General features: G+C 41.5%; 2 protein-coding genes and 1 pseudogene across 3 annotated transcripts; 1 reads left to right on the top strand and 2 right to left on the bottom strand.

The window, feature by feature from the left end:
* Positions 1 to 45786: 45786 nt before the first annotated feature.
* LOC139669308 (tyrosine 3-monooxygenase-like) lies at positions 45787 to 75478 on the bottom strand (annotated as a pseudogene).
* Positions 75479 to 79405: 3927 nt separating this feature from the next.
* PAH (phenylalanine hydroxylase) lies at positions 79406 to 116353 on the bottom strand. 2 transcript variants are annotated; one of them, XM_071551066.1, is made up of 14 exons: positions 116220 to 116310; positions 114695 to 114792; positions 112201 to 112308; positions 102391 to 102574; positions 95969 to 96057; positions 93769 to 93836; positions 90838 to 91034; positions 90315 to 90450; positions 88986 to 89055; positions 87207 to 87263; positions 86097 to 86192; positions 85645 to 85778; positions 82666 to 82781; positions 79406 to 82068 (listed from the first exon to the last, which is right to left on the bottom strand). In XM_071551066.1, the coding sequence occupies exons 2-14, from the start codon at positions 114755 to 114757 to the stop codon at positions 82025 to 82027; spliced, it is 1362 nt and encodes a 453-aa protein (XP_071407167.1). In that variant the 5' UTR covers positions 114758 to 114792; positions 116220 to 116310; the 3' UTR covers positions 79406 to 82024. The 2 variants fall into 2 exon arrangements, with proteins under 2 accessions (XP_071407167.1, XP_071407168.1); XM_071551067.1 differs by lacking the exon at positions 114695 to 114792 and having other exon boundaries at positions 116220 to 116353.
* Positions 116354 to 124894: 8541 nt separating this feature from the next.
* ASCL1 (achaete-scute family bHLH transcription factor 1) lies at positions 124895 to 127342 on the top strand. The gene is made up of 2 exons (XM_071551069.1): positions 124895 to 125991; positions 126173 to 127342. The coding sequence occupies exon 1, from the start codon at positions 125313 to 125315 to the stop codon at positions 125967 to 125969; it is 657 nt and encodes a 218-aa protein (XP_071407170.1). The 5' UTR covers positions 124895 to 125312; the 3' UTR covers positions 125970 to 125991; positions 126173 to 127342.
* Positions 127343 to 144179: the final 16837 nt, after the last annotated feature.

The raw sequence follows: 144179 nt of genomic DNA, 5'->3' as shown, positions 1-144179 counted from the left end.
TGGTCTCTGCACTTGTACCCACTTGTTCTGGCCCCCTGCATGTCTAAGGGGAAGACACTAGTGCTGCATGCAAAGTAACTGTATATCCAAAATAAGAAACCGTAGCCATTTTTAATTATGTACTTTAGAAAGAAGAAATATCCATAAAAAGACAAGCAAATTTATTTTAAAATAATGTCTGCCAAGTTGCTACAATGTGCTTATTTTTGAACGTGAAATTTTTTCCTGGAAATGGGGAATTCTTGATAATTTTTTTTAAGAAACTAGATGTAGACATACTACAAATACTCTCCCAAATATTGAAATCTTCTGAAAGTCCAGTTTGAATGTTGGAGGACATGGGCTTTTCTAAAAAGTGCACCCTAAATCAATATTGAGGAATTACAATTTCTATTTACATTGAAGAAGTACTTCCTGTAAGACCTGTCTTACGGTAGAGTTTGAACAGGCTCATCCTTGTGGATTTTCTGATTTACTCTAATAGCAGAAAAATTAAAACGTGAAACTGGTCCTTTAAATGACAAGTAAGGCCAGCTAGTATTTCATATATCCAAGGTAGTTAGATAAAGGCCAAATAAAGACCCGGAGTAATTACTCAGCAGAGAGGGGCTTGCATGGAGTGGAGGGAAATTAATTCTGCAACAGTCTCAGAAAATGAAGATATGAGAAATCAAGACATGATTCTTTCAAGAAACACAGACTATTCCTTTGCAGAGTCGTCGTAGTAAATCACTCCTTTCACCAATACATATGATGATATTAGGGGTTATAAAATTCATCTGAGAATTAAGAAAGTGCCTCAAAATGAGGTTCCAAAAGTAGTTAGAAGTGATGAACTGAGACAGACCAAAGTCTTACGGCCGTAAAAATAGAAATTAGAAGGGAAAATTGAGATGAATGGTCACTATTAAAATATACAGATCCTATAAGGAGACCAGTGACAAAAATTATACTCGGGAAATATTTCATACTTCAAGAATGTAGAAATACAGTTTGATAAGGTAGATTAAACCTGAGTCTTTTGTAGGAAATTGCTGTTTAGATTTATCTTTTCTAACCTCCTTTAAGATTCTGTGTTTGAGTGAATTATTCGTGGCATTTTTTTGGAATCTAAGTCTGGAAGCTGTTCTTTGCTAAAGAGATTTTGTTTCTGGGACAATATTTTGCTAAACTTCTACCTTGGTTTCATTTTTTGTTCTGATTGTCTAAATTCCACATACAAAATTAAAAAAAAAAATCAATGCAAACACAGATGACATAGAATTAGTGAATATACATGATAAATGATGCCTTTATGTAAGCAAACTGTATTAAACCCCCCATATTTAAATGAACACAAAAATTATGCATCTGTAACTGAGGTACTTTTTCATGTTGAAAACTTAAAATTTTAGACATGGAACAGATACATAGGAAAATATAATCTTGATTTCACACTGCAATATCTGTGAGTGGTTTTTCTCATATGACTGTATTTCAATGTTTAACATTCCCATTCGGCACTACTTCAATATGTATCGTAGTCTATTTTTTAAGAGGAGACACATCAACCTAAATAAGTTGCATATTTGGGGTCAAATTCCCCCAGGGGGTAAAATAGTTAAAATTACTCACATATATAATAGGTTCAGTGTAACTGCTCAGATATGGACAGATATTTACGAGTCTTAAGAATTTGCAGAAGTGGGTTATTAAATCTGGGTCTTATTTTAGATTCTAGTCTAGTTTATTACTTTGTCTGTCCAGAAATAAATACATGCCTTAGATCTTAGGGCCTCGTCTTGCAAATACTTAATGCAGATTTAATTTCACCATATCTGAAAAAGCTTTAAGGTATGTTATGTCAGCAGGTTAAGGTTCTCTGGGCAAGGGACACCTGACTTTCTCATTGAATTCCCGTTGGTATCAACAGAGTCAGTATTTGTACTGGTATTCATGATATATGAATTCCCATAAACCACAAAGAATACATAGATGTTTTTAAGTTTACTTTAGGGACTCTAAGACCACTTTCCCTATAATCTTGTATTTTGTTTCAGACCATGCTTTCTGGCATATTTATGCTCTAAAACCAAGATGCAAAAATGTTTGAGGGAAATAGTAGCTATCTCATTTGTTGTCTGAATGATCACAATAATGGATCAGTAATCAGAGGAAGAGTACCTTGTGGTTCTTGTTGTGTAAAGGGGACAAATCTGTGAATAACATTTTAGCTGGCAGGTCCTTAACAGACACCAGATTGCTAATATCCACAGCTGACTGAAGTACTGGGGTTAGGGTTGAAGGAAAATTAAGGCTGATTACCCCTAGTCATATGGGGCTTCTAAGAGTTTTTTTAAAAGGATTGTTATGATAAAATTTGTGATTTTTCTCAAAAGTCAATGATGAAGGAGTCATAACTTTATCACATTTTGAATGTAGAAAAGTGGACTAATTCAGGGTGGAGGGGACTTCCTCTACTTAAGCAGGTCCAGCTCTGAGCTCAGACCAGGTTGCTTAGAGCTTTATCTAGTCTGGTGTTGAAAACCTCCAGGCTACCTAGGACACCACTGCTCAGCTGTCCCATCAGGGAACCGTGCTGTGAGGCAGCAGGAGCTGCTGAGCAGGGCTTATGTGCTTTCTCGGGCATGCAGGGAACAAGAGAAAATGGCTTTCCCAAATGAAGTTTTCAAGAATCAGGATGAGAAGCTTTCTGGAAGAGCACAGAGGGAAGAGTAAGTTCCAATATATTTCTATGCATTCTGTCTCTGAGGCTGGTGGGAGCTTGGGTGTGCAGCAGCTGTGGGTGCAATGGATTTGATTATTCCCTGGTATGGTACCTCTTCTCTTCTCAGAATAGTTTTGTCATATCAGCTGTGCTTGGAGAGCCAATTTCAAAACAATGCAATTGAAATACCGAATAATTACCAGAGAGGTTAGTGGTTAGTTAGTATCAGAATGGTAAAATTATTTTATGCGGCAAAGATTAAAGACACCTGAGTGACAAAAATCATACTAACATAGTAAAGCTAAATGATCAGCACTTGGCTTTCAAAATAGTTGAATGCCATTCTGATAATCTGATATTGTTTAGCAGATCTACTGAATGGGGCATAAATGGTCTTAAAACTGTGTGAGTAATTTAATAGTGAGAAATGTACTAAGGATGTAACAAATCACCAATTCAGATTCTAGTTTTCTGTCAAAACTTACATACACTGCAAATAATCCTTTCAGTTCCTTGTGGAAGAAAGTTAAAGGGTTTGCAGAATTAGAATTCCCTAAATGGAGTCTGATGTCAGTGTACTGAAGTGATGGTATTGCCACCATATACATTTAGGAAAGGAGGCAAAGCTATCAAGTTATCTCTTAGCCTGTAAGAAGAGCAGAAAAGGCCAAATCTAGAGTATTTTAAATTTATTTTCTTTTGTAATTTTTTTTTCTCCAGCCTATGGTTTTGGCATATTGAGTTCCAATCTTCTCCTTGGGCAGATAAGTTGAAGTGCTTTCACTGCAAGATTCCACTGACATGCAAGATGCACTAAAATATCTTTGACTGGAAATAATGATTGATGATGTGCTTATTTGGTACAGAAATCATTACGTGCTATAAAAATCTATGTAGTGCACGCCAAGTAAAAAAAGCCTTAAATTGAGTGAGAACTTATATCCAGTTGGGATGAGTAAGACTGGTTATTTAGGAAACCCACCATGATTTGTGTGTCGTGACAAAGGAATTTGACTGAACATCAGTAAGGTAACTGGACAAGTGGAAAGACTTCAAAAGAAAAAGGCCACCCAGAGATTCACAGACTCATTACTATTTCTAAGCAAACCTATTCCCTGATTTATTATAAATATTCCACTGAGCATATTGTTATGGGATGATAGCAAATTGTCCTGTAATCACAAGGGGAAAGACTCAGGGAACTGCCACAGAGGAGCTGAAACTGATTTTTCTCAATTTAAGAAAGAGTCCAAAATGAAACAAGTTTATGTGGATTACAGACTGCCCTTCTGAAAAAAGATGATCTGAGATCATATCCTTCCAACATACAGACTTGACTGAAGTAGAATTTTACTCAGACTGGAAAATACAACTTTTGGTTATTGGATTGACTTATGAGGATTTTTGTGAATATACTTATGAATCACTTGAGGTAAAAACAGACTATATTACCTTGAGAATCTATATGATAGAAAGTACTTTACAGATCACCCTTTTACCTCAGAAAGTGTCCATGAAATTGATTTTTTAAAAAGCCTTCAGTTTGAAAAGGGCCTGATTAGAATATCCATGATTATGAGAGGAAGCATGAAGTGGTCTACGAGGGCTCTTTTCAGGGGGATCCTTGCCTAAGCACAGATTTTTGCAAAGGTGTTGGAAGTGAAATGGAACATGCTGAGATCGGGAGGGTGTCACTAGGTAGTGTCAAAATGTCACTGCGCTGACTGTTGGAGAAGTGCTAATGGAATTTTAAATAATCTTTTCTGCTCCTTAGGTCTCAAACTGTAGCTTTCTTTACTCCAAGGACCTGAGTACATCATAAGTGTTTAAGCATTTACATGTTTCTAAGAAACAGAATGTGATAAACAAACAAGAAGTCAAAACAATAGGAAGATCTTGCTTCCTTTTGTCCGAATTTGATTCATAATTTTGGATGACATTATTTTGTTAATAAGAGAGGTTTTGTTTAAATTTAAATTGCCGTGTGTTACATTTTCATAAAGCAACCACTTACAGATTTGTAGTATAACCTCCCTTCCCTCCCCCAAGGATTCCAGATGAATTAATAACCAATTGTGTTCAGCAGTCCATAAATTTCTACTCTTTTCAGCCAACCTCTTATGAATATTTGCATGGGTTAGCAGAAATAGTTTGGTTATGAGAATATATTCTGGAGCGTTTAACAAATTTATTCACATTGAGCACTATTGCAAAACATATCATACATCTCACTGTACAAAGATGATGTTAGAGACTTAAGGGCAGAAGAACAGAAGGTTCAGTGCCAGAATGTAATGGGTTTCTTGAACTGAAGGTGGGTAACTGTGGTTAGCCAAGAGTACCATACATCAAGAATGACAAATAGGGCAGAAAACAGACTCCAAGAATGCACAACAGTTACCATTAATGTGTCTGAGTATATTTCAAGCAAATCAATGGGACTTCTGCTAAGGGAATAAGTTGATGATCTTAACAATGCCCTTACAACTGTTCATGATGGTGAATGCTCTCAGAAGAGAACATTAGTAGTCACTGGCTTTCTGTTTATTGAGAACAAATGTGAGGTAGACAATGCAGTCATTAGAAATGAAAAGGCACTGGAATAGTAAGGATGAACCTCCAGAAGTGCTCGCACTTCCAGAGTTGGTTGGACAGCATCATGAACTTCAAGAGGGCATAGTGACACAGGGAAGGTAAACCATTTTGGCACAGAGTTGATTATTGCTAGCAGAGATCCAAAAGGCATCAGTACAGTCTGCTTATTGTTGTGGGGAATTCTGAAAGTTTACCCTGTCTTCTCTTCTATAGTTACTGATTTATGCTTCACTAATTGCTTGAATTATCTGTGGTAGTTGTTAGTACTGGTTGAAAAATTTGCTTTTCTTATCTAATTTTACAAGATTAAAAATATCTGGATGGTAAGGGGATATAATTTCGCTACTAAATCTGGTGGCTGGGTATTTTTTGGTCCAAATCATATCCTCTGGCTGATGGCAGGAAATACAGCAGTCCTTTGTGTTACATTACAAGGTCTAAAATGTTGAAAGAATATTGTCTTTCATTAAATTAAGCAATCGTTCAGCAGCTTCTTAGACAAGTCATATAACCAGGAATCTTATGTTCTCCAGTAAGGGCTGAGATGCTTAATTTTCAGTTCAGAATATTTGCCCAGCTTCTAAACTGTAATAGGGCTATTTTCAAGGGTAATCTACTGTTGCACCAGTTTTGCTGGTGCCTACTAGTAGAGAGTTACTGGTGTCATGTAACCATAAGTATCTGTGAGAATTTACTCCAAGTTGTTAGCAGTTTCTCTAGCACATTACATCAATTTTTGATGAAGACATGGACTTACCTGAAAAAACCCATCCAGTTTTAGCTCTTCAGTGCTGTTCTGTCTGTGATGCTTCTCAGATCCAAAGAACTTTGCCTAGAAACATTTAGAAATATTTTTCATGACATATCAGGACATAATTATCTCATAACACATATTCCTGGATTATTGATCTGTACTTTTAATGTGATGAGACAGGTGCAGTCTTTTTCAATGTACTCGCATTTTAAAGTATATCTTCATGGTCTACTGCAAAACACTGGACTTTCCTTCTTTCTACACAGGTATACATCTATTCTTGCTGAGAACATTTAATATTAAATTGTGTAAGTCTAACATTCTAGATGATTGTATTTCTAGAAAATATAACAAGCTCAGATGGTATTCTCTGCTTGTAAATGGAAGTGTAACACAGGAACTGCATGGTAGCAGAAGTGGAATGCACTTTAAAGAATTAAGATGTTGTGCTACTCACACCGACTTAGAGCTGCCATGGATAATAAAGGCTTAATTTTCTCTCTCTTGGAATGGACACATTTCATAAAATGTTTCTGGTCTTTGGTTACCTGTTTAACATTGGAAACTAGGAAGCAGAAAACATTATGCATGATTCCTTTGTCACCTAACAAGAAGAACGGAAGCATGTGCATGAGGAAGACTTTCTAGGGATCAGTCAGAACCCTAACAACTAATCAGGATGCACAACAACATCTAGTGGACTATCCCAAGAGTGGAGCAGGGAAAGGAAAACATGAATTTCTCCTTTTATGGAAAAAAACAAAACAAAACAAATTTGTTCTATATTCACAGGTGTTCATCCAAATGTTTTTTTATAAGAAGTCACCACAACCATATCGTGGCTTTGTAATATTTTCTATTTTGGTTTTGAGAGTAGATGCTTAGAAAAATACAGTAGAGAAGGTTCACTCTATTCTCACAATTCCTAGAATTTGCCTTAGTTAACAGAGTAACTCTTTTGTCAGAAGTGTCTATAGCAAACACTAACCCCAATTCTCTTGCCCAGCTCACTAAGTAGGCCTGAATTTTTCAGGGCAAAACTTGTTCAGTGTAGAAAGGAAGGAGGGATCCAGAACTCCTTAATACAGATTGAGGAAACAATGTGAAACTCTGACCTAAGAAGTACATTTTGGATTAGTATTATAGAAGCTGTTACTTTTTTTTTTTTAATGTTTCTTGGGACTGGAGGGGCAGGTTCAGTGGCTGAACTCAGAATAAATAAGTACTTGCAGTCAGCCCAAAATCAAATTTTTTTGTGAATTGAAACAAATAGTCATTGCCAGTAGGAATGTTCAAATCCATATGGAGAAAATGCAGTTTCTAGAGTCTGACCTCAACAGCAGAGGTTCTCAACAAATATTCACCTTTTGCACCATATGCTTTCATGACCCATTGTAACCCCACATCCTGTTGCTGTGAATAAGAATAAAGGCTCTCCTATACATGTTTTCATTTTTCCTGTTTCTGAAAGAAATGGGACGTTGTTTAACAGCAAATCTAATTTGGAAGTGATTATTACTGTTGAGAGAATAAGTGCTGGCTGGCTGGGTAGCAAGCCAGAAAAGTTTTCTAGCCACAAGCAAAGAAATCAGCACGATGGGACTCAGCGACTCCATGCCCTTGATAAATAGAGTAATACCAAGTTTGAGGAAAGATCTCTCTTGCAGGTATAAAGAAAAGACCTTTTGCATATTGGGTACTGGAGTGTGTCACCAGTTTGTTGCCATCCCAAAAGACCTGTAAGCAAGTGGGAAGAGATCATAAAAATCTGGTGTTGGTAATGAGAAAGATAAGATAAAAGGGTACTCAGTGGTTATTTCTGAAGTTACTGGGAAGAAGGACTGAGCCATGGTGTTTCACCCACCCCCACTGGTATTACAGCTGTATCCAACTCTGGGCAAGAATGTCCTGGTATGAAAAAGTAAATAAACACACAATAACTGTGTGTTGGGAGGGAAGGGGAAGAAAGTGAGGAAGTTAGGATACAGGTTTACCCCCCAGCACCCTTCATCTTTATAGAGGACCACATCTTTAAGAACAACAAGCAAAGTATAAGATCTTAGGCCCTGATAAGTAAATGATGTAACTCTACCCTGAAATTCCTCAGATTACACACAGTCCCCAGATTCCCAGGTTCCTTGGAAACTTTCTTTCGCAGCATTTTTAATGACGGTGGAGAACAAGTGCAAGCCAAAGTGAGTGTAACAGAAGACTCCCACAAATTAGTGTCCAGTGTATGCAGTCAATAGGTTGTATAACCTGCATGGTTCCAAAAGTTGCATTTCACATATCTCAAGTGGCTTCCTCTAAGCCAGTTGTGGTGTCTCTGTATTGCTCACACCCCCTTTGCATACTTGTATCACTATGAGAAAGAGAAGCAGATTCTTTTGCAAAGAAACTCCCGTTTGTACTGAGCCAGTAGCTATTGCTGTACATGTCTGTCTGGAATAGCAGCATGACTAGGAACTCTCTCTCAGTTAAGTTGAAGTGGAATATGTTCTGTGGCTCTCTGCAGGACTGTGTTACTTATAAAAAATAAGAAAGCATTCATTACAATAGAAATTACACACACCCATTAACTTTAAAAGGTTATTGTCATGAAAAAGGGAGGAGAGACAGAAATGCAGACTTCTAGTCTTACTTGCATTAATATAAAGTTATTAGCTATAAGCATCCTCCGAACAATCAAAGCTTTATGAACCCAGCACTGCCTGTTGGCTCTGGACAGAACACAGGCTGGAAAGACTTTTGACTCCCCTATGAGGACCACACTTAAGCCAGGGATAACTTATTAGTAATAATCTTCTCCAGACAATCAGATCCTTAACGTACCCAACACTGCCTACCAAACAGGGATAGCACACAGGTTGGAAGGTTTTCTGACCTCTGATATGAGACCACACTTAAGCCAGGGAGAACTTATAGCTATACAAGTGTCTCCAGAAAATTAGAGCCTTATGTTTCCCAACACTGCCTAACAACACATGGATAGCACACAGATAGAAGGGTTTCTAACCTCTGATATGAGACCACACTTAATAGCAAGAAAAAAATTTTCCCCACAACAGTTCCCAAAATAACATTTATTAATACAAGTATGCAACAGTTATTGTGGGTTTTGCATTGCCGGTGATAACGTTTAGCTACAAGATTGTATTTAATTGATAACAACAGCCCCAAAAGGAACCAGCACAAAACACATTTTACAGAGACAAGCACACCAAAGTTAAGTTTCAATACAGCAGTATATCCCACTCTCATGACAGACAGAAACTAGCAAAAAAACCTACTAACTAGAAACACAGCCATCTAAAACACTTATCTAGACACCTTTTCAATAACATAGGGCAATAAAATAGCTTGCACATCACTCTCTCTGTAATACAAACAAAAGGAAAGAACAGAGTTGCTTCTCATCAACACACATGTTGAAAAGAGAAACTGCGCACACAATAACTAATATAAAGTAGCAAAGTGTAAAGCAAGTTACTGTTATTAGTATTAAAGTAGCAAAACACAGTTAGTAAAGAAGGTGCTTATAGAGTAAGCATTAAAGTAGCTGTAAACATAAGACGTAAGATGGAATGTATAAAGTAATAAGCTTCGTAAAAGAGTAAAGTATAAGATATAAAGTATACAGTATAAAAAGCACATGGTTTTCTCACCCCTACATTGTTCCAAGAGGTGGGAGGAGGCAGGACAAGCTGCTAGCAGTTATCCCAGCAGAGACGATGCCATTTCTCTCCAGTTTTGGTTTAAGCTCCACTTCTTTTATACCTTTTTTTTTCTTCAGGTGGTTTTGTGTGACTAAAGTCAATATTGAGGGAGTGATACCGATGCCTGGTGGGGGCGGAATGGGGGGGGGGGTGTGCTCCTTTAGTCTGCAGGGTGCCATAGGGTGCAGCAAAGAAAGGCCATGCTAATTCAATAACATTCCATTCTTTGGCAACACCATCACTTATCAGCATCCCTCTAGGGGACTGAGGCATTTCCCTCAACTCATCAAGGCTTATCAGGCCATCACCCCACAGTTATGAAGAACTCACCATTGAAATTATTTAAGTAGTTCTGTTGGAAAAAGTTTTCCTTTAAAGATTTCAGCCAGAGAACTGGATGCATTTTTTTTTCAGAAAACACTACAATATTCCCTACAGAAAGCAAGTATCCTTGCAAAAAGTTGCTGGTTTTGTTTGTTTTCCTTCCCAAATCCCCAATTTTCTATCACATAGTTTCAACAAAAATTTTTCAGAGAGCCCAAAGACCACAAGAGACCAAATGAAATCTGTGAAGTGCTCTTCAAATTGAGAGGAGGGGTAAAATCCTACAAAGAAAAAAATGTTAATCTGTTTGGACCACAAAAGAATGTTTAGGAGGGTACTAAGACTTGTCTGTGTCTTGTTGATTTGCCCTGAAACTGCTAAACAGCTAATGAAGCACAAGTTCAACTCAAGAGTTTAATCTAGAGTTGACTCAAAAAATACTTGGAGTAAAACATTTCAATATAAAATGGATTTTTTCCAAAACCAGAACTTTTAGGAAAAGTTTTCAGTTTCTTCTAAATTTCCATTTTTTTTTAAATTGGAAACAAATATTTTGGTCTTCTATTCATCATCTTTAATTTTTATTCTTCTTCCTCCCTGCACCCTGCTTTCTTTTGCCACTGAATGCAATGTAAAGACTCATATCTAGAGACTATTCACTCCCATCATTTCCTTTAAGTTTTTTTCCTTTGTTTTGTGGAGGTCTTTGTTTGTTTGTTTTCTTTGTGACCTTCCAAAACATTCTCAACTTTGAAAGTGCTGAGGATTAACAAAAGGGATATATCTATATCTGTATATCTATCTAGATAGGTATATCTAGATAGATAGATAGATATACTTTGAAAAGGTTTCAGAGTTACAAATAGAGAAAGCTTTGAAAATTTGCAGATTAAATTTTCTGTTGAATAAAATTACTGTTGTCCAAAGAACAAGAATGGGTTCAAAAATGGAAATTTAATTTAAAATTTGACAAAAAACTTCATAGTTGAAGCCACATATGAAATAGCAATACCAATATCTTCTGTAAAAATGTTTTTCCCAGGCCGTCAGTTTATCCATTGTTCTTGGAGATTTCAGGCCATAGCACACCACCAGTTACTCCCACTTGAGCTTAGTAACTCAATAAATGTGGGATTCTGGGATTGTTTGTGAACCTCTGTTTTGTTTGTAAGCTTTCCAAGGTTGGCAGATGCTGTTGACTACTACTTCAAACTTGACTAATAATCTTGCCACTGGCCAGCAAAGACCAGAGATCCATAGGCATGTTCTATGTTTTCCTCTAATGCATTCACAGCAATGGTTGAATTTCAATACAGGTGTGCCTGGGCTCCTTCAGAAACACCTGGCTTTAACACCAGGATTTGTGGCTGCAAAACAAACCCAAGGACCTGGATAAATGCTTAGGCATTTTGTCATTGATGAACTTTGCTACAGATGAACTCCTGCCTGAAGCACCCCAGGTCTCTGTACAGCTGTTCTTACTGTTGAACAGAGGTATCTTTAGACACAAGCTTAAATATTTTAGTGACACTAGACCTTAGTTAATGTAAAATATCAGTCAGAGGAGTCAGGGATTCTGGGAACACAATCAACTAGCATTGTCTATGGATTGAACATGAATGAAACATGAATTCTAGTTGAACATCTGAATCAGACCCCCTATGAAGGACAACAAACAGCTACTGGAGCTTCTTGAGTGAATATAGGTGGCAGGCTGTGGATGTGTCAGGCTCTCACTGAAGTCTCACTACAAATTTCAAGGTTTACCAAGTTTCGTAACCTGCCAGTTGGCAAACACTATTGCAGTGGTTCCACCATGACGAAACCCACTGGCATTGTTGTAAGTACTCCATTGCTCTTCCCTTGGCTATGACTGACTTAGTTCTTCACTCTTACTGTTGTTTTTATTTGAGAATGGGTGTGGAAAGTCTAGGAGAAAATCAAAGGACCCAGAGACAAGAAGCAATGGAATGGGGTTATGGTTATGGAACAAACAGGAAAGATTTTTACCATATCCTTCATTTTAAAGGATGGGTGCAGGAAAAGTATGTCAAGAGAAGGCAACAAGTAACTGTGAGACCAGGAAGATGTCCAAGAATTACTCCAGATTTTAAACAATATTGGATCAAGTATAAATGCTAAAGAAAAGAAACAATTCAAAGGAGTAAGTGAATCAAACTGAAGAGCTTTTTATAATTTTGAAGAAGGAGGAAAAATATGTAGGGGAAGAGAATAGAAGTAGAGAAACATAGGAAAGAAAAGTAATGATTTAAGAAATGTGTGTTAAATTTGATTCAGAAATAATAGCTTTGAGTAGGAGTGAAAGAAAGAAAAAAGATCACAGAGGAAGTGGCAGGGGATGCAGAAAACACTCTGAGATGTGAAAGGAATCGGGAGCTCAGAGATATATAACAAAGAATTGTGAGAAGGAGTATTTTGGGGTAAAAGGCAAGCTCATGTAGGTATGCAAAGAAATAATTTTTTTGAAGGGGAGGGTCCCATTTACTTTTTCTCTGCTGTTTGTTTATATCAAAAATTTTTTTTCTCCATCAACACTGTTAAACCTCTAGTTTTTCTGGCTTAATAGTCATACACATTGCTGGAGAATTTGGTACACGGAAACTGGAATAATAAGACTGTTCATGCTGTCAACCATGTGTGCTTAGCTTACAGCACAGGAATCAAGCCTAGACTGACTTTAGCAAATTAAGCAATGCCAGGGAATGTTCCTGAGAACTGAAGACCACTTTTTGCAATTAAATTGTTAGCATGGATGCTGGCAACACTCTGACCCAGGTCAGATAGACTGTCCTAGATGATTCCCAAATATGGCTTGGGAATTAGTGCATGCCAAGGGCAGCTCCCAGTAGGCAGTTTGGATGCACTCACACCAGTTTGGCAGGTAAGGGAAGTGAATGGGATTGAGGCAGCCCGTTCTGTGCCAAACGTTGTTGTGGGCCAGGGAACATTCCTTAGCACATTTAGTTTACTAGAATGGATGCAGCCAAAGAGTGCATTGTTCCCTCTCTTTAAAAGAGAGGATGCAGTTACTCCTTATCTTAGAACAAGGTCACCATCCTTTTAGATAGGAAAAAGGTAAACTGCTGAAAGATGCATCTGAAAGGGAGGAGGCAAGATACACACAGAACAGAAGTATCTCCAGGCAATGGAAGAATGGGAAACTATGAAATTGGAAATGCATGTATAAATATTGGGTGGGGAGGGGAACTAAAATGAAGATACAGCTGTGTCTGGATATGCTGAAACCATTGCCTACCATGATGGAAAATATCAGTGCTGCATTTGTACAAGTTATAACAAGAGGTGTCTTGTCTGTGCCCATGCTTATAGCCACTAGGACAGAATATTATGCATTGGAGTAGTCCTGTTTACCATCTTCTGTATTGGCTCTGCTCATGAAAGTACATGTAGTGATTTATGTTACTGTAGGCACAACACACAGTCTAGAAGCAAGACAAGTCTAGCGGGAAATGTCAAAATGCTAAACCTGCAAATTGGCAGATGGTCTGATGGAGATACTTGGAAGTTAGGTATAACTAGACCTGGAAGTATGTACACGGCTTTCAGGTCTTTCTTCACCTCTTGTTAACATTAGTTAAAGTCCACAATATGTTGAAGATGAAAAATGCATTATAAAATGGTAATTAATGTATTTGGAAATTATTTTTGTTTACTGGCTTATGTAATTTGTGCCTTGGTACCTAGAGCCAACCAGTCAACTAAAAGAAATTATTAAGTAAAACCAGCTTTTAATGTGAATACTGTGACAACAAATACAACCTTCTGTTGTGCCTTAAGTGTTGCTTTTCTATTAGCAAAGAGAGTCTACTGGAAGATTCTACGTGTTTGCAGGACATTGGAGAGTTTAATAACAGAGTGCAGTGCTGTGATCTTGTCAAGTGTAATCCTCTGGACTTCCATTCTCCATCTGTTTCCATTCAGGTCAAGCGCATGTGCTTCTCATTTATTACTGTCTGTCATCTGCATGACAGGAACACCGAGAGGCCCCACCTGAGATCAGCTCCTGCTGATTCTAGATATTGTGCAGAGACTCATACTGATTCAGATAGCTTATAGTCCAAATGGCTATGACAATAAAAGGATGAAGTAGAGGGCTTCAGGTGGAAGATCAAGAGCAAGCAGATTAAGATGAAACCAGAACCTCATGTCAATGAGAGTTTTGTCATTCATTTCCATGTGACCTGGATTTCTTCCCTGGCTGAATTGTCCAAAACTGTAGGGGAAATCTGCATCAGAGACAGGAACTGAACTTTGTATCCTTGTCCCATGACATTGCCCTTCCTGACAAAGGGGTGGGTTGATTAGATCTGCCCCATGCCCCATGGGTCTCTCAACAAAAATTAATGAAAGTTGTGCATATTGAGGAACTACAGGCTTAGTCTGTTTGCCCCTTGTACATCCTTTTCCTTCACCTCCTGTTAGAACCTCTGAGTTCTGACTGTGTGGGATGAGTAAACTCAGCAGGTTCACAAAGAAGGCACTGCAGCCTGAATGAGAGCCTAAGATTGGAAGGAATCCAAAACCTCAAAAGGAAATTCAGCTGAAATGACCAACTTTTGCCTGGTTTGGGGTCAAAACCTAGTGAAAACAACACTTCAGATGGTTTCTATATAAAAAAACATGAAGCCACCCAAGTTTATAGAAAACCACTTCAAATTTTCTTACTGTGCAGCCAGGCTCAGAAAGAAAGTATGGAAAATTGAGTAATATTGCTCAAGTTTCAGATTGATGGCACAGATTCAAAATATTTTAAACCTGCTCTACTCTAGGTTCATTTCGCTTTCAAAGCTTGGCATAAATCCAGCAGCTACCTCAAATGGTATAGTACCAAGATACTTACCAGACATTTGTAGTCTTTGCTACTGAACCATTTGCTAAGACTTTCTTTTTTTCTTTTTTTTCCTGGCATTTACATTTAAACCTTGTGTTGAGCCTGACAGAAAACTCATGATTTCCACTGTTCCTTGAAGTTTTATTCTCAAGAATTTTAATTTCAGGCAGGTCCACCCCAACAAAGGAGATAAAATGCTAAGTGTTAAACTAAATATAATCTGAGAGTTTTCCTTAATGATAGGCCATCAGCCTATTCCTATAAAAACCAAAAAGTTATAGAAATGCAGCAAGTCAGTTATTTTGGTAAGCTAGAGCTCATGAAGTCTTGTTCTTGCAGCAGTTGACAGTTGTCAGCTTCAGTAGTATATGAAACCCTTATTTTCATGCTGAAATGCGAGATACTAATCCTTCCTGTGGACTAAAAATGTGTTTGTTGAAACTTAATGATGTTAGATAAGGATCTGCAAACAATGATATATTGGCCACTTAAGTACAGCAAGATCCCTGGAAAGAACAAACCTCTTAAGAGAAAAGGGTCCTGGTTCAAATCTCACTGAAATTATTTGCACTTCTTTCCTCACAGAATGTGCATACTGTGATAAGTCCAAACTAGATAGTCATTAGCTTGGAATTAAGTCAAGGAAAAAAAAAGTCACTGTGGTTTCTATAAAGTCTGCCTTCTTGGGAAAATCTACTAATGATGACACTTGAATGAAGTCTTCAAAAAAGGTAAGAATTTGAGTTCATTAAGTGTGGTTAGAAGCTCTTTTCTAAATGAAAACTTGTATGCACAGACAAACTTGAATGATTCCAGGTAGAAGTTCTATTACCTCTGGTTCCTGTGCTGCCTGTTGCCCAAAATGGACTAGGAAATTCTACTCTTTGTAGAATTTGAGCAATGTTCTTACTACAAATCAGGATAGTGTCCTCAGTCCAGAAATGAAACAAAAGCAGATAACACAGAGATGAAAAGCAACTTCTGAATAAGACAACACATTAGTTACTATGCATGTGTTTTTAGTAGTCTTCTGGTTGGCTTTAGCCTCCTCTGAATCATGAAAAAGATTTTCATAGAAAATCAACAGTGTTTTCAGTTTAACTGATTTAAAGTCTGCTAAAGGCAGCAATAGCAGTCACATTATATGAATAACATTTCCCCTGCTAGTCTCTTTTATAATGATGGGAAACAAAATTAAGATGGAGGGGAAAAAATAAGGAGGATACAAATTGCAAGTAAACTAGATAACACCTAAGCCATGAAAGAAGAGAGCCCATCTTTCGTCATTTTACTTACATTTGCGTTGTGTCAGATAATACAGTAGCTGGTAGGATACAGATGGCCTAGGGAATTACCTGCAATGAGATGCTACAACTACTACAAAGGAGGAATTTTGTCCAACCCATGAGAGTGATAAGCACTTTGATAAAAAATTTTCTGTTTTCATTTCAGTGCTACCATCTGGTGGGCAAAATGCAGACAGCAAAAATCCCATCGCTGTAGCACAGGAACATTCTGATACAGTGAGTTTTTGTTTTATTTTGTGAAGGAAACATAAGATATTATTAAAACAACTTGAACATCTGGTTTGGGGATAAAGTCATTTTGCAGCATTGCTGCCAACCCTCAGAGCCAAGTGCAAAGAGAACAACCTTCCCTTCCAGATTCTCCATAATGCATAACACCAAACTAAAATTTCATGTCCAACACAAATGAAGAACAAAATACACTGTAGCTATAGCTGTACACATCTAGAGAAATTCAACTGATAGCTTGAAAGCCAGAGAACTCTATGAGATTAAAGCTGCAGATTTTTAAAAAGTGACAGCAGGAAAGAGGAACCATGTTTGTTTTAGTATGGGTAAGTTAAAGACAGAGTTACATCGGGCATTTGGAGGAAAAGAAGAGGAAAGGAAAATCACTAGGAAATGTTTGTAATTAGTTATTGAAAGGATCTGTTAAGATGCCATAACGAAGCACAGGGCTGTTTTCTTTGGTACGCTTTTAACTTACAATATGAAGGTGGAAACAAGGGTCAGATCTGATTTTCTCGGATCTGGAAGAAAAGAGACTAATTGTTTCAATTTTGTGTTACTTAATTTCAAATGAGTCTGGCCCAAAACCTCAAACATTTGTGCAGACTTCTTGCCTTTTAAAATGTACATAACTGTCATAACCATCCAACTTCAGTTTTTACAAAACCTTGGGATAGAGTGTATCAAAAGCCCTTCTTCAGGGTTGAAGTTCTGGTGTCATTTAACCTTAGCATGGCTGGGATTTTATTCCTGGCATTCTTCATTTTTCCTCTACTGTCATTTTCGTGATGTAAATAGAAACTAGCCACTGATACTTCAGATGTTTCCAGTACCTGCTCAAATGCTCTTTTTGGGTATCTGCCTGCACTTAGTAGTGACCTGTCTTTTAAAATGTGATTGAAATTTTATTGTACCATCTGGGATCACTGTCACCTTTAATCTGGCATAAATATATTTAAACAAAACCCAGCTAGCAGAATTTAATCAATAAGGAATTTTTTGGAGCAGGTGTGAACACATTATTATTGGTCTCCAAAACCGATACATTAAAACTTTCGATTTAACTTGGAAAATTTATATAATAATCTGCCATATTTAAACGCTGATATTGATATTTTTTGAGTCTGGGGTAATGTAAATCTACTACTTCAGAACGTCAGCCAGTAGGTGACTTACTGTCTCTAAGAACTTCCACTAATGAGCACAGCAGTAATTCATGATAATTTCAGTCCTGCTAACAAGGTTCACAGAGATCTGGTCAAGCATTCCAAAACTCCAGCTTCATCAGGAAATTTGTACTGAAGTTGAAGGAGAATAAATAACCTTTTTCTGAGATTGTCTCATATATTGCTCTTCTGAGTCCCTGCCAGCCTGTCTACTAGAACAAATATCCATTCTTCCAGTATAGATTAAAGTGATTTCTATTTTTCCTATCACAGACTTGGCCCTTGACTTGGAAGTGATAGAGATCAGATGCAAGAAAGACTTAGATGAGTTACTGTGTTATATGTAACAAACAGGAAACCATTTTTTTCACTTTCGATAAAAAAATATTCCTGAGGTTTCTGAGGTTTGAGCCTCTGTACACATTGTATGTTGAAAAGGCTAACAAATAATAGAAATTTGCAGATTTTAATGCCAGAGGAACAGAAAGAGCAACTGCTGTTCATTTAATCTGATTTCCTACGGCAAGTATTTCAAGGGAATATGGAAGTTTGTGGTTTGTTTTTTTATTTTTAAGGCAAGTGTATTACTGCTATTAATGGAAATGTCTCTTTTTGTAGTACCCCAGAAATTCAAGGGTTGTTCCCGTTAAGACCTTCTATACACAGGAACTGACACATGCTGGCTCAGAGATGCTGCCTCTCCCATACTTGATGTTCTGTATTTTTGGAGGAACAACACTGATGGAATATCTTTTGCCAAATGCTGAGCTCAAAAGGACCTCGGAGTCTACCTGGGAGTTTGATACTGTGTGCTGTCCCTTGGACTTAAACAGTTAACTAGGCATTTATTGTCAGAGACAGACTACTGGGTTAGACAGAGCTTCTCTGAGCCTGTTCTTGTGTTTCTTAGCACACTGGTGTGAGGCCCAGTTACCTAAGAGGCAACATTTTGGTTTCCTTTGTGGCAAAATCACTTCAAAACCTTGAGCCCAAAAGAAGAGCTACTAAATCCAGTATGGCATGGAGAAGCTTGGCTGTCTGTCTCCCTGGACTGATACCTCAAAGGAATCTCGGGTTTGGGAGCAGCTGCCTCAGGCCAGAGGTCACCTCAGCTCGGTGGTACTGGCTCTTGGTTCCAGCTGAATTCAAGGTTTACCCTATACCCTAACTGCTGCAGGGATGGAATCTTCTCTGTTTGAACAGCAAATTATTTTGGATCCTTCTTTTACTGACCTATATTTAATGCATAACTTTCCCCTTTCATTTCAAACCCTCCCTGTATAACCCCACCATAAATTATTCTCCAGGAATTGCTTTATTTAACATATTTCTTCTTTTTGATTGCTATGGTACCTTTCAGAAGGAAATGTAGTTCTGATTTGAAGACTTGATCTGATAGATTTTTCTTTTCCTCCTCAACATTCAGTGACCCTCCTACATATGTGTGCAGGCATTTATTTATTTTTTGGCTTTGAGATAGGATAGCACATGTCCAGGGAAAAGACATGGCCAAAAGAAAAGGATGAAAAGAAAACTGCAAGTATTACTCAGGTTTTAGTGCCTGAGTAAATTCTTTCTGACATTTTTTCACAATTTTTGGCTTGAGCTTTGTGGTAGTTTGTAATAATCATTTTGAGCTAAGTATTCCTTAAAGAACATTACTGGCATCATCTCCATGTCAGGATTGGGTGCTGGTAGTACTGTAGGAGCAATATTTCTTTGAGGTGATCCAGATCTGCTAAGTTTTGCGTTGTATCATGCCATTTTTTTCTGATGAGCCACACAGTTGGGTACATGAAAGTTGTCTTGGGTTCTGGTCTTCCATAGGTGGCATGACTGACACCACTGGCATGACACAGTCCTTTAATGAAACTTTTCTGACCTTCATAATTTTCTTCATCACAGACTGCAGTAACACTGGTCTTGCTGCTGGTGTCCATGTCATTAGATGTACTCACAGCTATTCTGAAAACAAAAAAATAGGATTGCTCACTTCCTCCACAGGGGGTCCAAGTTGATTTTTAAACTGAGAGTAGGAAAGATGGGGTCATGCAAAGACTGTATATTTTTTGATATGTCTAGCAATACTAGATTTGAGAGAGGCAATTTCCTGTAGTTAATGTTTTAGCATGCTGAGTGGTGAAGTAATGAATATTTTCAATAACAGAACTTTTTTTTTCCCGTGGAAGCTCATTCCTTTTTCTTACAGCAGCTGCTTCCTACAGGGTGATTTTAAGGCTGCAGACATTACAAAGAGGTATTGAAAGCGACAATGGCTGGATGTGCTTCAAGTACATCGAAAGAGAACCCTACTGGCTCTCAAAGTGCCTGGGATGGGTGGCATGGGATTAGAGGATGGAGAATGGTACTCCTATTGGATCTGAAGCTGGATCCTGAGAGTCCATCTGCTCAGGGCTTTTGTTATTTATCCATGTATTAGCAATAATTCCACATATATTCTGCCAATTCCCCAGGCTTGCCTGGTTGTAGGGTTCCTTCCGCCAGATTTTTCCGCCTGTCTTCTGGAGCCCTTCTCTGGGGTATCACTCCCACTTCCTTTATGTCAGAATGGATAACAAGGCACTTACCTCAGTAAGCCAGCAGAGTCTATACAACCTTTCCCCACAGGCTTTGGTTTGGATAACGAGGGGGATTGTCTCTGGCAAAGACTAGTGGCTGGTGATACAGCCTTTTAAAAACTGTGGTAAAATAGGGCTTACAATGATACTGGCTATTGGAAATTTGATTTCTCTGGTGCTGTTAGTAGAGGTTTTTTCTCCTTCAGCTTTTTGTCTCATAGCAATATTACCCATTCATTTCATGAACATATGAATGCTCTTATGATCCTTTCATGGCCAATAATGATGTCTGGCACTAGAACATTTGATTATGGACAGCAGAAGAGAAAGTGAAAATGTAACCTCCCTGTAGAAATTTTAGAGATTTCAGGGGAGAAGATGTATTGAATATACAGATTAGAGGAGAACCTTCCTGTGTAACTGGCTGGTTTCCCAGGCTTTTGTTATTGGTGCAGTATATAATAAATGGGACTATATCATAATTTACCTTATTTCTGCAATTTTTTAAATAGTACCAGAGCATAATAAGTGAAATTCTTGGATTCCAGAACTAGCTGTAGTCTAGCAGTAGACTGTAGTGAAATTCCTTTTTTTTTTTTTCTTTTCTAAAGCATTAAGCTATAGACACAAGCATTTCATCAGACTTATGGAATACATTCTAACAACTTTCTTGAGTTTTCCATTACACTTCAGCTCTGTAGATGAGACAGAGGGAAAAGGCCAATCTTTTTTAGAAGGCTTAATTAAAAATAAATGAAGTGGGTAAAAGCTGCTTCTGACTTCCCTGGACCTGGTATGAGGATGATGAGTATATAATATTCCCAGTGTAACTCCTTGTATATACCTATGTTTGTAGATATAGTGTCTTCATTTTTAACACAGGATTACTCAACAAGTCGCAGACAGCTGTAAGACAGACAGTGGATAAAACTACAAGCAAACAACTAAACCACAAAAAAAAAAATGGAAAGAAAAAAGAAGTGTAGACAACACTTCTATAAAGGCAAGATAAAGTTCAAAGAGAGAACTAGACTCAGACATACAGTTATGAGAGATTTATGACTGTTCTGGAGAAATATTTAAATGTGACAGCTCCCTTGTTTATGGATAAAATAACATGTTCCCATGCAGATAAATGAAATGCATTTCAATATTCTAACACTAGGCTTTGTTTATAAGAGTTTATTCCAGAATTCAGATTAACGATAAGGCTGTGCTACTGCAAATAACTAAAGATTAATCCAGATGCTGGTGTTGGTTCTTAGAGGAATAGAAGGCAGATTTGTTGAAAGCAGTGGAGCTGCAGTTGATCATTTTTTATCTTTAGTATTACATTGTGTAATGTGTGGTATAGATGAAAGCACTGCACATAATGGATGAATGGTACTTCAAAAGTTGGTATGGAGCAGTTAGTAGGCAACCCATTTTGTACTGGATGGTGGATAGTCTAAAAGCATCTACCCTATATCCAGTGCTTCTGTAGAATTTTATGTTTTCTGTTAAAAATCTGATTCTCCTTGTGCCCATTTCATTGCTATAGGGGAAGACATAGTGGCTTTGCCATTAGGAGTGGTGGGGGTACTTTTTTACCATATCTGTGGAAAAAAAAAAGCACGCATTGTTTTGCTTTGTAGCTCTAAATGCCATTTTACAGAATGAGATGGAATGTGATCCCTTTACTGCAGATTAGCAGATAGGGCAAAAACCTGCTCACTCCTAGTGCACAGGACAGCTGCTACTCACAGCATGTAATTTCCTGGGAGCCATGGAAGCTGGAGGTCCCATTCAGTCCAATAACCTGTTTGCACCCTTGGTTTACATAGGAGAAACTGAACTAGCCACTAGATGAGAACATGAATGAGAGAGAGTAGAGAATGCAGGGAGAAGAGCACCAAAGTTCTACTCATTCTTCCAGAAGTGTGAAACCTTTTAATTTCCAGCCTAAATTTAGTCCTAGATAATTTGCAAGCATTGATGCTGCTATTGTCTTTAGATTTTCAATTTTTTTTCTCTCTATGTAGTTTTATACTTTTCCTTACCACTGCTGAACTTACAATCATTGGGACATCCAGCAGCCTTTGATTTGCTAGGCTCAACAACTTGTTGGTTTAGGTCCTCTTCTGCTAGGCAAGTTCTGATCAGCTGTGTGACCATTCTCTGTACCTGTTTCATTTTCAATATATCTTTGTTACACATGGGTGGCCAGAATTGTATTGTATTCACAGTGGAGGCTTGCCAAAGCTTTTTGCAATGACATTAATACTTCCCTTTCTTTAGCAAGACATGCTAGAGTCATAGCTGTCATCTTCTTTGTGGCTGCATTTCATTAAGGACTAATCAACCCTTTTCCTCTTCTGTCCTGTTAGAGCTGTCCTAATAAGATCTGTAGCTATTCACTGTAACTAATAAGATGGATTTTGTTGCAAGACAATGCTTGGACATTGCTATAAAAGTTTGAAAGGAGAAGTTCATTCTGTTCACAAGTTTTTAGACAAAATTCACTGCTCACTCTGTCCTCAGTAGCCAAAAGATTATTTTGAAAGGTGTGGCATTTATAGGTAGAGTCAAACAAGTGAGATTAGTTTTATTGTTGTTTATTTCCCACTTTTCATCTTCTGCTGTGATTATGACAAAAGATCCAGGGAGTAAGATGAGTAGAGTCAGCTTATGACAGATGGTCCCATTTCCTCTTGGTTGTCAGAGCCTGGAGGATTCACCAGCTGAGTAATAGGACCACAATATTTAGGCTATAAACATTTTCCTCAACAGTGTCACTTGGCAACTGTGCACACGGTCACAGTTGGAGCCTGCTCATCCCTGCCTGCCTTTCCCCAAACCAACCTGAAGGAGTTGTCTGGGCCTGGCATCAGTGCTGTTCTTAAGGAATTCACACAAAAACTGACAGATGTAGAGGAATAGAGAAACAGAACAACAGTTAGGGGTCTCCTCATTCTCTCTCTAGCATACACCTTGATGTTCCCTGCTATACCAAATCACCATCTGCTTCCTAATGGGCCCAAATGCCCATCTCTCTAGTTTATAGCTCTAGAACACACATGCAACTGCAGAAATTATAGAATCATATAACGGTTTGTATTGGAAGGGACCTTTAATGGCCATCTGGTCTTATCCACCTGATGTGGACCATGTGTCTATTCATCTTACATCTGGGAAACAAATTCAAATCAGTCTATGTTGTTCTCTATGTTGCAGTCATGATAGTCACCATAACCTGGAGGTTGGTTAATTTGAGTAATTGCTGCAAGCTTTTATCCATAGGTCCATTGAAATGTTGCCTCTAGATCCTGACTCCTGGTTAATATATGATCTGAGACTGTTCCCCTGTATTCGCAGGGAAGAAGAGTCCATGTTACATACAAGGATTCTGGAGACACTGATTCTTCACAAGGAAAGCAAAGTCAGTAGAGATACAGAGTGAGTCTTTTGTTAGACACTAAAGACACCCTCTTCTCTCTCTTAACCTCAGAACAGCTGCAGGCATTTCCAGAGTGCATCCCAGTCTGCTAGTTTGTATTCTTTTCCAACAAAAGTATAGGAAAGCAAGAGGAAACTTCAGGCCAGACTATCTAACAGCCCACTAACCCAGGCCTAATGATAGCAGAGGGTTGGCAACAACAGCATCTATTTCCCTTGCTTTGCCTAACTCTTCACCAGTTAGAGGATTTTAAGAAGCCTGGATAATCCTCTGCCTCTGCTTCCAGTGTTAGGAGCTTAAAGTCCTGAAAAAATAAGCCCTAGTTAATGTTTTCAGAATGGATTAGGTGGAATCTGTTAGGATTCACTAGAAGTCCATTAGGAATTCATTAGGAATGGAGTTTATCTCTTCAGAACCTATTGATATATTAATGCTGCTACTACTGCTGCTATAAACACCAATAATCATAAATATTATAGCTTATAAAGTATCTGAAGGACACCAAAGACTGATATAAAATATCATCTATATTTTAGATAACAATTCATTCAATTTTTAATCTACTTCATGTTCAGTTTCCTTGAGAATTTGTTTTTGATATTGGTAGCCCAAGTTGTTCTTCGAGGCATAATTCTTTGTCTTGATTTCCAAATTTGCGTTTTTTTATGTGTGTGGAAAATTCAGCCATCAGCAACAACTGACTCTTCTGCGCTTGAGTCATGGCTCTCTTTTCTGGCAACACCAGTGTGGTGTGTAAAAGGGGCTTTGCTTCTATGCTCACAGTCCTGTGATCCTGGAGTATTTTATCAAGTCCCTCAGTGGTTCCTCTACCACTGGAAGGTCCCTGTATTATGCTGCTTGTACCTCCCAAAGGGCTGATTCTCCAGCTGAAGAGCAATAAGGCTATAAGGTGTTTCCAGTTACACTGCCATTATCTCACTACCCTTTCTGAGGCAGGGACTTGAGCTGAGTGCTACACTATTCCCAAATTGCCATCCTCTATAATACAGGCTTCCCCAAAGGCTGTGAAGCCAGGTGTGAGGTGTGTTTATGTCACTGGGCTGCTGCACAGTAGTCTTGCTGGAGCTGGCAGGCTGGCCTGGACCGTAAGTGTATTCTGAGAGGCAGGCAATTCAGAAACTTAGGAGCCACTTCTCTGCGTGCTGGCCACAATTCCTGCTTCCCCTGCCAATATGCTTATGGTTTGGCATTTGTAGACACACCGCAGCTGTCCAGTTGATAAACTGACACACTCTGGGTGGCCCTCATCTCTTGAGATTTTACAACTGCTGTTTGCTCCACCAGACATGAATTGAAGTCTTCCAAACTCTCCCACAGAGACTTTCCTGGTACTCTGGTGTCAAGTTCCAAACAAGAATCTGAAGCAGACATTTTATTCCTAGTAACACTTGTTTTCCTATACTGCTGTTCTCCTTCAGCTAACTGGTGCCTGTGATGAACCCATGTTCACTGGTCCATCTTGCTCAGCAGAGATCAGAAGTTATTTACAGAGCCCTCCAATCCATTAGCCTTCTGCCCTTGAAGTGAAAAGGACTGCATATGCAGAGTCAAACTCTGGAGTACAGATCAGACGTATTGCTGTGCATGAACATTTATATGACTCTTGTGACTCTTTCTGATGATTTCTGCATGCTTGTTGTCTAGGTTAAAGAACGAGGTATCACCCACTTATGTACACCAAAATAACACTGAAAAATGCCATATCTGTAGCTGCAATCTTGAGATATACAACTGATGGGCTGTCTGCATGTAAGGTAAAATGTGTGGTAGCGTATAGTGAGGGATATGAGTCTTGGATCTCTCATACAATTCTTGCTTTACTCACATGTAACTTCCAGAATATGTAGCTACTTTATGTAATAGAAAAGAAGAAAAAAAATAACACCAAGAAGGTCTGATGTTTCAAGCACAAGGAACTGACAAAACTTCAGTTTTTAGTGCCTGCCATCAAAATCTTGTCAGTATTGTTCTTTTCTAGCTCTATTTCATGACATTCAGGTAACAGTGACACGGATTTACAGATAACTCTCATTTTATGCCAAATTGATGCCATGGTAGATCAACTGTTGGCTTGTGGACAGAAGGAGAGGTATTCATTTCCGTTTGCTTCTGCAGTAGATTCATTGAAATGTGTTAGCTCAGCTGTGTGCATATATGCTGATGTAATCAAGCCAGGTGCATGCACAGGATTTTCTGACAGGAGGTGCAGATGAGTCTGGATCATGTAAAGAGGAGTAAAGAGGATGTTTAAAGGTCACAAGGATACTTAACATTTTCTATCAGACATGTGAGGAGGAAAAATAGCACAAGGCCAGAGCAGTTAATGCACTAAATGGCAAGAAGGGTACAAGGTAGGAATTTTGAGGTGCAGAGTTCCAGATCATGTATGATGCAAGGGAGAGAGGAGGGGACTCTGCTCCTTTCTGAGTTTTGATAGAAAAGATTAGGGAAACTGGGCTACTTATAGGAAAGGTGGGGAACTGAGTAAGGATTATTTAGGGAAAAATTTAGTATGCCACTTAAACGCAACCAGACTCTTTAGTAGGCAAATATTTATTTCAAGTAAAACAGACCCAGAAGTAGCTCTTGTAAAATGTATAAAGTTGGTTGGGGTTTTTTTCAGTCATCCAAGTACTGCATTCTAGTTCAGTCTGCTGTTTTTCCAGAGAATGTATTTTTTTCTTTGCCTTCTCAGGAGCAGAGAGAGAGATGGGACAAGGGTGTAAAAGAGGACATGCACATAAACAAGGCTGAGCTTGTAGAGAAGGCTGTCCAGCTTGATTATTGCCACCAGAGACTTGTATACCATTAAAATTCTTAGATATCTTCTCTTATTGTATAAGTGAAAAAGACATTACATGAACTGCCAGCATTTTTGTCCTTTTTGCTTTGAGAACCACACTTGTGGGACAGTTGTAAGGAATTTAGTAGGTTTGGCTCTAATGAGATTCTGCAGATGGTTCTCTAAAAATACAGACATAAGAGGGAGCAGTGTTGTTTTTTTCTGGTTTTGTTTTTAAACAGCTATAGAATTCTATAAAAGTGATACAATTCCTTTAAAAATTTTACATGATACAGTGTGAAACCTTTTAATTTTCATTGCATTCTATTACACTGTCAGTGTAGAGGAGGTGCTGTCAGGTATTTTCAGTGGAAGTGGGTATATGTTTTCAGTTTCCACCAAACCCCAGTTGTATTATGTGCTTAATCCCCAAAAATTCCTGTGACCTGATAACTGCAGGCTGCTTCAGTTTTTCATTCTTAACAGCAGTCCATCACTTTGACAGGGATTGTTATTCCATCCCCACAAGAAATGACATATTGCTGCAGCCTCAGGAAGCCTGTATGTCCAGCTAGAAGTTTGCTGATAGAGTAGTTGAACAAGGAAGTAACTCCTATACCTCCAAACTGGTCATCAAGAGTGGTCATCATAAATGGGTGTCACTTTTGGCCACCCCAAGCGATGGCTCCCTCTATTCAGCCTTTCTGCTAGATCATGAATACAGTCTCTTAACACTGACACCTCATAAATTATTTCAGCTTGGATCTCAATGGCAATAGTCTGAGACAGAAAAAAATTCTTTTTTTTTTCTAGTTTCAGTAAAAGTTCCATGACCCATGAACACTTGCATGAAATCCAAATCCAGTTACTTTAGTTTCCAGGTTATATGGAAGTCTGAGATAAGTTTCTCCCAAAGAAGCAGAGTTTAATATGCCATTAAATGGCATGTTTTTTCAGCGTAGAAGCTGCTACACTAGTGCCCACCACTGACCTCCATGGAGGATGCAGAGCATTGTCTGGTCTCACACAGAGCTCTGGCATCAAGTCACACAGGAAATCCTGACTCATACCTGTCCCTCCTCTGCAGTCTCTCTTGCTCGCCCATGGGATTGCTCAGAATCAACTGACTTATGCAATGAATGCTGACCGAAGTCTTTATTGGTAAATCAAGTATTCCAGGCCTTTGCATAATAATTCCAGGGCTAGTCTTACTCTTCATCTTCCAAGAAATTTGATAGCTAAAGATAATGACACCTCTGCAGAGTGACTTTTCCAGATCAGTGATCATTCCCTATGAAAGTTTCATCCGTCACTGCAAGTTTACAGTAACTTTGGAAATAATTTCTTCTATTCCCTTTTACTTACATCAGTTTGGTATTACCAGTGTTGCTTCCAAGGTCAAATCTATAGCAATATTCATTTTCATGAGGATCACTAGTAACCTCTTAAACAAATGACCTCATAAATGATAATTTTTTTCAAAGGAACTTGACGGAGAGTGGTACCATAGACACAGACACACACACTCTGCAGCTGGGAAATAAAGGCTCTTCTCAGCTCACTACTCCATGTATATTTTTTGTAGCCAAAAACTAGAGTGGGAAAGAAAAAGATAACATCTGAGTTGGGATGACAAAAGTACATAGAGAGAACAATTTAGTCTCTTAAAACAATGCAAGAAGTTAGATTCCAGTAGTAATTCAAATGAAGGCAGGAGGCTGGGCCAGATCCAAACAGATATGCAGTCCCAGTGACCCAAGCTATCACATGTGATATACCTCACTTCTTTATTTGCTTGTTTATTCTGAATGACTACAAGGGCACTTGATGTGATAAAATGTGGACAATGTCCTGTGTTCAGCTGGAGGGAGTTAGGATATTATCTTTCTGGAGCTTCTCTCTGCAGTAACGATGATACACGTTTTGGGGTTAATTTTCTGTTGAATAAGCACGTCAGGTTTTAAGGCACTGGTCCAGACTGTAAACAAGTCAGTCTCTTTGGAGCCTGCTTTGGCAGCTCTGCTGAGGTTGCTATTTGTATTAAAATATTTGCTAACCTATTCTTCATAAAGCCAGGTATGTTTCCGTGAAAAGGAGAGGTAATGTTGACATCTGTCCTCTTGCCAGCAGAAGCAATCATATTACCTTGTTATCTCAGCTAGCCCTCCCCCATGCTGACCCTAAATAAGGGACTGCTGAAATTGTGACCCAGGGCTCATTACATTTCTGCTCCAAACACAACTCTGTGCAAAAGGCAGGAACAGCTCGGTCTCACCATTCCAGTGGCACTGAGATCAGAAGAAACCTTACTGCTGAGAGAAATCAGTGATAGAAAACTCTGCAATGTAAATTTTAGATGAGGTAGACATTTTCATATGTGGCTGACAAGCAATTTAAAGCACTAAGGAGAGTTCAAGAGGGAGTTAAGTGGTCCACATAGATACATGGATACTAGAGTAATTTGGATGCATTTAGGATACAGGATAGACAAAGAATTCATCTCATCCCTAAGCTGTTTGGAGCTGTGACTGCATTTTGGTTCTCAGTTTGGATGAAATTTTCTATAGTGAGTCTGGACCCAGCTATAATAGATCATTGTAATAGCTCTGCTCATATTACGAGGTTGGGGAGCGGAAAGAAAACAATCTAAACAATATAAGACCACCACAATTACTTCAATTGTTTTTATATGTTACCCATAAAACTGTGGGCACTTCTCAGACATAGAAAAAGGCATAGACTTGGACTTAGATCTTACAGCCTAAAGCTCTAGCCCAGTGCCTATTCCTTGCACTTTCAAAACTCGCATCAGTGGCAGTAGCAGATCTAGGACAAAATACAGAAGTTCAGGATTATTATTTATGTTCCAAGATAAAATGAGGTGTTTGCAAGAATAAAGAGGACTAGCTTCTTAGGAACAGAAGGTTGCCATCCCTTTAGTATAAATGTGCAATCTGAAGACATAGGGGGTTTTACTCAATCAGAGTTTTGATCCTTACATTTGCCATTGCGTAGAATAATGATTACTAACTTTGCTTTTCTGTTCTCCATTTCTTTGCATTTGATATACAGTTCAAATTCTGATGAAGAAATGTGAGAAATATGAAATGCTATATACCAAAAAAAGGCATTAATCCATGCACTCTATTGTCTGATTTTTAAATCATGGGATATTTCTATTGGGAAGATAGTTTTTTTCTTTGAAATATGGAAGAGTTTTCAAAGCACGTGTTTCTGGCCTAATCCTGCTCCCACCAAAGTGACAGCTTAAAACTTCTATTCTCTTCAATAGGAGAAAAAGAAGATACATGATGAGCATATTTGGGAGCACTCCCCATCAAGCAATTAGGACTAAGCATGCTTCTGGCTAGACCCTGAAGTGATTTATCAACTGTTGAAAATAGATGTGCATTCACTTAGTGCAGCTGGATCAATTTTATCTGACCCTCTGTGCTGGGAATTCCTAGTGACAGTATTGGTATGGTTATAACAGGCTAAGTATACAGGCAAAATCAATTTTGTGGGAAGTGGTAGTATACTTCTTATTCCAACTTATATTTTTGAAATTTTAAGCAACCTTTGGAGGTTTTTTTTTCCCCCACTTCATACCTGAATGCTGGTCCATGTTTCTGAAGGCATGCTTATTTTTTTTCTGATTGTACTAGCTGGACTGATGGAAGACACTATCTTCCTCTGCAAACTTAGATATGGAGATTTCTTCAAAGTGTGACTGTCTCTTACAGCCTTTTCTCAGGTGTGTCTCTAGTACAGAGTTGCCTCTCTTTTTTCACTCATTACTGCTGCTAATTTCAGCCTTTTTTCTGATCTTCTTCATGCTTCTGCCCATCCCCATCCATTATGGTTCCCCTTTTGCAATCATTATGTTGAACTTCTGTTTAACTTTTTTTCCTTATTTGGTGGTAAAAATTGGATGGCTCCACAAAAGACAAAGCACCCCATGGTATCTTTATTATTGTGTTTTGACATTTTTTCATTCTCATGTAATTATAGTCTGAGTTACTTTGATATGGACCTGATCCAACATCTGAGTATTTTATTGGTTTGCATACTGTCGGTATTAAAATTTACTTTTTCCTTTTAAAGTGACAAGCTTCCCATATATTTTTTTCACCTTTTTTTTCATTAGCTCTTCTTGACAGTAGGTCAGGTTAGGTGCTCTGCCACCTCCACTGCTTCTGCCATCTCCTGATTTTGAAACTGACTTTTACAGAGACTGTTGTTCTTATCTTTATGCTTTCAGAGCAAGGTTTGCATGTGAGGTAGATTTTTTTCTTTCTCTGTCTTCTCTGCTGTCTCTGCTTCTTGTCTTTTGGTTTGTCTTTGGCTTTTGTCTTTCTGTTTTTTGGCTTGCATGTTCGGTAGCAGAGGCACAGTTATTGTGAGCTGGCAGGAGAAAATACAAAATGGAGATGCTCTTTCTGTCATAATTTATTTTGATGCAAGACCTTCCATTATGAAGCTGATTTTGAACCCCACCCTGAATTTTTCAAGCTGAAATTAATCCACCTGAAATTGTACAGGCAAACTTCTATGTCAGACTACAATTTTCCAGGAAAATGTGACTGATACTAGGCAAAATATTTAGGAGATAAAAAAATGCTTTAAAAAGTGGGCTGATCTCACTTTTTGGACATTTTCCTGATGTTTATTTTAAAGAAATGTCATGACTCAAATCTGTCTTGACCGAGAAACTCCAAAATTGGGTTATTTTGTTGTCCCTGGCAAGGATAGGTATTTTGGACTCAGTTTGGAAGGTTGTGCTGGTGGTGGGTTTATATTTTAAATATCAGTAACAACAACATCTACATACATTCAAAACACATCAGTTTACTAAATACCACATTCTGGCTTGTGCATTGTTTATAAACCACAGACCCGACAGCTTTTGTGCTCTTTAACCAGTATGCAGCACTACACACTCTTTCGGAAGCACATGGCCAAAGGCTACCAGATGCCTGAACATTTGCTATTATATCCATCAAGCAGGATGTAAGAAGCACTCAGTTTGAAGCATCTTCTGATCTCCACAGGAGTTTCTACAGAGTCTGTCAGCTTCTTGGGCATCCTTAGGATTGTGCTGGCTAAGACCCTTCAATGCCTCTCTGGGTATATTCCAAACGTGAGGTCTCAATGAATCCTCCTCCCAGCCTACTGCTTGATTATGAGCAGCTCCCTGCATTAACTGTGGATTTTAGGGAAGCACTTATGCATTTCTCTTAGCCCCAGAATGTTGAAATGTGAAAGTTCTCTAATGTAGAGTTAAGTGCAAGGAAAAAGGGAACGTGGAAGTGCACATGGATAAAAGGGCAATCCTGAAATAATGTTATTTCTCGAATTGCTCAGTTACTGGAAAATAAGCATATAAAAAGCACAGAATTAGAGTAAACTGGACCTTAACATCTTGATAGAGAAAATGACTTTATTATGCCTGAATTTTAGTACATTTAAAGACAACTTGGTCTGCCATGTAAGGTCTGCACAACCTCTAAATATTCTGGTCCATAATTTCTGGAGTCCAGGTCTGTTTTTTGGGTTCTGCTCTTAATCAAAACTGATGTAGGTCAGGCAAGTACTGTATTAACTGGTATTACTATGGCATGTACTAGGACATCTTAAGAGTGAGCTGTGATTCCACTGAAACGTGGAGGTGGCAGACTTGGCCTCCAGCTGCAGACGAGTGCCAGCAGGGCGAGTCTAGTCATGGGAGTAGGAAATTCAGCAGAGGCTGCAAAACTCTCCCAAGATGGGCAAATTAGCCCTTACTAAGCTCCCTGCTGGCACAGTGAGTCAGCTACCGGTGTGCAAGCAAGGCAGCTTAGGTTAGATAAGTTTACATTGCAAAACCATTCTGTCTGCCACGTAGAGAAATGTTGAAACATTTTGAAATTTTTTCTAATAGCAGTACCTTTATTCATTATGAGTCTGGGAAATTGTACCACCTAGTAAAACCATAGTCCAGACTTATTCAGAGTTAAAACAAGTCACAGTAATTAAGTCAAACTAGTACAATCAAATCCATTTCCAAAAAAAGGGAGACCACACACCTGCAAGATACCACTTTGAATGATTCTCTTTTAAACATCACAGTCTTCAGACGAAAGTAGTGAAACTGAAATACTTCTTTCTGCAATCCTCCGCAGAGCAGTGCACTGATGAGGAAAAGTCATCTTGTTGTGAAATGCACGTATTTTGCTATTTTTGTTCCCAAGACCTCTGTTCCACTCTAGAGGAATGAGAAACAAATTTATTGCTTGAGTGAAATGCGCTATAGCTACCTCTTCAGTAGAGACCTTGTGTACTCCAGTGATCAGATTCGGGATAAGTCTTCCAGGCAAAAGATAAATGGAGCTATTAAATTTAAGTGCATCTTTTGAGAAGCACTAACTACCTTTTGTCCTGGGAAGGGGAATTTTTTGACAGGTTAGGATTTTTTAGAACACAATATTTCCTTCAAGAAGAGAACACTTCCTTCAAAATCAGTCTCAGCTGTGTTTGCTGTCTGTTTCAAGCAACACCAGAAACACTTTGGGGATAAAGGATCATTTTCTAGAGAATGCTCTGGTAAAATGAGGGCTGTCTAGCCAAATATGACAATAGTCAACATAGTTCCTTGTGTACTTCACAGTTAAGTAATCTTATTGAAAGTTCAAAGGATTGGATTAAATTCCTCTTGAATTTTCTGTGATAATCTCAGTTGGATCATCTGCTCTTACATGTTAGAGTTCAACAGTGTCTGACTCTGTTAAGGAAAAATGACATTTATTAGACACAACTTTTTTTTTACAAACCTGCCTCATTGAATGGGGCAGCATATGCTGTTTAAAAGGCTGTGAATTTTGCATAGATAACAAAAATTAGTGTCAGATGGGAAATATTGAACTCTATTAGCCCTTTACCTTAAAAAAAATCATGGTGATTTTGGACTTGGTTTCTCTGTCTCCACATCTTAGAGTCCATTTAGTGCATAGTGTAATTTCAGTTTTTGTTAGCAAAAGTTAAATTGACCCTGCTTTGCCTTTTTGCATGACAAGTAGTTTTGTGAACTTTAAAGATCATAGTCCTTGGATATAGACTTGCATTTCAGGACATGGTTTGTGGGTATTGAATGATAGAACATCAATCAAATGGACAAATACTTCTTTTGGGCAGAATTTTGCGTTTACTCTTTGTGTATTTAGAGGCTATGCCATTAGCTGTTTTTAGGAAGGATGCTTATATGATTGTTTTGTTAAAATCTAGGTGGGCAAGTACTAAATGTTCAGCTAATACAGATCAACCTACCAACACTAGTGTTAAATTTACTCAGCTATTTATCTGTTCTGGTCTCTGTGAAGTCACTGGAAATTTTACTCCTTAGAGGACGAGGTTTTGCTCTTTTAAATATTTAAACAACTATATTTAGGAATCATGACCTTGAGCAGTGTTTTGAATATATGTGATAAAGGAAGTCAGCTTGTGATGTGTTGTTCCATGTGGTGAGAATGCATACATTGTTATTTTGTTTGGTTTAGTCTATTTTTATTGAGTACTTGAGGAGAAATACATAAATTTGAGTGGTTTGGTCTTTCAGTTAAGAAAGTGTGGTGGCTTCTTTTGGGCTATCTAAGCAAATTTCTCTGATAAAGATTTACCTGCATGACAGGTAAGGTTGCCTGTTTTCTCTGTTAACAGGTGAGGATTTTACTTGATCAACATTAAAAAACTGATAATGATCTATGTCATGACACAAACACAAGGATGGAATGAAGTTTGTGCTGGCTTCCCTGAAAGAATGCCTTTGCTGATTTCTATAGACTTCATCCAAAACCCTATAAGGGAACTCTTTTGTGCCATTAGAGAGGCAGAAGCATTTCCAAGAAAATGAAAATTTGAAAATCTGCATTTTCAGCAGTGACTAGTATTAGTAAATTGCTCAGTTTCAATGTTCACAAACAGAGAAAAAAAGAAAAATTTGGAATAAAATCCAAATAAAAAAGGACCCCAGTTTTCTGCTTTTCAGACTCCTCATTTGAAGTGTCTCCGCTCAGACAACTGTATCTAGTAATTTTAGAACTCTCAATTTCATTATTCTCTTTTCCTCATCTTTTTCTCTTTTCCTCTTCTCTTTTCTATTAAGGTCAAATCCTGCTTCTCCCAATGCCAATAATAAAACTTCCATTGATTTCAACATCAGCAGGAAATATGCAGTTTGCTAGTTGCCACAACCACCACAATGAATCTCCGGGAAGAATTCATTTATATTCATTCCAGTGATGCCATGAAAAATGGCCTCTTGCTATTTTATCACATCCAAACTGTTGCTCTAACTCGAACATCCTAGCCATTGCTAACAAGTCAGTGACGATTTGTAAACCAACAATTTATGGTAACTACATTCCATCCCCATTATGATGTGTGGTTTGGAAATGGAAAAGTAATCAAGACCTCCTGTTAAGAGACTTTATTTCAGTTGAGGGTTTCTGTAAATAAAAGCATTTTGAAATGATCATTGCTATATGATTCTAATTCCAAATTGTTCATTTGATCTAGGCCCCATCTAGACTCCAAATTTGTGCCAGGCTCTGTCTGTCAAGAGTGTGAGATCTCCAACAGTGGCATGAGCATACTGACTAAACTGTTTTTATCAGTACAAGTATTTTCACTCAACTGGACAGTTTCACTAGACTGGAACATCAGTTCCATTTCTTGGAGACAGCTATGTCCATTCCTTGGAATACTTCATAATACTTTATCAGCACACTATAAGGCTACTTTGACATAAATGAAGGCCTCCTGCTACAGTTACTGTAACAAATGAATTGGAGTCAGGCCCATGGTATGTAGTAATGCTCTTGGGAACTAGGAGCTTGCGTGGTTTGTGCAACACTTTGTCTTGGTTGTAAGGAGTGTGGGCTGTCACTATGACACTAAGGAGGACTTTCCAGCACTTTGATGGGAGACCACCTAGAATTACTGGTAAATAAACTCAAACAAGGGAATTTTGTTTCAGTACTAGGTTCTGGTACCAACTAGGTTGAAAACCTTCTTTTGATCTCTTTGACACTAATACACTATGTCCTTTCAGCCCTGTGTAAGAAGCCTAGCAGCCTGGCTTTGAGGCTAGAACCACTTTGTTTGGTAACCTGCTGAAAGAGATATCACTTTAGGCAGTCTAGAGAGTGCCCTAATTAATCAGGCCTAACTATTATGAGATATGCAGATTGAAACCACAGTAATTAGGAGATGAAGCTCTCTTCCCACTTCTTCCTCTCCAGAAAAAGTCACTGCCTGATTAGGTCATATGTCCCAGGATTGAGCTCAGTTCACTGGGGATAGGATGTCAGCTTAAAGAGTTTATATGTATGCCCTGATTTTCTATTGAACTGACTACTAAAAATAACTCTTAAAACTGACTTTTATTTTGTGACCTAATAATATGAAAAGGATTTGAGCATGTATGAATACTCATGAGGTGTTAATTACCTTGGATATATTCTAATAATGGTATGAAAATTAATAGTTATTTTGTTATTAAGTAATTTTCTAAGTAGTTATCTCCATAACATTAAGGAGACTTACATGTTTTAAAGGAAATTTTATCTCATTTGATGTAACAAACTGAAAATAAAGGCACTAACCCTGGCAGGAGAGCTCATTTACCATGGGAAATTAGGCACAGGGCCATGATAAAGTGGGTTCACGAGTTCAACTCTGGTTTAATGTGTTTCTTCCCATTCCTAACCAGCACAATGCCTTGTGATGGTGACAGCACAACTGTTCATGAATGTGCATTGTGAACTAGACCTCTGAAATTTGGTTGAATAAAAGCATTATATGTTACACAGAGAATAATAATGAGAGAGTAGTTTCCTGATCTGTCATAATCATGCTGCCAGGTGTGGTAAGTAGCAATGAATTATGGAAAGTGGGAGGAGGTTTTAGATGGGACTGCCTGAAACCAGTAGCAGTAGTAATGCCAAGGGAAAAACTGACCCACATTAGCTTTAGAAGAGAGCTCAAATATTTCAGTAAAAAGATGACCAACACATTGTCCTACAAGCTGCTAGATATGCATTCTGGTGGACCTTGAAAGGACAAGTTCTACCATGTCACACTCTGCAGCCAGAGAATCACTTGAGTGTGATGATAGGGACCACTTCAGCCCACACTGGTTCATTTGCGTTGAGCAGCACTCGATAACATCTGAAACATTCCCCACCACAGTCCCACCCCCCACCCCCACCTCCCCCATCCCCTCCCCCCGCTTTGGAAACAAGTCAAAATCTCAAAGCTGTGTTACATGATTTTGTTCCTATCACTCATTCTTTCCACATTGTCCTTTGGGGGGGGGGGAATAGATATCTGTATCTCTTCTTTCTTTCCACAAATATTTACTCTCCCGATGTATATGCCTTTGGCCTAATATATCACACTGTTCTTTAATTAGAAAGTTAATGAAGAGGAAGAAAATTGCCAGTATTTGTCCAGTAGACTGTCAGGTAACAAGGCAGGAGCTCAGCCAAGCATCATGTTTACATTAATGCTTATGCTGCGCTACCACCTTGTGGGCAAAAGGTAAATAGCGCCGAGCTGTGCGACACGCAGGGACGAGATCCTTGTGGAATAAACACGACACTGGTTGAGAAGGTGTCTGGGCAGTCTAACTGATAAGGACAGTACAGTCTGAATCCTCCAGACTGAGACAGCCGGAGATCTGGGCAGCCAGCAGAAGCCAAACAGATTGTGAAAATCTGCTGGAGCTCTGAAGTGTGATAGCAGGTGAAGGGTACCCTTCAAAGGGATGTAACAGTCTTGTTCTCCTCTATGATATAAAAAGAAGCAAGTAGGATGAAATGTATGTTCCTCTCATACTAGAGTACCAATGTCTTTATATAAGAGACTCTTCTGATCTGCCTGCTTTTAACCACAACTATCAGAGCTACTTTAAAGTTCCCTGACTGTCTTCCACCTGCTAACTTAACAGACAAGTCCCTTGTCAGTGCATTACCCCAGAGTCCCAACATCCGTGATCTTCGCATGCCAGGGTTAGAGCAGCTGTCTTCCATTTAAATTCTATGCCTCAGGGAAAAACAGAAAGGAGAAAACCACCTAAAATTTCAGTTATTGAATATGTTATTAAAAAGAATATTATTGGCAGCCTCTTCATCCCATCAGAATTCAGAACCCCATGGTAATTAACACATTCTAAGAGAAGAAGGTGTACTCAAGACATTATCTTCCTTTTCCCTAAAACTGAAGGAATCCCCCTGCATGTCTGAAACTTTACACATTCACATGTGCTGTCTGATCTGCCTCCTCACACATGAACTACACAGGGACTTGGAACACAAGTGTTGCTCTCGCATCTCTGTTACAAGCCAGAGACTTCCCTGGAAGTGTTCAGGAAATGACTTCACATGGCACTTAGTGCTATACTTTAGTTGATGTGGTGTTTGGTCAAAGGTTGAACTCAATGATCTTCGAGGTCCTTTTCGACCTTAATGATTCTATAACTCTATGCTTGGCTAAAGGTAAAGCTTTTTGGGGACTGAGCTTCCTGTTAGTCAACAGGCTAGAGATCCAGATTTATACTGATACCAAATTCTCTTTGTGGTCTGATGTGATGCAAAATCCTATTGAATGTTTCCATATCCAGAGAAGATTCCCAAAAAGTCCAGTTAATTCGGTATTACAGAACAAGCCTTTCTCAATTGCTCTTCTATTAGAATAGTCTTCTTCACATGGTAAATTACATGTCTGCTGGAGTAAGCACATGATCTGGTCTCTAACATCACTGCAGACTGCCTTTTTGCTTTCCTTCTCTCTCACCTCCCTCATCCTCTACATTTCTGTAAGACTGTTTGAGCATATTTACCAGGATTGCCTCTTCCAAACTCAAGAATGATCCATCCTGACAGATTGGAAGCCAAGGAAAGATAGCAGGAGGCCTGCATGGATGAAACAGGAGCTCCAGACAAACCTCAAACATAAAAAAGAAACATGTAAGAGATGGAGCTAGTTTCAGATCTCCCATAAAGAATATGGACACATTGTATCATGCAAGGATGAGGTTAGGAAAATCAAAGTCCAGCTGGAGTTGAATCTGGTGAAGGATATAAAGGAAAAGTGGAAAGGCTTTTATGAGTGTATCTAAAACAACCAAACAAACAAACAAAAAAGGAAAACAAAATAAAAGTAGAAGAAAAAAAAGTGGGGAAATGTAGGCATGCTGCTGAATAGAACCATGGAAAAGACTGAGGAACTCACTGACTTCTTGGCTGGAGAAACGGGACAACCAGAATCTCAGTGAAATGCAAAATCCTCGACCTGAGGATTGTTAGCCCATGCCCCAGCACAGAGGAGGGCGATGCATCAGCTAAATGCAGCATGGCAGAAAAGATCTGCTGGCCAGGAAGTACTGATGGACAACAAACTGACTATAAGCCAGGTCCTTGAGGCAAAGATGACATTGGGAAGACTGCTGCAGGCAGGTGGAGACAAGTGATCCTTCCTTTCTGCTCATCACTGGTGAAACCACATCTGAAGTGCTGCAGCCACAAGGACAAGGACAGACATATTGGGGCAAGTCTAATGAAGGAATATGAAGATTATTTAAGGATTGGAGCATGTGACATGCAGGAAGACATTGAGAGAGCTGGAACTGTTCAGCTTGGGAAACAGAAGACTCATAGTGTCTTAATAGCCTGTATAAATATCTAATGGGGGTGAGTAAAGAAGGCAGAGACCATTCTCAGTAATATCCTGTGGAAGGACTAGAGGAAATGGGTACAAAATCAAATACATGAAATTGCATTTAAATGTTAAAAGGTTTTTTGGTTGTTGTTGGTTTTGTTTTGTTTTGTTTTGTTTTGTTTTGTTTTGTTTTGTTGGTTGATTGGTTGGTTGGTTGGGTTTTTTACTGCAAATGGTCAAATGCTAAAACAGGCTGTCCTGAGAAATTGTGTAGTCTCTCTCCTTGGACATATTCAAAGGCTGACTGGACACAATAATAAGCAACATGGTCTAGTTAACCCTGCTCTAAGTAGACTGCTGGACTAGACAATCTCCAGAGGTCCCTTCCAAACTCTGTGATTCTGCACAGTAACATATTAATTATTCCAGATGCAGTTATGAAAGGACCAATGCTCCTATGTACAACTTCTTGTTCCTTTTTTGGCAGAGAGAGGAAAAACATTTCTGTCTTTTGATTCCACTTTCAGGATAACATTCAGCCCACAGTTATTGTGAGACATGAGTCCTCATGCTCTCTTCAGCAGTTTTCCCTGCCCTGCTTATCCTGTTGCCCAAAGAAACTTTTTGAAGCATCACAGCCCCTCTCAAGGCCCAGCTTCTGCCTTACAAGGTCACAGAAAGGACCAAAGTCTGTATTATCTTTCCATGTGGCATAAGCAGAGGATATGCTGAGGGCATGAAAACAGTAAGTGCACTGCAGGTGTTCTTCCTCTCCAGCTCTGTGTAAGAGTGGTCTCTTAATTTAGAATTAGATCACTCATCCCTTACTCTGACCCAAGCACAGCAAAATTGCTACACAGGACTGCCATGAATCTAGGACTCTCCTATTTTTGCTCACCTGCTGTCCTTCTGCTTTTCTCTTCCACTGACCTATAGTGTGAAATAGCAAAGCCACTGTGGACTAACAGGCTGTGTACTACGTAACTTAATCTTAAAGATGTGCTAATTTCATCCAGCAAGATCTTGCTAGTGAAAGATTTTCATGGCACACTGAAAATAACTTCTTTACTGAGAGTGGAAGTCTGGAAATGTGACAAATTCTGAACCTGTTTCTCTGGAAAGAAATTGCTAGCAGAAGACTCTGTGATGGTGTTGTAGGAAGAATTCAGAGTAAAACAGTTCTTGATGTTTTTTGTTGGTGCCCTCAGCTACAGGAGTATATTCTTCCTCACTTCTTTGACTGGGGATCCTTATGTAAAAAATTATTTTTTACTGCTCCATGTTTCCTAAATGATATAATTTATATTTCTTTGTCTCGCAGGATTCCATGACCTCAAGAGTGATATATTAGAAAGCAAAAAACCTGAATTTTCTTTCCTGATTTCTCAGGCAACATTTTACACCACGAAGGATAGCCTAAGACAGCTGTTCCAAATCTGTTGTAATACCATTTTCTATCAACTTAGGATATGAAACTAAGTTATCAGCAGGAACCATACAGAACCCCATAGTCCTCTATAATAGTGTTTTCAACTGTTAGTCAGCACTTAAAGGCTTTGGTAAACTGCTTGAATGTGAGGAAGAATTTTGAGAAATTAATCAGGAAAGCCTTTGTATAGAGCATCTTTTCCATTTAAATAGTAAAGAGTGATGTGTTCACTGATTTTCTGTACAATGGCATCATTGCTTTTTGGCTTCATGTTTTTGGTTTAGTTCCTGGACAAATACAGATGTCAAGGCAATGAGAAGTCAGCTTTCTCAAAGCAGATTTTTTTTTTTATCTCTTTTAACCCCATTTAAGCAAGTAATGTGGTAACACAGAGACAAATTATGTCCTACAAAGTTCAGAGAAATTGTGCTTAAATGGCTTGCGCACAACCCAAACAGGCAATATAATCAGAAAGCCAATACCACAGTAGTGATGGGTGGAATTGCTCCCAAATTGTGTATCCATGTGATGTCAATATTGGATGATATATTTGTAATAGAAAGCCTATTCTGGTAACATTTGACTTGTTTTTTGCCCAGAGATAAAGATTGGTAATTGGCAAAAATTGCAATAAGCAACACTGGCTAGCAAGTTTCCTTTACAAAAACTCCTTCCTCCTCAAACTCCCGGTAGTTAACACAATGTTTCATAAAGGGACTAAACTTCAGATTCAGTTGCAAAGCCTGCCTTTGTAGGACACTAGAGATGCAGGAATTGAGTTAAATTGTCTTGTTTACTCAGATTCAAACCAAGAAATATGAACTAATGAAAGAGTCAGAACCAAATTGAAATGTCTGAACTACAAGACTTAAACACTGTACAAAATTCATATCATCATCCAACACATTCCATTTCTAACCCATCAGTTTTGGGATTCATTCAGGAAATACTTAAAAACAGGCACTTTTTTATGGGTTCTATTGAGACTTTTTCCAACTGTCTTGTACAAAACATAGTGGTAATCCTCTGTGTCATCTTGTGAGATGTCATTGAAAGACAGCATTTGATAATTAACAAATAAATAGATATTTTCCTTTTACCAGTACATTTAAATTGCCTATTTATATGAGGGTATTTAAAATGTGCCAGTCTACCACTTCAAGGAATATTTCATAATACAGTTGGGGTTTCAGTTCTCTGTCAGTAAACATAAAAGTACTAAATGCTACACAGTGATATACCTGTAAGTGGATCTTTTATTTTTACTTTCACATTTTAGCTATTAGCTCAACAGAAATTTAGCTGTTGATTCCATGGCATCAAGTCAAACTGGCTTCACTAAAGACAGCAGCGTATCCTGTTTTGTGACACACCATGCTCAAACTCCACAACCTCAGTGACAGCTGAAATAGGCTATATCATTTATACACACCATGTATAAAACTCTCCTTTAAAGACCTCTTTTCTACTTTCTAACCATTGTAGCACATGCTGAAAGTAATGCCTTAGATAAGACTAAACTTCTCGGGCATGGTAAAAAGCCCTAATTGACCTTAACTTCTCCACACTATCACAGGTACCAAATGTTCTCCTTTATGCTGAAAAGCTCCTTTTCAGACAGAAATGTTTCTCATGTATAATGAAACAGCATATGCAAAGCAAACATGTTGCAGGCCTGTCCACTGGTCCTTTCCATTCCTCATCCCTTTGCTCTGACAGTTGTCAGCCAGACTCCTTTTCTAGTCTGTCTTTCTTTTCCCTGAGGAATTTTTGTGGTGGGAGAGGGTGCCAGAGATTTGTTTTCACTTTGGGCCTCAGCCACCAGCATTACCCAAACCCAATGTGTATTTAATATGATACAGCCAGTAACCCTTTCTGCCAACCTCTGATCACGTGCCAGCTGAAGAATGCTGCAAAGTAATGTCTTCTACCAAAATCTCAAAGCTCATGTATAAACTCTTGATTAGTAGTGGGTGAGATTACTTGGGATGTATGTATATACCCCTCTGTTTACATGCCAATTGGAATTTCTCCATGCTGTAGGATATCTAAGGAAGCAGGCACCAGAGAGCCTTCTGGTTTTGCAGTATGTGCAGAAGGCAAAGTTACTGGAGGGTTTTTCCTGGTAGCTCCATTTCCTGACTCAAGAAGTCATGTAACACTTCTGTTCATGGTTAATTGATGGTCATGATTTACTGGGTAAATTATTGCATTTCAGTGATGGCTGTAAGGAGATCTTCATTTGTGTGGTTGTACAGGGAAGAATTTAGTGTTTTAGGTTTCATCAGGAATACACTATCATTTCCATGGAGGCTTGCTTTGATTCGTTTTCTTCTTCTTCCTTCCCAGATCATCAGAGACAAGGAAGACTGAGGGTAATGAAGTTTCCTTTCTGGGAAGGTGCTTCTCTTTTTTTTTTTTTTTTTCTCCCCCTGCAGAACTTTCTTGAAGTGGTTAAATAAGATTTGCATTCACCAGGTAGTATAAAGATCAAAATGTTAAGGGAACCAGAGGGAAGTGATTGAGAAGGTCTGCATTATAATACAATACTGTGTCTCATGGGAGTGGGTGGGAGGCCAGCCTAAGTTTCCTCCTCCTGTCCTGCCAAATTCCCCAAATTGCATAACTGTGTATTCTCCTTACACAGTGGTACCCTTGGCATCTCTAGCAAATCTAGAGGGAAGCAGTGAAGCGGCTGGAGGCTTGAAGGTGGACCAAAATTGGTAGAGGACAGACTTGGTTAGCCAAAAAACAAAACAAACCCAAACCCACAAAGTGAATTTACTAACTCTCCCATGTATAACAGGACAACACAATACAGATTTAATAACATACATACACTATTTTGTTCTAAATGTACTCCATCTAGGAAAAATAAGTTTATCGGGATAAGCAAAGGACCCATGGGGAGTTCATCAGTTCAGTTTCAAGTCACAAGATGTGTTTTACTTGGCTTTGGAATCTTCTTGTGCAAGATTAATATGAAACTGCTGAAATGCAAACTGACAAAAAGACATATTTTAACTGGTTGGTGCTTTTTCCTCTCTGCCATTATTTTCATGAGGAGGCTCCATTGCTGCCTTTCTGATCACTGCTGCCTTAGACTGACAGGAGCATGAGGTACTTCTTGGCTTCTGTGAGGAAATGAAAGGGTGACTACTGGAAGAGCAAAATGACTAGTGTAACTCATAAGGATGTAACCCTGAAGGCTTTTGTTTTGTCACTACAATGAATCAAAAGAAAAGAATTTGGACCTTCTTATAGGGGAGTGTCAAACATGGCTATCCTGGGGTAGGTTCTGCCTGAGCAAGGAGGGAAAGATTTACCTCCTTGGAAAAATATTTACGCATCTTAAAAGTTCAAGTAGCCAAATCCATTACTTTTGCAGCTCCACTCAGTTCCACTGGAGCCTACCCTAGCTGTTTATGCCAGCTGACTGTTACAGAGACAACAAAAAAGCAAGTATAACCACAGTGGTTTTGATACTCCTGCTCTTGTTATCTGTGTACAGCACCTTAGACAGGGTCAGTACTGTCACTGGGATTGCTCGAGAGATTGGGTACTACTCAGCCTGTGTAAGGGTGGGAGAATCTGGCTCCAAGCGGTTTCTTTTTCTCTCCTTGCTACAGGAACTGGAAAAGACAAGGGTGTGTGGGCGGGCCTGGAGTCCCTCCAAGGAAAGTGTGAGGCCTTGGGCAAAACAAATCCATCAGGTCTCTCATTTCTTCCAAATATAGGTCTATTCTGAGTAATAGCCAAACTCAAGTCTAAATTCCACATTCAACCATTTCAGAGGGAATACATGAAAAAGACCCTATGGCCTACAGAGTCTGTCTATAGAAAATATTTTGATAGCTCTTCCACTCTGGCATTATCTTCCACTTAAAAAGAAAGAAAAATAAAACACACAGAACTGGAGCACATGATTCAATTTTCACTGTAAAAGAACTGATTGATGAAAATAATACTTCTGAAAACAATCTGTTGTGAGCTATCAAACATTTTTGCCTATGCACCAACTGGCAGGAAGCAGATAGATAAATCATTACAATATGTAAGAAAACAAATTGCACTGAGGAGAAATGGCATTTGTGTGTGTGTGTGTTTATGAGCAGGATAAGTAGAATTAAATCCATAAAAGCATGCTGAGAGATCATCCTCCATCACCCCAAAAATATACTGGAAGCAAAAGAACTCACTTTCAGCTCTGTCCCTGGCTGAATTTCTAGCCAAACAGAGTTTATGATATGCAAGTGTGCTCCTGGAATAGAATTCTGGACTTGAAAAAAAAAAAAAGAAAGAAATTTTAGAAGCTTGGGATGCTCCTGCTGCTGAGAGAAGAGGGTCTCATAGCCATTTTTGCAAAGATACTTCCAAATTTTTCAGGCATCACCACATTTTAATAAAATGGGGCAGTTGCAGCAGCTCCCCAAATCTTGAGTATTACTACCCATGGGAAAATTTTCTGAAGTGCTTGTAGACATGGAAGTTTAGGAGACGGCATTCCATTAACTTTCAATAAGACAGTTTCTTTAGAGTCTGGCATGTGGACAAATTACAGTGAGATAAGCTCTATATGAAGCAACAATATGTGGATTGCTCTGTTGTGACCATCTGTGTACACGCTCCTATCCCTCAGTGACCAGTTCAGGCAGAGATGGTAACTCTTTTCCATCAAGAGCCAAATCACCTCACATTTGCCTCAGAGTTCAGACCCTGTACACCTGCAGCTGATGGGTAGCAGTGGACACAGTAGCTGTCTGCCACATGCTAAATACACTTTGGAATAAATAACTAAAGCTTCTGAGCTGTGTAGGATGAATTGAAGCCTATTTCTTAAAGGCCTTTTTGCAAGTCATTCCTTACACAAAAATTTCCTTGGCAGAATTCAAATTTTGTATTCAAATTAAGCATCCTTGTAAATAACAGAACCAGAGTATCTTGGGCCTTATATTTTCTGCCTTTTCTTTTGGCCAAGGTACAAATTTTCTGCTCTGGAATATGACAGAAAAAATTTTTTGTCATGTTTGAAGGCTACTGAATGAGTATTTAAAAAATAAATAAATAGCAAGAAGTCTTGTATTTGCACATTGTAAGGGAACTATTCATAGTTTGTGGGCACAATGGTTGATAGTAATTGCTACTAACAATGAGCTAGCTGCAAGGACTGCTAACTGTAGGCAGCTAGCCAGCCTAGGAGGTTGTGATCATGTCATTAAGTAAAATACTATATGGATGAAAAGTTACTACATTATTTTGTGACAGATAACCTGAAAAGGTGGCAGGGGAAAAAACCCAAAAAACCTGTAAGAGACTAATAGCAGATAAATGCACTGCAAACAGATGTACCTCATATCACTAAAAATTGGAGCAATCTGGTTCTTTTTAGTAACTGAAACATACTAAATAGGAACTCATTAATATGTTTAAGTCAGCAGCCTAAATTATGGTGAAAAGATTAGATGAACTGAACTGGTTTGCACATTAAAGATTTTTGCATCCAACTACAGCTTCATCACTAAATCTTCAAGTGCTGGAATCACCTTCAAGTATCTCAGTGATAGGTGAGATGAACTGCGGTAGTTTTAAGACAGGTTTTCAAGAGCCGAGCAGAGGTTTTTTAGTTCCTCTTTCATCTGACTGAGTGCCTTCTTGACTTTCTGTGGTGTGTTCATAATCTCTGTGCTGTTAGTGAAGGGGTCGTAGTGCAGAGAAAAAGGCTTCTTGATCTTCATTGTGTAGTTCCTGTGGGGGAAGAAGACAGACCTTCTAGTTCAAAAGGCATTTCCTTAAGTGTAAAACCAGCAGGACCTGATTGCTCAGTGTGTAATTGTGGACTTATCAGTGAGCAGAGACTGCTCTTACACCTCCTCACTGTTACTCCCTAGTGTTGTCTGGTGCACTACATTCTCCCCATGGCTGAACTACTTGCAGCCCTAGAGATCTGCAATGCCTGCTTTTCAGTGTGGCTGGCTCAGACCCGTCTGTGCTCTTGCAGCTCTGCTTTAACACAATTCAGAGTTATTACAACCACAAGCTGAGGAATGCAGGAGCACAGCATGCCTGCCGCCTTCGCTTCCAAGAAATAACCTGGAGTAGCTCTTCCTGCGCAATATTCTAAAACCCTGTTGATAATAGGCATCCTCTATTTTTCTGACTCTATTAAAAGAAAAAAAACAAGATTGCTTGCCATTTTTGGCAATATTTCCATTAAGTACACACTAGTAGGAACCCCCAGTTACTGATGTTGCTGTATGTTTTCTGTGCTGACAGATTCTTGTGCCTTCGGTTATTTTGAGCAGTTTTGGCTATGCAACTGCCTTGAAAAAAATGTATGAAAAAGCTTCAAGCCTGCGAATGGTATATTCCTTGTCTTTGTATGTTCTTTTCAGGTTTGCCTGAGTCAAATGCTCTGCAAATCCTCTCTTCTTTTGCCAGTGAGTTCTCACCTATGTTTTTACACATATTAAAAATTTAATATGAACATTCAGATTTAAGATGAAGAGAATAATTAGCCATTGCTATAGCCCCAGCAGACAGTGCTTCTGGGGAAGAGGCAGAAAGGCTAGGGAAAAAGTCTGGCTCAGGTTCTCTTCTTCTAATAAATCCCTCATTTCAGCTCCTACATGCTTCCAGTAGCTCCACAACCAGCCTTCAGCCTCCAGCCAGAATTGGTCATGTTGTTCTAACTATTGGAGACAAAGGCCAGAATTTAAACCCTATTACTTTAAAAAAAAAATCCTTACTGTGTAGCATAATACAGTTAAAGAAAAGTGTTCATAAACACCTCAAGGTAATTTGAAATAATGTTACTTAGTTTGCAGTCAGCTACTATGCAGAAATTAGATTGCCTGTGAATGCTGATTCTGCATTCTTGCGCAGATATAATCAGAGGAGAAAGGCAATCTTGTTTTTAAGCCCCCTGCTGATCCATGTTAATTCCTGAGATTGCTATAAAATTTCCATGTGACCTTGGGTAAATCAGTTCTTCATAACCTCCTATTTGTATGGACTAGGACATGAGGTGGGATTGCATTCTATTCTCACTATTCAGCTACAGCATTTACTTCAGAAGTTGCTACAGTGAAGCATTTGTTAAAATGAAGCATGGGACAGAGCATAGCAATATGTAATTCTGAATTTCTATGAAGCTTTCTTGATATGAACAAGCTCATGTTTAACTTTGTTGTTAAAAAGCCACTATGCAGATGCAATGAGTTAGCCTGGCATAGTTATTGCAATAGTGTTAGATATACTTGAGATTAAGATTCAAGCCAGTATGCCCCCCTCAGTGAAAATACCCACAACCGCTTTACTTACTGAAGCTTGACCTTGGCATCTTCAAAATTTTCTGCTATGAAATAGACAGGCTGGAAGGCTTGATCCTGATAGGGGTGAACTGCAGTCACTTCTGGATCAAAAGGCTTGTACTCTGGCTGGTTCGACAAAGCATGCTTTGTAGCAGGAACAACACAGGTTAGAGTAGGCGAATGAACAGAGAAATAATTAGTCCCTGCTGGGCTGTGAAATTCTCTTTGTGGAATAGTAAGGCGTAATATCAAGCCCTGTTCTTTCATAGGTCAAAGTTGATTTTCATAATTGGCAGTTAATAAACTAAATAATAAATATTTAAAAAAATTAAAAAGACATTTCTATTTCCTGTATTACAGTGATTTATGATTGGATACTATAGCCATGTTCTCAGAAATGGAGTGGAACGTCCATGGCAAATCCCAAAATATGAATATATATAAGAAAATATTATCATGTTGCTTTTGTTTGACTATTGGCATTGAAGATTTCCAGTCTTGTGCAGCATTACTTCAAAGTCCCCTACCCCATGTCACAAATCTCACATTTCCTACACTGAAAAGACAGAATGCTTCTGGTATTTTATGCACAGCTCCCACGCCAGTATAGCAGCCTAAAATCTTCCCTGAAACCCAAGATATAACCAATCAGTATACTCTGTGTGTGCATGTTTGTGGGTTTGGACCCACAGAAGTTCTTCTGTATGTTCTTCTCAAGTTCTTTTACATTGTCCCTCAGGCAAACAGGAGAATTATGGAAGCCCCTTCTGTCCACACTGCAGTCCATAATAACATGTATAGCATTGGTTTACATATACTGGAGACACCTTTAAACCAGCCACCAGCAGGACAGTGCAGGTCTGACTCAAAGGTAGTTTCTAGTCAGTTTGTCTGCCTCTTAAACCCAGGTGAGGTACTTTCAAGCTAACTCAGCTCCAATGGCATTTGAACTGCATCACAGATGTGCCTGAAAGCTGCTCCTGCCTCCAGATGGCCAGAGTGGTGTCTCACAGCCACTTTGGTGAAGTGTCCTGGCTACAAATAAAAAGGAAAAAGGCAACCCATCCCACTCAACAGAGATTTTTTTCCACCTTCAGACTGGACAGCGGGCCCCATCCACCTAGGCACAGGCTATTAGTACCCACTCCTTCTTTGAGATCTGCCTCTTTGCCTGTCTTCTTCCGAAGGCTCCCTTCATGATTTACATTACAAATGCCAACTCTTATTGTACTTATAAAAAAACTGGTAAGACTGGGTGACACAGCACAAGATTTTCTGTTCAATCTGCTAACTGGAAAAAATCAGACAGTACCCTTAAGCACATTTTTAGGTATTTCACTGAACTGAGCCTGAACTTTCCATCACTGGAGGCCTGCCTTAACCAGTAGAATAATTTACTGCAGAACTGGTAAAGAACCAGACACAGGGCTTCAAGAATAATAAAACATAAAATACTAAAAAATGGTGTTTTTCTTGCTCTTCATTTGCAGTGTGTAATTGAAGAGTAAACTTTGGAGATCACTCATACAATCTAAAATGGTTGGTATACACAAACATGAGGCTGATCTTAGAACCTTAGAAGCTCTGGGGACTAATGGGAAAAGATTTCAGAAATTCAAAACCTGACAGGGGTCCCGCTATGCTGTCAATGTTGAAGCAGAACTGAAATCCCATTGATTTCAGTGGAAGTTCAGCTTGAGACCGGATGGCCTTAAAGGCCTTTACAAGTTAAGTACTGGTTGTGCTGCAAGAAAAGCATATGTAGCACTGAGTGTTGCCAGAAGTGTGGTATGAGCCATAAGATTTTACAGTATGTAGGACAGAGTCCAGCTGAGTGTTAACAGAAGAAACATCTTGGATAATGTAGAACAGCTGACAGAATATAGTGAAATAAACAGTGCAATACTGAGAGCTGTTGGGGAGGAATTCTTACAGTTCAGAGGAGGCAAGTTTGGCCAGCAGTCAGACCCATTACAACTGCTCAGTTTAGACTGAGGTATGGTTATCCTTCAGATATCTAGCTGCTGTTACTGAATGATTTGTTAGATAACAGGGATTCAAGTGCAAGACTCATGCAGATATTGTCTAGCTCTGTCTCTCATCCTCTGCCTTTCCCCCAAGTTATGCCCTGAGTTTTGGCAGGATCAGCTCATCCAAAGAAAATACCTACCTGAAGCTGAGTTCAAACTGCTTTGAGTATGTGCTGTGGAGAAAAGGGAAATGTTTTGAAGATTTCATAGTCCGGATGTGGTTCCCTGGGTTGCAGTCACACACCCACAGACAGTCAGTCCAGGCTTCAGTTCAGGGATGTTCCCAGGCTTCTTGCTGATGCTAAGTTCCCATGCCACATTAGCTGGATGTATTGCTGTTTAGCCTCTCCAGCTAGTTAGATGTTATCTTCTTGTAACCAGCCATCTAACCTTAGTAAGTCATGCCCTTATTGTCTCCTCAGTGACCCAATCATCCTGCTATTCCTGGTCCAGAAGGATTAGTGTTGAGGAAACTCTCCTTTGCTCAGTGCCTACTCCAACACAAGACCTGCAGTGATAATCCTACAGTACTTGCTATATTCACTGCCAAGAAAGTGCCAAAAACTTCACTGCCTGTGCCAAATATATCGATCAGCTAAACAATAGGGAACTCCATGCAGAAGCCCACCTCTGGGCCCACACTGAGAAGAGTAGCAGCTAATTTTTAACATGGATAATGGCTTTCTCCCTAGCAGCAACAAAACTAATCTAGAGCTTTCTTGAGTCAGTCCAAAACTGCAAACTGTTTTGCAAGAAACTCAAATCTGTCATGAGCCTCACTATCTTCCAGTCTTCATCTTCTCTAACAGATCTGTCTAGCCCTGCTTTATTTGTAAAAAAACCCTCTTCTCTGAAGAAGACACTGCACTAAACATATTTCCTCTCATCCACTGTAAAAGAAACAGTTGGTACATATTTGCAAGTTGCTAGTAGGTGCTTAGGCATAGGACCTCAGCACTTGACTTGCATTACCACTGTCTATACTGAAGTTAGAATCAGACACTCATGCAGACTACAAGGATTAAATGGAAATTATTTTATATTTCAGTTTTGTTCTAAATAAAGATCTATGAGATGAATCAGTCAGCCATAGAAGGGAACTTCAGCACCTGAGCCATGGATATAATTAACTTGTGCACAAGAAGTTTCAGGTGCTCAAGGTGAAGTGCACAGTATCACTAAGCCATTGTCCCAGAAGCTACACAGTGATGAACTTGCAGAGCTCACATGGGGATTGTACAGGGTCCGTAGCAGCATTTCTGGTTAACTACTTGCCCATCTTTAGAATTAGGTGTTATGCACAAGATGGACACATTTTTGGAATCCTTCTTCATTGTTTATGGAATACAAATACCATCACACCTGTATGTATTTTCAATAATATGATGGATGAAGACCCATGTGAACTCAGCTTTATCAAAAGTTTACCCAGTAGCTTTACCCAACAGCTATTGATGATAAAAGTAATGACAAGAAACTGCCATTTATCAACTTAAGCACAGTTATGACTTCCATTTTCAGGCTTGGAAGTAGGGAGTTCGAGATGCAGTTGTGCTTTTGTCTTATATAGCACAGTTTTGTGCATAAGCAGTTCTTGCCTACTGCTTTAATCAAAAGCAGAAGGGCTTGTTGGTGTCTGGGGAAGAAAAGGATGGAAATAGAGGGGAGAGAGTACAAATCTGGTGCACTCAAATCCAGATGCCAAAAGTCAGCACTTCTGAGGAGAATTTTTTACCTTCATCTGTGTCAAAATTAAATGGAAGAAGAAGGTAATATGATGCAGATAGATTCTAGGGTGCCTGTTGCAATGAAAGCTACCTAAGTATCAGCAATATGATGACCTCTGCCCTTTATCACCCCATTAAACATGTAAATGAATTTGAATTAAAACTATAAAGTATTAAGCCAAACAGAGCAGGAAAATCGTTGCATTGAATTGTGCTTTGATACTGGAAATCTCCAAATTGCAAGTGTTGGGAGAAAACCAATGTTGAAGTCAGTAAGCAGTAAAATGAGGGTAGATGTCTGGCACGGTTCTTTCTCTCTGTTAATTTCAGCTGTCCCTCGGCTGGGACTCCTGCTTTAAATGTCTTGAGATACATCAAAACGTTGTTTCTTCCTTCTGTCAATTGACTGGGAAGTGGGCTGATTGTACACTGTTAGGAGGGGTTTGTAATATGTTTATTGTCATAACAATCCCACTATCTCCAGCTATGGGAGTCCAAGGCATGCTAATTCAGCAATGTTTCCATGTGAATGGACCATGTAGCTGACTGTTAGGCAGCTGGTTTATGTGTTAAGCTTAAAATACATTTCCAATTAAAATAAAAAAAAAAGAAAAGAAAGGTTTCCAGTTTATAAATATGCTTGAAAGGAGTGCTATTTGTTTTCCACTGGATCTTACAAAATTAAAAAAATCATCCAGTATCTGCACAACCTGAAGCAACTGAGACCTACTGATACCAATTTGGCATTTTGCAGTTAAAATATTATCACATGCTTCAGTGTTCTGCAAAACTGAGGAGAAGTTAATATCTCTCCTGTCAGCTGTTTGACCAAAGGAGGGGAAACCCATAAGCTTTCTGTAAAGGTGTACAGTTCCACTTCCCACAGCTAATCTGCCCAAGCAGGGCAGTATCAAACCTGTGTATACAGATTTCCGTCTATGTCAGACTAGAGCTGAAATTACTATCGAAATCTATTTAGGAATGTAAAGTACTAAAGCAGTTTCTTTTTGCCAGTGTTCATGCTATTTACAGTTTCTTTGCACTTTATTTGGTCCAGCCAGTCAGTGTTTTTCTGGTTCATATGTGCATGATTGTGAATGACATGGACAAAACAGCCGAGTTCATGATAGGCATAATATTGCCCTCTAGTGAGAAATTCAGAAAGATATGTGATTTTTATGTTAAAATCAACTGTATCACTACAGATCTAATATTTTATAGGATGGTTGCTTTCATTGCATTTTTTCTCTTTGGATGGAAGACAGGTACATCACCATAGTAGTTTTCCCCCTACTCAATAGCTTTTGGGAAGGGAGAATTAATTTCTTTGCAAAAGAATAATCTGAATTATATATCATGTTAGTTTCTGCAGAAAAACATAGTTTGCTTTTACAAGAGAGTTCAGAAAACTGGATTATAGAAATCTTTCAATACTGTGCATTTGACACATACCATAAGCTCCCCGTAAGATGAAAGCAGTCCTGCCCCATAAGCTTTGATCAATCCATTTTGTTTGCAGAGACCAAACTCCACAGTGAACCAATAAAGCTGGGAATAGAAGCAGCTTGTTAAAAACAGTCTAAAAATGCAGGGATTTTTCAGCTTCTCATTTTCCCTTGAATTTTCTTTTATCCTTATTCCTTAGTATCTTTGTATCTACAAATTTTATAGTTGTATATTTTAAGGAAATTATTTTTCTCTGAACATACAATACACAGTAAGTATTATATTTATTTTTTTCAAATAAAAAATTGTTAATTATAGTTACATGAGTAAATAAAGTAGTAAAGTCATATTCCTTTTTTTTTTTTTTTGGAAGATGTTACAAATGACCCTGTAACCTCTTAGCTGTGAGCCTCATTATAGTCAGTGGAAGCTGACAGATTTCAACACAGGCACCAGAAGGACAGGTAGATCCCCACAGAGGGTTCAAGACCTTAGGAAATGTTCCCTCTTCCTTTTTCCGTGTGCTAACATTCTGTAGAACTGAGGAATGATTTATCTCTTAGTAGCAATGTACCCTTGAAGATTATGCTAGTTATATCTTTGTCATGCTCCAGAAGAAAATAAAGATGCATTTCTCTGCATTTCTTTTTCTTGTGATGAAGCATGCTTAGGACCATACTTCCTTTACCTGGACAGTAGTGGAATAAAAGCAACTCTTGGCTCCGCCAAACTTTTAGTCCTTCTCTTAATATAAAATCTAACGAAATGGACAGTGGACGACCAGTTCTGGACACAGCCTGATGCCCAGAGCAGCTGAATAAGTGTTGTTCGAAGGGAAAACATGGTAAATGAGGCACTTCAAGAATATGGCTTTGTATCACAACTCTTCAAGGTTCCTTTAGAGACACTTAGCACTTTGCTGCCTTATACATAGGGGGATAGACCTTGGCTTGAGTTTAGCCGTAAGTATTGCTTTCTCAGGACACTGCTTAAAGAACTGCAGACAATTTGTAAAATAATGTGAAACTGCATATTATTTGGTCTATTCTTCATCTTATGTACATTCTCTTTCTTTCTCCCACCCTTTTTCATACACCTTTTCATTTTGATGACTTGGTTTTTGCCTGAAAATTTATCACTAAAGAAACAACATGCCACGATCTTTCTTTTTGCAGAATCCTGAGCTGTTTTCTTTACTGTTCAGCTAATAAATATGCATTTTTATTGTGTTAATAATCTTGATTCTTATTATTTCACTATGAAAAGTCTTTTGAGTATCTCCTCCTTTTTGACTGCATAATGAGACATGGGGGGAGGAGGAGGAGGAATTCTTTTTAATGTTTCTTTAGAAATCCTGTATTTGGCTTCTAGTTAGTGAGGTTCTTTCAGCTCTCACTGTTTTTACAGGCTACAAGGAATGGTGCTAGCGGCACTCTGTGGATGACACGAACATTGGCACTTTCCCATCTCTGGTGCAGAGATTCACCTGCTTAGAGAAGTCACAGGGCTAAACGAAATAATGGCATTTCAAAGTTTGTGTTACAAATGTTATAGACCACAGCGAAGTTGAGATTCTTTAAAGAAGCTTTTAGTTAGCCTAAATGTTGTCATAGCTTCTAAGCTAGTTACCTACATTCTCTTTATAATGAACAGAGAATGACAGGAACTTCCGGAGAAAAGCATAGAATTCACATTAGACTTTTATGTCAGGTTAATGAACACACTACACAGTCCTCTCCATCTTCACTTTCTAGAAAAGAAAACTCAAACAGTAACCTAGATCAGCTGTAAAAATGTTAAACATTTGAATACTGAGGTGTTTATGCAGAATATATTTCACATTCAGAACACCTGAATGACACTCCAAAAATTGTATTCCCACAGACTCTGAACTGCAGGTAGCCCTTTCAAAAAGATGCCCTTATTCTACTTCTCCAATTTCTAGATACCATGATGATTTCAGATATGAGACCCATTATTCTTCTAATCTCAACCCTATCTCTAATTTAGTCCTATTCAGTCCAGGATCACAGAAGGGTGCTTGTAGGGAAATGGCCTTAGCCACTGACCTTAGCCCAATCTCATCAAGACCTAGGTAACAATGTAAAATGGCTCTCTGGGGCTCATAATTCTTTTCACTCTAGCAAATGTATGGATCTTAATCTGACTCTCATTTTTTTAGACCCAGAGAGTGTAAATTGCAGAGGAAATGTGGACTGTTACTGTCATAGTCTCGTCACCTCACCAGCCCAGGACCTGGATGATGTTATGAAAAATTTCAACACTGGTACATTTTGTTCTTCAAACTCTAAAAATAATGATGCTAGTCCTTCCTGACCAAAGGATGGATATGTGCAGATGGATTTTAGGTGAACCACAATCTCCTTCCTGAGTGGGGCTGTGGGCTGGGTGAGGAATTTCAGGAGTGACATCTTCCTCCCATCCACTACCCTTTCTTAATTAGTCTTACCCAGCTGGGTGACAGTAAGGCTCTGAAGAAATCCTCAAGACTGGTAAATGGCTGTCATTATTAGAAAAAAATAACCTGACCTTCAGAGAACTTTCAGAACAAGTGAAGACTGCAGTAAGGGGCTGCATGAGTTGTTTTGGCACATGTACGCAGCCTAGTGACTCAGAGCTGAACGACAGTACCTGCTCTCAAATAGCTGTTAAATGGTTACCTATTTTGTGAGGTTAATGAATATGGGATGAATGAAATTCTGGTGGTTCTCTGCATCTTGTGTAGGAGAAAATTGAGGTGTCATATTTGGTATCTAGTCTATTAGGTCAACCTGGAAAGTGAGTTGAGACCGTCCTGTGGCTGAAATTGTAAAACCTCAGCTTAAGAAATATATTTTTATAAAATACAGAAGTCTAAGCATTTCCTCAGGTGGAATCACATGCTTCTGGGTTCCCCCAGAGGCATTCCAGTCCCTGCTTCAGCACCTTCTTAACCTGTGAAGGAAGAGGACACAATGCTGCTGATGCTCCCATTTTTGTACTTTCCCTGACACACAAGAGCCTTCCCTGCACAGTAAGGGATATGCAGTGAGTCGTTTGGGGTTTGTCTCCAATATTAAACTGCCATCTGTACTTACTGTGGCCAGTTTCTCAATCTCTGCTTCAGATGATCCAAGAGAAGCCAGTCCAATATCCTAAAGCAAGTAAGCAAGCAGGCAGTGTTACACTAGTGTGATTATTCACCCCAAGGGAGAGAAAGAGGGGAAGGGGGAGGACCACATAATTTCTAGCATGAATAGCATGAACTATTCATTGTTTTTGTCACCCAAAATGACCTTCCATGGCTTCCAGGATGCCTACCTCTCCCTGGCCCCCAGCTACATACCACTGGGAGCCACATTAGATGAGTGTTTAATCCTCAGTGTTCTCTGTGCAAAATTAACCATCTCTTGCCTTAATGCTGTACTATCAATCCCAAGCAGAGATTTATAGGGAGGCAAGAGAAGAAAGGACAGCAAGGTGGGTTTCATGTTTGCCATTACCTTTCTGTCTCACTCCTTCTGACAGCCCTTATAGATGGGTTAGATTCTGTTTACTTTTTTCTGTGCTCCCTCTTAAATGCTGTTCTCACAATAGGAATCTGTAGATGTCTTTTCTCTGCTATCCCAGAACTGATATCACATAGCAAATAAACAAAATTAGGGCATTTTTACCATTCATCATCTCATGTTGAAAGGAAGCAAACCAGAATTTTCATGCAGTGAATTTCAACTGTGAAAACACTTTGTGGGAAAAATAAAGTGAAATGTGAAAATTAACTTAATGTGATCCCATGCTATGTAGTCTGTGTTATTGATGGGAAAAGAAGAAAACTAAAAGTCGTGAAAATGCTATAATCCCATATTTCTAATGTGTGTTAAGTTCTGGACTGAACTGAAGATGTGTCTACCAGAATAAATTATAGAGGATTGAAATATTTAAAGTATTACCCTTCTTATTCTGATGATAAGAAAAATTTATGACCAAAATAGTAACTGGCATATATTCAAGTTGATACAACTGGAAACCACACTATATGAGAAGAGCTGATTTTCTTTTCAAGGTATTCTGACAGAGACCTACATCATGTTACCTCTCTGATATTATTGCTGGTTTCCACACTGGCCATTGATTGCAGCCTGGACAAGGAGTTATCTTTTTCCCTCTGCTATGATTTTGAGGAACATTCATAGTTCTGAAGTCTTTAATTATGTGAGGTCATTGAGTTCACTTGGGTCTGACTGCCTCCACACACTAAATAGCCACTTATTGTACAAAGAAGCTCTGTTTGCTTTTTTGGAGCCTCCTCACCAGTGTGAGCAATGCTGTGAGAATCTGGTGAGTTGTAAAAGGAAAAACAGCTCTGAAAAATGACATGGTGATGGACACAATTATAGTCTCATGTGAGATAAAAACATACATCCAGAGACAGAACCAGCTTGGGGGCTCGGTGGCTGTTGCTGTTTAGGTTCATGTGGTGTAGGACAGGAAGCCAGGAGAGCAGCATAGCCTGTAGAGCTCAAACACCAGCACCACAGACATCCTTCTCCAGATTGATGCAGCCCTCCCACAGAGAAATCCCACAAGCACTGCCTGCCCTTCCTTTTACACGGTGTCCACAGGGAGCAGCTATACCACTCCCTTGGACTAAACAACTTCCAGAGCGCTGCTAGTGCACCACCCCTGGAGGTTGTCATTTAGGCACAATCCAATCTTAAAATCACATTTTATGGTAAGCTGCATGTATTTAAGGCACATCTGGCCTGCTATCCAGAGCAGATGTTTAAACAGCCAACAAGTTTCTTACCTGTGAGAACTGGGCAAACTCCTTGTCAGCTAGCATGGGAATGTGACCCAGCAACTCATGGCAGCAGCCTCTGAAAAATAAGTGACCCTCATGTTTATTAAAGGCTTCCTCTCCTGCCCTTCATGAACTTCCCATGAAGGACTTTAGCCAACAGACCCCAAAGGGAGCTAGTGTGAGGGCCACTCTGCAATGGGTACATCCATACCTGTCCTGGCCCTGCAAGGAGTGTGACAGAACATTCTCTTCTATCACGGGGAGCCAGCTGCCCCCTGCTACCTTGTGTATTGTTTTGCTTGGGGTGGCATGGACACTAATCTTCTATGTCACAACATCTTTGAAAGATCCCTATTTTGTCCCAGCATACAACAAAAGCGTCTGTGTGAACTTGTAATTTCTCATGAAATGTAATTGCTGTTGTCTGGCCAGCACTTACTGGGAGAGTTTCACAGCAGGAAATCAAACCCCAGCAGATGGTAACTGAAGGCAGGATGAAAAGCTTAAATCAGTCTTTTGCTTCCCCAGACAACTTTGCAAGAGAGACAGAGAACCACACCCTCTCATGCATGACTTCCCCATCTAACTCTCCAGCTACCAGTTTCTCAAATTGTTTAATTCTGTGGACTACTGCATAGAGCTCCAGGACCACTCCCAAGAGAATGATCCCCAGGACATTCAGAAGGAAGAGATTACACCAGGGCATCAAACTTATGGTTCTGGGGAATGCATACAAGAAGAGTTATGCCTTATATACTGTGTGCATTGGAAGACACGGAATGCCAGACTGGCAAAGAAGTCACAAGCAGACAGCAGTCCTGGAGCTGGTCTCAGCTGGAAACCTGTTCTCTCTGCAAAGGAAAGGGAGAAAAAATTTAGGTATTTATAGAGTTAAGTACACAGCACACTTACTTTACGTGAGTAGTTTCAGAGGAGCTTCCTGCTATGTTGCAATAGCTCTCTCCACCAAGCATAGTAGGTACACCCTGGCTTGTCGATGTTGATGTGCCCCTCTACTGCTATGGGACCAGTTACTGCAGCATCAAATCACTTAGCCATCCTTCTTACATGTATTCACACAGCCATAATATGAGGTATGGGAGGACTGCCTATCCCAGTTCACCTTTTTAACACATTTACACACATTGACCTACTATGTCCCATATGACAGTGGTGTGTCTGAGGTCACACATGACCCATATGATCAAGCAGGGAACATTTTCAGTCCTGGCTTGTCTATTAATTCTTCAGTTATCTCTCTCATTTGCTGTATAGCATATGCAAAAGAAAAACAGGAGTTAGATAAATGACACATCCCAGCCCTACACTTATCTTGAGAGCATGTGGCTCTACCCTGAGTCTAGGTTACTGTTTATCCCTCTCCTGCAAACTTTCTATTCCCTGCTGATATGGGTTTAGCCAGGTGGGCCTAAATTTAGGTTTTAAAGTTCAGACTAGGCTGTCTTGAGCTGGGCTGAGCTAGCTAACAGCTGACTTCTTTTAGCCAATAATATTGTATTCCATACCATACTACATCACCTCAAAAGGGGTAAGAGCTGGTGTGTGGGTGTGGCTTGGTCAGTTCTATCATGACTGAACTAAGAGGAGAATGTCTGGCAGCTCCTCTATTGTGGTAGGCCCTGCTCCGGTTGCTGCTGCTTGCATTTTGTTTGAGTTCAGAGAAGTAGAAACATTTTGTTGTTACTCTTTCTTGCAGGTTGTCTTTTAAAGTACTTATAAATCTAAAGTAATACACTTTGTATTAATTGGGGAGTGAGAGGTTATTTCTTGTTATAGATATATATATAACTTGTGTAAGTGTGTGTTATATTGTAGTTTTCTCTTAATTTTCTCTTTTCTGTATAAATACATATAGTTAGTTTCAGCATAAACCTGGTTTAGAGGGTTTTTTCCCTCTCCCTCTTCTTCTTCCCTTTTCACTCTGTCTTGGACAGTTGGCATTTCACCAGCTCAACCCGAGACACCTGCACTGAAACCCCTGGTATCTTGCAGTGTTGAAGACAGAAGTAGGTGGATCACAGGTCTGCTCTAGTCAGGGCAATTCTTCTGTTTCTCAGTTGTCCTAGTTCAACATATCCCAGAGGCAGAATTGGAGCATACCGTTCAACTTCATTTCCCTTTGTCAGAGCATGCTCCACAAAACTAGCTGGACCCTGGCAAAACTTTTTTATTGTTAGAATGGGAACATGCAAGCAAAAGAGCAAATAGGTCATCATCAGAGATAAGGGTGCTGGAATCTGGCCCTTAACCATTTAACTTTGGAGTTTCCATCAGTGCTTTCACTTACTTTTCCCGATTTTGGGGCGTTTTTTCACCATTACATTTGTCTAGAACTATATAGCCTCCCAGAGATGTAATCATATATATTTTGCTTTGCATGTGTCCGTAGAACAGGATAGAAAAATGCAATACTTCTGCACTGCCATTTCAGCCTGTGCTACCAGTGTTACCCCAGGACACCCTGCATTACTATGAAAGATCTGTGAGAAATGAATAACAAAATAACGAGTCTGATGGTCAACAGAACACACAATCTACATTTCCATGGGAAACATGTTGGTGGTCTGCAAAGCAAAGAAAATTGAAAATCGCTGCTTTCAGAGTGAGCCAATGATAATCTTTTTGAAGTCCTATATTCAAAATCTGTGCTGCATTCTCAGCTCCCATAAATGACATTTCATCTTCTTTAAAGCATAAAACTACATTTTAAAAAAATCAGAAATGGCTTTATTCTCCCTTCTCTACCCATATTCTATTGTGTCATGAAGCCTGGAACCTAGTTTTTTTATGTAAACAAACAAAAAAAATTCCCACCCAGAAACCAAGCCATTTACAAGATTTGTTTTGGTTTAGTTTTTAATGTTTCTTCCAGAATTTCTTGTTTTTGTCTGGCTAGCAACACTTTTCTCATTAAAAAAGAAAAAAAGGAAAAAAGAAAAAGAAAAGTAAAAGAATGCTTCAAAGTGACAAAATTATATGAAACAAAACACAAATGAGAGGACAGGAAGGAGTGCTTCTACCTGACACTGTAATGGACTAGGTGGTGGGCATTTGCCACAGTTACCTTCTCTTGCTCCACCGAATTCAAAGGTAACAGGTACAGAACTGCCTCAAAGCTGAACAACAAAAAAATCCCCTATGGCGATGATGTCTTTACCTTTGTCTATGTCCTAAGTTAACCAAAGAATCAGAAGCAGTTGCATTCTCCCTGCTCCTCTGCAATTAAGAAAGCAGCGTGTTTGGGGAAATGGACTAGCAGCTATATCTCCTTAAGTACTGGCCAGGAACTGGCACAAGAAAGGTAGGTAATCCCTTGCTGGAGATGGCATACTAAGTCAATCCAGAAGAATGTGAAGATCTCAGAATTACAGCAGAATTCTGAGTCTGAGTGAAGTGATAACTGCACTCACTGAACAATATGTTGTATGAAAACCAAGACCTAAGTAACTCAGTTTTGGAAGCACTGTGAAAGAGTCTAGGGAGGTTTATATTGCTGTAGCCTCCACATTGGAGGAGCAGGAGGGAAAATGAAAACTACAATTTATGTTCCCTGAGATGCCCTTTTAAATATAGGCCAGTGAATCAGACCGTCTGCTGATGGAACAGACTTGGCCAGTTGCCTTGAAAAGCCATAGGAAAAAGTTATCTGCTGAAGGTAATACCTGAAAAATCTGAACTTCTATTTCGTTACTTAACAATAAAACCAGCAATCAGTAGGGAATTGGAGCTGTGGCTGGTTGGACCTGCTGCCCAAAGATCTGTGAAATCAAAATGAATTGAAGAGAAGGTCTTGAGTAGTTGACCTAAAGTGATCTGCAGGGCTTAATTCTTGGCCTAAAAACTAGTGTATGCACACAGCCTGTGCATTGTAGTGTGAGCTTGCTTGAGTTCACTGACTGTAATTTCTTCCAGCTGTGGAGGACAATGACTGTCTAAATCCAAACATCTTTCCTAGAAAGAAAGATGAGCCTAGGTTCATCTACCTAACCTTTTAGAAAAACACTTGTTATGTTAAAAAGTCAGATGGTTAACCATGTAAATTCTCTTTAATTATGAAATATCTATGATGTACAGTTCATTTCTGTTCAAACCAGTGTCACTAACAGTCAGGTATCAGTAGCCAGATCTTGTATTTAAGTCAAAAGGAATTGCTTTCTTAGGTTCACAGATATTGTTAAGTAAAAGAGAAGATGAGAGTTTATCTAGTGGTGTGGGCTGGTTATAATATGATCACCTTTTCTTCACTATATCCCTCTCTCTCTGTCCAACCCTATAGTTTATTATTTTCCAAGCTGTTTTAGGGGAGGTACAGAATGGAAACATTTCTTTACTGAGAAAGTAGTCAGACACTGGAACAGGCTTCCTAGAGAAGTGGTTAATGCCCCAGGCCTGTCAGTGTTTAAGAAACATTTGGTCAATGCCCTTAATAACATGCTTTAACTTTTGGTCAGCCCTGAATTGGTTGGGCAGTTGACCAGATGATCACTGTAGATCCCTTCCCACTGAAATATTCTAGTCTAGTCTAGTCTAGTCTATTCTATATTAAGTCTTATCATCACATATGTTAAAGAATATTCCAGTCCTTAGAGGCAGTATATAGCAAAAATGCATGCTGGGATTTATGTCCTAAATGGGAGAATAGGACAGTTCAGAGCTCACCAGTGACAGGAGGAACTGCACTATGCACCTCCGCACAGGTTGTAATTGAAATACATCCACTGTATGCCAAGGAGTTTTGGGGGACACATCAAAGCCTATAGTTTGGTTAAGATTTGGTTGGTTGAGCACTGCGCAACTATAACAAAGGAACAAGCCTAAACACAGAGTTGATTGATGACTTGTAAAGGAGCAAAAATTCTGGTCGTACTAACACTAGTAGTAAAAGCCAACTAAATTAGTAATTTACCACTACTTATGATTCCTTTTAAAACATATGCTGCACCCAGTGTCTACTTGGCATGAGGTTGGCTAACACAGATTTTTAGGTCTTGCTGATGCTTCTGATTCAAACTATTTGTTACGATAGGGCCTTACAATAATGTCAATCTTTGTGCTAATCTAGAAACTATTCTGCAATGTTCCATTCATGCATAACCTGTGGGCTAATTAATCAAGTTTTATTTATAGTTTAAGGAGGATAGAATGAGTGATCCCAAGAGCCATTCTTTCCATTTCCTTAGACATCCATTCCCGAATGGAATAAAATGCCTCTGTAACGCCTAATTCTTTTTTCCAGTCAGAATAGTTTAGGCGATTAGCTTACACTAGACACCTGTGAACATCTTCCCAACAATTATTGGTAGATTTTTTGGAATTGCTACATTCTTTTTTGCGGATGACAATTTGTATGACATGGAGAAAATTCAGTGCCAGAGCCTATTAAAGAAGTGAGCAGACTCCAGGCAATCAAATCCTGTCAGCCAATATGAACAATAAAAATAGCATTACAACAGGATAGTATTACATTATCCTGAATTCTCCTACTTTGAAATCACCTGATTCACTTAAAGATTATGGATGTCTGTGGTAATCAAGTCAGGTTCACATGATTTCTGAAGCTCTCTGCTGTCAGCTGCTGTGTAAATGAAGTAAGATGAGATCAACTACTTCATGAGAAAAAATGTTTATCAGCCCAGTTACTAGAGTAGGGATGTAAGATGGATAGCTGAATAGAAGGGAAAATACATGAGACAATACATAATGCATGACCAGAAAAATTCCTACAGCTGGGTGTGATGGGAGATGTTTGTCATATGGCAACCCTCCCATTACATTAGAGGGTTGTCATTGAACAGCTTAATTGTCTCTAAAAATGGCAATGTCTTAGAAAACTCTTCAGCAACAAAAAACTTGTTATCATCCTTTACTGTTGTAAGGAGCAGATCACTTGATTTCTTGAATATTGTATTTAAATATAATTTAGTTAAAGTTGAGCCATATTTTACTATTTATCTCATCATAGCGACCAGCTGCCTTCTCTCTAGCACATCTTTTCACTGAGAAGGAGCTAGGACACTTTAAAGATCACCTTTCTTTAGTCATTCTTGATAACTGGGTGGTTTACACAAAGCATTTGGCCTTGAGAATCCATGCAGCCTGTGGCCTCATAAAAATAATGCTTGCTCCCTTCCTCTCCTGCCCTTGCTAGTCAGCTCACAACTAACAGCAGGCAGGTCAGTAGAGCAATCTTGTGTGTCCTTTGATCCAAGGTCACATTTTCCCACCTTTATGGACAACCACCACAGCCTTAATGCTCTCCTGTGAGCCACATGGTAGGTAGCAGAGAGTTTAGTGTGGCAAGTGGTGCTACAGAGACAGAAAGAAGCAGAGCTGATTCAAGGTAGCTGCTGATTGACTATCAGGACCTCCTGGAAATAATTTTCTCTAGCACACATTGCCATCCAGTCTCATGCATTGGAAAAAAGTATACTTGAGAGGTACCTGTATTTGTGTTTGGGTCTTACTAGCAGCATGGCCTTTAGAAACATCAAACACAGCCAAACACATAAAAAAATCGTGTGCGGGAATGTGCTGCTGTGTCTGCTGCTGCTGCTAATACTGGGATTAGCTGGTTAGTGCCACATCAACTGCAGCCACACACAAACTTACTTACCATTTGGTCCATAGATATGCCCGATATGAATGTCCTTTGCTACAGCTTATCTTGCATGAGGGAACCGTACAGCTGATGAGCTCTGCACAGCAGCTTGTGTCCTAGGAGATGGTTTGTGTGTGTATCTGGTGCACAAATATATGCAGGAAATCCTAGAAATAAGCCATGGTTTTTAACAGCTAACCTTTTAAAAATCTGGAGACATCCTGAAGTTGGGGTATGTTATCTTTTGGTAGCCACAGTACTTCTCCAACTGCTGGAAAGCATCGAGGTGCTGTGTACAGGCGGGAGTAGGGTAAAGGCTTCTCAAATTCTTGTAGACTTCTCTCCTGAAAAGCAAAAACTGAATAGCATAACCCACCTTAATAAAGAAGTATTTACCTGTCCTATCTACAGAAAGTTGCAAACCCTTAGTATATGGAAGCTAATGCATGGTGGATGTAGCAAATCATGAGGCAAATCCTCTTAAAAAAGCACATCTCATACTGAAGAGTAATATCTAGACAGGCGAAGAGATTCATGCTTTTGCAGTTCAAAATGCCTGGCACAGGCTATGTAATTGAAAGAGATGCCAGTTTCTTGAAGCATTTAGCCCGTTATACAAAAAGAGACCAGCTGAAGGAAAACATATGTAACTGGATTTGGGCAGAGGCGTTAAGCATCTCCCAAACTTGATGGTGCTTGGACTTAGAGCTGTGGTTTGGAATATATTTAGCTCTTGCAAAATAAACAAGTAGTAAAAGGATGACAAAGAACCTTACAGAAATGGTTATTCTTGTTCACACGTGGCTCTAGGGTGTTAGCAACTTTATAAACACTGTTTTATGAAAATTGAGATAATTCTTGGAAATGCTGGCTATGGGAAATGACCTTTTGTTGTTTTTGTATTGGTGGGGGTTTTTTGTGATGTTATTGTTGCTATGGAGGTGATAACCAGTCCGTGGTAATGGTTCTCTTAATTTGTATGAAAGTCTTACACAGTGTGGGAGCAATGAACCAGAAGGAAGGGGGGGAAGAAAAACCCCCTTAATTTAAAAGAACAGAGGGAAACAGTGGCTTGCTGTCACTATTGCAAAAGCCACAGGAGACTGGGTAATTTCCACTGAAGAATTAGGAAAAAATGAAGAGGACTAGAGTTCAAGTGTTGCCCTGGCTTATTTCCTCATAGAAAACTACTGACTTCAGTGGGATTACATGGGCTTTAAACTAGTACAGGGTTCATACCCAGACTGCAATCTAGACAGAGCAGGCTTGTTTACGCTTCCGCACATATGGTCTCTTTTATCAAAGTGCGTGTCCAAACATTGACTGCCACAGAAACGTAGGCAGTCTCAGAGACTAGTGATGAGTTATCCAAAGCTAAGTGTTCCTTCTCTTGAAGTACCTCTAAGGCAATCATTTAAGTACACTCTAAAGTCAAGAGATTAGCAGATATTTCCACACAATGATTTAGCTTGCCCTAACGTAGTGTCTCAAATAGTTGTAATGCCTTACTATAAGGGGGTGTTATCACTCAAAGGACCCTTAAGCTGCTATTTCATGGTACTTCAGTTCAGAGATGGAAAGAAGAACTACTGGAAGCACAGTCTATGAGGTACCCTAGAAAGAAGCCTCATAACAAAGGGTGGAGCCAGCCACTGGAAAGACTTAAAAGGCAATAACCTTATTTTTCATAAATGTCATTACTCTTTTGGAAAAAAAAAAGTGACACTATTCAGTTTCATTATGAAGATGTGACAGGTGCATCCCCATATTTCTGTCCTGAATTCTCCATTTTTCTTGTACATCTTTTACTCTTAAGACATTTTCTATGACTACTTAGTTTCAGGGCCTTCCAAGAAGTTGGTTTGAAAACAAAAACTCAGATCATCTGTACCCTCTGTTTTCTGAAAGTCGTATTTCGTCACTGGATTAGTTTTCATTTTTAACACCATGTTGCTACAAGAAGAAGGCATCCAACATCTCTTCAGAGTGACACCAAGGGAATTTAGTCTGTGCTACAAATTTCTTGTTCAGTTGCATAGTGCTCAATTAAGCTGTGCTGTAATGCAGCCTGACCTCAGGGCACAGCCTCAGGGGGCTGTGATAATAATTGGGAACTCTAATTTTGGAAACAGCTTTACACAACAAGACAACTTGGGTTGCTGGGACTGGCTGTTTGGCAGATACTCCTTTAAAGGTCTATTTAGTTACCACAATGGGTCTAATTCTAAGTGGAGAAGAGCTGAAATGAGGAAGGTTGGCAAAAAAAGGACAAAAACAGGAAAGAACACAAAATTAAATTTTCTTAAAAATTACATTCCCACACACCATTCCATGCCAAGATCATTGGCTGGTGGTAGGAAATATGAGCGTGACACCAACCATCAATCCTTGACTATTGAATGATGCTATAAAAACCTATTTGAGCTTAATAAAAATGTGGCCTCCTGGATGAGTTGGATGCAAGGTTTTTATGTGGTTGTGGGTTTCTATGACACAGTAGACTTTATTTAAAATAAAGTAATCATTGAAAAAATGGGATGGAAGTGTGGTTGAGGTTCTGGCAAGAGACATCTGGTCTATGGATTTGATTCCTGGCACTGAAAAAAAATTTGCATATAATTTTGGGCAAATCACTTAAGCTCTAGCATTTTCAGTTGTGCAGTTATAAAATGTGGTCTTCATTCTTCCTTCCCCCCACCTTTAGGCTATCTTCCCATTTAAATGATAGACTTTTCTGAATAAAGACTCTCTCTTACTATGAGCATGTGTGGCACCTTGCGTAGTCCCAGGACTCTGCTCGTAGGTGAGATGTTTGGACATATTTATGCTTTGTAGTGTCATACAAATGTGCAATTATTGCTGCTTACTGAGACTTGTTAGTTAGTGGGAGAAAGTGGAAACAGAGGGATGTGAAATAAGAACATTTATAAACATGCCTTGGATTTACTTAATTTTGTTTAGTTCCTTGGTGGGTTTTTGGGGTCTTTTTTTTGTTTTCCCTGACAGATAAATCTACAGGAGAAACAAAGCCTCAGTGAAGGGGCTTTGACACGCTTGTACAAAACTTGCCATCATTTCATTTGGTATCAAAGGCCCTCTTACAGTGTAAATAATGTATCCTGGAAGGGTGCTTCAGAATTTACCTTCAGTTCGAGAGAATGATCTATATTCATGTTAACAGCAATGAATACTTGAAGGAGAACAAGCAAAGCTCTTCTGTCCTGTGAATACTGAATTAGCCACATCCTGTGAGTGATCTTCCATCCTGGTAACAGGTTTGGAAAGGTGGTATTTCTGTCAGCATCATAGCTGTGGTAGATTAGAGGTCAGTTAGAAGAAGTTATGCTATAGGGTCTGGGTGTTTTCTAGCTTCTGATATCTTGATGGGATCAGCAGGAAGTGAGATGATCAGCAAAATACATTTTACTTTAGAAAGTGAATAGTTAAGACCAACCCTGATAAGGGCTTTCTGCAAGGCAAATGATCAGGAGGTGACATTTAAATAATGAGTAAAATTTGAGATGCATAAGTACAGTTTTAAAACATTCTAACTGTCTCATATTGCCAATCTTTCCTGAGACTGCAGTGGAATGGCCCAGGAGTTGGAGCATAAGTACCAAACTCACCAAGTTGCAATCTCCTGCGCTGTGTACTCAATGTGAGGCAAAGGGTCTTCTCTGTAATGAAAAGGAATAAGACATGACTAAAGAAGGTTTCAAATTCTGTTTCCAAGTATACTTTTCTTTGCCCACACCATGAATATTTGCTGTAATGAAGAGAGAAAGAGCAAAATAATAAATAATTAAACAGTCATTTGTCTTGGTTGGCTATATTGTGTTCATTCTCTCCTTTGTTACAATGTGGGGAAGAAACAGAGGGATATGGTTAGTAAGGGAGCCATGTTCTGCTTTACAGAAGGAATAAGAGACCTTCAGGCTTACCCTCATCTCTGCTGAAGGCAATCTACCAGACAAAATGCAGTGTGTGCCTGGAGGGTCCATCCCTGGAGGATGTGATCAGCACAGTATCATTGCAGAGAAGCATTCATAAACTCATGAACAGAGAGCTGCCCAGGCACACACAATGTGGTTATCACTGACTTCTCTGACAGGTGGTCTTCCCTCCTCTTCCTCACTGTTGCTTCTTCAATAGCTCTAAGTCTGCTCAGTGTCTACCTTTGTGATGTTCTGACCTCCTCTGGCTGTGATATTTGATGGCAGAGAGAAAACTGTGCTCAGATAGAAGTCTCACAAGACTTGGGAGATTTCACCAGGTCTCAGACCCCATGAGGCTGATAATCTGCAACCATATCGACCTACACATTTGACTGACAGCAGTGTAATACTGGTGAATGTTTGCACATAGAGGCAGAAACATTTTCAATCACCTACATGAGAACTGAGAGGGTTTTAGGGGTTTAGATAGCTAACATGGGCAGACAGAAGCATTTAGTAAAGCAAATAGAAAACCCAGTAAATTACTTTTCATTGTCAAAAGTATATTCCTGAATATTTTCCTTTATATTTTGTTGAAAAATATTCTCAGCTGAGGATCTAGTCCTGAAAAGAACAACAAAATTGAAAGTTAAGAGTCATATGGAAATCACTTCTGGTAAGACAAAATCTAGCACTGAAGGAGATATGAATGCAATCTTAAGATATATTTGCTGTGTTGTGACAAGAGTCTATATCATATGAAGTGAAAACTTTTGTGGCTGAATTCTGTTCTCCAAAAAGTGGCCTCATTGATACACTGACAAAAGATTATGCCTCTGATATTTCTTGCACATGACATCTGAAAGCTCGCGTGGATCACTGAACTCTCTCTTCAGCAGCCTTGTACTTACGCTCTGTAATTAAAGGCAAGGTCAGCAAAGAACATCCTCCGTTTCTTATACTCCAGGTCAGTGTAGCCCTAAGTTAGAATATAATTTGCAAAAAGTTATATAATAAGAGAGATTTGTGGGCATGAATAAATAAATGTGCTAACAGAAGCACTTTGAAAACCTAGGCCTCAAGTAGATTGTTTTCTCTGAGGCAATGAATTTTGAGCTTTGTGAACAAGGTAGGCTGAAGTGTGTTACCAGTTATCTCTGCCACATTTTGATAAAAATTTGTAGGCTGTGATTAAAAAGGAAGTAACATGGGTAGGTGGGAAGATTTCAGTGTTCATAAACACTTCATTGCAGACCTTTACCATCAAAATTAGATGCAAATTACATTAGCAGTGGGATAGTATGCTGGTTTAAATGTCAACCAGCAGGAGAAATGAACTCAACACGAGAGAGATTATAAGTCAGAGCTACAATTTAATAATAATATTGCAATAAATACACTGACACAAAGGGAAATTGCTTTCAACTCACAAAACCTAGCAGTATAACCCAGTGTCCTGGGGCACAAACCCAAAGGGGTTTGTTGGCCCTTGTGCTGAGGCCTGTGTGGTTCCCCCAAGTCCAAAGCAAAAGGAAGTGAAAAACCTGTTGGTGCAGGAGATGACTGTAGTCTGGTTGAGAGAGGTGGTCTCTTCCTGGTGAGGTTCTGCTGCTCCTCTGGATCCGACAAGAGGTTCCTGAGGTCTTCTTACCCACCACTTATGTACCCTCAGGGAGCACCCAGTCCATCCCCCAGGGCAGGGACTCACACAGTGGGTGATTAATTCTGGGAGTCATGGGGTATTTTTGAACTGTTGATGGCCCATTAGCAGCCACGCCCCCCCAGGCTGAGTGTGAAGGTGCCAATGACTCCCCGGGCAGCTGCTGCTAACGGTCCATTGTTCTTGGGAAATGAATAGAGGGGGTAGAATACACAGCTTTGATCAGCCCCACACAGTGATAATGGGTCCCACCTGCTGAACTAGGACAGATAGAAGTTAGGATATTGCTTACACTGGGGAAGAGCTGAATCAGAATCACTTCTTTCCTGCACTAAGGAAGAAAACTGCAATATAGGGCTGTGATGGACAGGATAGTGCCAAGCCTAGTACTGCCTCACTAGGAAAGGTACACTGCACCAGCACAATATTCTGTCCTTCGGGCAAAGTACAGGCTCTCACTGGCTAGAAATCATTAGAACCACCACTGGATCTGTAGGAAGTACAGGCTGACCACTCAGTCAGCTCTTGCCTCTTTAATGCTATGTTATAATAAAGATAGATTCAGTGGCATCTGTTTAAAGGGAAGGTTTACCTATTAAATACCAGAGTTTTCTCTCTGCCCCTTCAGTGTTTACTAGAAGTTAAACTTCAAGCAGTCTTTGCCAGCTATTGAGCATGAATAGAGCCGTGGAATCATATTCCATTTAATTTTACATCATTCATAATAGGAATTAAATCAGAAATCTGGAACTATGTACTAATATAATTCATAAACCAGTGTTGATCAGCATCACTATACACATATTTATTATTCTAAAATATTCAGAATTTACTGGAATCACTTTGCATTCTACAAGCCAAATATGTCCCCTAGGTTTATTCACATAATTTTCAGTGTAGCAATAATACCAGCAACACTGCAGTTAATGTATATTGTGTGCATGAATCTGAGCAAAGAGCAGGATCCTGAGAGCATGTTTATTATGTTGTGTGTTAAGGATAATATGTCATTCAGATACTGCTGTAGCAAGTCCATGCAACACACATAAAAAGCCATTGGACCAGACTCACAGAGATGCTGGGACATCTCAGCTTTGTGTCTGCTGTTCCAAGGGCTCTGTACCCAACCTCTGAGCAGCAGTAGCCTCCCTGGGGGATCACTAAAGCCAGTGCCAAGGTGCTCCAGAAACTGGTGCCACAGTGATATCAGTTTGATTTTTTGGCAAGACAGTAAAGAAAATGAAGCTGTGAATATGGACAGCACAGAGTGCCTATTTGATAGTAAATGTATATGCAAAATCTTTACTGAGTTACATCTACATCAGCTCACTTGGTGCTTTGCTCCAAACTGTCCATTTTTCAGCCTTGCCCAGAAGCACAGTAAATCAACACATGTTCTGCTCTCTCCTTCCACAGAAAAGTGATGTTGTGCCTGAGGTAATTTGTTTTAATTTGTTAAATACTTCCAAATTGCACTGCCTTCTGCAGTTCAGATTTATCCCCAATCAATACCTTGGTAACTGCACCACTGCTGCTTTCTCTCATCATCTTCAATGCTCACACCTTCTATTGGTGAAGTAGGAGGGTAACTGAGTCCAGTTCAAAAAATTCCCAATGTGCATTCATTTATCTAATGAGAAACAGCCTCAGAGCTAGCTCAGGAAAATTACAAATACTTCAACTGTTTCTTCAGAAAGATAAGAGGAAGAATGAAAGATGTCCTGGTTAAGGAGTATATGAAGCTCTACTAGAGCATTATAGTTTAATAAGTGATTATCAAAATAGAAGAGACACTTATAGACTTGGAAAGGGTTTTTTTGATGTTACACAAAACTGTACATAGCTTGCAACATAATATTGTGTAGGGTAATAATATGGTCTAAATCGAATTCAGACATGTAGAGAAGGTAACGTCAACATTTTTCTTGCAGATTCCGTTGATCCCCACTTACATTTTTCCCACATTTTCCAGTGCAAAGTATGTGCTGTTTTCCTTGTCATGCATCACTTCTGTGTGATGCTTGATAGAACACAACACTTCTGGACTTACCTTATCAATCTGCAAATAGTACCTTGCAGCCCATTTTGTGTGTGCACCTGACTTGTATCTCATCTGCACTAAATTTGGAAGACTTTGATGAAAAACAAGTATTTATTGTTAGTTTGTTCCCAGTACTTTGTCTTACTATTATTATCACTAGAGCAGGACTCTACAATGCATTTTTCCTCCTCCTTCTCTTGGAGTTTGTGCTTATGGTAAGGCTAAGAGTACACATACAAAGTTTGTGAGTAAAACCCTTTTTGTGGCCTGCTCATGTAGGGGCTCAGGCAGTCCCTAATTCCACTAATGATCACCCTTTATCTGGCCCTTTATCTTTCTGTTCTTTCATGAGTATTTTTTTACTCCTGAAATTTTCCTTAAAAAAAATCTCCCTACAGAGAGTGTACCTTATAAAAATGAAATAAACTTACAGGGTGACCATGGCCCAAACTGGGATCATACTTTGTGATCAGATGGTGACACTTGTCCAGATCTTGGATTTTTCTGGGGAACCAGAACACTGAAGAGAAACCAGGAAGAGTTAAACAGAAAACAAAAGCTGTGCTGAAGATTACAAAGTTTCTTTTCAGCAATATCTATGAATATTTGCATTTATATGTCACCATACTTTTGATACATGTCACTAGTTGACTTTGTTTGCTGACTGAAGTGGCAAAGTGGATGAAAAATTACTTGAAATTAAGTTGCAGTGATATCCTCTCAGTTTAATTAATAAAAAACCCAAATTTTAAAGGCAAAAACATTTTTAGAACAAATGGATGTTCTGTTTGACACAAGACAACAAATTTGTTTCTATATTTTGGATTTAAGAAAATATTTTGATCTTGTCTAAAAGCAGTCTTACATTTTCATACCAAAACAATATTTTAAAAGGAAAACATGAGTTTTCTAAAATTCCTAGAAAGAAAACAGACCAAGAAGTATCCTAACTTCAAGTTTTTACCTTTTGGCTCTATTTTTTTTTTTAAGCATTATTATTCTCGCTTTAGCTGAATTTGCAAACAGTTTCCTTCCCATGAAGCAGGGACGTTTTCCAGTGACTAAACCAAAAGTAGTTTGACCATTTTAATTTAAATGCCAGCATTTATAAGCAATTAATTACAAATAGTTCTGAAAAAAAGAAAAAAATACTTCTGTGTTACAGCTCAGGAAGGTCCATTTGGGGCCACCTTAATCTCATACTTGACAAGAGATCAGGCATCTCTGTATTTAATGGTAAATTTAACTTCTGCCTTATTACATTATATCCAGAAAGGTATAAGGCTACAAACACAGGCAGATGCTGGGTAAATTCCAGTTCTTTCATGCAGTGTGGCCAATTCTGTGATAAGAAGGAAGAAATACTACTCTGACAGATGTCTTGTGTCTACCTGGAATTTTTTTATGAGCATTTGTCTCTGGCTGTACCAATGCATGCAAGCTACCCATCTATATTCTTATCTCTTCACAACCTCTACTGATAATAATTCCTCCAGTGCATGTCCCCATACACATCTTGCCTACTCCCCATGGAATTAAACATAAACACACCCTTTTTTAACAATCCCTTGTTTTTATTGTAGTTCCCAGTCCTGGCACACCTGAAACTTCTCAGATCCCAAGGAAATCCTAAAGAAAGATTTCTCCATCTCCAAAATCCTCTTTGGCTCTCCATTTTTCCTGATAATAGTGATGCTCTTTTGATATCCCTGCAGTCCCAAGAGAACAGCTTGGCAAGGGCTGATTCTCATCACTAGTGTGAAGGTGGATTTCAAACACCCAGAGGTGCCCAGACAAGACTGTATTAGTTAAAAATGCTCTGGCAATATCTGTCTGACCTTGTCAAGGGTGGGAAATCCCACAGTAATAATGTGTTCAGAGAACTCAACGTGTGAGCTGGACCATCAGCCTTCTCATCTGCCAAGGACACCTCTGTCATCCTGAGGATTCTATTGAAGGTCTCCTAGCAGCTTGTTGTTCTTACCCATCCCCTACCAGTCTGTAAACAGGAAAAATGCCCATCTGCCTCTGGCAAAATCACTTTCCACCTTGATAATTGGTGGGAATGGTGACTCAAATAGACCACGGGTAGTGAAGTAACCACTTGCAACACTCTGCCAGGTGAAATACTGTTTCTGAAGTGTAACCTGGTGAAACTGCACCACCTCTAAAACTCCAAGCTTTTCACGTGCCTGAGAAAATGCCCGATGCTATGGTACTATGGCTATAACAGTGGGTCTGTTCTCTTCAAGAAACTCATTCCCTGATTCTCCCAACTTGACCAGTAACTTCTGGTACCTGACCAGATTTTCTACTGACCCTCCCTTTTGCACTCTACAAGCCTCTCGCAGCTTGTTGCACTTAGATCTTTGCAGGAAAAGAGCAATCCTACTGGACCCAGACAGTGGCCAGGACATCACAACAGTCAGCTACTGCTTCTATCAAAACCAACGCAAACACTACAAGGAAATGAAACATTCAGATCCTTCGCTGTGTCATCACATCCTCATCAAATATATGTGTTGGTCTTGAAGCAGTCAGTTCTCTGCACAGCTCTCAGCATGCGGTCTTTCTGTCATTGAGGAGTTTCTAGTTTCTCCTCAGGTTTTTCTTTTGACTGCTCTCTCCTTCTCATCTCCCTTTTTGCTGGAACACTTCTCTCATCTCATTCCACAGGCTATGATGAAGTGCCTCTCATTCTGCACCAATGGCAATGGGAAGACAGTCATGCAGTGACAAAAAATGAATGCACACTCACCTGTTTTACGACAAAAGCCAAAAAAAATTACTCCAAAAGGATGGCAAGACAGATGCACACATTTCTTACCTTTGTCTTCTCTGCTGGTTTTCACATTCTCTGCTACTCTCTTTAAGGAGGTGATAAGGATACTAACATCAGCATTGTGAACTTCACATTCAACAAAAATGTCAAGATCATCATCACAGTTCTTGGGCTTTTTGGCTCCTCGGGTTTCAAAGTGATAGATCTGAGTTCCAAACATCTGCAAGATCCAAATGTTCATATGATGAAGCTTCTTCAAAGACTGAAAATCCAGGTAGGTCTGCATACATTTCTATAATGTCTTTAAAAGGTGAGTAAAAGAGGTATTAACAAGAAGTGCATGTTAAGCAATGAAGTCCCATTGTCTGGTTTAGAAGCAGCTAAAATACAGCCAGTGCTAAAGACTGAACACTGTTAAATTGGGTAGAGATAGATGGAGATAAAAGATGAGACACCAGTGACTGTAGAATTTCATCTGCACTGAAATAGCAAACGCATGGCTGGGTAATTCTTAAAGCCCTGGCAGAATGAAAGCAGATCCATTGATGTATAATAGCACCATAATCATTAAATAATTGTGAACTATTAAAAATAAGTAATGAATACAATACTTTTGAGTTATTCAGTTTCCCAGATGAGAGTGAGCACCTGGTAGGGGTACTTCAAGTGGCTGGACTACATAATACCCCTGTAGTTTATAGTTCTTGTATCCTTTGTATATCCTGCCAAATACGCAGAAAAAATTCATTGGCTTCTAACATCTCCACACTCAGAGTGCTTGAAATGCTGGCCACCACAACTGCTGGAAAGAAATAATAGATTGGTATCTGCTCTAAATGACCCTTACATAAAATGTTGATTCTTCTAAATGACTGCCCAGATGCTTCCTCCCTCCAGACCACTCTCCCTCTTCACCCATGAGACTAGATAACTTCTCTGAGCATCTGTAGCAAAACCAGGACAGTGAGAAAAGGGAAAAGGCAGGACAAGGAATAAGTTCGGGCAGGGAGCAGGAGAAGGGTGAGAGAGGGAGAGATGCAGAGTGGGAGACATGAAACCAATAGGGACAGAAGAGTAGGCTCAGCAAAGGAAGGGAATGATGGGGTCTGTACCTCAAAGACTTTGGCTGCCTTAGAGAGATCAATCTTCCTCACATTGCAGAGAGTGAGGGTCAGAATGAGAGTGGCTCTGTCATCCTTCCTGTTGGAGTCCAGGGCACCTTGGCTGTTTGATGACTCTATGCCACATGTCTCCTCCTTGATGGACTCTTCTTTTGGGCCTGAGATGCCTACCAAGTCAGTCTTCATTGGGCAGCAGGGGAGAGGATTGCAATTGCAAGATGTTGAGTGGAAACTGTCTGAGGGTGTGAGTGCTTCTACCAGAGAAATAGCCAGGAGAACTGGTGGGACTGGAGATGCAGCATGACTACGTGTGTGGTGAGATCAGAGCTGCCAGTCAACAGCGAGGCAAGCTGGTTGCTACTGTGTTAGGTGTGGGGACATTTATGTTGGCCATGCCAGACACATCAAGGGAAACCACCTGTGTAGCATATGCACAAGAGCCCAGGATAACCCTCCTCCCCTGGGTAACTTCAAAGTGTCATCTTTCCTCTCTGGTTGAAGGTGTCTACAAACTGTTCAACCTTGGAGAAAGGCTCCTTTGTGGAGGGACAATTAGCCTGAGTTCCTTTTACATTTCCCTGTCTGGACTGCCCTGCAAAACATATCTGAGATTGCCACTCCTCCCCACCCCCTCATACTTCCCTGGAACCCTCTCTGCATTGTCTATGCCTCCAATGAACCAGTGGGCTCTTACTCCAAACCCTAGGGCAGTTCAAGTGTTGTCATCTCTGCACTGACACAACTGTGGGAGGGCCAGAGAGACCTCAGCTAGAGTCAGAGTTTATTGCCTACTTAGGAGATTTTCTTGCCCTCAGAGTCTGAACCTGTTCTACTCCAGCCCTACAAGTGATAAGGGCTGTCTCAAGGCTAGGTTCCTCTGTTGGAACTTGTTTTTGTAATGACTTTATCTGCACTGAAATAGATTCTCAAATAAACCAAGGTCATATCTTTCTCAGAGGTGGCAGAGCAAGCTTCAGAGGGATTCAGCTCTGCTCCTGACAGGGCATCTCTTCTCCTCCCTAACACCTGACATCAACAAATCTGTTTCTGGATATGAGCACCCACATCTTCATACTCTAAGTTACAGTGTTCCAGCCCCCTGTGCAAGTCATCTTGCTGGTCCAGAAATAAGATCACTCTTCCATCTTGCCTTTGCAGATGGAGCCCTTTTTTATGTGCCCCCTAGCTTACCCTGGCTCAGTCATACACACAAATGCTATAGTGCTCTTGTCTCTTCCCTGGCTAGGGAAGACAAAGACTCTAAACAAAATTTTGTTGTCCAGCATCATATTTCCCTTTGGCCTAAGACAGAGCACTGGGAAGGCCTTAATTTGTCCATCTATTGCCCAGCTGACAGAAAAATTCAAGGTGAATTTTGCAGCACCCTGCCCAGGAGACATGACTTAATATCTTGAGAAACATTGGCCCATCAAGACCTTGGGTACTGTGGGCTTTGCAGTGTGTGGTGAGTGCCAGCCTGGGAAGAGGGGGCCCCCAAGGAGAGAGGGGGCCCCCCAGCCAAGCCTAGCTTGGACTGGGTGCCACAGCACAGGCTGCTCTCTGCCATGCTGAACCATTCCAGTTGTGTGTTACAGCCTACTCTGAGCCTGGTTCATGCCCCACATGACTCTGAGAAGGCAAGGGGGCACCTCAGAGGTGGTTGAATGGCAGCTTAAACTGAATGAGTTGGGCAGAGAAGAAGTAGGCTCTAAAGGAGAAGAAGGCTCTTCCCACTCCCACATTCCCCAGCAGTGGTGGCAAAGCCAGGCACAGGAGAAGAAGCTGAGTTGAGTCTGACTATCTGAGTCAAAACTGGGCCTTTCCCATGAAGAGTGGGTATATGTATCCCACATCCAGACTACAGTCATGGCACAAAGAGCAGATGGCACAAGGTCTCCTAGTCCAGTTCCATGTGAAAATGTAGGCAAAAGCCATAGGGCTCAAGGTGTGTGTTTAAGGCACTAGTGACAAGTACTGGCAGAGCAGAGAGATCAGGGTCCCATGGCTGTCTTTATGCTTTAGTGTTACAGTCCCACCTCTGTATGCTTGCACATCACTAGTTATGGTTCTGCCTATGAATCAAGGTTTCTCTGTAGAGGCAGAACGGACTCATCAACCAGAATGATGGTTGGAGCAGCACAACTTACAACACAGACTTGTATCCCTTTGCAGAAGTTGCACAGAGCTCTGGTTCTGCAGGTGGTGAAAAGTCCTTGCCCAACCAGTGGATGCCCCAATAACACCTCCTATCTGTGCTTTGAACAGGCCTAGGAGAACCTCACCTATGATGTAACTCAGTTGCCAAGACATGCCAGACTTCATTTTTCAGCATTCTTAGGAACATCTAGGAGTGCAGGAGAAGAAGTGTCAGGCTGGGTACTTCAGTTTAGAGGGCTAGGTAGGGACTGGAGCACAGTGTATCATCCTTTCCCATGGGGGCAGGCAGCTTCTCTCCACAGAAGGTGAAATCCTCCCACCCCAAGAGAGGCTCGTCCTCTCTCATGGAGCCCCTGAGAGGGTTCTTTAAAAGGTCGTGTCTGATTCCCACAAACAGCCTGTCCTTTTTTATCTGTTGCCATTGCAGATATCTCCACTCTATATGAGCAGAGTGCCACTCATTTGAGAGAGATGCAGCAATTACATTTCTGTTTATTTAGGTTTGTTTAGATGGTTACATTTGAACGTCATCTCTGACAACTGCTAGCATGGTTTCAAGCAGCAAAGAGACATGTTTAAAAAGAATGCACTCCTGTGGAGTGTCCCTGTGCTTAATCTCTCTTTCAATAATTTCTGCATTCTTTGGGGTATAAAGTGTCCCTTCTCCAAGGCTGCTGTCAGATCTAAACATCTTAAGACACCCAGACACCTCTGTGAATAACCTGTGCCAACAAGCCCTCCCTTCATCACAAACATTGATCTTGGTCAAGGCCACTGTATAGGTAAAAGGCCTCATGAAATGGCTTCTTTTATCACCAGAAGCAGACATCAATTAATGTGATCATAGTGGAACAGAAGAGAGGAAGTGTTACTTAAAAGATTAGCTTTGGATAGGTTAGTCAGAGTGGCATTCAAAGATTTATGGAGTATGCAAATGTTGAGCAAGCTGTGTATTTCTAGGTAATTGCACACATTAAGATATTTTGTTTTGTTTATATGAGTTTTATGATCTTGTTGGGATGAGTGATAGGTCAACAGTACAAGAGAGCCTTCTTTTGTATTGGAGCACACCTCAGATGGGCATTCCCTCCTCCTGGGTATTTAATTCTGGTTGACTTGTGTGGTTACGTTACAAGGAGGAAGTACACTGGTCAGATACTGCAAAAAACATTTTCCTTCACAGCTTTAATTTTCTTTAATTACAGAAACAAGAAGTCACTCATTATGTAATACTATTTAAACTGTAACTTATTTGTAGTATTTAAAGCACATATGTACAAGCTAATTTGTTCTTCAAGAATATCTAGTTTCTCTTTATTTCCTCTGCTTTTAAAGTACCAAACATTTAACTTTTTCTCATCTCTCACTCTTGCTGAAAGGCCATGTTATGCTGCTTTGCCTGAAGCTATCATTCATTTAAACCTGCATTAAGGGACGCAGAATCAGACATGGCATCAGTATTCTTTAACTATTCTGCTAACACATAAAAGGCAATCATGAATCCTGGGTTCTCAATATCACTATAGATCTACTGCTGCTGTCACTTGTAACAACAGCCAGAAGCAGAGGAGCTTGGAAAGCTGTCTGAGGTTTAGTTTGAAAGACTTTACCTTTGGGATGACATTATCTGTTTGTGGCATACAGTTACCTTATGGGTCCTACTATATTAAAGGAGAAAAGTATGGGCTACTTTCACACTGAAAATGCACGCGAAGCAGGGTTGAAAGATCTATACAGACATTGTCATGAGAAAAATAGGAATAAAAAGATAAAGACGTAAAAAAAGGTTACTTCAAAGCATCAAAATTATACCATTTTGCTTAAGTGTATGTCTATTGAAAAGGGTTCCAGCTGGTATTCTTAGACTGATATTGTTGCACACTATAAATATAATGAAAACAGCTGCACTTTCTGTCTTCCTAAAGATGATGGTTACATTAAAGTTCTATTGATTTTCAGACTCTAAATACAAATTTAGTAGCAAGTATGAGACTCATGGGCTTTCAAATCCTTCTCCATCTTTGAATCTTCTAACAGAAATGCAACCTCTGAATTCTGTTAGTATCATGGTGCAAAATTGTTTCAAGCTGGAAATACTGTTCAGCTCTGCTTTGCTCCACTTTGTTCCAAGGCACGAGTGCTGATGGCCCTCCTTCAATTGGAGGAGACATTATATGATGTGGACCAGTCCAAGAAGGCATTTAGCTGATTTGAGTAAGAGTTATTGGATAAATACAGAAACCGCTCCCCGAACAGCAAAGCTCTTCTCTCTCCAGTTCAGCCATTGGGTTAAGCTAGAATCACCTTTGGTTCCATTTGCTGACTCAGCTAAGATTCACTCCAAGAAAAATAAAACCTAAAAACAGGAGATTAAATCTCAGATGGGAGATGGAGATTTAAAAAGGTATCAGACTTAGGATCTGTCTTGAAATTAACATTTGTGTATGAATGCAGTGATACTGGGATACAATTAACCCAAGTTTTCCAATACTTTGTGGGGACTCCAGCCACAGACATAGTGAGTTACGAGTTGGAAGTCTCTGATGTCTTCAGAGACAGAGATTGTAAGAACCACTTCCTCTCCATTTCCAAAGTGCTACTATTCACCTTCTAAATTGTGAGTCCAGAAAGTTAGGACTTTTTGGAGTCATGCTGAGTAAGGCACTCTCAGGAAAGGACATACAGGTCAAAAGACAGCCTTTACCTGTCACAGTCTTCCATAGTGAGTAGATGACAATGTCTATTAAAAGTGATCACTCCTGTCCATAAAATGATTGTTCATGAATCAGCTCTGAATTCACGATGTTACACAACAGTACAGCCAGAACAGCTCTGAGACTGGAGTAGTAATGAAGCTCTGTTAAAACACCTGCATGGTTTCTTCCTTGCACAAAGTATGGACAAACTGGCCTCATATCCAACTGCAAAATGCCACACAGCCTTGCCTTTAGGTAACTCCCCTCTGAAGGGTTTTTTTTTCTGGGTGCTGTATTGAGGCACAGACTCCATGTTTTGGATAAGCAGGCTCAGTGCCTTGCACAGGGACTTCTCTGCAGACCAATGACACATCACGGCATGCAGTGTTCTTGACTTTCACAAATCTTTTTATATTGGTGCTTGTGTAAATATGTGTATTTATACTAGGTGATAAACCTTTGTTAATGAGGCTGCAGCATACTTGCTATTTTTTCTGCTAGCATCTGTGCTTTGCATTAATAGCAATATCACAATGTTAGGAAAAAAAGTCAGGATTGAGGTGTTTGTGTGTAGAAATGGAAGTACAGAGGGCCAAACAGTATATGTGCAGACCCTAAAAGGTGTAGAGTTTGAGACTCCATGGGAATCTTGGGCAAATGTGAGGGACTAAGGGGAGAGTGGTTGTGAGAGAATGCAAGAGGATTAGTCTGTTCATCACTGACATCCTGTCCCTGGTCTCGCAGTGGTAATGCAACCTCACAGGTGCAAAAGACTATTGCTCTGCATGATGAAGATCTCCTTCTGCTAAACTTTGGCGCGAGACATATAGAGGCTTTTCCCAGATTCCTAGAAATAAGGTAATTTTTATGCATTAGTGAGAAAAAATGGATTAGTGTCTGAAGACCGAAAGAGTCAAAGATCACCTGCAGATGTCTATTTCTCTGTTAACCTGTTAACCTATTAAGATATATAACGTAAGCATTCATGCAGTACACTGGAATATAACAGACTGAGGCTAGATGAAGACTGGCATTTGCATATGGCAGCTTCTAGTCAGTAGCCAGTAATTAGCAAGTTACAGCAAATCTTCATTTTATCTTCTGGAGGGCATTGCAAAGGATCCCAATCTCACCTGTAAAGGAAACAATCAGAGTAGTTAATTCTAGACCTAGCACATTTCTAATGCACCTATATATTTTTCATCCCTTATATCTATTCCCTAAAGAATAAGGTGAGCACAGGAGCGCTGGATTGGACACATTTATTACTGGAGTTAGGTCTGCAGGGTCAGCCCTATGCCTTCATTGGCCATACAAGGCTGGCTTGCAGTGTCAGAGGTGCTGGCTCTGGGCAGCTGGCCAGTGTGACAGGGAAAGGTATCAGGAAAAAGGCTAGAATGGCAAAAGGAAATGTGATTAAATCCAAGCTTCTCCTTCTCTTCCTTACTGAAAACAGCTGGAGCCATATATATAAGAATCCATCTCAAGGCCATTTGACCTTTCCAAGCACCTCCACTAAAATGGGGTATTTTAACAAACTACAATCAAGTGGAAATGCTTGTTGAAGTTTGTCTGTAATTAGGAATTAATTTCTGCATGAGAAAGTTGTGTGCTGCTTTATCTTGGTTAGGCTCACAGCATTAAATGCAACCAGATGGAATCTGCTTTGTGGTTTCTATTTCTGACCCAAGTTTGGAAGAATTCAAGGTAACAAATCTGTAATTGCTTACTATTGATAGTGTCAGCTAAGTTCTTCAGCTGCTTTGTGTTGTCCAAGACTTCAATCCTCTGGGTGTAGGGATTATACCGAACAGAGAAAGGGCGAGGGATTGTTTGAGCAAATTTCCTGAGACAAAAATACATAAACAAATTTAAAGTTGAAAATCTATTTTTTTTTCACTAACTCACTCTCTTCTTGGTGTGCACATATGTTGATCAGGCAATAAGGAAATCTGTCAGAAGAAATAACTGAAATTCTGGCTGAGTGATCTGAGACCCACAGCACTCTGCAACACACTTGAATCTGCATTTGTCCTTACCACCTTTAGTTTTTTCTGAACAGGATTAATTAATCTATTGGCATGGCAACACTGCTCCTCATATAGGCCAACTATGTAGCATTGGGATCTGCCAAGCTTGGAAACCTCATTTTCCTTTCAGTAAGGCAAAATATAGACATTCTGATCCAAGGCTGAAGTTTCTGGAAAATAAGGTCAAATGCCTATGCCATCCTGGCATACCAAGAAGCAAGCAGAGAGCTAACTTCTGACATGGCTAGTGGAAGCTTCCAGGTCATTTTAGAGATAGGAGATAGTCAGTGGAGTGAAGCAACATTCTTTCCACCTCTCATCTGCAGCCTTCTCTGTTAAAAAATAGTTAATTCCATGGCAGAAGCATTAAGAATTTTTTATCTTGGGAAAATATTAATTTGCATAACCACAGAACTGTGGAAAGAGGACTCTGAATGGAATGAGACTGCCAGAGCTATTGTTCCAAGCTCCTTGTAGACCCCAGCAGGATACCGGCTTATATATCTGCTTTGGATTACTGAAGTTATTGCTGAAAGAGGAAGGAAAGCACGCAGGAGTTGATTATGAAGCCCCACAGTACAGACTGTGACTCAGCTTGTTAAATCCCATATGCCCAGAACAGTGGAAAACGATGCATGCTACCCCTACAATACTTCTACAGTTTAGACATAATTATTATCAGATAAGGACATTGTCTCAAACAGAATTCAGTTCAAGCAGGCCACGAAGTGTGACAGTGACAAAATACTGTGTTGACTATGATGAATTTAGTGGCATCTGTCTGGTTTTTCTAAGGGGAGAGATCACATTAGAAGATGACCTTCCTAAATCTCAGCTGAAGGTAAGATCTTAAACTGAAATCTTTTGGGTTGATCTCAGAATAATTTTACAGGAACGTTGGACCAACCCCTAGGCCTCTTTTTTAATTTAACCAACTTTTTCAATTTGGTCGCTGAAACGAATAAAAGAAGCTCCAAAACATTTTGTGCCAAGTAAGGCAGCATCTTCAACTACCTCAAGGAACTTCCTACTCAGTTAGAGTTGTATTTAGAGAAGACTGAAACGCCATGCAGGATATTAATAGCACAGACCAGAAGAGAAGATCATCTTTCTCAGGTATTACCCCAGAGAAAAGGACAAAAGAAGAAGCTGCAGGCCTATGATGACTAAGGAAGTAGCAGGAGAGGTAGCTAGGAAGACCTTGGAGCTGAGGAGCCTGGAGCAGCAGAGTATCTTGGAATGCATCATGTGTTTATCTGTGAATGCTAGAGAGAATGATAGGAATCTGCAAGCCTGGGACAAGTCCCTGTGGGGCATCTCCAAGTGAAAAATTGCTTGAGTGTGAACCAAGGCGAACCTCCAGTAGCTTGACTAACATCCAGAAATATGGTGGTGTGTTGTTTTTTTAACAGGAATAGACATACTGTTGTGAGTTGAAAACAAAGCTGAACCCAAAACACAGTCTGAGCCATTCTTGTTTCAAGAACCAGAACTGAACCTGGACCACTATTTCAAAATCTTATTGAACTGGAACAGAATCTGTATTTGAGTCACAGATTACTGAAAGATTTACTGTGTAGCCTTGTAGTCTCATAAACACATTGCTGGTAACAAGCTGGAGGCTCTGTATTAAGCTAACCACACAGGCCTCAGGACTGGGGTTATTAGGCTTGCTTGAAGTTGTGTTTATTTGTAGTAACAATTGTCTAATGACCATGTAGCTATTACCTAATTTGTTTTAGTTTTGCTTAATTCTGAATAACTGTGTGCTATAATGCCTACCATTAGTAATTTTTATATAGGCAAGTAGTTACACTGTATATACTGAACTAAGTCAGACCCTAAAGTAATGATGCAATATAAGAGTATCTGCATGGGATGATAACAGAGGTTTTAAAAGCACAAGCATGGTGCTGGTGGTCCCCAGGCTATCAAGAACTCCCACTTGTCAGTTAATAACAGTAAAGTGAACTGAGAAGTTGAGAAAAAGTAGTTTAGAGGAAACAAAGAGGTCAAAGACAAAAATGTTTAGCACAAACAGTAAATTCAGAAGTAACACACATTTGGAGGCATAGAGTTAAAGGGTGTTAGAAAACAAAAATGGTCCTTAGGGTTGAGGAGTAAGAAAGTAAGCACCATTACTGCCCACCTCCTCACAAAAGAGAGGTAAAACTCCATTCATTAACATCACAGTCCTTCTCTGAAGACCTCAAGATGCTAATTATTGACAACACCACCCCCTCCACAAGACTGAGACTACTGACTTTGGACAAAAAGGAAAGTGTGAGCATAACTTCAGAGGAAAAGGAGATACAAGGATATTTTTTATAAGAACTGTTAACTCTAGTAATGTTAAAGGAACTTGGTTTGCATTAGTAAGCCAGTTTGACCCTAAGTGTTAGTATCATTGCAATCGGACTGATAAATTTTTTTGTTGCATTTTGGTTAGATGAAACTCTTAGTTACTCAAACACAAATTCATAGCTTCATGTTCCTGTTACTGGTCATTTTTCCCCAAGATTCTGAGGCCAGTAACTCATTAGTCTCTTGAAGCATTGTACAATTGTATTCTAATGGCTCTCAAAACATTATTCTCAACTCAAAATGTATTATGGCAATGGGATCCACTGTACTTACAATGGACAAAAAATGGGGTCTTTTCTGGAATAACTGGATTACCTTAGCTTTTCTTTTGCATCTTTAAAACTTTCAGCAACATAGTAGATAGGCTGGAACTCAGTAACGGGGTACTTCTGTACTGAAGTCTTCTCCAGGACTAGGGGCTGAATCTCAGGCTTACTTGATAAACAATACTATAAAAAAAAGATAAGAAATTTGTTTCAGTTTAAAAGTATTTGAACATGCTGTGAAAGAAATACAGAGCCACTGAATGCCACCCCATCTCAGACAGGAAAGAGTTACTCCTCTGGTTTACAAAGATATTGCTTACTAGGAGAGAAGCAGATTATGTGTTTGCACACTCCAAGACATTTATCAGAGCTCTTCAGTGCAGCATTGCATTTCATGTTACGTCTATACACAAATTATGAAGCAAAAATAAAGATCTGAAGACATTCAGAAGAGAAATTTGAGTGATTACAAATATATTTTAAATGTTTTCTAATACACACCTGCAGCTCCCCAAATGAAGACAGCAGCCCTGCACCATATGCCTTGAGTGAATCTCCTTCCTTACATAGTCCAAACTCCACCGTAAACCAATAAACCTAGCAAGAGAATTAGACAGAAACTTATGACTCCTTGATCAAAGCCAGTATGTATACAGTTCTTATTTGAATATATTTTAAGTTTGTGTTTTTATTTAAAATGTTTTCATGTGTCAAATTCAAATGTATAAATACAATAAGCGTCCTTTCAGACCAAAATTCTTCTCCTGGAAGGGGCACAGCATTAGACTCCATGGTGCCTGGGAATCAGTTCAGTTCCTTGAGAAACATATTTGTGTTTTACTGTGTTTATCTTTGTCAGCAGATGCAATGAAATTATAGCAATAAAGCTTTACTTTGGGTGTCCAACCCAGTAGAAGTTTGAAGCTTAGTTTATAAAGGTTTGTGTCCTGCTTCACACAGAGGGTATCTAACTGCACAGCAAGAGGATGAACAGGTTGTCATTGTAATAGTGAAAGAAGATAGTGTGTCTAGTTTGACTCCTTGGTCTATGATTTTGAAGGAGTAACTGCCCTGGCTCAGAAGAACTACCTCATCTATCAGAAGCATCAAAGCTGGTGGAATACTTTCTCCAGTTGTGTTTGTACTGGTGGCACTAATCTCATAGAAATATCCTTGCTTTTATTTGAAGTTTCCAACTCTGGGTCTCAGTAGTCTCAGAGTAGCATTCAGGTGAGCAACATTGACTGCAGAGGACATTATTGGCCTGGCAGAGTGGAAGAGAAGAGATGCTGGAAGAAAGAACAACTACTGGAGCTGCCTCCTGGAATTTCCTATGGGGATGTAGTAACATGTAATCTTTTCTTGCCCAATATGTTTGTGCTGGAGGAAATCTTGTCTAGGCTTCTGTGTTTAATCACAACTGTCACTTTGAATAAGGGGTGCCAAAGCAATTTTCCTTTAATGCAACTGTTTCAGGGTGGGGTTTTCCAATCATGGTCTTCACTCTGTTCCCATTCAGCTCTATGGGAGTTCTATCAGTGACTTCAGTGGCAGCAGAATTAAGACAACACAGGGCGCTTTGGAAATTTGAGCCCTGATTTATTAAATTACCGTAGCAAGTTTTTCGATGAAATCATCTGGAGCTCCCAGAGATGCCAGTCCAATTTCCTGTAACAATAAACCATTATTCTTCAAGCTGTTTATTGCAAACATTCTTCCTGTCCCATCTTATGTAATTGCTCACATTTTAAATGTTACCATTGCTTACTACCACACACAAATGTTTACAGGACATGTTCCTATCATGCAAGATCAATTTGAAACCAGAAATCTCTCCAAAAATGAACAAAGGGTCTTGTCTAAATGTCATTTACAAGGCAGGATCCTTTATGCTTGGGACAAAGTCCATTGAGGTCAAATAACATTTTCTTCTTGCTTTGACAGGCTTTGGATCAACTCTAAAATGCACGTCTGAGAGAATGATAGGGACAAAAGGAGGTAAGTCAATCAAGCTCACACACCTCATATATTTCTTTCTATTTTGATGGGCCCCGATTAATGGAGTTTTCCTGGAACCTTGAATGAGCTATCTTTTTTTGAATGACAGGGCGTGATTTGAAAGAGCTTATTCCTACCTTGGGAGATAATAGAGACTTTTCCAGGAGGCATTCTATCCTCTATAGTTGATTTTGGGAGACAGACACACAAAACTATGTATAACCAGGTTTCTTTCTTGATTTGCTGTAGTGAGGACTGCAGAGTGCAAAAATTAGAGGGCCTCCCATACGCACTCCAAAGGCATTAAAACAGCTATCACCATGTCCAGTACTAGTAAGCCAAGGTACAATAAGGCTTGTCTTGAAGGAACCCCCAGTTCTGGGAAAGGGCAGAATTTGTGGGCTGTCCTGAGAACTTATGAACTAGATCAAACCAACTTTTCTCTTTTGAGATGTTAGATCAAGTCCATTTTCCCTCCCTTCCTTCCTTTCTTCCCTTCTTCACTCCTTCTTTCCTCTAGATTCTATCTTCCTTCCTTCCTTCCTTCCTTCCTTCCTTCCTTCCTTCCTTCCTTCCTTCCTTCCTTCCTTCCTTCCTTCCTTCCTTCCTTCCTTCCTTCCTTCCTTCCTTTCTTTCTTTCTTTCTTTCTTTCTTTCTTTCTTTCTTTCTTTCTTTCTTTTCTTTCTTTCTTCTTTCTTTCTTTCTTTCTTTCTTTCTTTCTTTCTTTCTTTCTTTCTTTCTTTCTTTCTTTCTTTCTTTCTTTCTTTCTTTCTTTCTTTCTTTCTTTCTTTCTTTCTTTCTTTCTTTCTTTCTTTCTTTCTTTCTTTCTTCCTGCCTTTCTCTCTTTATGTATTTTCATGTTTTCTGGTAAGGTGCAGCCAAAAATTTACTTTTTCACTGAGGTTTGGCATTTTTTCTAGAGACATTAATGCGATCAAAAAGAAAGGTCCTCTCCAGCCTTCTCCCATGCTTAGAGCTGGGACAGTTCCTCACTTTACTCAGTCTCCTATGTGGCTTCAACAGAAAACAAAACAAAACAAATCTCCACTTTCCCTAATATTTGAACAGCATGGTAGGGTAATAACTCATCTGACTCATGAGCTACGCAACTTTGTCCAGAAGGATCAACATCTGCAGAAAGGTTTTTAGAAGATGGCTTCACAAAGGGGCTGCCTGTAAAAAGCAACTCAAACAAGACATTTGGAGTTCATGATTTCACCTAAGTGATTTGTGTCAAGATTTCAAGCAATAAATAAATCATCTCATCCACTTTTAAATGGTATACCTAAAGGTGAATCCACATCACCCTTCACAGCTCTTGGATTATCCTCTGAATTATCTAGTCTCTGGTGTGTTCAATTATATAAACAGTACAACCATTGAGTAACTTACCTGGGAAAACTGCGCAAAACTGGGGTCAGCAAAGAGAGGCACGTGTCCTAACAGCTCATGACAAATATCACTGCAAGAAAACATGACATCTGAATAACTGTCATTCAGAAAAAGTCCAAGGCTGGATAAATGCTCCAGAGTCAGAACACAGTCACATTTGCTCCTGAAAGAAACTATCACTCATAGGGAAAAGTTTTGCAGTAAATTTATTCTCGTGAGAGAAGTGCTTGTAAACCCCAGGGTTTTCAGTCTTTTTATCATCATACATCCCTCAGCAGAAGGATGATACATTATTTGGTTTTCCTTGTGGAAGCAAACCATCCATTCAATTACCCATCCAGCTCAAGAAAACCCAGAAAGATATCACCCAACCAAAGAGAACATAGATGTTTCAGTCTCAAGGACAAGCCACCTATTTCAATGGGACTTGGGCAACTAAGACAATTTACCATGACGTCAACATGTACCTCAAATGCTCAGCTCCAGTCCCTGTTCAGGTCCAGGGGTCAAAGCTCACCCCTCATATAGGTGAAATAGGTAGGACTATTTCACCACTAGCTGAAGTTGGCAACTGGGCAGGCATATCACCCAGGGGCTGTTAGATTTTTCAAATACAGAGGAAGGATTTGTTGAGGTGGAGAAAGGAGAGGGATAACATGTTTCCAAGAATTCCAGGATCGTGGAAGACATTTCTGCCAGGATTTGTGCAGGATGAGAATGGGGTAAGCAAAAACAGGAAGAAAAATAGAATAATGAAAATTAGAAAAAAAGGAAGGTTTTGGAAAGAGGTTTTGGGAAGTAAGAAGAAAAGAAACAGTAAGGGAGGGGAGGAAGAATTGTAACAATATGAACTGTTTTGAAAATGGCAAGTGGAAAAGGAAAATGGACAGGGACAGATAGAAACATTCCAACACAAAACTGAAAAAGAGATGGGTTCAATGGTCTGAGCTTCCCCTGTCTTGCTGCCAGAAGCTTGCTTGCAACATGTTGAGTCATTCCTGCACTAGATTTCAGACCACTATTTGGGTGCTAATAGCTAAGCTAAATGCATTAGAACACTGTTCTCTTGCATCCCAGCCACCACACAATCATGTCTTTGCCAGCAAAACTATCTCATCCGCCTCAGGAGAACTTGCAGAAGAAGATGCAGATTGTTAAAAAGACTAGAAAAATTCTGGAAATGTTTTCAGAGAAGAGTAGTCACTTGGCCGCTCTCCATTAGCTCTGCACCCAGGAGTGCTCCAGAGTCCCATGTGGTTATTACCAGTTGGACTGACCCTGCTGTTAGTCTGCTGCAACTTTACACATTTCTTGTGCCAAAGTACTCACGGCTCTGGTGTGTACATGGGTTTGGACGCATGGCGAATATACTGCGTGGAGTGGAATACCCGAAATGCCAGCCCAGCCAAGAAATCCCGAGAGGAGAGCAAGCCTGCAACAGGACGCAGGCGAAATCCAGTGCAGCCTAAAGGGACAAAAAATGGCATCTTAAAAATGTGTGTGATTTATTTTTTCCCCCCAGATTCATCAAAGTGGAAAAAGTTTGTTAATTTTTGTTTTAGGTTTAGTGGTTTTGGGGTTTTTTTTGCTCTCCTTATGTTAAACAGCATTTAGTCATGAAAGAGAAGGAAATTTGCTACTCATGTATACCACCAGCACAGTACCTGAGTGTGTGTCTCACTGTACCCCTGGAAGTATTAGAGAGGGACCTTGAACACAGGTTGAGTCACGTGCCCAAACACCACAGGGAGTCTATGATAAAGCAGGGACTGTTTTTCCACCTCTGGAAGCACCACTCCCACTGATAGCTGAGGCCTTTATCATTTGGTTCTTTTAGCTTCTTCAAACTTACTCTGCAAGAAGTTTGAAATATCTTCAAGCTGGGGAATATTGTCCTCCCGGTAGCCACAGTATTTCTCCAACAGTGGGAACACATGGTTGTGTTCATAGCAAGCATGAGTTGGATAGAGACTCTTCAGCTCCCTGAAGACGGTGCCCCATGTTTTCTTTTCTTCTTCTGTATACGTGACTCGAGGAATAGGTTGGCCACTAGAAAGAAAATGGTACCCTCCATAGCAGTGACAGAGAAAATGTCATATGCCACCAGCACCACACTTTTTGTCCTTTTCCACTTGCCACTTTCAAAACAGTTTTCTTATTCTGCTTTATATTGCAGTTTTACTTGGGCTGGCCAGGAGCTGCTGGTGCAGGGGAGAAGATGCCTTTGGTCTGATATGAAGATACAAAAGGAGCCTCACTTGTCCCTAGGCACTGGCTGGAAAGGACTCTACCAAACTTGGCTGAGATACTGGCCATTAGACAACTCCTTGTGTTACTGTGTTAAAAATAAATCAGTGCTTATTTGTTTTATCAAGATGCTCTTCTAAAAATACTTGGTGGCTGTTGTTTTCTTTCAATTTATTTGTATTTCTAGATTTGAAGTGGCCATTTTATTTCCTGCTCTAAAGTGCATTAAAATAATTGGTTTTGTAACCTCAGCTCCATAAAACTCTGTTGGAGTGGCAGAGAAATTCTGACCTGTGCTTTACGCCATAACAGATGTAGTCTCCAGCCAGTTTGACCTTTTATAATTATAATGAGTAATTTTGAGTCAAATCCCACCCTCAGTCCTCCATGTGCTTAGCTTATGTTGAAGCTAGGAGGAATCATACAATCACAAGCAATGCAGTTTGGCCTCCTGTGAATAGCCAATTCCCCAGCAATAATGTTAGGGCCATAGGTGAATCCAGCAGCTTTGAAAAATCAAAGGGTTTTAAGTAACTTAATAGGGTTAACATCACTGCTGGAATAATGCTGGAACTCCATTATCCAGAGATCCATTGATAAACTCTTGATGACACCCTACTGTCTCCCACTCCCTCATTTTTCTCTTGAGCCTCAGGGCAGCTCCTCTGGACTACTATCATTTTTTGTCTCTCTGATCAGCTCTCCTTGATCTGTGGAGCTTTAAACATCATGTTGAATTATGAGGATTGCTGGGGATTGTTGTTCCTATAGAACTCCTAAGTAATCCTCAAACCCCTTCCAGGGCTACAGGGGGAAGCTATGGCTTAAGAATCTTTCAAATTTCAATTAAAAATTTTAGAGATCAGTGGGGCCAGAAGCAAAGCAAGGCAGAAGGAAGAGGCCAGCTAATAGCAAAGAAAAGAGAAGTCAGTGAAATTAGGCATTCAACAGAAATAATGGCTAAATCTATAAGGAGAGGAGGCAAAAGAGCAAAGGCAAAGTAGATCCAAACAGCATAAAGAGGATAAAATAGGTGCCAAAGAAAGGATGATAGGAAGAAGAGTACAAGACAAACAACCACTGATTCCTCTCACCTTTGCAGCTGAGTGGCACCATCATGAGCTAAGCACATTTGTCTTTTCAAATGCTTCCTATGAAGCCTGATAACTTTTGTTGTGCCTCTCCTGCTGCCTGCTTCTCTGTATTTCTGCCCCGGTATAGCACCAGGCATAGCCAAGATGCCACAGATCCATCTGCACCTTCATGAATTATCAGACAAAGTCACAAACCCCACATACCTTCTTTCCATGAGCCCCTGGAGCCCAGACATGGGCTTTCACACCCTATTTACTGCCCTATTACTGACAGACCTAATTGGAAAGTTCAAAAACATCACCTAAAAGGTGCATTTGGGACTTAAGTCCATGTCTATATAGGTTGTGTTTCCAATGTGTCTGAGGATCTGGATTACATACTAGATATTAATAAGTCACTTCTTGGAACATAGGGGTTTCAGTTTGAATCTTGGAGGGAGGGGATTGGTAACTTTTTTGTTTTACTTCTGTGTAGAATTTGGTGGAAAATTGCAAACTAGAGAATAGAATTTGCTATCCATTATGCAGGAAAGGTAAATCTTCTGTGGGATATCTAACAATGGACATTAGATCCATTCACATCTGGACCCAATGTCTTATCCAAATTTTCTAGCTATGAACTTTAATCCTGATTTTTTCACCTGATATTTTCCACTTTCCATCTACAAGTCCAATTTTGTCTCTCATTTTCTGATTAGATTATTAGCTCTTTAGTTCAGGGACTATCCGTTCATCCTGTGCATACTGAAGCCCTAAATGTACAATATATATTACTTTTTTCTTTGCAATCACAGTTTTTACCATTCCCAGCAAGAATCAGGCCTAGTAATACTAATCTATATGTGTGAGTGGCTCTGAGAACAGAATTTTTTCTCCTCCAGGTCTGGTCACTGAAAGCAATCAAGCAAACTGAATTTATAATCTCTATTCATTTATTTTTCTTGGGAAATGAGAGCCCAAATTGCTGATTGCTGCTGGATCAGACATGATAAAAGTAAAGCATCAGACACTGGACTAGCATTAGAACCATAAGTTATTCATTATTTTAATTGTGTATGCATCTCTTGCTTTAATGTTAATGATAGGCTCTCTTCTCCCAGCTCTGGTTTAATGAGGAGAATACCAGAAGAACCTTTATTCAATGCTCAGGTCTTTGTAGTAGTGACAGAGCCTGCTTCTCAATTAGACAACAAAGCTGAGGAAGAGGAGTGTTGAGAATAAAGAAGGCTGTTGATGTTCTCTTCTGAACATGTGCCTGGAACAATTTACTTCTGTTTTGCTGTCATTTGGGGACAAATGCATGAACAGGAAGATGCACATGCATGGCAGAGAAAAACCAACAGCAGAAGGGTGCTTATGGAAAAAAAGGATTGCCAGCAGGATGAGCACCCTAGGAGAGGGTAAGACATAGATTTGCTTTCTGCCCATGCACTGGTACTCACTGTCTGTAGTTGTAGGCGATATCTGCAAACTCCTTCCTCCGGGCCCGGTACACAGGATCTTTGAACCCCTGAAGAGAAACAGAGATGACAACTCATGCATAAGTGTAACACTGACCAGCCTTCCTCCCACTGAGCATCCTCATGCATGGGTGTTGTAGTTCAAGAAGTGCATGAAGGTCAGTGGAAGAGCTGCCTCCATTCTGGCAGGCTCTGCTCACACAGGGCACCACTGCTTTGTCTGCAGAGCCACCAGAGCAGCCCTTCAGCCACAGCCTCCCAACACCTCTCGCCCTGCAAGTCCTTTCATTTTCACATTTCCACGTGCTAAAAAATAAGGAAACATGTTTCTTTGCAGCAACAACAAGGTTCTGCTAGCAAGAGCAGTGCACAGAATTAAGAACACTCAGTTAACCATGCCCTTCTGGTTTCTCTTGAAGCTTGTTGCTGTTCCTGGCACTGCTGGGCTTCTCTAGGAGGACCAGAATCAAATCATATTAGAAACACATTCAGTGACTCAGTCAGACTTTTTAGCCAGATTTTCAGCATGAACCACACTTAAAAGTGCTCATTTTTAAACTGCTAGAGGAACAGTAGGCACTTAGCAGGTCAAAAAGCCCTGTTAATACTACAAATTTAATCATTTGAAGGGAATTAATGACTCCAAAGTGCCTAATAGACCTTGTGGTTGGGAGCTTGACCTTTGCAGCCAATTACTAATAAAACCAAGGATAAGAAATAAACCCTCTAAATCTTCATCTGGGATAACCATTCTCCTGTCCCACTGTGCCTGCAGGTTAGACTAAAACTTCCTCAGGGCTAGGAGTGCCTTCACCACCTGAAGTGTAGAAACATCCTCCCAAACTGGCATAGACTTCCACAGGGCAAATGGGAACAGCTCCACTCGGTTCTGCATCAGTTCATAAATGCATCTCCTAGTGGGGATAGCACAACTGAACAGAGAGGCCATGAAACACAACCAAGTGCAGGAAGCAGCAGAAGCAGATTGTAAATCTAAGAGTGTGAATCAAAAAGACACAACCAATGGCCAAGATTAACCTGTCCAAGAAGTAATTGTGATTAAATTCCATATATCACTTAACTGATAAAAACATGGGCTCCTTTAATTTCTTTTTGTTCTCTGTGTACTGTCATACCTATTTACCCCAGCAGTTGGCTTTCTTTTTTGAGGCACAAGTGCTCACTAACTAATTCTAGGCAATGGAGCAGAAATGCTTCATTCTTTTTCATATATTTTTCTTTTTTTCTGTTGTTTCTTTTTTCAAACACAATCTTGGTCTATTCCCACATGACACACAAGAGGGCCATTGGCTCAGTATATCTCCTTTCAGTCTGCCTTACATATGACCACACTGAACATCATAAATCATTGTACATGGTACATAACACATCTTGAATTAAGCAATAGGTAGTGAATGACTAATTACCCCATCTCAATTAAACTAATAGCAGCAATTTTTGTTGCACCGCATGTAATTTATTTATAGTCACCCTATCCCAATTAAACTAATAGCAGCAATTTCTGGTGCACTGCATGGAATTCAGTGTGTTTTGACAATGAAAATAAGTTGTTTGCTTGGAGAGGGAAGAGAGGCAGAAAGTATTCTTAAATCTGAAAAAAAACCCGAAAAACCACAAAACAAATTTTTTTATCGGCTATGTCACTTAACAAAACTTTCTGATGCTACCATTTAAACCACAAACTCTTTGAACCAAGAACCCTTTTTTGTTGTGTCTCACTATACAAGTACCATGTCAGATTTAACAACCACATAACAAGACACTAAGCTAAATTGTGTGTATGTAATCAAGGATGACAAATCAGTCTTCCTATCTCTGGGCTACGATATGTTGCTTCTGATATTTTTCTTGATCTGAAGTAACCACATCAGAGCCATCTGGGAAAACTAGAGGCACCCTTGTGGGGGCCCTGTGCTCTGATGACCACTATGACTTTTAAGGCCTCATGGTATTTGCCCCACTAAAGTAATCTTTGGTTTGATTTACTTTGTAACCAGGGGTTAGGCCGATTCTAACCCTAGAAATGTGGTACCACTCTTGTCCTGTACCATGTCAGACTTAGTTTACTAGATCTGTACTAAAGCAGAGCAAAAATAAATGAGAGAAATAACTACAAAAAATTATATATATATATGCTATAAAAAACACCTCTACTACTTACAGGATGATCAGCATCCAGTTCTGCTCCATAGCTTAGGATCTGATTAGCAAACCTGTCCAGCTCTTGGATACTTCTTGGGAACCATGGCACTGCAAACCAGAAAAGAAATAGATACTGAGATGCTTTGCTATTTGATTTGGGGCCTTCTTCTGATCTTTCCATTTTTTCATCATATGTAAGCAGCTTAATTCTTTGGTCAGCAATCTGTTTCCCTGTAGAAGGAAGCAAGAAAAAACCCATGCAAGTTATCTTGAAGCTGTGGCTGTTTGCACTGTTGGAAGAATGTAGAGCATCAAGAGTATCTAACCCTGGGTGCAGAGCTGGCTTGTAATGTTTATGATTTTCTGTTCATTACTTCTGGTCTCTTGGCTTATCAAAATGTAGAATTTTTTCACATAGCTAGAATCAGCCCTTTCAAAGGAACAACAAGATATCTCACCACAGGGAGACAGAACTATTTGACTCTCTGAAAACCTCTTTCTAAGACCTACTTAGCAGCCTCACTTGAGCTAGGATTCTGAAGTAAAATGATAAATAGCACCCTAATACTTCAAACCAGCACTGTATTACTGCAGTCATTAAACAATAATGCATTCACTTGATTAACATGCTTGGTCTGGCTCTCTATTGCCTTGTAACTCATACACTATACATTCTGCACAGCCAGCATGTGAAAAGGTACCACACTGACTACACAGCATGTAATGTCCAAGTCACACTGCTCTTACAGAAGAACTTAAGGTGAAGTACAGAGAAGAATCTCAGGGATTTCCAGATACAATGTGTTAAGACAGAAAAAGAGGAAGTCAAGTGTCTTCATGGCAATTGCAGTATGAGGAGAGGCTTTTTGCAGCTCATGAGGTACATGGAGTAGCCATTCCAGGTCCAGCCTCCTTCTCAGAGCCACGAGTGCCTTCATCCAGTGGTCCAGGCAGCCACTTGACATGTATACCCCTGACAAAAAGAAGCCTGGCACACATGCCATGGCTACACCAGGGTGCAGCCCTCTCTTGTATTTCTTTCAGGAGGATCCAGTTGCATATCAAGCCAGGAACACCCCTGTCAGCCACCACTGGGCATGGCCACCCCATCACTCTGCAGTGCTAAGACAGGAAAACGCAATGGACTGAGCACAGGAACTGTGGGCCCTTGCCCAGTCATTGCTTTGGAAGCTGTGTCAGTAGGTATCACCACTAGGCAGTACTGGCAGCTGGCATATCTTGGGAGCTGCTAGCTCTGCTGTGTTCAGTTTGCTTGGGTCTCCATTCTGTTGCCTCATTCTTACATTTTCTAGCTCTCTACCCTAGCTGCCTGCATCTTTCTCCTTTCCTTCTGTCCAAGTCAGAGAATTGCCATGCCTGAATTTAACAGCCTGTGATGAACTTCTCACAATTAACTGCTCTTTGAACCCATATACACATCTGACTCCAGGAAAGTCTATCATTTCTTTACATGTGATATGAAAAATTACTCTCTTTTGTTTTAAACTTGATTATTTCATGTGTTGTTTTTTAGATCCTGCATATAAACATCATTTGTTGTTATTCACCTTTTCCAGGCCACCTAGTATTTTATATCTCCTTGTCAGATCCTCCATCCACTATCCATCTTCCTGGCTTTGCATGTGTATTTCAGGCACAGAAATCAAGAGCTATCTTTACGCATTCTCATTGCCTCCCTCTGCATCACTTCTAGTTCTACTTTTCCTGTGGAAAGTGCACAAGACTTCCACTGGAGGATATACACCATGCTCGGGCCAGGTAATCATGCCCCATATGCTCCCCACACTGAGTACAAGTCAGCTACCTGTACTTCAGGTCAATATGACCCAAAGATCTTCTGGTCGAAGACCAGAGGCAGTCTCTATCAATAAAAAGTTTGTAATTAGTGTAGTGATTTTCTTGCACAAATAGGTGTTACTTGCTCAGCCAGTGCTTGGAAAGCAGCTCATCCCCTCTGTGGCTCTTTGCTCAGCTGGGAGCACTGCCACTCAGCCATATCTCTCCATCCTATTCTGTGTGTTATGCCAAGTGAACCTGATCTCCAGCCAGCAGCTGCTGAGTGAGTTCCCTGCAGTGCCTTGCTGATGGGGCTCATCCCAGGCCTGATGGACCACCTACAGGATTAGAGGATCTCTCTGTTTCCAGGACTATTCAGCTGTGCTTTCTGCTGAGCCCAACAATACAGAGGGCACTTGTGGCACTCGGTTTCTACAAGGCAGCTGCACAGAGGCGCCAGAGTAGCAACAGCAGAATTACAGGGCACACTTTGGCTCAGTCCCATGCAGAGTGTCCACTCCCCTGACCTACGGTCCCACCACTAGGCTGGCTCCACACAGTGCTCCTACTTGGGAGCCTTCGGATTTGTTTCAGGCAGGCCACAGAAAGCAGGCAACTGGTGGCTGCTGGCGAGGAAGATCCCGGGAACCTGGGCTCTCCAGGCTGCAGAGACCCATCACAACTTTCAGCAGTGCTCCCGACTGTGCCTCCACTTTTCCCACTCAGCAGAAGTGGGATTTGGTCCATCTCTCCAAGTTGTGCACTCTTCTGCTTTGCCCTAAAATCCAGGACTAGTCACTAGATGGCAGCAGCAGACCCAGGAAGATCTTCCCCAAATGAGCTCCTTTGCTGCTGGATGTACCACTAGTTCTCTTTGTTGCTCCAGACATACCCTCTCTCCTTGCTATTAGAAACTCTCATGCAACTCCAACCCCTTGAGTTAAACTAGTCGGAGAGGGGAGTAGGAAAAGGTGTGTTTGACCCCTCGAGAGGGGTCACTGCTTAGACCACATGCATCCATTCTTCCTGGTTTTTATATGGGGTTTTCTCCTGGCTCTATCACTGGAACTGTGTGTGATGGTAGGGGAATAGCTTCACTGTGCTTCAGATTCCCCTGGGCTGAGGCACACTGGTAAATGTTCTCGGATTAGGCACTGGAAAAAAAGCTGCCTGGCAGTCCTGCAGCAAAGGATTTGTCAGTGTAGGGTGAATAACCACTCTTCTCAGGGATGCACCATGACCTGAACGGTCCAGGTTGTGTAGACAAATTGGTGAGGGCTGAAGTCTGCAGTGGATTTTGGCAGTGATGTCTATAGGGCTTTACCGGCCTGAATCAGAAAGGTCTCAGTGGGCAGGGTTTGAATCATTGTAACTTCAAGGGGTAAAAAGGATGTACAATAGTGGCTTACTTTTGCTAAACATACTTTCTTCTCAAGATCACCAAAGTACTTGGTGCAGAGCTCATGATGAACTCCAGGAAAATTGACTCCAGGCTGTTGTGATGTCAGTCCTGGGTGTGGAGGCAGGTGACTTGTTCTTCCCCTACACAGGAATAGCACCCTGTCTCCCTGGCATGCAGATCCTGTAAGCACATAACCTGGGAGGTGGGTGGAAATCTATTGATCCTGTTTACCCAAACACCAGCAGTAGCTAAAAGAGAGCAATCTGAGCTTGCAGTGCTGGCTGAAAGTGGCAGGCTGTCAAAGGGAAATCCCAAGGATGCTTAGTGCTACTTGCACCAGTTTAACTTATATTGAGTCCTGAAAAGTCCTGACCCTTCTCAGTTCTCATGGAATTCAAAGATTCTGAGCACAGACCCAAGGCAAACACTACATCAAGTCCATACATCCCTTGCACTGAGGGCCAGGGTGCAAAAGGGCTGCTGAGTCTTCTGCCTAGCTGTGGTGTGCCAGGAGACTGTCCCCAGCCCTCACAGAAACTATTTAAAAGATCAAATCAAATTACCCTCTGGCTGATTCTATCCCATATTTTGTTTGCAACATCCTTCTCCAGCCCATTTGCCAGACTCACTGTCTGTCTGCACAGCCATTAATGAATAGCCAGGGCAAGCTGTTGCAACACTGGCTCTCTGTGAAGGTTTGAGAAGCAAACGTGGGCTGATCAGTAATAAATATTGATTTGTCTGTAAGTGAAACAGCAGCATTTATGGGATCATGCTGGACACCCAAGTGGTGACCAAATTACCATGGGGTCAAATGCTTAGCAGAATGCTAATAAGCCATTTATTTGAGAGGCAGCAAAGCAGGGGCAGAGAGGACTTCTGCAGAACTCCTCCATTTGGACCATTGTGAGGAGGGTCAAAGACAGGTCTATGCAATTTATAGCAGTTCAAGGCCCAGGTTTAGCCCTTTTTTAAACAGTCTCAGATGCTTTGGCCAGCCTCGGGGGTTAGCAAACAAGGCCCCTACAGAACCTCAGCTCCCAGCTTGTCTCAGAAATGCAATAAATTGTCTGCATTTCCCTAACACTGCAACAGAATAATATTTAATTATTTTTATTCATGGGCTCCAAGTGGACTGCAGATAGCCAGCTTGTTTCCAAAAAGAGCCATGAAGAGAAGCACTGTGTTTTCACAACAAATCTTTCCATCTATACAAAGGGCTTTTGGGCCAAGAACTTACAGCCTTTCTCATCTGAAGCTCTAAAGCTACATTTGAATTTAGAGCATTTTGCTGTGCTGCTCACAGCTAAAACTATACTGTTGATCCAAGTCTGACATTTGTAACTATTTAATGTGTTTATTACATTTTGCATTTTTCTGAAAAAAAGACCCTAAAAGCAGTTTAAGTGATGAAAAAAAAGAGCAAAAAAGAGAAAGAAAAAAAGAAGATATTCATTTATCCCTTACCCAATAAAGCACACACACTTGTTTAACACTGAAATATACAGAATGAACAGAATACAGAAATTTCCTCTGAGTGTCCACAAAGCAGTGCCCCCAAAATGGCACTGTTTACTTCCTACAGGAAACAGCAAAATAGATTTTTATTTTCTCAAATCATGAGCATGAGGAAAATGAATCCTTAGCAGGGAAGGAATGAGAGCATCTTTAAATAGCACTAAAAGAATCAGTCCCATAGGATTCCAGACTGCCTCCGGAAAAAAACTTTCCCAACCTCTACCTGCCCACTGAGAAGAGTGTGGCAATATCCCCATAAACCATATTTCTGAGATTTTCCTCCCTGGAAGTATACTGCTCTGATTCTGTATTTTGGGAATCAGACTTCACATAAGCACATTTGTGGACTATGACCAGATTTGCCAGGAGGATCCATTTGAAAGGCAAGCTGGCCTAAGAAGCACCACAAGCCCTGTTATTTGTTAATGCCATCACTGATAAAAGACAGCATCTTACCACATTTCCTACAGCCCGGGCTGTTCCCATCTCACTCTGTGTTTGTAGCTGCCTCAGCCCAGAATTTGCCACCCACAGCTCATCCCCTAAGCAGGGCTTGTTTGACCTTTCAAAATATGGTTCTTTGGGGATTCAGTTTGACCAGACCCTTATGACACATGAGAGGAGTTGAAACTGAAAAAAAAGGAAAAGGGCAAAAAGAAATATCAGTCTTCCCTGTCTCCTCAGCAATAAATCGCTCCCACTTCATACTATTTCTGAATTCATGAAACTAACAAATAAACACAAGTTATCCTCTCAGACAAAAGGGGATCAGGTCCCTTTCTGAAGCAGTGACAGGATAATCTAGCTCAAAAACCCCTTTGATCAACACAGTAACATGCAATGAAATCCTAATCCTACAGCTGACCACAGGAGTTTTGACTTCTATGAGGTCAAAATTTCACACTTGGGACTTTCTTGGATGATATTTAGAGCTGTATCTCTATCCAACTCTGGCCAATGGTTATGCACAACTTTATTATTTAATGAAATTTATTGTTAATATCTACATAATAACTAGAAAAATAAAAGTAATGTCAAGCCCTGCAAGGCCTTGTTGCTTTCTTCTGGAAATTAAAAAGCTCCCAAAAGTGAAGCACTTTGATTTGACATGATCATAAATTACCTAATCAACCTTTTGTCCCTTTGTCTCTTGAATGGAAAGAACTGACTCCAAAGAGTATCTGACTTCTTCTTTTTCATCTTCAAATGTAATGTCATGGCTAAGACACAAAGGAAATTGTAAAAGGATTACCAGCACTGATCTCAAAAAGGTATTAAAGTCCTTTCATGTTGTTCCTAGGAAGGAAGAGGAAGATCCAGACCTAAAGTATTTTAAGTCTGAAATCCTATTAAAGTCACATCTGTTATCTCAAGAGGCATTTAAGTATGTCTCAGAGTAGCTGCTGGACAGCCACCCCTTTACCAAGCATCTTCAACTCTAGCAAATCTCTGAAAATTATCAGCACAAACAAATCATAAAATCTTTCCTTATTTCCCTCCAAAGGCAAAATTGAAACTGACCTCCCTGAGATTTCTTACAGCAGCTTCCACTGACAGAAAATGTGCAGATGAAAAAGCTTATACCATTGGCAAAATAGGCAGAGAGAGGGAAATGTAGCCATAAATATGCAAGAGAATCCCCTTTACTACAGGAAAAAATAAGTAATTTCGGTATATAATGTAAATATTCCTTGTCAATGTTATCTTTGTCAGTGTATCCTTACCAGTGTCCTTCTTCTTTGTTCGTGAAAGCTCATGGACTGTTGCTCCAATATCAGTTCTCAAGGACTTGATGATCTTATCCAGTGCTGGGACATTCTTACCTTCCAAGTTAATGAAGAATTCATACTCATCTTTGTTGAGACGAGAAGGTCGGGACTCAATATGGGTCAAATTTATACCTTTTTCCTTTGAGAAAGAGAAACTTTGGTTCCACAGGGTTTGGGGGAAGGAATATGACATTAAGACTAGATAAATACATGTGTCAGCCAACAAACCATGCTACACAATCCAAATAACTCAAAAATAGATGCTTGGCTTTTGTGGCCACTGGACTGAGAACTTTCACAACAAAGTCATAGAAAGAAGAATGAAAATTTTGAGGGATTCACCCTTAGGCAGAGCACCATTATAAAGACTATGCACTAGGTAAAGCTTAGAAAAAGGTGGAAGCAGGGTACAAGTTGCAAATAGGCTTTGTATCGTAAATGGTGACACCGGTACCTCAAGTACATAATGAGAGCTTGTCTGTGTTGACAAGGACATTTCCCAAGGATCAACGTGGGAATTAGGCATTCCACCTACAGAGTACCCTCTCATGAGAAACTGAATGCTGTATTTATGAACACCTTGAAAGAAGACTAGAAAAGCAAGCAGCAGTGCACCCTGTGAGATAAGCTTCTGCCAAACCACTGCACAATCACCTACAAAGCCACCTGCTCAGTTTCCAGGGCTGTGAGCAGCTGTTGTGCAGAGATCCAATGGGAAACTTGGATTTGCACCAAAAAAGGCAACCCAGGTCTGTGCAAATAAAAACATGGGTGTTTTAAGTCACAGGATTACAATGTTTCTGAGGTTGGGCCCTCTGGAGGTCAGCTAGTCCAACAGACTGCTCAGGCAGGTTCCACTAGAGCACACTGCTCAGGGCTGTATCAAGTTTTGAGACTCCTCAGTGTCTTTGGGCAACTGGTCTAGAATTTAATCATGGTCAAAGATTTTCTTTAGCTTGGAAATCCAAATTCTGTCTCACCAAATATCTTTGCTGACCATCAGCAGTATCTCCTAGCTCTGAAGACAGAGTTCATTGGCAAGTATAGTCTTGATAACTATAGCCAGTGGGAACCTGATCTCAGGAATGTGATCATGCTGCTATGTAAGCAACAAGTGGCTAAAAGTCCTATTTTTCCAGTCACTTAAACAAAAGTCTGGGAAAATCTACCTCAGTTTAGCTGACCTCAAATATATTCCTGAGCACTACAATTTGAATATGAAAGTATTGCTTTCTTGCTTTCTTTTTTTTTTTTTTTTTTCAGAAAAACCTTTTAAACAGGTTTCAGTGGGCCCTGACTTTGCCACCTGACCATCCTGCCAGGCTCACACTTCAGCTGCAGACACAGAATGCCATAGCCAGGTCCAGGCTTCTGTCCCCTGAGAGGAATACAAATCCCTGGAGGAAATCTGGGCCTGAGGATCACAAAATCAGAGAATCTTTAACCTCAGAAAAGGTGACACATGATGCTCAGTAGCCTTGGAGAAGCTTTTGTTTTGCTTCTTTCAAGCTCAAGAAGATCCCAAACTACATGGGAAGAAGTGATGGCCCTGGTGCTGTCAGTGTCCCCTGCTGCAGAGAGGTCTGGATTTCATCCATGAAATAACACTGTGAGCATCTACTTGTGACCTACAGGAAAGAAAGAGGGAACCTTTTTTAGCTGTACGTCCCTTTGTTTGAGCCTCTCAAACCCTTTAAGATTTTCTTTGCTCCTCTCAGTGCTTGCGCAGCATAGGAGGGCATCTGGCCATCAGCGGCAAAAGCCTCATTTACTTCACCACAAAGGGCAGTTTATTCCTCGGTAGGAAACATGCATGTCATTCCTCTGTTTCCTCAGCATTGCACACTACAGATGAACTTAAATTGTTTGGCTAAATACCAATACAATAAGTTGAAAAGGTCAAAACCTCATTCACCAATTGCTGCTCTTGGGAGAAGCCATCCTTGCAGGGCTGTCTGGGAGAGAGAATGGCTGCCACTGTCCTTGATCCCGAGGACAATTTGTTTTAGGCCTCCAAAGCCCCATTTCACAAACAGACTGCACATTGTACCCTCTGCTTGGTGAGGCACTGGAAGCTTCTGAGAGAGAGCAGGCGCAGGGGGTTCCCAGCCCTCCGCAATGCGTCGATATGGGTCTGGCACCTGGAGCTCAGGTTGTTTGGCTGCTCTACACAGCCACTCAGAGAGGTGGAGTGGGGGTGCAAAACCTCTGCCTGTCATTGCAGGCATACTAAGGTGTTGCTTTACTCTCACTTTGCACAGATATGTCAGTGTTGTATTCTGTCTCACAGTGGAATGGGTTTCCAGGCCCTGAATGGGGTTTCTACATCTTGCAGAGGGTATGATAACACAGACCCCTCTTCAGTAGCTATTATTTCCTGCTTCCCTACCCCACCCACAACTGCCTCAATCTCCCTTCCCTGGAGATAGCAGAGCTGTTTGAGAGATCATGGAATCATAGAACCATAGAATAGCTTGGGCTGGAAGAGTCATTTAAAGGCCACCTAGTCCAACCCCTCTGCAATAAACAGGGACATCTTCAGCTAGATCAGGTTGCTCAGAGCCCCATTCAACCTGGCCTTGACTGTTTCCAGGCCATGACCTCTCTGGGCAAACCACGCCAGTGTCTCACCATGTTCATCATAAAAGTTTCTTCCTCACATTTACCCTCTTTTACTTTAGAACTACTGCCCCATATCCCATCATACAAGGCCCTGCTGAAAGGTCTATCCCCATCTTTCTTATAGGCCTCCTTTAAGTACTGAAAGGCCACAATAAGTTCACCCCAACACCTTATCTACTCCAGACTGAAGATACCTTAACTGGATCCCTTTGTTTCTGACAAGGTGAACTTCTCCACCCTATCTGCTTTCCAGCCTGGCTCAGTGAGCAGCTGCCCAGACAACAATGCCCACAAAATTAAGGGAATAATGCAGAGGTTAGGAATGAAGAGACAAGCTAGAGGGTGGGCACAAGGTATGCTTAAGGCAGCAGAACCACCAATGCCTCTCAAAATATGACCGCAACCTAAGACAGTGGGGAAAAAGGGGATAAAAAAGAATACAGTGAGGAAGTAGCTCATGGAGAGAGTGACCTCCTTTCTTACACCTGAGATAAGCAGAACACCTTCCCACAGTGCCAAGCTACTTGCTGTTGATTTGAAGAATATCTGCCACTCCACAACATGCAGAGCCAACCAATTACCTCTTTGTGGCAAGCCTTCAGAACTTCACAAGAGAGAAGTTGAAGGGAGAACCCTTCTGGTGACTGTTTGCAGAGCAAGAATTTAGCTGCACAAATCCAACTCCCTGAACTGGTGCTCTTGGAGAAATGTGTGCTCTTATGCTGTGCCTTGCTACTAAGCCCTTAGTTTCAAAATATTTACAGTGGCTCTGTAACTAGAGTCGTTCTACAAATTTCATTCTAGTCCAACTACTCCATCTAGTGTTTAATCTTCATAGTTTCACATTGTTCAGAACTTTTTCATATCCTTGATATTGGCAAATCTTGCAATTGCATCAAGTTTCTCACAGTAGTTGATGCTTTATTTAAAGCTCCAGCTTCTGGAGACAATTACCTGAGAAAGGAGAACCTGAGAAAGATTTCAAGTAGAGCTTGAAATCTTGATAATGTATGCCTTCAAAAGTCAGCTAATAAAAGTTCTTATAGTATTCTAAACTACTTTTTGTTGATGAAACATAACTCCTAACCAGTTTTGGAATATCTGTGCTTTCATATGTTTGAGGCTGGATTCACACCTGAACTATTAACACTGGTCTATTCTGCCTCTCCTATTTTAGAACTGGTAGGAATCAGATGAGCCCATGAATTGACATCATGGAAAGAAGTCTCAAAACACATTCTCAGAGCTCAAAAATCAAGTTAGTACTTAGTTCTAAGCAATTTAGAAGGGGTTAGTGATACAGATATCAATTTACAACAGGGACAATGGTGGGTGCAGGAAGGAGATTGCCCATGTCCCTGTCTGCCTTATCCCACAGTCTAGGATCTCAGCCTTGGCTCTCTCTCAGAGTCTGTGAAGCAGGTCCAGTCCCTTCCCCAGGTTAGTTCAGGTTATGCCATCCCAGCTGAGCATCTCCTAGGCTGCAGCTGTCCCATACTGGCAGGATAAAACCAGTCTGGTGTTACACTACATCGGCAGTCTTTCAGAGATCAATACTAAGATAACGTAGTGCCACCCTCAGAGAATTTAATAGCCTGGTCATGAGAAAAGTTGTGTTTTCATAGCTACATGGGGAAGCTTTCAGTAGGGATGGCCACTTTTTGGGGAAGTTATGGACTACTACTTCCCATGACATTCATATATCCCTCTGTTTATGCAGTACTAAATGCTCCTGTATATGGTTCTAAAACTAAGTACAGCTGTTAAATCCATGCCTGTTGCCATTAATCAAGTTTGGCTTCATCAGGAGATCCCACACTGTTACCAGATGAAGAACTGTCAACAATACTGTGGTGCCACTAATCAACATTCAGTGGGAATTTGTATGAAAACACCCAAAACAAGGACTTACTTTCACTTTCTGGTATCAAAAAAAAGGTGACATGTTCTTTTAACCCTTGTTGTGAGGTAGTTCAGGGTTTCCTAGAGGAGGACACTTTCAGAAGCACAAGTAGAAGCTCAGTGCCTAATTTTCACAGATCAGGGGACTTAGGAAGTTACAGTGATGACTTTAGCCTTGGGTTCCCAAAGTGAAGCAAAGGCAACCATCTGGTTCAGCCTTACTGCCCAAGGGGCTGCTTCTCAGCTGAAGACAGAGCTTCTCCATATTCTTCACATCTGCTAGGGTGTTCCTTCCAAGCTCATGGAGGCAAAGTGACCCAGAATAGGTCCCTACCAGCAAGCAGCTCCACAGGGCAGCTGGCCCTGCAGCAGCCCCTGATGTCCCTGATCTCTATCACTCAACACTTCAGTTCCAACCTTGAAATTTGGTATGAGGGTTTCAGTACAATCTACTTACAAAACACATGAGATAGGACAAACCAAAAACATGTGGCACTGCACAAGCATCTACAGAAAGGGCACTCCCCGCTTTAAACTCATATTGTTTTGCTAGATCATGAAATCCTGCTCTCCTGGCCCTAGGACGAGGAGAGATAAGGCTGAGGACATGGATTTAGAGCAGTGTAATAAAGTAATAGGAGCTGTGGATATGTACAGTACAACGAAAAAACAAGTCTCATGGCAGAGGCATGCCTGACCTGTTCACCTATCACTGCAGACACTTCCAACACACCCCCTGGCCAGAGTGATTGCTCTCTTCCCCCAGTTTGGAAACAACCCAAACCATGGCAGAGTCAGTACCTTTCCAAGGGACAAAGAGATAACAGTCACATTGGACTTTCTGTTGAATAAAGTTCCTAAACAGAAAAAAGCAGAGTCATTTCTGCTGGCTCTGAAAGTGCAGGGTCTCATTTAATACAACCTGTTACCCCCATCCTGTTCTCCCATGGAGCAGTAACTTACTCCCATGAAACAGTAACTTACTCCAGCAGCAGGAATAGTTAGTGAAAATTGATGAGGCTGCTATTGAAATAGAGCCCTACCCACTGATGGCTGCACCTTTCACTGGAGTCCTGCGCTGTATTTGAGAAAGTCTTATCAGTGAAGAAAAGATAGAAGGCTGCTCTCTGAGAAGAGATTGGGAAAACTTGTAAGGTATTTCAATGTTTGTAACTTGATGCAGGTGACTATCCCCAAATATTTACAAATCTATCAGAAAAAGAACTTCAGAGAAGATCAATGTATTCAAAAATTCATGTGGAAAACCTGCAATTAAAACTGAAGACAATTCCCTTTTACATATGGAAATGTCTATTTCTGATATTTTTATTATGATTTTAACTATGGAAAGGCCAGTCTTTGACAGGGAACACCTTTTAATTTTTCTTCACTTTTTTCTTTCAGAACAGACTTCATTGTTCAAAAAAGTGATCTTGACTTCAATAGGTTTTTATCACTACAGAGAAATAAACATTTCTACCAAGGGTAACTCATGAGTTAATCCAAAAAATAGAACCAGGGGCCAGAAAAGCTTAGGAGCCTACTGAGGTCTGGTGTTTGTTGGGGTCTTCCCAAGCGTTATTTTTTGTCAGAGTGTGAGACAGAGAGGACTCTCCTCTTTCTAAAAGTGGATGTTGAACTCTTCCATAGACATGGTCTGGGTTTGCTTTTAGAAATAGAAATGCTTTCAACTTAAAAAGCCTTACAGTTTTTCCTTAAATATGTGACTGTCCTTCTTCCATGCAGACTACTTGCCTTTTTTGGACATTGTGCATTGACCTAACACAGAAATGCATAAAAGATAATATGAATTAAAGGTGAACTAAGAAAAAAGTGGAAATAATCAACATAAAGCCACCAGACATAGGGAACTGAGTACATTGGGGAGATTCTTCACAAAAGAAGCCTTCAAGCTGCATAGGGAAAACAACAGTTGTCACTGTAGCCACATACTTGTGTGCAACTGGGACCTGAAGAGAAAAAGTCTGGATCTTTGAGCAAAAAAACAAATATGAGACCATGCAGTACTGTGTCAACTGCATGAGCAACCCTGAGGGATGTTTGAGTAGGACAAACATTACATTTCCACAAAACACATTGAAGTTCTCTTAAACTCAGCTAGAGGGCATAATTCTGTGCTATGAGCACTCTGTAGCCATTGTCCCTGTGCCTGGCCCTACGTGGACAAGGCAGCCATACCTTCAGTCCATCTTGGTCTCCACAATGGGTGCTTACTCAGTTCCTCTGGGCTGTGTTTGAACCCTATTTCCTTCCCTGGACAGTCTGACTCTTGTGTAAGTACAGATTACATTTGGACTGGGGAAGAATCATGGTGCTTGATGAGCCAGCAGCCCTGGACCTCATGACAGCTTAGGGGCAGACCCAGGCTAGAACACACCACAGCTCCTTTGGGCTCTTGCTACGTGTGTAGAACAAGCTGGGACAGGGACTAAAGTCTGGCCAAGTTTTACCCCAGCACAGGAACAGAACTTGGGGAAGATGTGAACCTAGGAGTGAAGAGCTGTTCCTCCATCCCAGGAAGGGACTTAAGAGTCACTGAGAGTCCACCCAAAGTAACAGAATTTTTTTTTCTTCAGCTCTTAAACCAAGTAGAGGATGAACCTCTCTAGGTCCACACAGACATCTCATTTATAGAAAGGCAGCCTGTGTGCTGATGGCACCTCAAGATCTCTCTCTTTACTTTAGGTATCCCCTCAATTCCCTGTGTCTCAATATGGCTCTTGCTTCCATGCTTCCTTCCCTGTGAGAGAGGGTTTATTTTCAAGTCTTTCATATTTGCAGGTCACTCAACACTCCTCTCCCCTTCATGTCCCAAAGTAGTTTTACAGATTGACTAGAGAAGAAGCTAAAACCTCAAAAGCCTGTGCTGGAGGCACTGTCTCTTAATCACTCCCAAATCCAACCTGGGAGAAGGAGAGAGTGGATCTGGGCTCTCTGCCTGCCTTCCAATGCATGAGTGCCCAGAGAGACCCTGGGACAGCTCCCAGCCCTAGCAAGGAACAGGGGGTCTCTGAACTTGCCATACATGGTCATTGGCACCAGCTGCCACACAAGGTGTGGACCCTCCACGGGGTTCAGCAACTGCAGTGCCACATCTGCACCCAGGGAACAGCCTGATCATATTTTGTGGCACGTTTGGTTTTATTTTTCCTATTTCATGTGGTTACATGAGGCAATGACAGACAGAGCAGCCATCCTCCCATCTTCTCCTTACGAGGCCCCTGTGACAAATGCATTGTGTATCCTCTGATCAGCAACAAGCTGGCGATAGACCCCTGGGGACAAGGCATGGTATCTCCCTGCCTAGAGGAGCCCACTGACAGAGTCTGAATCAACTCCTATAGCAACTCACAGTTGATGTTATTAAGCAGTGAAGCAGTACAAGGGGAAGAATTTCTCTTAAGCTCTTCCTTCTTCTTCCCACTCTTCATCTTCATATTACCACTTTCCCCGTCTCTGTTGTGGATGTCTCTGAGCACAGAGACTGTGGTTCTGAGGCACCATAGTAATGGCCCAGGTGGAAAAGGGTAGAAGTTATCTCATGTATGTGTATCTCTTACACTGCTGTGCAGAGTGTGGGGTTCTCTGAACTGAGTTAGAACAGCCCAAGAGCTGCTCCAGTTTGCACATCAGGAATTCACCAACAACAGCCCTGAGGAGCTGAAGCTGCAGGTCGGGTTTGCACCATTAAATCCCTTTCTTCCAGCCACACATCCACTTCCCCACTGCTTTGCCAACAGCATGTAAAATGAATATAAGAGCACCTATGCACAAGTCTCTTGTGAACTCCTGGTGCTGGAGGAGACTGCAAGTTAGCACAGAAAGAGTTAGATTCATTGGGATGGAAAACCACCCAGACAACAGTGCAGATTTCAACTTAGTCCCAACCCCTCAGTTGCCATCTGGATCTCTGGGAAAAACCAGGAGTCAGACATTCAAGTACAGCTGTCCGCTTTGGGGCAAGACAAGTCTTATTCAAGAACTTCTCTCTTTCCTATACTAGCTCCCCTACCCTACCGATTTTTCTTTAGAACTGACAGCGTTTTGGTTGTTAGACACCAATGCATTTAATAAGAGAATATCAACAGTCTCCTTAATTCACTTACACGCATACACGTTATTGAAATACCAACATTTTGTAGGACTATTACAGTGGTCAGTCCACAGATCAGACTAGCTCTGCCAGATTGGTGTGAATTTCCATTCCTCTTAATGAATCAAATATGTCCTCTAACTCATAATTATTTTTCCTTTGTACCAATAACACACAAACATTTCATTTCCTAGTAAATGCAATTTATGAATGGAAAATAAGCAGGCCACAACTTCTCACAGTGTGCTACAGAAATTACTGTTTTCAGGCACAACTATTATATGAAGATCTTAAAAAAAACACAAAAGCCACAGAACCAATATAACAGTATAACAGTGTATTTGCTTGGGAGCACAGAGTACACAGCTGTGTGTGTTGCAACACAATCATCCTGAATTGCAGGGATTTCGTGCTTTTCAAACAGAATTCATGACATCTGGGAAATATTTCTACAAGAATAAATAGGCACACAATGTCCTGAAAGGTAAATGGTTCCTTGTTGCCCCTAAAGCTTCCCAAATCAGTCAGTACAAGTCAAATCCCTTTGGTGTAAACAAAGTGCTGTGCTTTTGACGTTGTTTTGTAGGTTCCCTCTACCCACTCTGTAGAAGTAACATGGGTGGAAGATGGTGGGCTTGTTTATATGGGATTTACTGAGGTGGACAAGAGCCAAGAGGACAGTAGCTGCCCCCAGAAGAAATACTTCATGCAATGTGCAGTATGAGTCACACAGCTGACATGCAGGTTATATTTGCCTTATATGTTATAAGGCAAATTATTTGCTTATAAGACAATCTTAGATCATGGCCCAATTCACTTCTCCCTCTTACTCAAGCAGTTACTGTGGAATATTTCCTTTTTAAGTGGAAAAAATGCATTTTTCCACCCTTGTATCAGTTAAATGTAGAGGTTTTAATTTAAAAGTTTGAAATCAAGTTTTCACTGAAAAAGGCTACTTCTGCTCCAAGACTTTAAGAGATTTTACACCCAGAAAAAAAATGCATGGTGCTTTCCTCGTTATGGCAATGAAACAGAATAACAAACACAATCTCAAATACCCTGCGAAAATGTTACTGCAATACAAAATTGTAAAGACATGGTCACATTTCCTGAAGTAAAATATTTACCTCAAATGTGCGCAGAACTTTAGCCAATGCCCCAACTTCTTCTTTCAGAGAGAAAATCAAAGATATTACACCATTTTTATTTGGGGACTCTTCAATGTACATAGATTCCTGAAAGGACAGAAAAGAAAACACACAAACAAAAAATATTTACATTCACTCTGGAAGTCATTGCTTTTCTCCATTTCCCACCCACATGGCATCAGCAACGTAAAGAGCGTACAAAACAGCTTTAAGTGGGAATCAAGGCAACTTGCTGCCAGAGTAGAGCAGCTCTGGGGCTGCTCCAGTTTATGATGCTAGAGACGCAAATCCCTTCTCTCAAACTAGGGCCCTTGTGGGAGAAAGGCTGTTACAAAGGACACAAAAATAGCCTAATATGATGTCTCTCTTCCTTCACCTGACAGATATATCAAGCTCAGGGATGACTGGAAACATTACTTTGATTTCAGCTACAGTGGAAAGTCCTTCCCTCAAGCTTTCTTTTCATGAACACTCAGGATGAAGCAGACCAATGCAGATGAGCTCTGCAAAGAGATGCAGATCATGGTCTATGTTTCCCTTCAGTTCTGCTTGTACCTTTGAGGTATCCTCAGGAGAGAGGAAGTATTCACAAGAGGGATATGGAGGGTGATTTAAAAACAAAGTAACAACATCAAACAAAGAAAATTAAAGAAACAAAAAAGCAAAAAATGTTGGAGCAAACATTCAGTTCTTGCCTAAATCCCACAGTCAGTAAAGACTCAGTTAGGACAAGATGTGTTTTCATTTATGTTCATTCCCTTTCTTTTATTGATTTTCTGCTCTGCAAATTCCAAAAGGCAATTTCCAGTGTTCTCAAGGAAGGAGAATGTTTATTTTAATTATTTTCATGGTTCTCATTCCTAGAATGTCTTTGCATGTCTCAGTACATGTGTTTCTTTTCACAAAAGCCTTGTTAAGCAGAGAAGAGCTATTTCATCACTTAAGAAACAGGCAATTGAGTCCTGAATTGGAGCCAGATTTTCAGAACTATCTGGGTACTTGACATGGCCTGCTGAGAATTCAAGAATCACTTAATTTTTCTGATGTCAGAGGAAATTTGATGCACAACCATCACAAACTTTTGGGAGTCACATTAATGTCTTATTTGCTAGTTTGTTTCTTTTTTTTAACTTCTATTGATATTGGGCAAATTGGCCCTGACTGGCATTTCAAATATCACACCCGACATCTGCAAAACAGATGGGTCCTGGTGTAACAAGTCCTAGGCCAAAACTTGACTCAAGGTACCCATCTGATTTTTCTTTATGAAGATCCATATTTTCAGTCAGAGCCTGTCCTCATTATAGCTATTGCTTAATTGAACATATGAATCAGAGTATAAAGTCTCAGTACTCAAATATTGTCCTCAGAAAAGATAGCTTTCATAGAAGACAAATTAACAATCAAATCCAGCTGCCCTGAAGCCAAAAAGTTCTTGGTGGGACTGCATTTCCAGAGCTATGAAGAACTGCCTTCTTTTGTAAACTAAATACTGTCTAAATTCTTCAGGCTGTCCCCACCGCTGCCTTCAAGGCTGCTGCTAACATGAGAATTCATTACCAGAGACTGGCAGCACATTTTTCTATCTCACTTTATTTCCAGAGGCTAGAAAAGGTTTTCCAAATGTTTTCTACCTTTATGGGGAACCTCTGTTGGGAACTATAGTAGAAGTACCAGTTTTATGCACTATAAGGAAGATTGCCATCTGTTCAATTGTGATACTTCCCACAGCCTCTCTGTGTCTGCTGAGTCCTCACCCAGCCAGAGAGTCAACCCTGCTCTTACATGATGAGGACCAAAATGAAAAGCAGCTGGAAGTGGTGTGTCAGCTGGCTAATGAAACCCATTTACACCTCAAGCAACCACAAGGGAAAATGATGTCAGGAGTCTGTCAAAAGTCAAACCAAATGTCTGTAGTAGAGAAATTTTATCATACTGTAACTAAAACTGTCATCTCAAATACTGTTCATGCATTGCTTTACCCTTGTGTTTTCATGCTCCAAAGCCAAAACTGATGTTAGGAACAGAACTGTGATACACCAGTATCTGTCCAAGGGATCGAGAGTTTGGTTTTCATGGTCAGAAGTGAAACTGCTTTAAAAGACATGCAGTTCTATTTTTAAAATACTCTTGACAAGTCATGCTGTAAGAACAAACTTATACGACAGATAGATTTGAATCTGCACAATAAATGAAGAACTTGTGGTTTGGATACTTGTAGGGGTTACACTGCAAGGTTTAAACCCTATAAAGTAATCCTGATGATAATTGATCTCTTTATACTATAAGATTACCCTAAAATGCCTTTAAAAATTTTTCTGTACATATTGGTCAATAGTCTTGACATGCTGAGATCAGCTGCTTTCAATTTGTCCTCTGTGATTTTCCCACTCTTGTAAATTGTTACGTTGGTTCTTAAAAGTAAGACACATTGCAGTGGGAGTCAGCATTAATACTGTAAACAGCATCATACCTGCTTAATTTCTTGCACATCTACATATGCCCTCAGTTCACTGGAAGGTCTTTTTACAAACATCAGTTCATGCCTGAGTCTGTCCACAGAGGCGACAACTTTCATTGCAAAAGAAAAGAAGACTGAAATGATTGTTTTCCTGGTACCCAGTTCTTATCAATACATTTGGAGGGAATGTACATCAACACACACTGAGAACAGCATAAATCAACATATGTAAATGAAGTGGACTAAACTAAGCTCTAACTTTCTTCCAGTTACTTTTTTTCCCCCCAAGAAGTAAACAAAGAACCAGTTGATGTACATGAGCAGCCATACCTGAACCTTGTATGTCTCAAAGAATAATGAAGTGTACATGCAAGGACAGGTTTACCTGAGCACCATGCAAATCTTCATTTTTAGTTAACCACTTTGCACTTAGATTGACATTGCCTTTCTGACACCTGTGACAGTATTTGGGCTCAATAACATCATCCTGTCAGCTTTCTAATCCATTTCTGAAATGTTTAAGTAAAGCCCTTCAGAGTGAATTCCACCACTGTTAAAGCCAGAGAAAGTTTTCCTTGCAATTTCAGGGATACAAAATTTTTACCTGTGTTGTAAAGTCCAGACTTACTGGACATACAAAATTGTAGAAAAAAAAGGGGAAAATATTTCAAATTACATAAGAATCTTAAGTTATTTGTGAAAATGGAGCTAGAATCTACATCCGATTTGTTAAGGTGTTTCAATGCTGATCTCCCACAGGTATCATGGGGACCAAACAATTACACAACTTGGATAAGTATCAAGATGGAACCCTACAGAACTGTTGTGGGAGTTCAGCCTCAGCACACAAAGAAGTAGGAAATGAGGCTTCCTTGGCACCTCTTAAAAAGGTGTGTATAAATTGAAGCCCTTTTTTTGCACATCTTGTGCAGCTTGTCTCTGGCTTCAGCAGCATTGTACAGAACATACACATGCAGGATTTGGTCCTAATAATTAACCATGCTGGCCTCAGGTTATGTCATTTGCCCCTGTAGTAACATTAGTTCCTGTAATCAAAGGGCATGGGCATCAGGACTTTCCTGCTTTTCCCAAAGCAAAGGGTTCAAAGTCAGTCAGTAAACATTAAAAAGAGGGAAATCAGAGACCCAAATTTAACAAATAGCTCTGCCAGAAGAGCACATAACTTCATCTGTTTTTCTTTAACAGAAGAAAACACAAGTTCTAATAACTGCTGCTATTTTCTGCTGCTTCTTCTCTTTGCCATGTATGCAAGGATACTGCTGCAATGTTTATTTGCATTCTTACTGCACCCTTAAAATCACAATTAACAACAGATAAGTGTGGGGGCTGTCAAAAGGAAGAATGGTGGCAACCAGACACTGCAGAGCATCAAAACTGGTCATGTTGATTCCTCCCATCTTGGGTCACACTGGATCTCAGAGAGTGGCAGACAAGATTTGCAAGCATGGTGAGGCTGGATTGAGGCAGATACAGGCCCCTCCCTGCAAAAAGCAGGCATGCAGACCCCATCACCTACCTGGAAAGAGTCGCCATTCATTTTGCAGTGCTGTGAGTCCATGTTGCAGAGGCAGCAATGCCCACACAGGGAGGCCCCTCCGCTGCAGCAGGTGAAGCCTTCTGACCTAACTGCAGTGACCAGAGCTCTGTGCAAAGGTATTTAAAGTGGAGCAAGCAAGGCGAAACATTCCCTCCCTCCCTCCCCTTCCCCAGCTCCCTCCCCTGGACAACATGCCAAGGAGGCGTTTTCCCTGCACGCCCACCCCACCCACCCCTGGCACACAAACAAGCCACTCCAGGCTGGCCATCCCTTGTGAGTTCCACGCCTGCGCAGAGCAACTCTTCAGCATATTGTTTCTATCTGCACCCAACGTGGATGAGCAGCATGCTCTGAATTAACAGTTTTTCTCCTCCTGATCAACATCAGCTGTTTTCATTTCTCCACATCAACACATCATTTTCAGTTTCAGCCTCCTGCCTATCCATTCCCACCACAGCTTGTGTGTTCAGCCTCAGGTGGGTTTCTCATTGGAGGTCACTCCACTGGAACAGATATCAGATGTTCTCCAGAATCTGCTCTTTGGATGTCAAACACCAGGCATGGAAGGCTCTAGCACAGCACAGCAACTGAGGGGTTTGACCTTTGATAGGACCTTTGGGGTGGATCCAAGAGGTTAGAGAGCAGAAGACATCGCTCTGCTCACCAGACATTGAAGAGAGACACCCAGTGTAAGGGAAGCATGAGGAAGGAGTTAGATGCATGAACCTCACATTGGGATAAGAGCCTGAACTTGGAGAAAGGGAAGAATGTAAAGGAAGAAAAGGAGCAGGAAAGAGTAGGTCAGAACTCTAGGGCAGGAGGATGTAGGAGAACAGCAGATGTATGTATGTCTGTATATAGTGTCAGCCATGGAAAGCAACACAGGGGACAGCATGAGGGGCATAAAGTATTTCAGAAAAAGTTAGTAAATTATCTATATGAAAGAGCACAAATTTGGTTTAGAAGGGGAAAAGAGAATATTGGAAAGCTGTAGCCCAATATCAGAGGTCAGGTGGAAAAATAAAGCAACTGAGCAAGGATTTAACTTGCTATTTGGGAAGATGAAGTCTTACAAGACATGCTATGTCAAGGCAGGTAATCTTGCTATATTTGTGTGATGAAGATAAATTCTCTTCACAGTTATTTTAGCCTTGAGGGAAGCTCTACTGCATGCACTAGTGCAAACTCAGATTGGTGAACACTAATAAAGACGTCCTCTGAATTGCTGGTCCTTACAAAATCCCATAACTTCCAAATCCAATCAGCCTTGCAGTAGGGAAACTGAGTAGAGTCATTTTCAGGGATCATAGTCCAAACCCATGTTGAACCCCACGACTGTGGAATCAGAATCCATCCCACTGAAATTATCAACTTTATAATGTGCATCTGAAGTAACTCAGTTCTTTGGATGCAAACACACATTTTTCAGACGAGTTGCTTCTTTTTGCATCCTGAAGCTGCAGATATATATGTAGGGGTAGAAAGTTAATTCCTGCAGTGATTAGCAAGCCTGTGGTATGGGCTGGCAGGTCCAGGTAGACAGCCAAATGTGATGCACAATAACACACTAGGCCCTACTGAGATTGTGGCAGCAGGAGGGAGCAAAGAAAGATGGAACAGTAGGGTAGGGGGAAGTTATCCTCGGTAATTACCAGCAGTATAAAAACTACTGGCAAAATTTTTAACGACTCAGCCAGTAAATTCACTACAGTAGCCAGTATTTTGTGTCCTGTGTTTGTGAAGCATAAAGCACAGTCCTATCCATGAGAGGGACACTGAGAAGGCTTGCCATTTGGTTTATTTCTCAGTGAGATTTAAAAAAAAAAAACCAACAAACAAATGCATTTGCTTTGGCTGGCCAAAGTAACTGTGGCATCCAAAATCATAAATTATTCTTTCTGTCATTTGTTTGTGTTTTCTTCTTTCTTTATTGTTTCCCTTTTCACTGATATTTGATCTATCTCTTTTACTTCTCTGTAGCTTTTCATGCTTTTCACTTTTTTTTTCACTTTTTTTTCTCCATCCCTTTTCTTATGTATGTTCACTCTACCTGATGGTAATGGCAAGGAAAACTGAAATATCAGGTGTGCAAAATACTGTTCATGCCAAGTCATTGTAATTTTGCCTTCTCCTATCCCCTGCTTTTTCTGCTTATGTTGCAAGCTTATCTCTTACCCTATTTTGTTCATAGTCATAATGATATCACCAGCGTATAGCCACCAGTTCACTGTTTAATCAGTCTGGACTGTCAGAGGTTGCATGGTAGCAAAAGGCACTGGTTAGGGGAAGGAAAGCTCCTTCTTGCCAGCAGGAATTACCAGATTCTCTTCTTCTGGAACAAAGTGCTGTGTATAGGGGTGTGTGTGTGTGTGCCCAGTCCTGTTACAGTAGGAACATGCAATTGCATCAGTATTGGTTACCTTGGACCATTTCAGAGTCCAAACTGCTAGAGCTTCCCTGCCCTCTTTGAAGTACTAGTTCAGCATACCAAGCATGGGTTCATCCTCCTGCAGTGACATTGCTAACTGCAATTTCCCCACTTGGGTTTCAAGTGGTGCCATGTGCGTGATTCCCCGGGCTCTGTGTGAGCACCTGAACTTTGAGTCTACTATTCCTGCCCCAGTCTCTTGCTGCAGCACCATGCAACCCACTCCTTTCAGCCATATGCAGACAGCACTGATGTCTCTCATTGTGTTCATCTGAAAATGCACCTTCTCCCCCAAAACACACACTTCTTTTGGATGCCCATGTACACCACATGCATCCATTCCTGGCTACACTGCTCAAACAGAGTTAACAGCACTCTTTGCACTGAAAGTTGGCAAGCTCCCCTGGCCGGCATGATGCAAGTTCAAAGGGTCATGGACTTTGGCTGCTTTTCAGACTGCTCTTTCCTGTCTTTGCCTTTAGCCAGTATTTGCAGAGTGGTGCCTTCCCTGCAGTTACGTGTCTTCTTGTCTGGGCAGGGATGTCCCTTCCTGTGCAAGGACACTGGGCCCGTCTTTTCCCTGCTGGTTTGGAATGTCCCAGTTGATGTGAGGAAGCAAAGAGCAGTGGAGGGGGGTGGGATTTTGTGGTGAAAACAGAAGCTCACAAAAAAATTCCCAGATGAGGATTCCATGAGTTTCCCAGGCGATTTGTGTGTGGGTGAGCAAGGAGGGAGCAGTTCCCCGTTTCAGTATCGTGTGCACATCTGCCAGAGGTCTCGGGGTTCTGTAGCTCTCCTTTGCTCTCCAGACAGGCTGCATTTCCTCACACCCCAGTCTGCATCATAGTGGCCGGCCATATCCCCTCTCATTAGAGACCCGGGCTCTTCAAAACCTCCCTACTTTTTAGAGGCGGCCCATCCATCCCCTCCCCTGAGGGTACTCCGGGCTCCCTCTCTCCGGGGCGCGAGTGGCCGGGAGGTGGCACTGTGTCCTTACGGCAGAGACCGCTGGCGGGAAGTGGGGGGACCCCGGCTGTCGCCGCCGCCTGCCCTCCCGGGGAACGGGGGAATCCGCCTCCCAGGCTGCGGCCGGCATCGCCCAAACCCTCTTCCACCCCTCCTGACAAGGCACCGCCGCCTCGGAGGCGGCGGGAACGAACACCCCCCCAGGTCCCAAAATTTAACTCTCCGAGAAAAGACACTGAGGGGAGGAGGGTGATTTATCACCCAGGGCTGTGACGGACCGCGGAACTCGTGGCCGCACAATGGGACTATACCCGGCGGGGCCGACGGGCGAAGGGCTCCGCTCCGCGGGCGCGGAGGGAGGCAGAGGCAGCGCCCGGCGGGACCCACGGGAGCTGCGGAGGGGCGAGAGGGGCCCGGGCCGCGGGGGGAAAACCTGCCTCGGAAGGGGGTTTTATTTTCCTTTTTTTTTTTTTTTTTTCAGTCCTATATGCAAACTGTCACTTCAGGTTAGCACAAGACCTGCTGTAGCTCATTAGCATGAGCTGTATCTAATATGCTTAAAACCTCTAATTATTTATTATGCCCTAATTGGCAGCCGGAGAAATGTCTGCAAAGTGATGAGTGTTCATCCCAAGACGCCTTTCGAGGAGAATTCAGCAGTGTCCCTGGTCAAACGTCATTTTTAATTCTTCATCAGGGCACAGGCTTTATTCGTCTCGTAGACGATACAATGCCAAGAAAACCCGAACAACTTGCTATCCCGAGAACCAGCCTCCCTCCACTCTGGGCAGGATAGGCAACAACTACTCACGAATATGGTTTAATGTTCAAAGTTATTCTTTCCATAAAGGAGCGCTTACGAAGAGGCATTAAAGTTTATTAAGTGTGCAAAAGTGTAAGCAGATGCTCCTTGGTGAGAAAATAATTTGCCTGACTTCTGAAAGTGTCATAGTTTTGGAAATTATATTCACATAGAAACTGTTTCAAAATAAGTTTACCACCCCGGGTCGCCCCTCCTCCGCACCTCCCTCCACCCCTTTTAAGTGCCTTGCCCCCCCTCCCTTTCCCCCCCCCTCCCCCCCAAGTCTGTATTATGTTTCTTCGGGCTGCACCAACTATTTATTTATCTTTATTCTTTCTCTCTTTCTTTTAATTCATTATTCTCTCTCCCTCTTTTTTTCTCCCTTCCTTGTGTGTGTGGCTTCTCGGTCTGATCTGTAGCTTGTTACCACCCACTGCACACTCTCTCCTGCAGCCGAGGTGTTTCTATACAAACTTCAGCGTCCAGTTGTCATATTAATTATTACACTGAGTAATGACTGAAATAGTCAAAATAAGGGGAGACTCAAGAGAGCTTTTTCTTGCTGCTCAAAGATTCAGCAAAGAAGCCTTGCAACAAAGCACTAATTGGTCCCCAGAAATACTCTGACAAGGCATGGAAGATAGGTTTCATAAAGCCCAGCAATTGTGAAGGGGGAAAAGATCCTTGAATAGACCCCACGCTTCTTTTCTAAACTCTCTTGCTGAGCAAAAAATGGACTGCTTCTTGAATACTGGACTGATCTTGAATGCTATACCCAGCAGAGAAAAAAATGCACCATTTATTGTAAGTTTTTTTTCCAGCTATTCATGTGTTCTATGTGGAGAATAAGCTGGTTTTGTTTACCATGAAAGACCTTTTACTTTATTTTCACTCTTGGGGGGGGAAGCTGGAAAGGGGAGGGGGAGGGAGAGGGGAGAGAGAGAAACACATGTGCCCAAATCCAGACGAGCTGCCTACTGTAACAAAATGGAGTGTAACAAATCCTACAGAAGTCCCGAATGTATCGATTCTTTGAAGATCTATATAGATTAACGACTTTCGTTCTGCTTTTCCAAGACAGCATTTAATCATAACATAAATGGCCTTTAAAAAAGAAAAGAAGTGGGGAGGGGAGAAAAAAGGGCATACCAAAGTTGGGGTTGTTTTATTTTTTTAAGAAAGGCAAGGACTTCAAAAGACCTCATGAGTATGGCTACCATTTAGGCACACAAAAATGTCACTATAAAATAATGACAGTTCAAGATTTTTAAAAAGTGAAAAAAAAGAAAAAAAAAAGCCCAATGGAAAGGCAAGGGCTATTTATCATTATGCTAGAATTAAGAATTTCAAAGTGCAGGTGCAGGACTGCGCATAGGAGTGGGTGAAGGTGGGGAATCATGAAACAGTATTTATTATCTATAAATCTGGCAGCCCCACACCCCTTACTCTGCATAGTGAGTAGACAGGGGAGCTGGCAAGATTGGCATTACCTCAGACAACACGATGGGTGAGTTTGTTCCCCAGCAGCAGTGGATGGAAAAGGACCATGCTGAGCCAAGGGAGTAAAAGGCTCTGCCCCACGTACACATACCCAGAGTCAGGGTAGCTGAGTGGGTACAGGGCCACAGAGACAAAATTACATTCAAATTGCACTTCATGACCTCTGGGACTCAGGGGTTTTGCCTTCTTAAGAGCCCTCTGTGACAAGAGGAGGGACCCAGAAACTTCAGTCTCATTCTGCCATTTCAGGAAAAAAGGGCAGGAATGTCACTATGTGGTGTTTCCACACTACATCTGGAACTGGGCTGCTCCAGAAGAATTACTTAAATATATATATGTAATTTACAGAGCTGAAATTGTTTTGGTATTTCTGTTACCGCTTTCCAAAGTCACAACGTGGAGCTGGTGATGCAACAACTATTTCCAGTGCAGACAATTCTGATGTCAGACAAGGGATGTTGAAGAAACCATCTAGAAGACTTGAAACTCAAGAGAGAGAGCTTCCTAAACTGAAAATACAAGCAAAGATTTTATTCTGCTTAGGTCTGGATGTCCTGCCTAAGACAGAATAAAACAATTTAAGATGTTTCACATGCAGTGAGCCAGTAGGCTATGTCAGAAACTCAGTGGCCAGTGAAGAGGGTGCTGAAATAAGTATGTCAGAGGTTAGACCACACAGAACAACTTCACCTTTTTCATCACATGCGTGCATTAAAAGCAACCATGTTAAAAAATACTAAAATACTGGTTAACAGGTGCACATTAAGGTTCTCCTTTACAATGTTGCTGCTTATCACTGTTTAAACTCATGTGCGCAACCAGGGTCAAGATCCAGTGGCAGATGAGAAGTGATTTTTACAGCTCCAGGCAGTTGTAATTGAGATCAGTAACAGAGTAGGGCTTGCTATTGCACTCATTTCCACTGAAACCTGAACATGGACCATGCATGGACCACTCCTTCCACATTTTAGAGCTGATATGAGCACCAGGGATTAAAGTCCCCTATCAGGGACTTCCTAGAGCCATATTGTCATGCATGGTGAGACTGTCATATCATTGTCCCGCTCTCGTTAGTGGGTTAGAGAGCACAGATGTCTGAGTTTATAGAGTGGAAAGGTGTAGAAAGAAGGAGAGACGAGACAGAGCTGAACCAGAAAAATGTGTTAAAGCTCTCAGAAACATATATATTTGAAAGGTGGGAGGTCAGTGAGAGAAGGCCATGCCGGGATCCTTGCTGCTACTTGTGCCAAAAGCAGGGCCACCAGCCTGTGCCAGGCCACATCTCACAGGCTGTCTATACCCCTGCAGTCGCCAGGGTTGGTGTGATTCCCCAGTCATGCCATCCTCAAGCTCTCAGAACCTCAGCACTGCTTGTTCACATTTGGCCAAAACTGAGACTTCACTTGGGAGCAGGGATAATTTCCCTTGCACAGGCCAGGTCCATTCTGACTCCCCAGCAAATGCCATTGACCTATTGGAAAGCTGGTGACCTGCTTACACTTTGTAGAGTGCCATGAGAGGTGCAGGGGCTCAGTGAGTTTCTTCGGGACCAGGAAGGAGACTGCATGGCCAGGAAAATGGGATCTGGTAGTGAAGGGCACGCTGAATCCACACCTGCTTGCTCTGCCCAGCACACCTAAGCACACCTATACTTTATGACGCCCTGTGAGACAAACCTCCTCCCTACAGTGCCGGACCTTGGCAGGAACCGTCAACTTGGAACACACCCAAGAGAGGTTTGTTCTTTCTCTTCCAGACAGGCTCGCCCCGTGGCGCTCAGCATTCCAGAGGGATAATTCGAGGTGACTTTTCCAGAGAAGTCTGCCCTTCCCCACTCTGCTCTCAGCCTTCCCTCTCCTAACACCCACACGGGCTCACCCGCCGTTGTTGCTGGCTAATAGAGCCATCAGCGCGTCCGCGGGGCGTGTGCGGTGCCGGGCACACAAGGTTCGGGCGTTTGGAAGTGGGGAGGGGGAAGGACAGCCCTCGGGCGGCGGGTCGCGGACACTCAGGGAACTCAGCCTGGCAGCAGTCGGTGAAAGGAGGGAGAGATACCGCAAGACTCGGTGCTTCCCAGTGACAAGGGAAACCCGCCCTTCCGTGGTCCCTCACGCCAAGTTTCCCTTTCCGAAGGCCCGCGCACACGCCGCGTCCTGGCAATGGCAAGGGCACTTCCGTAGGCATACACCTGTCTGCCCACGCCACGGGCCGTGCCTACACTGCCCGCATTGCGGCTCTCCCTCCCCTCCAAACCCCGGCAGATGCCTCGAAGGTGGCCCAGCCCTCCAGCGCCCCGGCGACAGCCGGCGCAGAGGATGCCCTGCGCATCCCGGTGCTGCCCGCATCCCCGCTCCCCGGGAGCCACCCCGTCCCTTCTCCCTCCGCAGCAGCGCCCCGGCTTGAACCCCATCTCCGCGGGGAGCAGTAGGACAGGGCAGCAAAGGGCTCCCGGGCCGTCCCCCAAGCTCCCTGAGCAGGGCTCCCCCCTCTCTCCCTCTCCCGCACACATTCCCCCTGCCCGGCCCGGCCCGCGCGCGCCACTCCCGCCCCGCGCGGCGCCCCGGCGGGTGTTTGCTCAGGGCCGGGAGCGCGGCACGCGCCGGGCGCACGCACTTGCAACAACAAACCCGCGAGCGGCGGGGGCGGCGGGCGGGGCGGCCCCGGGGGGCGGTGGGGGAGGCGGGGCCGTCGGCGAGCGCGTGTGCGGCGGGGCCGCGGGCACCGCGGGGTGCGCGGAGGGGGCTGTGTGCGGTGTGTGTGTGTGTGTGTGTGCGCGCATCCCCCTCCCCTCTCCGAGCTCCCCCCGCGCTGAAAATGCGGCGGCGCTCCGCGGCCGGCAAAGTCGGGGAGCGTGGAAGGCGCAAGGTGCAGGGTGTGCGTGTGTGTGAGCGCGGGGGCCGGCGGGGGGAGAGTGCGTGCCTGTGTGTGTGTATGTGTGTATGTGTGTGTGTGTGTGTGTGTGTGTGTGTGTGTGTATGTATGTAGGAGAGGAGGGGGAGGCGAGCCCCGTCCGCCCCTTATAAGAGACACAATCCTCAGCCACTTTTTTGCAAAAGGGGCTTTGCAAAGCAGCCTCGCACACGCGAGCGCCACGAGCCTCCCCGCGGCCGCCGCACGGAGGGCGAGAGGGAGGGGGGCGGGCAGAGCCGCCCGCCGTCCCCGCCGCCCGCCCGGCTCCGTCGTCCGCTCCCGTTGGTCGCCGCTGTCCCTTTCCCCTGCCGTCCGTCGCCTTGCTCTTTTTTTTTTCTTTAAGTGAACGTCGTAATTTTTTTTTCTTTTTCCTCTTTTCGAATTTTTTCCTTTTTTTGTGTGTGGTGGGGGAAGGCGGACCGGCCGCCGCTCGGGCGCCCCCGCCTCGCAAGACGACCCCGCGCCCATGGCCAGCGGCAGCCCCACCAGGATGTCCAGCGCCGCCGGGCAGCCGCCCTTTCTGCAGCCGGCGTGCTTCTTTGCCGCCGCGGTGGCCGCCGCTGCCGCCGCCGCCCCTCCGGGGCCGCCGCCGGGGGCGCCGCCGCCGCAGCTGAGCCCGGCGGGCGGGCAGCCCTCCCCGGGCGGCAAGCCCTCGGTGCCGCGGGCTGCCAAGCGGCAGCGCTCGGCCTCGCCGGAGCTGATGCGCTGCAAGCGACGGCTCAACTTCAGCGGGTTCGGGTACAGCCTGCCGCAGCAGCAGCCCGCGGCCGTGGCGCGGCGCAACGAGCGGGAGCGCAACCGCGTGAAGCTGGTGAACCTGGGCTTCGCCACGCTGCGGGAGCACGTCCCCAACGGCGCCGCCAACAAGAAGATGAGCAAGGTGGAGACGCTCCGCTCCGCCGTCGAGTACATCCGCGCCCTTCAGCAGCTGCTCGACGAGCATGACGCTGTCAGTGCCGCCTTCCAGGCCGGCGTCCTCTCGCCCACCATCTCGCCCAGCTACTCCCACGACATGAACTCCATGGCGGGCTCTCCCGTTTCCTCCTACTCCTCCGACGAGGGGTCCTACGACCCGCTCAGCCCCGAGGAGCAGGAGCTGCTGGACTTCACAAGCTGGTTCTGAACGCCGACCGCCCCCGCGGCAGGTGGGTACGCGCCCACGGAGGGTCGGGGCACCGCTGGGCGGCAGAGACCGGGGGGGAGAGCGGGGGACGGCCGCGGGGCGGCGGGGGCGCAGCCGCCGGGGGCAGGTGCCGCGATACTTACGGACGGCACTGCGCTGGTCCTGGCTGCGGCTCTGATCATCTCTCTCTTTTATTGTTACAGGACAGTTACAAAAGGGGAAAAAAACACAAAACAAAACAAAAAACCAACGAAACAAAAAACCCCAACACAAAACCAGTTCACACACAGAGAGACAAAAATGCAGCCAGAAAAAGAACCTGTTGCGTTTCCAGCTCCCCCGCCGTCGGAGGGCGGTGCGGGCACGTCTCTCGGCGGGCGGGCAGAGCGCTGCGCGACGCAGGGGCGGTCGGGGCGGCCGCTCCCGGCCCCGGAGCCCGGGCGGCCTTTGCACTCCGTCGCAGTGCCACGGCCAGCGCCCCGCCGGAGCGGCTGTCCGGCGGGGTAGCCCCGGCTCGCGAGGAAGGGCGCTGCACTCCTCGGCTGGCGGAGGAGTTCTTCTTCCTCCTCCTCTCCTGCTGAAAGGTAGACCCTCCGCACCTCGCTGCCGCTGCGGCCCTTCAGAGACTGGTATTCATCATCTGTGGACAAAGATAATTTCCCGATGTTTGTGGAGATGCTGAAGTTAAGCTATGCTGTACTCAAAGAAGTCCCTGGAGCCCCGTCTACCCCTCTCCTCCCCGCGCCTCTCCCTCCCCTCGCTCCAGGCTTTTCCTCTTGTTTCCATCATAGAATGCTTCCAATCTCTTTTTTTTGGTGAATTTTTTTATGATAAGAAAATCTATTTGTATCTATCCTAACCCGGTTGGGGATATATTAAGCTATTTTTGTACATAAGAGAGAGAAAGATTTATAGAGGTTTTGTACAAATGTTTTAAAATGTGTATATCTTGATACTTTTTTTAATATGTAATGCTTATTACCTCTTCATGTTTAGACTTGTAGTCGACGTTACCTTACAACTGCCATTTTTGTATGTGGTTTGTAAAGGACTTGGATTTACTCCAGATGTACTTTAGCACCAACGTGTCTTACTTTATAGAAACTTTGTTAATGTATTAATAATGTTATTAAACAATGTTCAAAGTGAACAAAGTTTATGCAGCTATTGTCCAAACGCAAAACGGTAGCCATTTGTTTTTATATGCTGCCTTTTGAAAAAAAAAAAAAAAAAGAAAAACCACACAAGCAAACAAACAAAAAAAAAACCCCTACACCACTGCCTTTTTACTGTTTTCTTACAAACTTACAAAGGTCCTGTATAACCCTGTTTCATACAAACTAGTTTCGTAATAAAACTTTTTTTAATTAAAATAATCAGCTGCCTACCGCATGCATTTTTTTTTCTTTCTGCCATTGACAAAGATGAATGTAAGGACGGAATGTTAATTGATGTTATACCGGAGCTAAGTTGCATATAAAGTGTTTGTATCTAATGGATGTAAAATATATATCTTTATCTCTATATAAATATGCAAAGATCTAGCGGTATCACCATTGTTTTCTTGCCCTTCTGTGTTGCAAATGTGTATCCAAATCAAAAGGCGAGGGAATGATTAATGATTGCATTGTCCTTCCTGCACATTAAAGAATTTCCCCCAAAGCCCAAGTCTTAAAAAAAGAGGGCGCTCCATCCCGCCTTTCGGTGATGTGACCCTGTCCTCCTCCGCGGCTCTGACCCAACGGGGTAGAAAAACACGGGGGATGGCACAGGCGCCGCCACGCAAAACACGGGCTGCTGTGTTGCTGCTGCAAAGATAGTGGCTGGATAAATAAAACCGTCGCGGAGAAGACGGGAAGCGAGAGGCGAAGGGAGATAAAAATAAATAAATAAAGCAGTAGAACTGTGTGGCAGCTTAGAAACATGAGTCTTTCTAAGCTTGTTATTCTACCCAAATATCGTGATCTGCCTGTAAAAGTACCCAATTACCAAGACTCAAATAGGAATTGGACACTTCCCCCATTCCCCGCTTTTTTTTTTTCTTTTTGGCTAGCCTGCTTGTTGTCAGTTAGCAAGGACGTGACCAGAATTCGCCTTCTTTTGCCTGGCTCCTGCATCACTTGCAAATTCAGTTTGCGTGCACCAAGCCAAGCGGAAAGCAAAGCGCAAAATGCATCTTACAAAAAAAAAAAAAAAACACCAAAAAAAAAAACACCAAAAAAAAAAAAACCAAGAAAGAGTGGGGAGAGCCCGTGTGGTGTACAGAGTTAAAAAGAAAAATCTAGCCAGCTCTGCTGCAAATGTGCCGTCGAGTTTCGAGGGATGCGCTATTTTTAAAAAAGAGTGAAAAACTTTGGTGGAGTACTCCGGAATTTTCCCTCTGCGTGTGTGTATGAGTGACTATATATGCATATGCACACATGGACATTGATACATGTGTATATCAATGTAGAGTCCTTCCTCCATTGGTTTAAAAGTATACACACATTAGACCCTTCGCCTCCTCCCTCCCCTCCCCCCCCCCCGAAATGATCAATATGTGATTTAATCGGAGGAGTGGAGGGAGGGAGGAGAGGACGGGACGAAGGGGGACGGGACACGGTGGGGTCACGAAAACCCTCATTACTTTAGCACAAACACTCTTTGTTTTAACCGCTCGTGGAACTAATGTTTAGTTATGAAAATAATAACCGTTATATGCCGCCATCCACTCTCCCTTTACAGCATCTCCCTTTTTATTTACCCACTTTTGCAAGTGTACAGATAAGGTATGCAAAGAAAGTGTAGCGAGTAATTTATAGCTATGAATATAACATTAGGATAATGTTTCATTCTGTTACAAAGGCGAAATTTCTCTTCCTTGTGTAGACAGGTGTTCTTTTTTGCTCACTTCTGAATAGTAAATATCCAGACTCATTAAACTAAAGGCAAAGTTACGCTGTTGTTCACTACAATGTATAAGACAGGCTCAGAAATTTGCCACCTCCTCGCTTCCTTTTCCCCCTCAGCCCCCTCCAGAAAGACAACAAAGGAAAGAAAGAAAGAAAGAAAGAAAGAAAGAAAGAAAGAAAGAAAGAAAGAAAGAAAGAAAGAAAGAAAGAAAGAAAGAAAGAAAGAAAGAAAGAAAGAAAGAAAGAAAGAAAGAAAGAAAGAAAGAAAGAAAGAAAGAAAGAAAGAAAGAAAGAAAGAAAGAAAGAAAGAAAGAAAGAAAGAAAGAAAGAAAGAAAGAAAGAAAAAGAAAACACACACACAATTTTACTGAAGATAGGGAAAGGGCAAAGCAGGATTGGGGTAAATCTCATTACCTCTGCTCTAATCGCTTAGCAACACAAAGCCTTTTCTTGTATTAGCTCGGAGAGCCTTTCAGCGCTGTCTGACAGACAGTATTCAGTTAGCATTAGTAAACTCCATAAATCAGGGACTTCTTCGGGCAACGTATAAGTTTTAGAATTACTCAGGATTTGGTGGGGGCGTGGGGGAACAGAAGTGGAGAGAGAGGTATGTGCAGATGAAGTTTGCTGTGTCACTGATTAATTTATTAATCTACCTATGTACTTATTTATAGTAATGCTGGAAAAGCGTCCAGTTAACAAAGGCCTCTCCGAGAGTGTGTGCCCCTCACTCTCCTCTCCCAAATCAAGACCCTTGGGCAGCGCCAGGTAGCATGGCGAGGTACTCACAGCGGCCACAGTGGGCCGGGGAGGTGGGCAGCGCTGCCCCCCGCCTCTCCTGCGAGATCTGCGCCCTCGGAGCCGGGAGAGAGCCGGAGGGAGCCTCCCCGCGACGTGGGGCTTCCCCTCACTCGCCATCCTTGCCCCACCGCTGCCGCCTCCCCACGGACGCCTCCTCTGCCCAAAGGTTTTTCCGCACGCGGGAGCAGCGCCGGCCCCGCGGAGACTCCGCGACCCCCCCCGCCTCCCGCACAGGTGAGAGTGGAGGGGGAAGCCTCCCTGGCCCTGCCCATGGAAAGGGATGTGCTCACTCTGGAGAGCCCACTTGTACCCCCAGCCCGCCTCTCGCACCCTCCCCTCGAAGAGAGGCGCCGACCCGCGCTCAGCCCCGCGAGCACCAGCCTTTGGGAAGCCCAGGGTTCGATCCCTCTTTTAAATAACTTTTTTTCCTTTTTGCCTTTTTTTTTTTAAATTTGTTTGTTTGTTGGTTCCCGCTTATTCCCTCCCCATTCCTTTTCCCTTTTTCTTCCCCCCTCACGTCCATCCCCACGGCGCTGGTCCTGCCTTTTGTGTGCGGGCTCGCAGGGGTACAGAGGGGGCTGCAGGGGCCGGGCAGGCAGCGGGCAGCGCTGTCCCCGCGCGTGTCATGCCTTAGCCTTTATCCCGCCGGCGGCGGCGCGGCGGGAGCCCGCGGGGCTCGGGAGGCGGCGTGCGCCCGTCCCGCCGCAGCTGCCGCTCACCCCGCTCCGCCCCGCTCCGCTCCGCTCTGCCCCGGCCGTGGGGCGACCGGGGTCGGCAGCATGCGAGAAGAGCGGGCGCGGCCGTGATCAGGGACACACACACAGACAGAGACACACACACAGACACACACAGACACACACAGACACACACACAGGACGCCCCGGCTCGCTGCTGCGCGCTACTTCATAATGCAGCGCGTATTACTCAGTGCATTCAGGGATTAGCTCGGTTTGAAGTGTGTGGGGATTCTGTGTGTCCCTCCGCTCCTCGCCTGCTGGAAAGGGCAGCGGGGAGAAGCGCCCCCCCATATCCCCCGCCCCGCCGGCGGCCGCCACCCCGGCTCGTCCCAGCGCGCAGCAACTTCTTGCTCCCAAGCGGGCTCGCTCTTAGCGTGTCAGCCCGCACAATGCGGGGCTAATTCCTGCTGCAAAAGGCAAGTGGTGAAGAATCAATCGCAGGCTTTATACAATCAAAAGGGATGATGGGCTTGGGGTTGGGATTTTTTTTCTTTAAATTCCCTGCCCCAGTCTGAATTTTTCCTGCTCCTTAGCCCTTCCTATTAATAATCCCATGCAGGCGATTGCAGACCGAGGTAAAGCTATCATTTGTATGCGCCTGAAGATTAATTTCCCCCATGTACCAACTCAACGGCATAGTTATCTCTTTAACAGGGAAAACAGTTTGGCTCCATTGTCGCGTTGCCAAGACCGCCTTTTGAGAAAAGGAGCCCGGTTAGCCTCTGATCAAACTCAAAGGTTAGTTAAAAGACAAAAACAGCTGAAAATCTTCATGAATAATGCTGTTTCCCTGAGCCCAGTGTAGTGCAATCGCACATTTCAATGCCAGAGCATTTTGTTATGCTGCTCGCCTAAGTCAGAATTTCACAGAAAAGGCAGAGAAGAAAAGCTCCAACAATTAGAGGTGGCCTGTCAGAAAACATTAACGCCTTCCTTGCCCAGCCTGTCAAGCGTGCTGGAAATAAAAAACGGGCATAGCGAATCGCACCTCCACCCTCCAGAGCTGCAGGAGGGAGAGGGAGGGGGGTTTGAGGACAGAGAAGTAAAGAGGGAGAGACAAATGGACAGGCCCAGGCAGTTAACAGTCCCTCTCGGCTTTGCAGTTCATCCAAAACCTGGAAAAAGAACAGGGAAAGACCTGCAGCTGGATGTTCTCACTTGTTATTTATCCTTCTGTTTCATGCTCTAGAATTATATTTGCCCTCAGGACCTTCACAGACATACACCGTCTCTCTGCACCCTTTCCTGCATCAGTCCTGCAAAGCACACGAGGTACCTGGTGAAACAGTAGCAAGGCAGAGCTGTTACCACTTTTCGCTTCCTTCTCCCTTCAGTCTCACTTCTAAGTTTCCATGTCCATAGCCATGCAGATGTCCACTGTGGCTGACCTGCAGGTGTGCTGAAGCACCTCATGTCAGAGAAGCTGTTCTCATGCATAGCACCAGAGCTACCTTATTCGTTGTATTTTTTTAGGTAAACCTGTTTCAAAAGTATACCTTTAACTAGCCAGATCCATTAACCACTTGCTTGAATCCCTCCCTAGTTAAATACCTATTGACAAGGACACTAAAATATTTAAAGCTTCTGCACTGATGTTCATTTCTGTAAGTGAATGTCTAGACTGACTTTCCTGGCTGAAGCATGTATTTTTGCCAGTTATTAAAATAACAAGAGGGCTCTGGTCCTTGTCTTTCTATAACCAAAGCCTCAGACCATCACTTAAATACTTATTTTCCCCCCTTGTTACTTTTGTTGTCTCATTGCAAATACATGTATATGTTAATATCTGATAAGGACCAGATCAGCACTGTGCAGCTTCTATAGCCAGCTTTCTGCTGGGTGGTAAGGAGTGGGGAAGAGCACTGTTGTGCACTGTAGTATTTATACATACGTTGAAAAAATTAAATTCCAGCAACATACAAACTGACTGAAGAAAAGAAGTATCTCCAAACCTCATCTGAGGTGTCCAGGGGTTTACACAGGAATACAGTTCAGACTTTGCCCATGGTTAGAGAGCTATGTGATTCCTACATATTCCATGAGGAAGAAACTCTAACCTCGGGGACAGGACCCCCAGCCCTCCATCCCATGCACACCCCGGAGCAGCACAGTACATCCAGGTAACGTGGTACTTGCTGCCCTCCTTCAGAGAAGGTGAGTGTTTCCATTGGCTTTGGAGCCAGATGTGTCCCCAGAGGGATGTAAACAAAAGAAAAGCCTACTGGGCATTAAGACTTTCATTGGCTCTGACACTTCTGTCCCTTTTTCCCTCTATATGGCAACCTGGTACTTAGTATTCTAATTACAGAGGGAAAAGATGGGTAAAAGATGGGTAATAGTTCAGAGAAGGGAAACTAAGGCCATTGATCATGGACTGAAGCTATTCTGGCTATGATTTCACCCTGACTCAATCCATTTTAGGCTAAGATTCACAAGTGCTAAACAGAGACCTTCAGTAGTTCCTCTCAGGTTCCTGGGGATAGGCAGCATTGGGAAAACATGAGAAAACTGGAAAGACAGAGGTGCTCTCTGACCCAGACTCTGCTTTTGCGCAACGTGCTCTGGGAAGAGCCAGTGTATATGAATAGTCTGCCTTATTTTTCTGGGCATCCATGTTTCCTTTTATCCCACTTCAAACAGATTCAATCCAGTTTTTGTTCTTCACCTAATACCCAGAAAGGGACAGTTACGTATCTTAAAATATCAGAGTAAACATCAGTATGTTGACTGGAAGTTGCTTGAGAGTAAAATTCCTTTGAAAATGTCACCCAGCAGGCCATGTGCTTCAATCTTCTCTTAGACCCTGTAAACAACTACAGCAGTCAAGTTGCAAAGTTTTCTGTTGGTCACTCATACTTTGCAGCAATATGTAGTTTTCTTGCTTGTTTTTATAAACTCCCAATAGCACTGGAGAAGGAAAGATAAACTTCACAAAGAGTGCTATAAGCAGCCCCAGTGGCATAATCCAGACCTTTGCGATAGGGGTGGGGATTGCCTTCTGAAACCGAGTCCAAACTCATTTGGTCCCATTTCACAGAAGCAGATCACAGAAAGAGCACAGGTTCCAGTTTTGAGATGGGATCCTCCTCCATCCCCACAAGTCATACCACTCTCTTGCTCACTTTCCCCTCCTGCTCCTGGTCACAGCTTGGGGCTATTTTAATTTGCACTTGCTGCACTGGCAGGGCTATATTACTCTGGAACAGGAAAGGAAAAGCCCCATACTAGTAAAGTGTGAAATGCAGTTTTGACTGAAAAGGGAAGCCATTTTGACAGGATTATACCATGACAGTGCAGATTAAAATGCTGCCATATGGCCTAAGATAGGCTTGCTCTTACTTTCAGGTAACAATGCATTGCTAATTAAGTGGTGATGACATTTCCAAATGAAAAAGAAAAAAAAGGGAAAAAAAGCCACCTGTATGTGAAATAAAGACAGTCAAGTCAGGGGAAGACATTAATTGGTGCTGACAATATTGGAAGTCAGTCCTCTTTTACCATTGCGGTTTGCTTTGAATAGGAGAGGAAATTTGTTTGATTAGCTATAGAGTAAACAATAATTCATGTGTGCACTTGTAGAAGTGAACACAGTGCTTCTGAAACGTGCCCGACTGACAGCACAGGAGACCAAAGTCCTGCATCACATCCAGGACAAGCACAGCCCAGACAATAGCACAGGGAGTTTCCCCACCCTGCTTTGTCAAGGACCTGCAAGAGTGTGATGGAGGTTTTTCCTGAGCAAGGCAGGAAGTGAACCTGCCTGCTTAAATGTTGGTTATATTTAACCCCATACTTTAGTGTCTCTCTGTATCAGAGATCTTCACTTTTGCGTCTCTGAGGATACAGCAGCAAATGATGGTAGAAGTTGACACAGAATCTGCAGTCCTTCCTACATCCACTACTGTGTCACTGTGGGACAGCAATAGCTTTAAAACAATAAATGGAATAATATCAGACTTTTGGTCTACAAGAAAGGGTGACTGGTAATTAATAATTATCCTTTCAGACTTTCAGATGAAGGATGTTCTTTAAAGACCTAAGACTTTTGAAGTTTCTAAGCAGTATTTTTGTATATACACTTCCATGCTATACAAATACCATTCATAGCAGTTGATCCAAAAGTCTGAAAACAGGCAGTAAGACATATTTTGTGTCATCCTGTTTTAAATTTAATAGCAAACCCCATTTATATCTTATGCACATCATGTGAATCTGCCCAGCCAGAAACCCTGAGCCATTTACAGTGCCACATCAAAAAAAGCACAACTCTACCTCTTCCATCTCTTCCTGGTTGTGTTGCTGCTCATATGAACTCCATAGTTTCATGTGTTTCTCACAGATTTTGCATGCTTGAGGATTTGAAGTTTTAATTTAGCAGAAGTTAAGGTTCTAGACAGACAGATGTCTATGGATGAGCCTGATAGCACTTAGTATTTTCTGCTCTCAAGTTTTTTGCTTCCTTCTCCTTCACTTCTTTTGTCTCATGCTTCCCATCTCTGGGACTTCACCAGCTTGAGATTTATGCCTTGAATCAACTTCCAGGGTAAATGCCCATTTTCAAACATCTTTATGCAGACACTCTCACATCTCTTACTACCACAGTATATGGAGAACAAATGTGGATTGGAAGGAGACCAGAAAACCAAGAAGAAAGCACAGACAAAACCTTCAGAAGCATCTAATTGTAGATACTATCTACCTGAATTTAAATCTCCATGGTCTTTACCAAAAGTTTGGGTTCTGCCTCTTAGGGACTTGCTGGTGAGGGTGGTGGCCAACTTGCATCTCCAAGGCCATCGAGCCTGTAGATGGGTAAAAATGATGGCAATTTTCTCTATGTGTGCAGAAATGAGGATGGCAATGGACTTGCAGTGTCACAGGACGCCATACAAGACGCTGTGGCAGAAAGCCATAGAAATTATGAAGAGAGAGTCCATACCAAACAGTTGTGCCATGTAATGCTGGGCAGAACATCAGCACAGAGCAGGGTTGCTGGTGAGCAAAATGAAAGCATATAGAAAGAGCAGTGCTGGGCAGATAACTCCTAAGACCCAAGCAGTGCCAGCCCCAGGAGATTATTCCATAGAACCCAGCAGCACTCCCACAGGTCCCTCTCCTTGTGTTTATGCATATGTCAGAAGAGGCATGTGTTTGCGCAAGTGGCTTGTAGAGGAGTCTGACAGGAGTGGGAAACAAGCACAGGAGGATGACGGCTTTATCCTTCGTTCACCTACCTGGTCTCCTTCTGAACCCAGATACATTTGCACCTTCTTCAATACCCTGTGGCAATCACTGTGAAGCATTTATGATGTATAGACTAATAGAAATAAAACAGCTGCTGGAAACAGCAGGGAGTGAGCCTCCTTCCCTTCTCTCCTACACCAAAGTTTCATGTCAGAACAGCACTGCAGCCATAGGGGCAGGTAATGACAACAATGACAGGCCCACAAAGGCCACCCTGCTCAGTCTGGGCTGTCCCTTGGCTTGTCTGTATGGCCAAATCCCGTCTCCTTGGCACTTCACCTTTAGTTACCACTACTCCTCTCTCTCTGTGTGGGGAACTGCTACTGACCAATGGAGCATTTATAAATAGAACAATGTTTAATTAACACAACAGTAGGACAGACTTGTTGAAATACTTCCCAGACAGCAGGCAAGAGTCCTGACAAGGAGACTATTATGGGAATTTTAATGAATCCTTCCAGAGTGGGACAGCTTCCATACACCTACATTGCAATGACTAATTTTGTTTGTGAAAATTGTATTGGTAAATGATGCAGAGTGACAATAACATTGGGGACCAGGAAATTGAATAAAGTCACTGGGTGACTGTGAAATACTGCCTACAGAGAGAGCAGAGTGCTTACTAAATGCAGTGCAGTCATGGGTCCGAGTGCCCAAAAGCCCACGTCAGACCCAGCTACAAATGTAGTTTGCATAAGGCAGGCAAAGAAGCAATTAAATAACCCAAACAAGGATCTTGCTGTGCCAGATGACACCACAGCATGAAAAGAAACAAGGACTGAACAAGTACTTCCGTGAGACATGACCAGGAGCATGTGCCTTATTAACACCACTGTTAAATCTATGCCTGCTAACTGCTACCGCTGTAATTGAGATCACTCGCAGATATCCTTGTCATCAACTTTTCTAAGAAACCAGGAAATTAAAATTATCTGCCTCAGTGATGGGCCTGTGTAAGGTTCCCACCTATGATACAGCAGCCTACTTCTTTTAACAGGGATGTGTGAAATGTGAATCAAGGGGCACTGAAAGGACAAGGTGTACAGTGTCAGTACATTCCCTTGAGCCCACCTCCTTCTAGCTCTGTAAACTATAATTGATCCTCTAGCAGAGACACTGTACACCATCAGTAATCCAGTGGCCATAAACAGTTAAGTACTAATGAGCTCAGAATTTCAGAAACAGCTTCTTATCTTTAAAAATCTTAAGTAATTAAGCTCCCAGGAAGACAGTCTATGACAAATGGGTTATTCTTGAATTTGTCAGTTCAGCTGTCCACTGCTGTCCTGTATGGACAGAGGCCAGCAAGGAACTCTCTGTAGATCCTGTTTTTCTGACTTCATCATTATATATCTGAGGTTCTTTTCCCCCATTGATCTAGATTTTAATGGAAAGATTTGAGATATGCTTTATCTAGCCAGAAAGAAAGACTGGTACCACCAGTTTCATTCTCTAGTTTTGCCATTTTCTTTCCCTTACAGGCATGTGACATTTCATCTGCAGTACAACAAATTTGGTGAGTGCACACTGAATATTAAAATATGTCGCAATGCTTTCCAAACAAAACAGTGTTGGAAGGTTAGCTTTGCATGGAAGCATGTGCTAAAATACTAAAGAGTAGTCAAATACAAGTTTTGGTGTTTACTTTGCACATTCAGGAGCAAAATAATGTCTGAATTGTTGCGCTTGAAAACCACATACACAGCTGACCAAGAAAATGAACGAAATTATTGCTGAAAACTTCAGTAACACATAAGAATTTCACTGAACTGGAGTCAAACTTTGCAAACTTTGTCATAAGCCTTGGTTTGCTGAGGAAGAGTTGAGGAAGGAGAGGATATGTTCTTCCTCTTGCTGCAGATGCTGCACTCAGAGGTGCAGGTTGCAAAAACATCAACTAATTTTTATCCACATCCATCTGTTTCCTGTTGAATTATTCCTTTTGCATAATGTGGAGTCTTGGCTGTCAGATTAACGCAATGTTTCACCCCCAAACAAAAGTGCTGGCCTCTGACAAATCCATCTCCAACACACCTAGCTCTATCGGTGGGCATATCATGAAAGGTAATGAGCTTGACAGTCCCCTCAGCTCCAGCTGCTGTAGCAGCATGTAATGAGCTCTGCTCTATGGACTCCAATGCTCACACTTAAAACACCATTGAAAATGAGACAGCATGCCACTGAATTTAATTTACTGCTTAGCATCAGCTGGCCCCAGATGATGGAAGGTCATCTGGATGGAGGGTCAAGTGGGATAAACAGCTCCAAATCTCCCTTCTGCCCAAGAGTTTGGAGGCAGTAAGCCCCAGGGCAAGCAGGCACAGACCTGATTGGGGGCACATTGGCTGAGCAGGCTCCACAGGCAAATACCTTTGGAGCATCTGCTCTCCTAGATGAGGAACCCCTCCCACTGACTGTATCCCATCAGCATTTTCACATCAGCTTAGAGAAAATCCAATGCAATAGGTCAGGCTCTTTGGAGGAGTTAGTCTGCCACTGTAGGTACTTCTTTTCTGATGGAGTAACTTTCCTTCTTTCATAACATCACACTGTATTTTGCTTCTAAGGTATCAAGAATTTTCAGATCACAAAGTAGCATCATTCTGTTTCAAGAAAGAGAGGCTGGACAGAAGGTTTGAATAGTCCGTAACGGGACAATGCCAGAGGCTGAAAGAAAAAAAATAAGAAAAGGGAAGCCCATGCTAATACCACCTTCAGTGATGTATGGTTCAAGGACACGAGGAGCCAAAGGCAGTAACATCCCAGAGATTTTGTCTGCCATGGACTTGTATAAATATGCTGTGACTCTAAGCTTTGCATGTATTTAAAATTCAATCCAATCAATGAATCTTAAAAGATTCATATGATATGTTCAACCTGAGGGTTGGACCTGCCTCTGCTGATAGAGACTAACTAGTCATCCTGTGCACCAGAGGATTATGATCCTGGGAAAGCAGGGCTGAGAAACACCAGCCTAGCAGGGGAGAGGAGCAATTTCCTATGGGCAGTGCTCTTTAAGGATGTCCCAGCCTTAAACGCATAGATGTGACTGTGCAACAGCACAGCCAGATCCAGGCCTCTGAAAAATGTAAAGCTGCTAGTGGGGATGGGGCCCTGGGGCATGATGTGCTTCAGGCAATTTCTGCATCTGCTCTTCAAAGACACAGCTATTGAACTCAGTGAGACCACCTGAGGAGCAGGAAACCTTCCTAAGAGAGTAACATAGGCAGAATCAGAACCCCAGGGAGTGAATATAGGTCTTTAAAAATTTATCTTACTGTGTGGTGGCAGGTTTCTAGATGGCTTGTGTGCCTGCATGCTTGCTTGTATGTCTGTACTGTACAATGCTTACGCTTGGCTTGATGTAGCCCATACTTGTGCAGGTTCCTTTGCTGCTCACAGCACACCGGGTGCTTGGTGTGGGCCACAGACACACATGTGGGGCTGGCAGGGCCCAAAGACAGAGCTGCACAGCTGCCTCCATGGGCAGGCTCTGTGGCATCACTTTTCCCACATACTGGTACTGCATGGACCAAGCGAACATTTATGCCCCAAATGTTTCCCTTTCTTTAGGTATTGCCACCTCTTCCAGCATGGACAAAGACCTGTTTGTGAGGCTGTGCTCCTTTTCTGTGGGGATGACAGGTGGGAATGGAGGTTTGATATAAATATACTCTGATTTGAAGTGGGTCGTGAGCAGCATCTCACCTAATTTTCTACCCTGAACAAACAATTTTACTTCACGTAAAACCTTCTTTGAAGAGAATAAGCTCAATTAAGAAAACCACAACAACACAAGTTTTAAAAAATACCGTCGTCATTGTTCGTTTGGGTTTTGGGTGGGCTGTGGAAATTGATTTACGAGTCAACCACTTTTCTCTTTTCTTGCCATCTCTCGCTTGAGTGGTTTGTAGGCCTTGGCCCTTTCTTTCACTCAAGGAGAATAAGGTTGTCTATGGAAGAGGTCAGCATTTCAAATTGGTGGAGTTCAACTGCACAAATGACATAGAACTGACAAGAAAAGACAGGGGGTTTGGAGGTCATAGACTGCATAGGTCCTGGTTAGGGTTTTTGCTTTGTGATGGGACCTGGCACCAAAATGAATTAAATAACAGGCTTAAGGACTATTGAGGGAGGGCTGAATGCAAATCAAAGATAAGTAGAAGTTTTCTTTCCTAAAAGGGGAATAATTTTTTTCCTTACCTCCCCCTTTCCATATCTGCACAGGCAAGGTCTGCATGTTAAACATGATTTAGCAGGCATTATTCTGGAGCCTTTTCATCAGGTTTCTGCAGTGATTGCCTATCTTGGCCTATGATTAATGATCTGCTGTGCAATTTGGAGGCTATAATGACTCAACAATCCACACACAAACTATATAGTCGCATTCCTTTTGCAGATTTGCCAAGCTGTTACCAAGGGGCCCACAACCAAGCAGGATTGTTAGAGAGATAGCTAAACATTTCTGCAAATGCCATTCTGTCCTTATCTTGCTGAGAAGTGTGTTGGGCAGGAGGCTCATTTACAAAATTCAAAGCCCTGATTTTAGTGGTTCCATTAAAAAAAATTCTGGACTGAAATAATCATTAAAAAGGTCTATTAAGAAAAGATCCTGGTATATGGCCTCTCAGTGATTATAGGGACAAAATACTTCCTTTGTTTCCAAATTTTGAATCTGATTAATTGAGGCCTAATGCTATTAATGCAGTTTGAAAGAGAAAAGTTAATCTTTGGAAACCCATGCCATAAATGAAATCTGAAAATCTAAGCAGATTTTGAAGCAGAAGCTTTGTCTTCATTTCAGTTTCTATACAGGAACAGGTTATGAGGATTTATTTATAGACTTCAACTGGATTTGCATCCAGTTAAAAATTGCCTATAGAATAACTGCTTTATGAACTTTTTTTGCTTTAAACGTTGGTCCTTATGAGACTCATCTTAGAAAATCTGGTTTCTGTTTATGAGGCTGTTTTCAATACAAGTAAATGTAGATAGGAAAAGCAAGGACTGAGCTACAGATGGAGTCTGTCTTTCAAATAGAAGTTATCTTATGAAAAATAATTGTACAATAATCTAAAAATGTCCCTGTTCCCATTACTAATTCTTAGATGCAATCCAAATAATTCAGTCATGACCAAAAAGATTTCTGGTATTAGTTGGTTGCCATCACATTCAGTTTAATAATTCATCTAGTTTTGGTTTCCGTTTTTTTGTAGCCATGACGGGGTGAGAACTAGAAGGGCACATGGCATGCCCATCCTGTACATTGCTGTTAGTATTATTATTATTATCTCCATCATCATAATAATTAATATTGGTATTATTATGGAAGTGCTTGGAAGCTTTAAACGCTGTAATAATATTGAACTTTCATAGTAACACTGAGTCCTCATGAATGATATCTTCTAGTCCTGTTCATAATGCACTGAGACCCTGATTATAGAAAGCCTTCAGAGTTCTATATTTAAGTGCAAGTGTAAGTGATTCTCTGCATCCAGGTTTAGGCAACTACATCACAGTTGAGTCAATGTCCAGAGTGAAGCTTGAGGTGTCTCCAAGATATTTGGGAAGAAGGTCTTTCTCTGGTCCCACTGTTGGCAACAGCAAAATCCTCCTTGCTTTGACTTCAGAGCCCAACCTGTTAGGGAGTATCTGCTTAAAGAAACATTTTTAATACTATATACATCATCATCATCATGGCTCGGCTTCGCGAACGAAGATTTGAGAAGGGCACTACCCACACTTGCTGCAAGCGTGCTGGTGGCTAAAAAAGCCGATACGGGATAGGCAGGTCCAGTCACAGAAGGCACAGCGGAACGTCTCCCTAGGTGATACTGGCAAGGAATGTTTCTTTCTGCGTTGTCTTTTCTCCTCAAGACTGACTCTCCATGCATTTTCAAAGGAAGCAGCAGCGTCGTGAATGGTGTGTCTCCATGAATCCCGATTGGAGGCCAGAGTGGACCATTGGTGGCAGTCAATATGGCCAAGGCTGAGGTGTTGTTTCAGGGAGTCCTTGTATCTCTTCTTCGGGGCTCCTCTCTTGCGGCAGCCGGTGGCGAGTTCACCATAGAGCACAATCTTCGGAAGGCGGTGATCCTCCATCCTGGAGACGTGCCCTGCCCAGCGCAGCTGTGTTCTCATCAGCATGGCCTCAATACTGGTGACCCCTGCCTGTTCAGGAACAGACACATTGGTCACGTAATCAGACCAGTGGATGTTTAGGATTGAACGGAGGCAGCGCTGATGGAAGTGTTCGAGAAGCCGCAGGTGGTGGCGATAGATGACCCATGATTCAGACCCATATAAAAGAGTAGACAGTACAATGGCTCTGTAGACACTGATCTTTGTACTATTCTTCAGGTGTTTATTGGACCAGACTCTTTTATGGAGTTTTCCGAAGGCTTTGTATGCCTTTGCTAGCCTGTTGTCTATCTCTTTGTCAATCTTACTGTCTGAGGAAATGATACTTCCCAGATAGGTGAACTGCTGGACTGACTTAAGCTCTGAATTGCCTATGGTGATGTGAGGATGATGGAAGACTTCTTGAGGTGCAGGTTGGTAGAGAACTTCTGTCTTCTTCAGGCTGACTTCCAGCCCAAAAAGCTCAGCAGCCTCTGCAAAGCAGGATGTTAAGCGCTGCAGAGCTGCTTCTGTGTGAGCAACGAGGGCGGCATCATCAGCAAAAAGCAGCTCACGGACAAGGTGATTCAGGGTTTTGGTGTGGGCCTTCAGTCACCTTAGGTTGAATAGGCTTTCAAGAAGAAATTCAAGAAGAAAGGGGAAAAATCAGACTGCTCAAATTACTGAGGTATTACTTTGCTCTCCATTGCTGGTAAAATCCTTGCAAGAATACTTCTGAACAGATTAGTACCCACTATTGCAGAAGATCTTCTACCTGAAAGCCAGTGTGGTTTCAGAGCCAATAGGAGCACCACAGACATGGTGTTTGTTCTCAGACAACTGCAAGTGTAGGGAACAGAACAAAGGTCTCTATGTAACCTTCATGGACCTCACCAAAGCTTTCGACACTGTGAGCAGAAAAGGCCTGTGGCAGATCTTAGAACGTTTAGGATGTCCCCCCAAGTTCCTCAAAATGATCATCCTGCTACGTGAGGATCAGAGTGGACAAGTCAGATATTGAGATGCACTCTGAACCCTTTCCAATAACCAATGGTGTGAAACAAGGTTGTGTTCTTGCACCAACTCTATTCACAATCTTCTTCAGCATGATGCTCCAAAGAGACACAGCAGACCTCGTGAAGAAAATGGCATCTACATTCGATATCGTACCGAATACTAGATACAAATAGGTAATATATAACATGCAACTTGAAGACTCAGAGCCATCGCAGTTTCCTACTGATGTGAGACCCAAATAAGAATGGAATAAGAACAGAATAAGTCCAGCTATGAACTCTTTCAAGCAAAGCAGCATTTACCCTCCTCTCTCCTCATACATACTTTCATCCTTATGCCAAGAGCCAACCCAGATATGTGCTGTGGACGTCTTACTATTTTGTAGGTTTTAACCTAATCTTTGCCTCAAATACATACATAAATAAATAAAATCAGGTGTGAGCACACTGTTGCACAGCTATGATAGTGTTGCTGTGCATTTAAATCTATTAATCTATGAATATTTGTGTAGCTGGCACTGCCTTCAGGACAAAGAAGTGGACTAGATCAGGGCCAACAACTTTTCAATAGTGGTCTGCTAGCCTGTGGTTATCAGTCCCAAAGCAGAGGTTAGGCAGGACAGTCAGATATCACTTGTAGCTAGAAGATGCTGTGTCTCAGAGAGGCAAAAACCTGATTCTGCCATGGGATCATTGGCCTGTGTAAAACACCCACTCTCCTGACTCAGGGGGTAAAGCAAAGGCAGCAGTGGGGAGCCCAGTCACTCTCAGCTTGCCATGGCCTCTAGCTCCCAGGCTTGCCTGTGCCTCTGAAAATCTGTTTGGGTCCTCTCAGATGGATGGTGTCTTCAAGTCTGATTTGGACTCCTCTTTGACTTCATGGAAGTCAGGAAGCAGAAAAAGTACACACTTTCCACATGATAAAAACAGGACCAGAGCAGGTCTATACAGAGGAAAAATTTTGTCCGGGAGCCCATAGGTCTGTATGAAAAAGATGAAAAAGTCAACAAAAAAATGAATGGTCATCTAAAAGCATCCTTAGTTGCTTCCTGTGTGAGTGGAACTTCACCTTCACATCCATACGGATAGTAACTTGGATGGGAGCAAGACAAAGATGCCCATTGGAATCAGACTTCCACCACCCCCTCTATAAAATGGCATTAAGAGGAACACAGAATCTCCCCAACAGCCATGTCCTTGGCTTTTCTACTGGAACCAACTGTAACAAATGTCAGACGTGCTTCCTGTGAGACAGCCAACTGCCTCCTAAGCAGTGTGATGAATTCAACCTGATTTCACTCTGGTCACCATCTCTCTGTCTCTTGTGTTTAGTGACCTTAGAGTCTTAACTGTTGCTTAATGGTGAACTGGACCGAGATCTTCAGAGTCTGGATCATGGTG

This window comes from Pithys albifrons, chromosome 3 (assembly GCF_047495875.1).
Source record: "Pithys albifrons albifrons isolate INPA30051 chromosome 3, PitAlb_v1, whole genome shotgun sequence".
Taxonomy (NCBI): domain Eukaryota; kingdom Metazoa; phylum Chordata; class Aves; order Passeriformes; family Thamnophilidae; genus Pithys; species Pithys albifrons.
The sequence above is the reverse complement of the archived record's forward strand: the minus strand, read 5'-3'. Positions and strand labels throughout refer to the sequence as shown.

Excerpts from the sequence above, each read along its gene's own strand:
- PAH (XM_071551066.1), bottom strand. The coding sequence starts at position 114,757 with ATGTTTGTAAAAAGACCTTCCAGTGAACTGAGGGCATATGTAGATGTG. Across the intron at positions 91,035-93,768 it reads ATCGCCTACAACTACAGACA|TGGCCAACCTATTCCTCGAG; the intron begins GTGAGTACCAGT and ends TTTTCTTTCTAG. Across the intron at positions 82,782-85,644 it reads GATGCAAAAGAAAAGCTAAG|GAAATTTGCTCAAACAATCC; the intron begins GTAATCCAGTTA and ends TTTTTGTCTCAG.
- ASCL1 (XM_071551069.1), top strand. The coding sequence starts at position 125,313 with ATGGCCAGCGGCAGCCCCACCAGGATGTCCAGCGCCGCCGGGCAGCCG.